This window comes from Pimephales promelas, chromosome 2, assembly GCF_988280905.1.
Source record: "Pimephales promelas chromosome 2, fPimPro1.hap1.1, whole genome shotgun sequence".
NCBI classification, from domain to species: Eukaryota; Metazoa; Chordata; class Actinopteri; order Cypriniformes; family Leuciscidae; genus Pimephales; species Pimephales promelas.
In genome coordinates, this window is record NC_142770.1 from 19,230,302 (window position 1) to 19,342,370 (window position 112,069).

Consider the following 112,069-nt stretch of genomic DNA (forward strand, 5'->3'; position numbering starts at 1 on the left):
ATTGCATTAGAAAAATAATGCACACCTGAATTGCGTTGTGACTGCATGCCGTGACTGCATTACCACCTCGAGTGCCCATTATTTTTCTAATAATACAGCGACTTATCATTACTTAGAAGCTTGGACTGTACAACTTTGTTAATTATATAATAACTTAGTAACATCTTAAACCCACTGGTCAATGAAGTGTAAATAGTAAATGTTACAGACAGGACAAAATGGGCAAATCAAAATGGGCAAATCTGAGAATTACTAAATCGATAGCTGCAGATGCTGAATGCTTCTTGGTCAATTTACAGTACCCAATGTGCAAAACAACATATTTTCAAGATCAACACAGTGTGGTTGTTGATTAGTCAACTCAACTTGTCTAACCAACTATAATACCAGTATTTTTTTTAGTCTAATACTAATAAATACAACTGTTGTTGCTGTCTGTGTCATGCTGCCTTATTTAATTTCAGCATGAGTGATAACAAAGCCCCAGAGACATATTATGTTTATCTTTACAACAATGGCAAAGCAGAAGATCGAATGCCAGTCCATGTGATAAGCTCCTGCAACCTAAACATCTACACCTTTCCTTTTGACATTCAAAACTGCACCTACACTTTTAACTCGTACAAGCACACAAGTAAGTAAAGTAACTTTGTTTAGGATGTAAATTAAATTATCTAATCATGATTAATAATATGTTAACATTCAGTTCTGATTTAAGATAATAAAAATAAATAAATGTAATTTGTGTGGTTTTGGCGATCTTTTTGGATAGCAGTCAGCAGAATATTAATGTCTTTAGTCATCTCACTTACAAAAAAAAAAAAACAAGCGATTTCTCAAAATGGGAAATGAAAACATAGAAATGCAATAATTATTAATCTGCATATTCATTTCTCCCTCTACAGATAGAGATATTCATCTATCATTTTTAGACCCAGTGGAGGACACGTTAAAAAAATCCCTGAAGTACATGGAGACTAAAGGGGAGTGGCAACTGATTTCCATAACCGGCAGAAAAACTGGCAGCTTATATATTGTCAGTAACAGCCAGGAGATCTGGGATGAACTTGTTTATCATGTTTGTGTCACCTTCAATTCCTAAATATTGTAGTTGATAAATATTGTGAATAGTTGTGAAAAAAATACGACAATTTATTTGATTTTTGTTTTGTTTATTGTTCTAATGGTTGTCTCGTATTAGATTGTCCTAAAGCGCAGACCAACTCTATACGTGGTGAACCTCCTGATCCCCAGCTACTGCCTGATTACCGTGGATCTGTTCAGCTTCCTCCTGCCTCCTCAAAGTGTGGACCGTTCTGCCTTCAAAATGACTCTTATTCTGGGATACACAGTCTTCCTTCTCCTCATGAACGATCTGCTTCCTGTCACAGGAGACACCATCCCTCTAATAAGTCTGTTATCACTGTATATAAACAGTTATTTATATTATGTTTTCTCAGAATACTGAAGTCAGATTGGTTCTTGTCTGTGCAACTGCACAGACTAATGGCTTTTCAGCCAGCCAAAACAGGCGGGCCGACTATTTAAGCCACGGTAAAAAGCCATTTTGAGTCAGAATTTGTCTCCTTCATGCAAAGATCATCTGTCCTCACCACGGTTGATGGTGCAGAGGAAAAGGGCTATTCTAAACTTCACCCACTAGAGGAGGCCGCCTCTCATCCCTGGCCCTAAGCTGAAGGTCTAAAGCCTTCTACTCATCCAAGCCATGCAGAGGGACAACTGTTCTTGAGTGCCACCATGGACTCAACAGAGATCAAGGATGTTGACAGCCTTCCTCGTCTCCCCAATCTCTCCTTTGGGCTTGTTTGGTTCCGAGGTGGATGGCTTCACTGAACACTTCATGGTGGCGCAGAAGACATCACAGGCAATGTGCCATTTTCTGCCAAAGAGAACGAGTTTCTTGGCTGCTTCAAGTCGCCCCAAATCCATGTCGGCTTAGGGGTGCTTACCACGTGCTTAGTCCCAGCAGGAGGCGGGACCTGAGGTGAAGCAGGTCTTACGTCCTGCAAAGCCCTACCCATTTCCCAAGACCCAGGGACCACGCCCTAAACTATTACTGGACCCTGAGCCACCCAAGCAGCCCTGATGTCTTGGGCAGAAGAAGGAGGAGACTAAGTCCTGCCAAGCCTGGACTGCCATCAAAACGAGCATGTGTGCACATGTGTGCAACCCCCTGTTTAGTTCTGGGTGTTGGAAGCATTGTGCTTGTTTCCAGTACTCTTGTCCTGTGTTTGTTGCCCACTTCCACAACCCCACCATCCCACCAGTTGCATGGGTGCCAGACCTCTTTCCACTGTTATAGAGAATCATATTTAGAGGATTTGTTTTTAGCAGTGGATCTGAAGGATGCCTACTTTCATATGCAGATGGCTCCCCATCACATACCGTTATTGAGAACGGTCTGTGATGGAGACCGTCACAGTATCAGATGGGAGTGGAACTGGGCTCGGTTTTCAGAAGGAAAGTAGTCTTGACAGATGCCTCCAAGACTTGTTGGGGCGCCCTGTGTGACGCCAGGCCATCCTTTGGCTTTTGGACAGAGCCAGTATTGGGCTGGCATAACTTCCTGGATGGCAGTGATTCTGGCCTTCAGGGAATTCCAACCTGAACTCAGAGGGCACTTTGTTCTTGTCCGGTCAGACAACATGATAGTGGTAGCTTATATAAATTATCAGGGGGGTCTCAGGTCCTGTCTACTGATCAGACTGGCACGATGCCTCCTTCTGTGAGTACAGAACAATCTCTGCTCACTAAGAGCAAAACGTGCAAGGCGCCATGAAAAGTGTCCCAGAACAGACCCCCTCAAGGGTAATGGAAACTCCACTCACAGATGGTCCACATGATTTGGAGCATTTTTGGTAAGACAGAAGCTAAACTCTTTGCATTGAAAGAGAACATCCACTGCCCAAATTCTTTTTGAAGGAAAGGGGGGATAGCCCACAGGTAGCCCTCTCTGCGCCTTTATGTCTTCCCTCAGGTCATCAGCCAAATCAGGGAGGGCAGATGTTCAGACGCGTGGCACCACTCTGACAGAACCAACAGTGGTTCCCGGGAATGGTTCAGCTTCTGTCTGGAGCACAAGGGCCAAATCCTGCTAAGAAGGGACCTCCTTTGCCAATTGAAGAATTCAATCTGGCATGCCTAACCTGAGTTGTGGAGCTTCCACATGTGGCCTCTCGACCGCGCATTCCGTCCATTCTCAAAGTATTCTTGACAGTCGATTGGGAAACACGACCTGGTGGTCAGATTTTTCAGAGGTGCAAGGAGGCCTAACAAGCCTTGCCCTAACACGGTCCCTTCTTGAGGCCTGTCTATTGTCCTGAGGGCACATCGGGGCCCTCCGTTTAAGACACTCAAGACAGTCAACCTTTGTCCTCTCTTGCTAAAGTCCACTCTCCTGCTGGCTCTGACATCGGCCAAGCGAATTGGTGACCTGCAGGCTCTTTCAGTGGACTCTTCCTGCCCAATGACAGCAAAGTTGCCCTTAAACCCAGATGAGGCTATGTGCCTAAGGAGCTGTCCATGCCTTTTGGGGCATAAGTCATTTAACTCTTTGCTCTCCCCTATACTGAGTGTGAAAAGATACCACACCCATTTTAAACAGTTCGGGTCCTTAGGGTGTACATTGAGCGCTCCAGGCAATTCAGGCAGAGTTTGTGAGGCCACTCTAAAGGACTGCCTGTGACAAAACAAAGATTGTCCTATTGGATAGTAGATGCGATATTGCTAGTTTACAAATCCTTGGACTTGAAGTGCCCTATTGGGGTGAGGACCCACTCCACCAGAGAAATGGCCTCCTCTTGGGCTGGAATATCCATTGTTGACATCTGTATGGAGGCCGGCTGGTGCTCGCTGTTCACCGTTATCGGGTTTTATAACCTAGACATCCCTGCCCTTCAGGCACGAATTCTGTCTGTCTAATCAGTCTCCACACAGGTTTTTTTCTTGGAGATATCACACCCACAGGCTCCGTTCCCAAACCTGAGGCTGCCATCTTGGGACATTCTAGGTCCTTGAATCTAGCCTGAATCTAGCCACTAACCGCCACCAGGCCACGGCCTCACAGGACAGCCTCTATTCTGTGCTAGTAGCAAAGCGTTTCATAGTGCGTTCTCCAAAATCATCAGAGACTGACACAATGCGAGTGAATTGAAAGGGAATGTTCCAGTTACTAACCTAACCTTGGCTTGGGCTTAAAAAGCCATTTGTCTGTGCAACTGCATAGATGTGAACCAATCAGACTTCCATATTTGTTGTAACTGAGTGTCCTCCATAAGTGCCAGAGACATAGCTCATTCCCATTATCTCAGGAACGTTTTTTTAACCCTCTATTGAGATTGTCCTTAGTTTGCTATTTAAATTTCATTAATACGTTTCTCTGCCTTAAAATCCAGCAGGTGGATATTATTAAAGCTTTAGCTGAATTTACCATAAAGTAACCGTGCACTTTGCAGACATGTGTCTAGAATAAATATTAAAGCAAATCTGTCAGAGTGAGCTTCAAGAGTTTGCATTCCAGTAATAGTGAATCATAGCTTGTGTTAATTATTTTTTTCTTAATGTTTTCTATATCAGGTTTTATAAGACCACAAACAAAAGTAACATTTTCATGGTGGTCATTTGAAGCTTTTTAAGTATCACAAGATTGTGTATAAGTCACAAAGTATTCACCTGATCCTTTTCAGTCTATTAAAATGGTCTTCAAGTTATCAAACTTAACAGGAGGGGGACTAATGTTGTAAATGTCTAGTGTCATGTTACAGGCCTTCTATACCACAGTTTAGGACCCACTGATATGTAGATCAATAACTTTCATTTGAAGGTTGGGAACTTATGTTATTATCTCCCTCTCTCCCTGCAGATGTGTTTTTCTCTGTGTGTTTAGCACTGATGGTAGCCAGTCTATTGGAGACAATTGTCGTTACTAATATTCTTTGTGGCTCGAGTGACCATCCTCCTCTACCAAACTGGATTAAAGTGTTGTTCCTGCATTACCTGGCAAGAATGGTTTGTTTGGGCCAGAAAATCTCTGACCAGAATTCTGCCCCCCAAAGTGAGTCTCATACTGACTGAACAACCAGTCAAACATTTTCTGCAAAAAAACAAGCAAATAATATTAACCCAGTTGGACAACTGGCAGTATATAATGTGTGCATCTACATGAAAATAAATAAATTAAATATTGAATATATCAAATACATTAAAACAACCAATAATCAAACTATTTCTGCCAACAGAAAACACCATTTACACAATTTCCTGCTCACCCGAGAAAGAAAGAAACCAAACTATATCCCATGAAAAGGGCATTAAAACACCATTAAATCTTGATGGGCAAGAACTGAAGGAACTAAAGATGCAACATGAAGATTTACTCACCGTTCGCCAGCATGTTGATAAGCATTTCTCCGGTAGTCAGAACTCAAAGGACTGGATAGACTTGGGGGAGGTCATTGATCGATTTCTGTTTGCTTTGTATGTTGTTTTCCTCACTGTTAGCTTCTTCACCATACTAATATTCTGGTTGTACTGGTCCAGTTTTGACAAAAAAGTATAATATCCCGGCCTGTAAACTGTCACTGTAAAACTGTACGTTTAAATCCAGATGTACAAATTCGCTGGTCCATCTCTTTAAAGACTGCTCAACTGCATGCATGGACTCCTCACACAGTGTCTTTTGTTAGCTTATGTCTTAAAGCAGCAGAAACTTTCTTTTAATTGCAGACATTGGTAGGTGCACAAGCACATGTATTATAACACTGTGCGCTCTTAATGGGTAGACCACTGTATAACTAAGAAACTCAGTCCACAAAATCTAGCTTTTGACCTAAAATGAATTTGAAACCTGGCCTAAGGCAATACAAGTATGCTACATAATGTAAATTATGAAAATAATCTTTGGATAAAAGGATTTCTGTTTTGTTTTATATTGCAAAAGAAAGCAGATTTGTGTAATGAATATTTATTTTGCATCAATACTAATAGTCACTAGAGTTCACCCTCACTTAAATTCTCTGAATCTTTGTTTTTCACTCATTAAACTTCCATTGCAAACATATTACTGTTAATCTTTGCTTTTTTTTTTTTTTTTTTTTTTTACAAACTAAGGAACAATACAAAATTATTTTCTGTACAACTTAATAGCCTGCCACAGAGATCTTGCATGAACATTCCTAATGTGTGTAAATGATCAGCAAAAAAGATGTGCGTTTCAATTAGGGCAGGGTGATATTGAAACGACTGGACGCAAAAAAACAGAGAACCCAAGAACAGATCAGTTCCAACAGTTAATTGTACGAAAATCAAAGTAAAAGGAAATAATATTTAATCAGGCAGCCGAGCCACCGAGCATAGGGGAACGAGATGATTCCATGGTCCAAGGACAGATAAGGGTCAGCAAGTTAGGCAGTCCAACAAGGCAAGAGGGCAAGACAGGAGAATGGTCAAGAGGCAGGCAGAGTCAGAACCAGCAAACACAGTTCAAGGAACAGGGCAGAGAATAATCCAGGTACAGACAAATGTCCAATAACAGAGGCAAATCATTTAAAGGTTGAGGAAAAGTAAACTTAAGGGCTGGAGAGGGGCTTGCCTGGAGATCAGCCGTTTGCCCAATTGAATGTACTCCAGGTTCTGATGATCGGTCCGGAACAGGAACGGCTCCACAGACCCCTCCAACCAGTGGCGCCACTCCCCCAGTGGAGGGGGAGAGCAATTATCAAACTCAAGTCCTGACTGATATGGCCAATTGAGATTATACAATGAATATTCAGCCTGTCATTCAGACCAAGTATTCTTATCTGCTTCTTTCTTGGCTGCATTTACTTTTGAGGAACGAAATATCTTTCTGGCTTTGGAGTTAGATGTCTGTATTAATATCTGAGTCTGTATTAAAACCATAATTTTCTCCAGGTCTCAGGTCTTCTGGTCTCTGAGAGCAGTCCCCTTCAGGGTGCCCTTCGTTGCCCTCTCCGCCTGCCAACTCCGCCACCTCGTGTGCTTTGGGGGCGCATCTGTAACATCAGAGCCCAGGCTGAGGACAGGCTCTGGTTATGGAACAAATGGTAAAGGCCTTGCTGGGAAAATAGAACCTGTACTTTCACCCAACAGAGAGTCCGGGATTACAGCCGGTATTTTATCATTCCTAAGAAGGATGCTGGATTGTGTCCAATTTTCAGTCTGTGCGCTGAGACGAATCGTGACACAATCAGATCCAAGGACTGGTTTTTCATGGTAGATCTTTAGCACGCAAACTGCCATATTCTATCCTTCCTTAACACAGGATGTTCCTCAGTTTGCTTTTGGGGGCAAAGTTTCCAGTACCGGGTTCTTTTGTGATGTGGGATTCTACGACAATGCAGGCACGTCTATCTCCTGCTCATATCGATTCTATCCTCTCATCTTTTGGCCTGCAGCAGGCCTGTCGCGACAAGGCAAGGAAACCAAGTAATTGCTTGGAGCCCAGAAACAACGACTGGTTAAGAATAAAAAGCACTCACAAACTGTGAGCGCCCCTTTGATAATCAATGTTGTAAAGTGCAATGACACTGTTATCGGGATTCCCCTCAAGGGGGCTCCTCTCAAAATTCGCTGACAGCAGCCAGCCAACCACGTGATCTCTTCTGCCGGCAAAACACAAACCTCCATGAAGCGGAATTATGCTTCAGAAAGCCAGAAAAGAAAGAAGAGAAAGGAAGAGGAGGATAAGAAAAAACAAGAGAGTGGTAAAGTGATAAATTACACTATGATAAATAAAACAGCTCTACTTGTCTTGTACAAATGGTGCAATTTTGCAGCTGGTAGGCTAGCAAAAATATGTTTATGTTAGCTACTTATGTTAGCCAATGGGAAAATCCAATGGCCTAGTGATGTCATACCTGCGCCACTCTATTGAACCAGCTTTTGGAAAATGGATGAATGGATGATTGGGCTACAGGTGTCATCATCTGGAATCATCATCTAAATCAAGAATTACTTCGTCACGACCCTCAAAGTGCATTATGGGTATTCTCTAACCGTTGAGTGTACATTGGTTGTACACTAGTTATTGAAGTGCATTATGGGATTGAACGAGTGCACATGATAAGGTCCACCATGGTTACGGACAACACAACAAATGGCTGTTCCCTATTTATAGGGATTGATTTGGAACACGGATACAACAGAACAAAATAAACATCAAAATAAGAGTCTTAAAACAAATTTTAAAACAGGATATGACACTTAAAGGACAACTCCGGCGCAAAATGAACCTTTGGTCTAATTACACATTGCTACCTAGTCAACCGTTATCTGAGATTTGTTTTCATGATTGCCGAATGTAAATAGTTTTATCTCTAAAAACAGTTTAGCCTATAACGCTAGTTCAATGCTAGTATATAGGGCATAGAGTAATGACAAATAAAAATCGCTTGTTATTACCACTAACAAGGCTCAAAATAGCCCCACACCAACACGACAGCATAACAAGGGTCCCTATATTCAAACCGAAGCATTGAGAACTTTGTCAGTGTCCATACAGTTTATTAAGAAGATATTTTATAGACACAGTCAACTTCGCGAATACAGGAAGAAGCCATCTTTGAAAACTAGTCCCTATCAGTCGATCTACGAGCGCCGATCCAAGTGCGCTGAACTGTGCAGAATCTCATATGGTCTGTTGTTTCCAGAAGAAACACAAACACAAACCGTTTACTTCTCTTCAATATGTACACGTAGCCTACTGTTTGCGCTCACCTTATCACCTTTCACATCTCACCAGCGCACTTGGATCGGCGTTCGTAGATCGACTGGTCGAGACTATTTTTCCAAGATGGCTTCTTCCTGTATTCGCGAAGTTGACTGTGTGTATAAAATATCTGCTTATTAAACTGTATGGACACTGACAAAGTTCTCAATGCTTCGGTTTGAATGTAGGGACCCTTGTTATGCTGTCGTGTTACTGTGGGGCTATTTTGAGCCTTTTTAGTGGTAATAACAAGCGATTTTTATTTGTCATTACTCTATGCCCTATATACTAGCATTATACTAGCGTTATAGGCTAAACTGTTTTTAGAGATAAAACTATTTACATTCGGCAATCATGAAAACAAATCTCAGATAACGGTTGACTAGGTAACAATGTGTAATTAGACTTAAGGTTCATTTAGCGCCGGAGTTGTCCTTTAAGGCCCGTCAATATAGTAATAGTATGACATCTACATCAAGGACGACAACCATAACGATAATGACAAAGATATAGTTCTAAACATTAATATTATTGCCACAGCCCATATACAACCACAGACAACAATTATTTTATCGACGGGCAAAGTTTGCACAGAAATGTAAGATTTTTCCCATCCTCACCGACCTCGCCGTTTAAATGACCAAAAGACGCCTCCTCGCTCGCTGCTTTTTTGACGGCGGCCAGCCGCGATGCGACACTGGTGGCTGGTGTTGCCAGATTGGGTGTTTTTTTTGCTACATATGTATTTTTTAGCCGGGTTTTCGCCTGGAAGTTTCTATAGAAATCTGGCACCCTATTGAATGAAGTTAAACAGAGAGAGCGTGCATTCACAGACACGAGAATGAACAAGTTCACAGTGACGTTCATCAGGCAAACCTCCTCGGCAGTCATCATGAAGCGGAATTATGCTTCAGAAAGCCAGAAAGAGAAAATAAGAGGAGGATAAGAAAAAACAAGATAGTGGTAAAGTGATAAATTACACTGGATAAAACACGTTCAGTTCACGTTCGCCCAAAATATGAACCGATATGAACGCGATCATTCATTGAACGCATTCAGGCGCAACATTGTCACCACTCAATGGTGCATCCAGGTCACACTCAATCACCATTACATTTATGCTCCATTTTGACTGGACAAAATGTTGTCTAGTCCGAAACTGAGAAAAAGATTATGAAAAGAAGAAGATCGCAAAGAGATAAAAGACAATGCAGGATCTGGTTGTTTAATTTTAATCAAAATTTCAGGTTTTGCAAATGCCCATCATTTACATAGCGTAAGCGTAGCATAAGTGTTCTCAACCTTGGTTTGCTTAGTTTGTATGATCCATTAAACCCTTGCGGTCACTGCCTGAGTAGGAGATCATGTGAGGTTTGTTATTACTCTCATGACTCAATTGTAAGATTTGTTTGCCATTAGTTTTTTGGCATTAAATTTTATGCCGCCTTCAAATGATCATAAATATGAGTTTCCTAGTTGAAAATTGGACATGAACGCTCTCTCAAATGGATTTACTACTGGAAGCTCGGGATTCATTTTGATACCCAAGTCCCTGAGAACCATGGTGGAGAGGAGAACGATTGCTGCTGTGACTGCTCTTCTTTATTTGTTTTGTTTTTTTCAACAACAGCCACATCACCTTGTCTTTACGTTAATGCAGTGCATATTTACGTATATGAAAAATCATTTGAAGCATATTGTATGTTTTATACACAGCAAAAAATAGCCTGTATTTGACCGAAATTCCAGAATCGTCGGCACAACAAAATCAAATATCTTTACATTTTGGCTGTATTAAGATTTCCTCAAGAAATAGTCAAGAATAACCCTGTTGTCCTCCATGATTCCTGTTCTTTCTGACAACAAATCACTTGAATGCAACAAGCTTGTAACCACGACTTTAGAAGTGGGAAGTAGGACATTTCTGATAAAATGTATAAATCCTCAAGTGTGCTTGTTTTAGCAAGCTAAGCTAATACCTGTTGTCCTTCTTAAACAGGAAAGCATTTTGGATTGTAGTTTATAGTGGTGTTCTACATGGTTTACGCCACAGGTTTACGTATAGGTTCACGCCCGTCATTTTATTTGAGCTTTTGGGCAAGATTTTTAATGAAACAGACAACTGATGTTAGGGACATCACTGTACATGAATGAGACCATGGACGTTACCCATTGGTGCTGCTAAAATAAATAAGAAGAACTTTAAATTAAATTTAAAGATTTGTAATGGTTCTTGTTGGAACCTTCATCGGTGGCAATGAAGAACCTTTGTTTTTAAAAGTAGGCAGTAAACTGGACGTTTTGGCATGTTGGTACAGTTGTTTTATTTTTGCTAAGTGGTTACAAAGGAAAAATCTATTAATGGTTAAAAACAGAAACAGCCAAGAACCACTATTGCCAAGACTTTGTCAACTCAACCATCTCACCCACAGAAAGACAAGAGCATTGATACAACTCTAGACAACTGGCATTGAGTTTGCCTGTAAAACATTTGCGAGAACTTTTCTTACCAGAGAAGCAGCTCATATTCTGGTTCAGGCCCCAGTCTGCCTTCATCTTGATGACTGCAAATTTCTTGCTGGTAAGCAAATATTGGATATTGTCGAATGGTTTTAAAATATTGAGATTGATTTTAGAAAATGGGTGTGAAAAAATTGTCCCCTATTCTGGTTATTCTAATTTGTATAAACAAATATGTCATATAAAAAGCAAGTATTTATGTTGTGTCCACTATAGCCGTTGTGCTTTAAAACCCAAAGCAAAGGAAAGTCTGCTAAATATTTATCGCAATCCAATTGACTGAGTACCAGATGGCTTTTATCTGTCTTCCAAGAACACAGGTAAGACTAAGAAAACTATCACAATTTTGATGTTATAACATTTTATTTTTATTTTATGTGTATTGGCCATGGAACATTATTATAAATGTTTGTATGCATGCTGTTGTTTTGCTGTTGTTTCAACAAAAAAGTTGTTTCTTTATTCTTTTTAGCTTGTCTTGATCTGGAGTTTTTAATTTGCCCAACTATCACTAAAAAAGTGTTAAGGGAAATTATAATTGTGTACAGTTTAAAATCTTGCAAATGTTATTGAATCGTAGTAAAGCTTTTGTACGGAGCCCATAAAGGCACACGACTGGAGGAAAAAAAATATATTTCACAACTATTGCGTTTGCTCACAAAACGTATGCTTCTCCATCAAGAAACATTGCGTTGGCTCGGGTTTCTCAGGGGAACGCAAAACAAAAGAGAATGCAAAAGCATTGAAATAAAGTTTTTCTCCCATCTCATTTTTTTTCCCATCACCACGTCCCTTTAGGGACTCCGTACTTTAGTTTTAATTACTCAGTGGCATTGTAATTATTTTGGGCATATTTGCCATATATTGCAAATACTAGATTCAACAGGCTTCAACATGGTTTTCCACTCACACTTGGTTCCAGTGGATCGCCAACTACTTCATTATACAATGTAAGATAAATTTTCAAACAAATCTTTTTTTTTTTTTTACTGTTTTAAAGTAATTTGATTGTAGAGTAGTAGTAGACTGTCTGCTTAATTTGTTAATACCTGCTAACTCTTTATTTTGATGCTCCTCAACAGAAATTCTACATTAACTTTAAAACTAGATCAACTAATTCCACAAATCCAAACCCTAACCTAACAGTCTAATGACAGTCTACTAATACTCCAATGAAAGTTAGTTGACATGAAGTTGCAAAGTTACTTATAACTACTAATGCCTAAAGTGGACCATCAAAAATAAAGTTTATCCAAAAAGATGCATTAATTAACAAACTCAAACCACATTGTTCACTGCATAACCAGAACGTTAATGTCTATAATCTGATTGAAATAAATAAAAGTCACATCCTGAATTCAAGTATTGTTCTTTCAGCTCTCTTGGTAGGATCTATAGAGCCGTTAAATTGTTCAGAACCAACAACAAAGTCTCTCCTTAATGCCATGAAAGAGGAAGTCTTCAGCTACAGCGAGGCAAGGCCGGTTATAAGTCTGAAAACTCCCACCAACGTCAGTGTGGATTTGAGTCTTTATGGCATTTTAGGAGTGGTAAGCAAATCTATGAAAGACTACAGCTTTTACTTAAAAAATAAATGACAAAATTATAACATTACAATAATATTAATTCACTAAAAAAAATGGTTAAATAATCCATATATTTTCCCTTTCAGAATGAAAAATCACAGGTGTTGGAAACATATCTGTGGGTGAGGACGGTAAGAGTCATGAAAAAGACTTTGTTTATTAACTGCCGGTTTGCGTGTTCCGATCACATTTTACAGTGCTTATTATATTATCCAAGCCTGTTTTAACTATTGCAAGAGCACTATTTAAACAGCAGTGCTGAAAGAATTATTATTTTTTGTAGAGGTGGCAGATTGAAGGTTTGAGCTGGGATCCTGATGAGTGTGGAACAAAAAAGATCTCACTACCAAGAGAGAAGTTATGGGTTCCAGACATTGTCATTAACGAATTGTAAGTTGCACAAGTCAAATGTAACAGCTCTGGGGTGTGTTTCCCGTACAACGACGTAGTTCGCTGCTTCACTACCATAGTACGATGCATTGGAAAAATCAACTAGCTAGTCACGACTGTTTCCCGAAACCCATTGTCGCAAATTTTCATTCACCACGTTGGTTTCGCACGTAGTGGAGAAATAACTACTTTTAATGAAACTGTTTGAGATCCAGACTCAACGCTACATTTTTTATATATAAATTACAGACATGTAATCTGTGGACTATTTCTAATTGTTCTCAGTTATTTCGCTTTAATATCAGACTCAATATTTGGCTCGTTCTTACATAGTAGAGCACGTTCGCGCACTCTTCAAACACAGTAGGCTAATTTAAATCTTTTGACAAACTAAAAGACGTAAATTACATTTGTATGTTTTCCAAATAAAAGGCACCGGTTGTACTGAATGTCAGCTTGGTTATTTTGCTCAAGATAAGGATTTATTACGTCCAAATGTCTTGCAATATAGAAACGATGCCTCTAACCACATCGAGAGCTGTCGTTCAAACCACACAAATTTGCGATGCTGTTTGCGAATGTTTGTTGGAACGATTGTTTCGGGAAACACCGACTCGTTGAACTATGCTGATAAAGACGGAACTTGCGACCATAGTTGGCTAACGATGCTTTCGGGAAACGCACCCCTGACTAGTGTCAAGGAAACAAAAACAAAAAATAATTGCCAACCAGATCTCATAAAACATTTTACTAATTTATGTGCTGTTGATTTCATATGAATTTGTATGATGTGATTTGTATGGAAAAGTTTGATTTTTAGGAAAAAGTAATCATTAAAGGGGTGGTTTACTGCTTTGTTTCTTTGCATGATAGTGTTTATGGGGTGCAATATAACATGTATTCGTGGTTTTGCTTTTTTTTAAGTCTTATTTTTCATAAATTTCACCATTATGGGCTATATGCACGCATAAGTTCCGCATTTGACGCAAGGATGCTCGTCCATTTCCGGTTGTGGAGATTAAAGCGGAGGAAAACCGAGGAAAATGGGATTATGGCAGAGTCTTCAAAATTTACTGTCCTCCCATCTTTGAAACGAAACGTACATACGTTTAGATGTAATTTTATATATAGTTATGTTTATTTTATATAATTTTAAAAAGAAGCATAAACACAACGAGGGGCGTCTGTTTTATCTGTTTTTGTGACTAACGTTTCTTTAGTATAACCATGGAGTATAAAATTCAATATAAATTCTCAATATTGCATTGGACTCTATGATCGGCGGAAGTTATCGAGGATCCTTACATCTTCACCGGAAATACCGCCGTGCATAAAGCCCATTGTAAGCCGTGTTCTCCTCTGTCATTTGAAAGACCGGTTGACTTCCTGAGTCTATGAAACCACTCCCTCAGAAACAGGCAGTGGGCTCAGATTGGTTAGTTTGGGCCGGTGTGTTGTGATTGGCTAAACTGTAGTGCACATTTTTGGGATACTTCACGCCCATTACCTTTATGGGCGAAAGTTGCATGTGTGTTCATGTCAATAATGTGTGTTGCATGTGTGTTCATGTAAATAATGGTGTTGATACTGCAGTATCAGTATGAGTCAGAATCAGACCGAGAAAGCAGCGATGAAAAGAGGCAAGCAGAACCTCACCACACACGGCTCTTACAAAACGCTTCTGAATGGTAATTTGCCAATATATATATATATTTTTAACTTTATACACGTTTGTTTTACACAATAACATCAAACTAACTGGCTACTATACACGAACAGTGTTGGCACTGGTTTACGTTATTGATCAAATCGAAAAATAATGTCATAAAGTATATATACATGAAAAATACATTTACAAAATTAGTACATATACAAATTCAGGTCCATAATGTTTGTACGCATATGTCGTAGACACGAAATAGCATAACTAAGTGGCTATAAAGCCAGCACTGGTATTTGATGAAACTAAAACATTAGGTCTGAAATTATATGCAATACATTTAAAATGATGAAGTCTTACTTAAAGGTTGTGGTCCAACAACTGCTGCCTCTGGTTTTAAAGTTGGAACTGCATCATGTTTTAGTAACAGTTTCTTGTTGCATCCGGCATTGAATTCGTGAAGATTCTGGATGCTGTCTTCTGTAAAATGCGAGGCACAGAAAGCTGAATTATGATTGTCAATTTCAGGAACATAATCAAACATAAATTGTATCCATTGTTGACAAAGTACAGCGTCCGTGGGAAGCTGGAACACAGAAGACCTGACAGCTAGATGAACATAACACACTCGACGAGCTGCGGAAATATGGGAGGGTTGATGTAAATGTGTGGGTTAGTGACGTCTAAAACCCGTTGTAGTCCCAGTCGTTTCTGTAGGCATTAAACTTCCTGATATTTAAAAGACGATATCTGCTTACATTGAACTTTCAGCGCTGCAACTTTGCAGATACTGTTCATGCACCAATAGCAACATTACACACTATTTAAAATCAAAAAAGTGAAATCGCAATCAACCCCCCTTTTAAGGTCCAAACCCAACCTAACTGTCACTGGGAAGTATAGCAGATCCTAAGAGTACGTACAAATGAGATCATACGAATTCTTATGAATAAGCCAATGAGTCAGCAAAATGTAAAATAGTTTGCCGTGTGAGTGTGTTGGATTGTGCACATGCAAAAAGTAAAATTCTTGCTGGATTTCCCTTTCTATCTTTAACCTGCTATCCACCATCATTTTGCAGCATGGATGAAAACCGAGTACCAGACACATATTACGTCTATGTCGAATCTACTGGTGAAGTTATGGATGCATGGCCGATTCATGTGATCAGCTCATGCAAACTGGACATCTACACTTTTCCATTTGATTTCCAAAACTGCTCATACACTTTCAACTCTTACAAACACTCTCGTAAGTGAGCAAAACTGAAAAGTGTATATTCATTGAGTTGTTTGGCTACTTGTGATTACATGGTACTTGTTGGTCTCATTCTCTACAGGTGATGATGTTCAGTTGTTCTTCTTTCAGCCAGCGAAGCAGATATTCAAGCAGTCTCTTGAAGCAATGACAACTAAAGGAGAGTGGGAGCTGATTGACTTGCTGACAGAAAAACCTGTACTGCTATATCTGGAAGGAGGATGGGATAACCTCATTGTTCATGTTGGTGACATTTTAGAGAGGGGTAATTCACTAAGAAAGAGTCACAATAGTGATTTACCGTCATGATTTGGCGTATGTTACTCTGTGGTTCTAATATTACTAAGTTGTATATGCCACAATCTGCAATGAGCCTTATTTTTACACAAAGCAGGTATATTTGCACTAATTGATTACAGCTCAAAGAGTGCAGCAGAGATGACATATTTTTGTAGGCAAAAAGGTAGCCAGGGAGGAGGTGACGGTGGGAGGAGGACAGGGAGGAGACTATGGTGGGCATAGCTAGGAAGAAGATGACAGTTGAAAGGAGCCTGGGAGGAGATGACGGTGGGAGAAACCAGGGAGGAGACAATGATGGGCAGAGCCAGAGAGTCACCTCAAGCTAGAGCTCCAGGAACAAGGCCCACAGCTGAGACATAGTGGAGCCTTAGTGGAGAGGCCAGGTGAAACAAGAAGGACGATTGACTGAGTAGAGACCCAGGTAGATCTGAAGAGAACGGGTGACACTGGAGGTCCTGGAGACCAAAGAAGAAAAATGGGGACAGGAGGCCAACTGTTAGAAATGAAGCCAGAGTCCTGTACGACTGAGGCAGGGCCGGTGCGACTGAGGGCTGAGGTTAAGCTGAAGGAGCACGGTGGAGCCAAAGGGAGTCAACAGATGGAGGTTAGAGGAAGAGCCAGAGGGTCAACAGGTGGAGCTGGCCAACAAAGTGAATCCAAGCTGCTAGGTGGAGCCAACGAAGGAGGAGCTGATGGCCTGAATGAAGCCAGCGGAGACAGGGCAGAAGAACTGGGAAGCACATGTAAACGGTTATGAGATGGCCTCCTTGGACGTGACAGGACAAACAGAGTTCAAAAACAGCTGCCTAGGCTGACACGGGACAGGCAGAGAGTTTTGGAATTGCCTCCTGGCCAACACTGTACAGGCACAGAAGGTGGGATTGGGAAGCAGGGAGAGAGCATCAACGATGAAGAAGACTTAGAACTGGCCAACATAGGAGACTTGAAACTGACCTGAGCCAGTGGAGGAGGAAGACATTGGGAACAGAAGGAAACCAGGACATCAATTATTTCTGACTGGGAAACACTGGAACTCTCTAATGCTGGAGGATGATGATGATAACAATTCACTTCCTCATCCAGTTCCACCAAAATTTCCACAGGTACAGATGTAAGAACTGTCTCACACACCTGGTCAGACTGCTTTGGCTCAAGGACAGACAAGGCTGCAGGTACTGGTTTTGTAGAGGGTATCGGCATCAGCTCTGGCTCTGCGATGGGGAATGGCTCTGTGTTGATGATCGAGGACATCATGACAGGAGGGAGTGGACTGGAAGGACTGCACCTGAGTGGTAGTGTCATCCTCTACCTCACCTACAGTGCAGTAAATGATGAGCCACACAGCCACAGCCAAATGTCCATATATTGTGCCAGGGTCACGTTGGAATCTCCTGCTGGCAACAATATGACAATGTTGTTGTCCAGTACATCCAGAAAAAAGTCCATCAGAATATGATCATTCCACAATGCCTGGTGGCAATACTCCAAAAACTTCTTCACTTACTTCTTGAATTTCCCAACCATTCAAGAGAATTTCCTCTCCCACTGGGTTCATGGTCTTTGGTCTGGCATTTCTGTAACAACACATCAACACCGAGTAGGGAGAAGAAACCAAGAGAGTTTATTGAAAATGGAGATCAAACAAGTGAGAAATGTGAGGTGAGTATGCAGGTAAGGTAATAGTGAGTCCATGTAACATACAGTTCAAGCCCAAATTAGATAGTGATTAGCTGAAGGTGTGTATGAACACATGCAAGTGTTTAGAATGTGTTGTGACATTAAGCAGGTTCATGTTCATTTGCAAAAACATGGTTTTGCTTGTTGTCTGTACTTGTGGCAGGAACTGAATGCAGTATTTGGTGGGACCATTCTAGTTAAAGAAGAGGATGGAAAATATCAGAAATAAAATTAAAATAATCATATAAAAACAACAGAAGATTAAAGCTAGGGTATACGATTTCAAAGATTGTTCATTATTAATATCCTCGTTTAGATGCTGGTTATGGTTATATAGTACAATCCTAACAATATGAATAGAAAAAAGAACGAAAAAAATCCATTCACTCTATTGGCTGGACAGCCGCAGAAAAGTTGACCAATGTAAGCTGTGCGGCCGCACAGCTTATATTGGTCAGCTGCTCTCATCCAATCACCAGCTCCCCTTGAAACTCCGCCTGGCGCTCGCGTCTCCAACCCAACCGCACCCGCCCCCATCCGTGCGCGAGCAAACAGCTGACAGACTGTCTACGGTAGCTAGCTAGTAGCGTCAGATCAGCAATGGATAAAGCAATGGATAAAAATATAAACGACAACAGCAAGCGGCCCCTGCTTACCTCTACTGTAAAGTTAGGACGCAAGAGAAAGTCTGTGGAGGAAAGATCAGAGATTAAAAAGAAATGTGAAGAACGCCGGACTCTAAGTAGGATAAATATAGTGTCCTTCATTGACCGTTGGAGAAAGCTTCAGGGAGATCTGGGGCTGAAAACGACGCTGACACGGATGACTTTTTGTTGAGCAGGTAAACATTTATATATTCTTTTATGGTGTGACGTGTTAAGTGGCTTTTTATCAGTTTGACAACTTGCTCATGCTGCCGGTCGGCATTGGAATGTTAGCCGTTTAGCATCGCCGATCGCGGTTCAAAGTAATTATATTTCTTGTTCGAGGTTTCTGTTCGAGCCGATCGGAATTTGAACAAGATGCGCTGCGTGCTGCAATAACAATTACTGAAAACCTTAGCAATACTAGTAGTATTATAATGGTGGTGGGGAGTTTAGAACATCTCATGTGTTGCTAATCTTGCGTTGACGTGAACTCAAACGTGACATACGTCAGGGATCAGGTAGCACAGAGGGGAGGGGGGTGTGTGTGGAGGGGCGGGATGAGTTTTTTAAAACTTCCCTACCGTCTCAACCGATTTTTAACATCGTATACCATAGCTTTAAGTTGAAAACAACAAAAAGAGATGTACAATACAAGGAAGTTGGACAATTTCTTAGTGAATCAACCCCTAAGTATTATGTTTGCTACTATGAAATGAAGTTTACACTTGAGAACACTTGATACTAATATTTTTCCTCACTGTTGTGGACTAGATTGTCTTGAGACGTCGAGCTACGCTGTATGTGGTGAACCTCCTGATCCCCAGCAGCCTCCTCCTTTCTTTGGATCTCTTCAGCTTCCTCCTGCCTCTTCAAAGTGTGGACCGTGCTTCCTTCAAAATGACACTCATCCTGGGTTACACCGTCTTCCTGCTGCTAATGAATGACCTGCTGCCTGTCACAGGAAACAACTTACCTCTTATCAGTATGTTCTCAAACCTTCTTATTCTCTAATTTTGTCTCTTTCCATCCTTACCCTGCTAAAAAGGCAAAATGTTGATGGTTTCCAGCATGGGATGCTGGTGCAACCAACACATTGAGAGTATTTTGGTGAACCAAAGAGGTCAACGTTTGGCTGGTTGGCAAGGCCCAGTTAGTGCTGGTATATGTCATAACAACCATCTGGGAACACATTTCTTGATGACCATCCTTGAGATGAATGGTAACTCTAACAGCTAGCTTTTTCAAGGTATTAAAGACCTTGAGTTGACCAGTTTAATCTTGAAGGTTGTTCTGGCTAATCAGTTTAAAACTGAAAGTACAATTTATTTTTCATTTTTACATACAGTTGAAGGCATAGACTCTCAAAGTATACTACATTTTACGTTTACGCATACAAAGGAGGTCAATGCATGCACTAACAACAACTTTCACTCTGTCTGCGGAATACTTCATTCCTCCAATTTCTCAGCATGGGTTATAACTAGGGGTGTAACGGTACACAAAAATCACGGTTCGGTACGTACCTCGGTTTTAAAGTCACGGTTCGGTACGTTTTCGATACAGCAAAAAGAAAGAAATGCCAGAGAAATTTCCTATTTGTTTAAAGAAAATTTTTTTTTTTAAATAAGTGTGAGTTTTCCTAGATCTTGAAATCTTCAGGTTTATAAATAGGGGTCATCTTTGAAGGATGAACAAATAATGTTTTGGTCATCACATTAAAAATAACATTTAAATATATATTTATTTATATAATATTTGAATTTTGAAGTGCTGGAAAAAGATGTGTGAAGTACTTGAAAGCATTTCACCATTCCAGCCAAACTGGTTCCAGTTAGTGTTACTATATTAAATCCATGGTGAATGTTGCTGGTCTGTGGACGTAAAGTACTAGTTCATTCACGGCACAATGTTTCTCCTGGTTTCCATGACAGCGCTGTTTGATCTAATAGAGATCTACGGTTAATAACGGAGAAATGTGAATCCATCTCACTAGATCTGGCAGCGATGTTATTACCTCAGTGGCGAATTCAAATGTTTTCTTTACCGGATCTCTTAGCGCGGTGTGGTAACAGTGTTGCTTGATCGAGATCGGCTCGCGCTGCACAGATGTTGCTGGTCCGAACTGATAAACGATCCGTGAAGCACATAACGAGGAGCGCAGTTTCATTCTGCTTTCATTACGCTTGCCATTTGGATGTTGCGCAACGTTGTGTTGGCCGCGTCAGCACGAATTTTGCCGGCAAGAAAAATGGTCCAAGCAATCGTTCGGTTTGTATGCGTACCGAACCGGAAGCCTCGAACCGAAACGGTTCAATACGAATACATGTACCGTTACACCCCTAGTTATAACCCATAAAACCATATTGTTAGTCTTTAAGCTAGAGTTGTACAAATGGGTAATTTCTGACCTCTTTGGTGTGTCAGTATCATCCCTCATTGTTTGACTACATTGTGAATTAATATCCCGGGGACACTGTTACCACCTTTTGGACAAATTAATTAGAGCAAAAAAGAGATAGATAGAGAAAGAGTATGCGTAGCTAGAAAAATCGGGCTGCAGGTATAATGTGTGCGCTTACTGGTGATGCACTACGAGAGGTTAGCGTACAGACAAAAAGTGAAATATACTTTGGGTTTAAGTTTTTCATGTCTAGGTTCTGGCATAAAACAGTCTGGGCTGTGTTTCAGCATCGTAGCATCGTAGACTATCAATGGTACAAATGGTCTCTACGATCTGTACTACTGTACTTGCGCTCTCGAGGCATTTAAAAAACACAGCCCAGGACTCTTTCAGAATCAGGAAATCCTTCTTCACCTCCAGCCTAATCTAATCTGATCTTTCTCTCTCGATCTTAGATGTGTTTTTCTCTCTCTGCATGGCCTTGATGGTAGCAAGTCTACTTGAGACTGTCATCATCACCAATATCCTATGTGGTTCCCGTGACTTTCCTCCCTTACCTAAGTGGCTCAGGATTCTGGTCCTGAAATATCTGGCTCAGCTTGCTTGTATGAAGAAATCTTGTGAAGAAAACTGTGATGGTAAGCAGATACTTTGATCTTCCCCGATGCTCTTACACTAGAGCACAAGTTTTCCAAGTGTGGGGGAACGACTCCTCTGACATGTTCTGGAAGGTTTTCAGTCCAAGGATCCTATAAACCGAATCCATTCAAACAGTCAGCCAAAAACATCACCAATGCAGAGAAAACCCTCTCTTTCCAATTCTGTAATTGTTCCAGAGCATCCCAAGCTGTTTCTCACGGTGCTGTGAAATATAGACTGATTCAAAACACCTAACTGCTGCATAAGCATTACGATACTCAAACTACAGCTCTCGGTTGGATAAAGCAAACCAGTGTTGCACTAGTAAAGTTTTGACGGATGACGATCGTAATCGAGGTAAAGATGATTACAGTGGCATAGGAGTCATGCATTAGGCACATGAGACGAGAGTCCGTTTTATTGTTGCGCAAAACAAAACGTGTGTGCGGTGCTCTCGGCGCACTGATCGCTATTGAAAATTAGTTAAAATTGGGGGGTGGGGAGGCGCCATTGTGTACTCCTGCACTAGAGTAATTTGTGCGAACTTTATGTCAGAGTTCATATCATTGGTGTAAAAGAGGTTTTTCCAACGGTGCTCTTGTTTCTTGTCTACAGCCGACAGATCTAAGAACACTTTCTACAAAAACACCATGACTGATATTCCACACAAAGGACAAGTTAGTGCAAGTCCAGTGAGTGTCTGGGAACAATGTCTAGAGGAAATGAAGAAGATGAGTAAAGATTTATTGGCCATCCGCCACCAAGTTGAAGAGCACTTCAGGAATGACAACAGCACCAATGAATGGATCATGTTTGGTCAGGTCATTGACCGTGTGCTTTTTATACTGTATACTATCTTTATCATTGTGAGTTTAAGCACAATTATGATTCTGTGGCTGCACTCGTATAGACTAGACAAAAGGTCGTAGTATATTATTGCCTGCTCTGTGAACTGAAGACACCAAACGCTTGATGAGGTCAATGGAGCCCAGATTTATTCAAGGGATCATCTTTATGGGAGCTTTAATTGTCCCAATACTTATGATTGCATAGAATTACGTGACTTTCTTTTTTGCTCTAGAATTTAAATATATATATATATATAAGCTTAGTAAATTAAAACTGAATATGACTGAAATCTGTAAACTGAATCTGTATCACCAAAACGTTTTATTATTTTGTAGTTTCAAATTAAGTCACTGTCCAGTTAATTTTGAGGAAAAAATTCTGATAACAATATAAAAAATATCCTGGTTTTCTGGTTGTTTTCTCTGTGTTTTTTTTTTTTTAGTTGAGTTGAGTTGAAATAAAGATATTTTTAATATTTTTTATTATTATTATTAACAAGGCCAGTCTGTGGATTTCAAGGTGGGATCTTAAAAATATAAAACTAGTCATGGCATAGACTATTAAAAAACCCTGAAAATTTTGATTTAATAAAGAAAGAGTGGCAACATCTTGAAGAACCATAACAGCTCTTGTGTGAATCGGGTGTTCTTTCTTCTAATTAAATGTGTGACATTGCACATGTTTTCGTCTAATGGAAAAACAAGATAGATCACTAATGAATTCAACCAAATGGATCCAAAGCTATTAAAACAAGCTAGGTCAGTGGTTACCGAAGGTGTTAAACAACATGTAACCGCACATGATGTGGCCAGTAAAGAGTCTGCACTCTTCACCTGTGGAAGCAAGCGGTGTGTTTAAACCTGAGCAGTTTTAAACAATAGGAAATCTCATCTACACACAGCATTATGGGACATCTTTGGCGTTGTCTTTTGTCATGTTTCATTCTACATACAGGTAATGAATTGAACTTTTATGAAGAACACAGACTTACTTATTACACTGTAAAAAAAATTGTTGGTTTAAATTATGAATGAAGTAACCTGGTTGCCATAAAATTTTAAGTTCATTAAACTGGAAAAATTGAGTTAATACAATGAAGGAGATTGATTTTAGCATCAGAAACTTAAAATATTATGTTATCTGAACTACATAAATTATTTAAGTTGATTTGACAAAAAAAAAATGTTGTGATTACAAATCAGGAACAAAAAATTTTTCAACGTACTTTTTGTCAGTTTTGTCTTTGTAAACTTAAAAACAATAATGAAATATCTTGATAATGATCCAGCATGATTCCTTTTATTTGGAATCAATTGTCTTTTAAAAAAAAATAATAATAAATTAAAAAATATTTTAAAAACAAGTTTTTGGGGAAATTTCGTTTTTGCTTTACTGTTTATTCATAAAATTATAATTACTTCACAAAAAAAGGGTTTTGTACTGTAATTAAAACTTACAGCGTCTTAATTCTGCTGTCATTGTGAATTTATTTTGCTGTCTATGCAAGATTAGATAACATGGACTAAAATGAAAATACTTTACAGTTAAACGTTAAATATGCTAAAAATATCCATTAGGGATGTTCTAACAAGATAAAATATACACTTCAAAATGTTGGAAAGCAATTGCCTTAAAGGTGGCAGAAATCTTTATTCACTGTAAAATAAGATTTTTCCATATTGTAATAAAACAAAGATTATTTTAGGACTAGGACTATTTCAGTCTTTCTCTTTTAAAATTTCATGTTTAATTTAATTCATTGTGAAATTATGTTCAGAGTGAAAATTGTTTCTATGCCATATTTTTCGGTATACAACTGTCACAAAAATACTCAATATTACAGGATTTGCATCTGACTCTATGTGAAAACGGTCATCAGGTGAAGATAGACTAAGTTAGTTTCCCTGGTTGATTGTGTGATTAAGTGTTGCAGTGTCTGGTGAATACGCTTCGATGTGAAGACGGACAAAGTGGACCTACATATGAATCTCTACAGCAAGTCATTGACAAGAAGTCCTTCAGACCTTCAGTCAACCTCAGCACCCCCACTATCACCAACATCTCCTTCACTCTCTATGCTATCTTGGGAGTTGTGAGTCAATACGGTACTGGATATATGTGCCTGGTTGTGTGAATTATCCTCACGCCTGAACATTTGATGCCTTGTTCTGTTTTGCAGAATGAAAAAGCACAAATTCTTACCACATTCCTCTGGCTCAGGCTGGTGAGTTTGGTGCATAGACACTAAGAGATGTTTGAATAATCGCCTGAATATTACACAATATTCCTGTTATTTAATCATGTTTGGTTTTAGTACTGGTTCCATGAGTTCCTCATTTGGGATCCAGAACCCTGTGATGGCATTACGAAGATCTCTCTTCCTGTCAAAGATCTCTGGACTCCTGACATTATCGTGTATGAGTTGTAAGTGCCATCTAGTGGGAAGGATCGGGACATAAAAAAAAAACAAAAAAACATTTTGCTCAAAAAAATTCCCCAAAATTAATTCAAAATTCAGTGCAAATTACTAACATTCTTTGTTGTCGTCCGTGTTGTATACTGAGCAAACAGGAAGCATTCTCATAACGTTGTGCTAGTAGCATATACCAAATGTTCTTCTAGTAGCCTAACTTTAATAGATTTTAGAATAGAATAGAACGATAACGTTTTTTTTCACAACTTCATGGGCGCATTAGCAAAGTGTTCTTTAAACATTTTTTTTTGTTTGCTGGGATATCGTTCATCAGGGTAAAGGCCCATTCACACGAAGAACGATCACTAAAAATATAAAGTTTCAGCCCATTCTCACCCCCACCTAACTGACGCCTTGGGAAGCATTTGGACATGCTTCAATATCTGAACTTTAGGCGCCCTTTAGCGTCAGTTAGATGACGCCATAGGATCACGTGTACCCTACCCCCACCCCAGACCTAAACCTAATCGCGTCCCCTAACCGACGCTTTTCTTTAGCGTCAGTTAGATGACGCCGTAGGATCGCGTCATGTAAGTGACGCTAAAGGGCGCCTAAAACGTCAAATATTGAAGCATGGTCAAAGGTGACGCCTTGGGGTGAGAATGTGTTGAAAGTTTTGATTATTATTCTAACTGAGAATAACAGAGTCCACAAAACAACTATAATACGGCACAGATGATCAAAATTGAATCATTGAGTCAACTTCAGAGGGATTTTTCCAGCTGATGAATGATAAAAACATTGATGGCCAATCAGAATCCTTCCTGCTTGTAGGAACTTAAGTATTCAAGATACTTGAGGCCACGAGATACTATCTTGAGGCCACAAGTTACTATCTTGAGATACTACACGAGATACTATCTTGAGGTCATGAGTTAGTATTTTGAGGCCACAAATTACTATCATGAGGTCACGAGTTACTATCTTGAGGCCATGAGTTAATTTCTTGAGATACTACACGAGATACTATCTTACGGTCACAAGTTACTATTTTGAGGCCACAAGTTCCTATCTTGAGGCCACAAGATACTATCTTGAGATACTACACTTTCTTGAGATACTACACAAGATACTATCTAGAGTGGCAGAATTTTCATTTTGAAGTAAGCTAATCATTTAAATCGTCAGATGACAGAACGGCAGCATGTTTATAATTAATAGAAAAAAGTTTGTCCCCTGGGTGCTGGGTAAAATGCATTGCAGCAGCATGCAGACATAGGCAAGGCAGCTTAGCATGCCTATTGGCTGTCCTGCGGCAACTGCAGCAACCTAGAGGCCCCTTGGTGAGAGAGGTCCCTTGGTGGCGGTCCGAAGCGGGCATGGCCTAGCCCTATATAGCTCGATAGGCTGATTTCACTGATTTTTCATCGCCGAAGCGAATCAGAGTGTGTTACAGGCAAAGCAAGATACGCAGTACTTGTTCCCTCTTCTTGAAAGAAGTACTGTTTTCACGTACTGCATAATATCTTACACTAGGGGAACACAATGTAAAACGCCGTGCATGCAGGGATTCAACACCAAAGTCCCAAAGGGCAAGTGCCCGGGGCTCATATAGTGCATAATCACCATGGACTCAGAGATAGCCTGAGAAGAGAGGCTAGCAGCATCATTCCCAATAAGTTAGCAACCAAAGGGGCCCGAAGCAGCTGGGCAGATGATACTTGATTTTAAACCAACAGTAGTTTAGCCTGCAAAGTGGGAACTTCTAGGTTATAAATCCTTATAAATGTAGACGGGGAGATATCTTGTAAGGCTATACAGATATCTTGTAAGGTGATCCCGCTAGACCACTCACACGATGAGGCCATGCCTCTGGTGGAGTGTGCTCTAACACCTAAAAGGCACTTTAGACCCTTTGTAAAGTATGCAAGTGCTATGGCATCAACTATCCATCTGGATAGACTCTGTTTTGATGGGCCCTTAGCGCGACTGCTGAATGAACCAAAAAGCTGCTCAATCTGTCTGAATACGGATGAGCGAGACACATAAGCTCTTACGGCCCTGACTGGGCAAAGGAGGCTAGCGTCTTTCTCCTCATTATAAACCGGTAGGGCAGACAGGGAAATAACCTGGGCCCTGAACGATGTGTTGAGGGATTTAGGCACATATCTGTGTCTTGGTTTGAGTATGATCTTCGAATCATTAGCCCCAAATTCCAGACAAGTCACGCTCACTGAGAGCGCTTGTAGATCCCTATGTGCTTTACTGAAGCGAGAGCCATGAGAAACACTGTTTTGAACGACAGGTGTTTCATATCTGACATCTGGATTGGCTCAAATGGGGCTGCCTTCAGGGCTTCCAGAACCATGGAAAGGACCCACATGGGGATAGAGGGGGGTTTGGGAGGATTCAGCCTCTTAGCTCCTTTTAAAAAACAGATGACCAGATCGTTTTCCCCCAGTGACAGGCCAGTCGCGGGTTTTGTAAACGCTGCTATGGCCACCACGTAAACCCCGCTGTTTATGGGTGAAAAGTCTCTGCCAAATTGAGCCCTTGGGCTGAGAGAGGAGGTCTTTCTTAGTTGGAATCAGCCATGGGGTGGTGCTCGTCAGCTGCATTAGGACTGGGAACCAGGCTTGGTTCGTCCAGAGCGGAGCCACAAGGAGCACTGAGCATCCGGTTTTCCTGAATCGTTCCAACACCTGAGGCAGGAGCGAGACTGGGGGAAAAGCATAGAGTGGGCAGCGGGGCCAGATGTGGGCCAGCGCATCCCTGTTCTTGGAGAAAAACTTCGGGCAGTGAGCGTTCTCTTGGGACGCAAACAGATCTACCTGCGCTCTGCCGATTGTCTCCCACAGCAGGAGGATCGTCTGCGGGTGCAGAGACCATTCTCCTGCTGGAATATTGTTTCTGGACTGTCTGTCTGGCCCCAAATTCTCGGAGCCAGGCACGTGTGCTGCTCTCAGTGAGCGCAGATTGTGCTGAGCCCAGACCAAGATGTGTTCTGTCAGCCTGTAAAGGTTTCGGGACTTGACGCCGCCCTGGTGATTTATGTAGGCCACCACTGACATGTTGTCCGAGCGGACAAATACGTGGTGACCTTTTATTCGGGGAGAAAGGCAAGGAATTCCCCAGGCTTTCACCTGACTGGTACCAGTCGGACGGTCGCTCTCCAAGGTTTCAGAGCTGTGACACATTTCTGATCAACCTTGAGGTGAAAAAGACCAAGCTCGAGGAGGTACTCGTGCTTTCAGTCATAACTGCAGTGGGCGCATGTGAAGCAGGCCCAGCTGAAGTACTAATGATGCTGAGGTCATGACTATAGGACTATAGTGCTGCGGTGAAAGGATTTCGTGATGCGCTGAATGTTTAATCTGCGCTCTGGCGACAGTCGTGCTGTCATAGACAGTGAGTTCAGCTCTGTGCCCAGAAAGGATATTTTCTGACTGGGGGACAGCGAATTTTTTGCCCAATTGAGTGTGAGGCCCCAATCCTCACTGTCCAACGCCAGTAGAGAGCAGCTGGCCTCCTCTGCAGATTCAGCAGGCTCGTCGTCATCGATGACAGAAGCAGGGGCGGGCGGCGGCTGTTGTCCGTCAGTGAGCGAGCCGAGTGAAGCTGGCAGAGCTGGCGTGCGAACTGGCGAGCTTTCGCATGCTTGAGAAGGCTCAGGGACCCGCTGAGTACGGCGCTTTTTACGGACTCTGAGAAATATGCCAGGTGAGTCCTCAGAGTAACCATAGGCAATAGCTCGCAGTGAGGGCAGCCGCCGTCGGCGAGCGCGAGTGCTGCATGATCCTCTCCCAGGCAGGAAACGCAGATGACATGGTGGTCCCAGTCGCTCAATGGGGCTCGGCTCGAGCCACAGGAGGACGGCATCTTTAAAAAGACGCAGCTCTTTTAGAAAGTGCGAGTCATGGTAGCAAACACACACTAGGCAGAGTAATGCAATATATGAAAGGATATGGACGCCGGATAGCGTAGCAGGAACGGCGACTGAAGGCGGCAAAATGAAGGCTAGCGGCTTCTATTGAACTAGCTCGTCCTGCAGAAGGCTTTTTCGACGGTGTGGCTTCTCCCTCTGGATCCAGCGTGAGCTTCACTGAAGAGATAAAAAAAAATCAGTGATATCAGCCCATCGAGCTATATTTATAGGGCTAGGCCACACATTGGATCAACGCAGTGGGCGTGAAGCACCCCCATTGGACCATCACCAAAGGGCCTCCCTCGATAGGCTGCTGCAGTTGCCGCAGGACAGCCAATAGGCATGCTAAGCCGCCTTGCCTATGTCTGCATGCTGCCGCAACGCGTTTTACATTAAATCAAAATTAAGGATAATTGTTTGGCTTCAACATCTCATGGAAGAGGTTTTCCCCTAGCGTAAGATATTCCGCAGTACGAGAGATTCTTTGAAAATCCATTTTGAAAAACCATTTTGCGTCTCAGTTGATCCAATGACCTCAGAAGATTTATAGTATGAATATTATCTGTATTATTTTTAGTGTTCATCTTGTATTTATAGGCCAATTCTGTAAATTGTAATAGACATCTTAGCAGAAGATAATACTATAGGCTACAAGTGAATTATAAAATAATTCCAACTCAAATTAATATTTGTCCTCTTTCTCTTCTGGTGTTTAGTGTGGATGACGATGTATCTCAGGCCTGTCCTTATGTGTATGTGAACCACACGGGCCACATCCGCTATGACAGGATGCTGAGGCTGGTCAGCGCCTGTAACCTTGAGATCTTCAGCTTCCCTTTCGACATACAGAACTGCTCTTTCACCTTCGGCTCCTACATGCATACCAGTAACGTCACCGCTTCCATTGCTCTCCACATTTCCTGCCATCTCAGCGCCTTAGAAGCATTTCCTTTTGTGTGCTTGTAAGCCATGTGAAGCTTAGTCTTAGTTTCTGTGGACTTTCACATGTAATGAAATATGCATATGGCGATAAGAAAATGTTTTGAACAGTTTAAATATAAGTTGTGAGTTTATATCTCACAATTCAGATGAAATAACTCACGATTGCAACTTTATATATATCCCGATCCCAGACTAAATATCTCATTGCGAGTTTATATCTCACGATTCAGACTTTATAACACACAGTTGTGTTTAGCTCTCACAACTCAGACAATAACTCACAATTCTAACTTTATAACTAACAATAGTGTTTATATCTCACGATTTGTATCTGTTAAATAATTGATTAGTTAAATATGACTCAAAATTGTGTGTTTATATCCCAATTCTGATCTCAATTTTTTCTCAGAACAGTGAGACATAAACCCGCAATTCTGAGTACCAGCAATTAAAACATGCTCATAGAAGCTGTGTATTCAAGTCATTGTATGTGGGAATAGCATGGAAGTTGTAATACATTTTGCAATAAATTAATAAATATGACAAATATATAAACTGATTTTCATGCTGACATGAAAACACATTATTACAATTCAACAACTAATTTAGCTGATTAGGCAAAGCATGGGTTCCTGAATGTGTCTAATAATACCTGTAACCCCTTCAGTAAAGGATGTGCGTGTCAGTCCTGCCCTGTCCTTTGCGGAGATGACCCTAAACTCACAGCGATACCTGCAGGCCAGTGGAGAATGGGAGCTGGTGGTTATACTGGGTGACTCTAACATTTTGAACTTTGGAATAGACGAATGGGACATCATCACTTTCTGGGTAAGTAAGGGACAAAAGCAGGGGGTATAAATGGCTAAGTTTAGAAAAGCATGGTACTCTATTTCTCCAGTACATTTTTACAACCAAATGATATTTGCCAAATTATCCTTCTTCTTTTGCAGCATAGAAGTAAGATATTTTTTTTGTGTGTGAGACTTCACAAGATTCATTATCTGCTAGAATAACAAAGTGTAGTAAATGGTAACATTAATTGCACTAAACCACTACTTATACACAACAATTCGCTCGCAGACAACTTCCGGCAAATTTAGATTTGCTCTGAAAGTAAGTCTGGCAGAGAGCTCATTCAAGCCCATTTCCAATCCGTCGAAATCGCGGCACCAATCAGAAACGTTGGGGCGGGCTTTACACGATGACGACAGCACTGGGATTTTGAAACAGATTTTGTTGCCTACATTACAAAGATGGATGCCGCCATCGAACATCACTCGTTCGAATCAGCTATCGCGTCTTCTTCATCGCTCTGATTGGTTTTAGGTCTACCCGCGATGTCCGTTGGTGACGCCCCTCTGGAAATGATTTGTCTATGACGCTTTGCCAGACCATAACTCAGTTACAACTGAGAATGGTCTGGTTTTAACCAGGCTATAAGGCTTGGGCACCTTCGAGAAAATCTGACTAGATAGCCGTTCAGTGCGACTTACAGTATATAGGCATTCGGCCCCGCCCATCTTGGTGGGCTGGAAAGCTATTTGTCTGTGAAATTCATAGACGTGAACCGATCAGGCTTCAGTATTCTGAGAAAACAGAGTTTCCCCATAGCGATCAGAGAAGACTCTCCGACGCAATGCTCGTTCCCGTTATTGGGAACCGAGAATATGCGAGTAACCGAAGCTTCTTTTTTTTTTGTTATGTTATGACTTAAGAAATTAAGAATTAATTAATCATTCTAAAAAAAAAATCATTCTAAAGTTAAAAGAGTAGCTGTCCACACCAGGTGTAACCTTAAAGGGTAACTAAACCCCTGGTCAGAGCCTGACTCCACCCACTGGCAATATTTGAAAAATGCTGAAAAAGTGGGCTGACCCCAGCAGAGATAGAGGGGACGAAATAGATGCTAAAACACTCTATCCTGATCGTTTTCAATACTTGCAATTCCAACTCCTGACTCGCTACAGTGGTTTTGACGAAACAAGCTGGTTTTTATACTCCCAAGGACGTAGCTCACGTGGTGAGCTGAAACCTGCGTACGTCACAAGTGCGGTAACATCCAATAGAAAAATTCAACTGCAGTAGCCACCGTTCAACCTGAAGAGGGCAGCACTAAGATGTTTTTACACCATATATTGTAGAAATAAAACACTTCCCAGATAGCAAACTGACATTGAATCAACGTGGAAATATGACATCGAAACAACGTTGATCTGACATAGTTTTGCTCATCGAATTAACGTTGAACCAACGTCAGACGCGTCATTCTTTCAAAACTAACGGAAAATCAACTTGAAATCAACGCGTTGTTTCAACGTTATGAAAGCAAACCAATTTTCGATTTTTATTTAGCTTTGAAGAATGCCGCGTCTGACGTTGGTTCAACGTTAATTCGATGAGCAAAATCAACGTTGTTTCAATGTCATGAGAGACGTCGTTTTTCACGTTGATTCAATGTCAGTTTGCTGTCTGGGTTGATAGACAAATGTCAAAAAAGTTACTCAAATCAATAACTGGAATTAATAAAGATCCATTCTTACATATCATTAACTAAAAAAAGTTGGTTTAGGGTTTAGTTACTCTTTAACGACACAGAGGAACAATATCATTGAAATCACTTTCAGAATGTTTTTTTTCCAGATGAACAATAAAAACATTGACAACCAATCAGAATCCATCCTGCTTTAAAGAGCATTTAAAGCAGCAGATGACAAAACTGCAGCACGTGTTTATAATAAATCTCCATTGGTGTGAACACTAATATAGTTATCACTCATGAACAGACCTTTTCTGTTTCTCTCCTGCAGGTGGTGATAAAGCGACGGCCGATTCTGTACGTGGTGAACCTGATCATCCCCAGCTCTTTCCTCATGATCATTGACATCCTGTCCTTCTACTTGCCGCCGCACAGCGTGGATCGATCCTCCTTCAAAATGACCCTCATTCTGGGCTATACGGTGTTTCTTCTCATTATGAACGACCTGCTTCCCAGCACTGCAAATGGAACACCTTTAATAGGTCAATTAGCCAATTAGCAATGTGTGAATGTCAAATGGCGAACATTGGTTGATTACACCTTGGAGAGTAAAGTAGGCTCAATAAACCTGGATTACTTCGTAGCCATGCAAAGACTATTTTCATGGGTATATTTAAATCTCAAGGAGAGTAACAAGCAACATATTCCCAGCATCATTTGTAAACGATTAGCATTAGCAATGTTAGTATATTCCAGAGCACTTTGAATGAGTGTTAACCAATTAGAATCAAGAATTGCCTTATGTGGTATAATGTGAACACTCACCAATCTCTAAAATTTGGTTTCACCTCTTTAGGTATCTATTTCTCCGTGTGTTTGGCATTCATGGTCATAAGTCTACTGGAGACGGTCCTCATTACCTGCGTTCTCCACCATAATTCCATGAGGTACAGGGAGGTGCCGCACTGGGTGCAGGTGCTGGTGATGCACTTCATTGCTCGGCTCATTTGCTACAGTTTCCCTGAAGACCCTTTAGCCAAACTAGAAGAGAAGCAAACCACCAACCCAACGCCCAGTCGACAGACAGCCACTAATGGTGAGACGCCCCAGCAAAATTTCACCAGCTATTTCCATCCAAAGTTGCGAATTTAACTTGTGCGCAAAATTTCAATATGGCATAAAACATTTTGGCAATAAAGCACCGTTTCTAATCCATGTGTTCAAGAAAATCACTTCCTGGGAAAATGGCGCAAAATATTTGTAACAAACCTTGAAGTTGCTTTTTTCCCCATCACAAATGACTAGCGTCTAAAGCCCGGAACACACCAAACCGACGGTCGGCCGTCTGGCAGATTTTCTGCATTGGCCAACTAAGTTTCCTCGTGTGTTCCGCACAGTTCCGTGCCGTTGGCTGAAAATAGCCCAGATAGCAAACTGACATTGAATCAACGTGGAAATATGACATCGAAACAACGTTGATCTGACATTGTTTTGCTCATCGAATTAACGTTGAACCAACGTCAGACGCGTCATTCTTTCAAAACTAACGGAAAATCAACTTGAAATCAACGCGTTGTTTCAACGTTATGAAAGCAAACCAATTTTCGATTTTCATTTAGCTTTGAAGAATGCCGCGTCTGACGTTGGTTCAACGTTAATTCGATGAGCAAAATCAACGTTGTTTCAATGTCATGAGAGACGTCGTTTCCACGCTGATTCAATGTCAGTTTGCTGTCTGGGAGTCCTCGTCGGCTTTGTTTTGCGCGATTCGACATGTTGAATCGGTGTCGGGCAGTTGGGGAAAGAGAGAACTCTGATTGGCCGTTCAACTTAGTGAAAGAGTCAGTGCACGAGAATAAACGCAAAACAGCAAGCAAAGAAGACACGGTACAGATAGAAGGCTGTTCTTATGTTACGTCTTCTTACCTGAGTGTTCCTTGGTGAATATTTCAATATTAACATGAGCGGAATAATTAAGTGTTTAGCAGGATTGATATTCAAAACGTTAAGTAAGCGCTGCTTTGTTTACATTATGTGTAACGTTAGCCCCGTCGGTTTCCTTTTTGAATGACGAATAGACTAATATCTGCAGAAATAGACAGTTGGCTCATTACACGCAGGCGCAGAACGCACATTCTAGTTGACAGTCGCCTGTAGTTCTCTCGGTGTGTTCAAGTGCAGCTTTTACCTGGACGAGAGGCGACAAGTTGTCTTTCATCAGCGCTAGTTCGTTGGCGTCGGCTTGGTGTGTTCCGGGCTTAAGGGTGTGTTCACACTTATAGTTCAGTTCGCTTGGTTAGTTTGGTCAGGACAAAAACAATTAAATTGAATTCAATTTAGTCCTGGTCTGCTTAGCATCACATTGGCATTTTAACACTGAACCTAAAGATACCGAACCCAAAGGCATACGGATACATTCACAACCTGATTGGTCGGCTTTTATTATATATACCGCAATGGATCTTACCGAACACCCAAAACAATGCTGTGTTCAGGGCTAAATGTGCTCATTGTATGTGTGTAGCTACATATGGTGGTCAGAGCCGGGCAGTATCGGAGTACATTTACTTAAGTACAGGACTTGAGTAGCAATTTTTATGGATCTGTACTTTACTCGAGAATCATTTTTGGGGAGTACTCATGACTTTACTCAAGAACATTTGAGAGGGAAATATAGTACTCTTTACTCCACTACATTTCTATACATAACCATTAGTACCTGCCCCAGATAGCAAACTGACATTGAATCAACGTGGAAATATGACATAGAAACAACGTTGATCTGACATAGTTTTGCTCATCGAATTAACGCTGAACCAACGACAGACGCGTCATTCTTTCAAAACTAACGGAAAATCAACTTGAAATCAACGCGTTGTTTCAACGTTATGAAAGCAAACCAATTTTCGATTTTCATTTAGCTTTGAAGAATGCCGCGTCTGACGTTGGTTCAACGTTAATTCGATGAGCAAAATCAACGTTGTTTCAATGTCATGAGAGGCGTCGTTTCCACGCTGATTCAATGTCAGTTTGCTGTCTGGGGCTACTTTAAAAAAAAAAATAGAAATAAGAAAAATCTCGGAAACTCGGAAACTCTCAATTTGTTGTTTCCCTCTCAGCCTATCAGCAATCACATTCAGCTTTCCGCCAAAATCAACTCCATGGTAAGATTTAGATAAGAGATGAAACCATGGACAAAACCATGGATGAAGACACCAGCGGACGTTTCTGACCATAACTGTAAGCACTGTGGCAGTAGTAATGCAATATTTAGAAAATGTACTCAAGTACTTTTAAAAACAAGTACTCCAGTACTTTTACTTAAAGGAGTAGTTCACTTTAAAAAAAAACTTACTCACCCCCATGTCATCCAAGATGTCCATGTCTTTCTTTCTTCAGTCGAAAAGAAATTAAGGTTTTAGATGAAAACATTCCAGGATTTTCTCTTTAATGGGAACCAAACGGTTCAAGGTCCAAATGAGAGTTTCAGTGCAGCTTCAAAGGGCTTTAAACGACACAAGACGATGAATAAGGGTCTTATCATGCGAAACGATCGCTCATTTAAAAAATAAATAAAAAAAAGTTTTATAAGCTCAAATGCTCGCCTTGCTCTGTTCTGTGATGAGCGTTTGTGACTCTCCTGTTCGAACTCTTTCATCAAAATGAACAAATCTTTTTTCGAGTCATGACTCAACGGGTCCTAGATAAGACCCTTATTCATCGTCTGGTGTCGCCATCCATGGAAACAGCTAATGTAGAGCATACCATCTTTCAGATGTTAAATGTTTGCTTTTTCTGTCCCCTAGCCTCTGGAAGCATGACACTGGATGTGCCTGAACTCAGACAGATCAGTAAGGATCTTAGTGAGATGAACTCTTATTTGACCATTCTCCGAAAGGAAGACCATCTACAGAACCAGTGGTGCCACGTGGGATACATCCTGGACTTCCTTCTCTTCCGCATTTACCTGCTGATAATCACAGGCTATGCACTTGTAATCATATGCATGTGGTGCATCTGGATGAAGCAATAGAAAAAAATACAGACTAAATTATGTATATACATTTTTGTTTTCCCTTAGAGCATGTGATCACGTAGAGACAGAAACAAAAACAGTCTAAACATCTTTAATTGTCATTAACATTTATAACAATAAGAAATTATATATGTACATTTTTCAAATAGTGCATCAAAAGCCCCTGAATAAAAAAAGGCAATTCAGTCATTTTACAAGAGTAGGCTCAAATGAAGACATCATCAGCAGGATCAAATGAAAAAGTTATAAACGTAATATTATAGCTTATAGCAACCATACAAAAGCAAGTTTGTTCATTCTTTCAATCTCATAAATGTAAGGTCAGTGCATTCAAGTCATATAACACTTGGCAAAGTAGCACATGGTTGTTATTGCTTCAGATATACTCAAATAGGGTCTTTAAGGAATATATTTTCTTTTAGTTACTTCATTAACTGCTCAAACTAATGATGTAGTGAATTATAATATGACTTACCAATGCAATAAACTCTTTTAATCAAATAACACTTTGGTAAAACTGTCTTTTTGCATGAGGAGCTTCACCGGACAACCACGCTTGTGAGATGTTGGAATGATGTTCCAGTTCAAACGTTAATACATTTCTTGTTCAAACAAACATCAATCAAACTAGTGCAAATTAAAGATCCAACAAGACAAGAGATGTTTAACACAGGGCAGAAAATCAATACAAACAAAGTGCCATTTTTGGTAGGTGCAACATGTTAAAGCAAAAGGCCTTTAAATTGACAATTAAAGACCAGTTTTCAACCTCATTTGTGAAATGAGCTGAATAAATTTCAGTTTATACGGTTTGTAAAAGCATTCGCGCAAGTTGACGCATCCAGTTTTACAAGAGAACAAGAAACTTCAGAGTTATCGCTCGTAAAACCAATCATTTTGAAAGAACGGGTTCCTAGTTAAAGTAAAAGAAATTTCCGTCTGAATTTTTCTACCAAGCAGAACAAATTTATATAAATTCATTGAAAAAAAAAAATTGCGCAAGACAGACTTAACATATACAAGCGGAAGAAATTTCCCGCGAAAATATTTGGGGGGGGAAAGCAAAAACAACTTGGAATGGATTTGTGAGTGAGGAGAAAAAAAAAATTCCTGTCTAAATCACTCGCGAAACTAAAAACGGTCAATGGAGGAATGATTTTATACTTGTGTAAATCGTTCATAAAACCAAAAGAATTTAGTAAGGGGTTAAAACGAAAGCGCAAAACAAGGAATTTACAGAACCAAAAAATAAAAAAGTAAGCAAGAAAAGTGGAAAAGCGGCTAAAATATTTCGCGAAACCAAAACAACTTACGCAAGAATGGTTTCTGGCTAAAACGTTCAAATTCATGCAGAACGATTTTACGAACCAAAAAATTGCTCGCAAAAAACGAACTACATGGAGTTCTTGTGCAAAATTCTTTCTCATTCTTGTATAAAAAGTTGTCTTCGGTTCAATTCAACAATTTGCGTTTCAATTGTTTACACACAAATTGTTTGGCCTCTATTTGGTCCATTGATGTATTCGAATGAATGTTTCCGCTAACACAAACTCATTTCACGCATAAGGCCTATTGTCTTAGCTTGATCTTCAACACAGTAAGTTTGAACCTGACAGAGAAAACAAAGGTTGTGCAAGACTCGCTGGAGTTCAGCTGCCCTTCTCCGTCTCTCATCGTTACAAACCAACGGCCATTGACGAGGCACGCCACAGGAGACATGAATAAATATAACCAACAAAACGCGGACACACACACAAAAAAAAAACACACATAAAAGTTTACGACTCAGGACTCGACACCATGTTGATTAAAACGAATGTGATTTTAAAGGGCGGAGGCAACAGACGCAAACACAAACATGGCAAACCGTAAAAAGCAGTAGTTTTCTGTCCGAAGGCAAACATTATTTGCACATAAACTTTTTGTAGCTTTAATCATCAATAACGCTGGGGTCAGCAGGACTTTTAGAGCAGCTAATTTGGGACGGGAATCAAGAAAAGTGTCTCTGAATATCAGTCTCTACATTCACTGGTGTTGTCATGTGCTAGGTCCCACTCGCCTCACCCTCGTCTCCGTCCTCCTGCTCCTCCATGTTCTTGCGGGCCATCCGCTCTCTCCTCTCGGCAAGTCTCAGGCAGCGAGGACACTCCTTCCCAGCCTTAAAGCAGGTCTTGTGATAGCACGCACGACAATCTGCAGAACAAGCACACACCAACCATGGCAAAGCCAAAACAACACATTAGTCCCAAAACGCTTTTAAATGCCTGTCGAGTGCAAGAAAGGGAGACGAACAGACAACCCAAAGAAAACATTTTAGCCTAGTTTAAAAAATGCATAAATAAATCAAAGTATGCATGCATACAAATGCATAAAGAAATAGACACATACATGCATAAATAAATAAATACAACTGAATGAATAAATGCATTTATGGAAACATGAACAAAAAAAGCACAAGTGAAATTGTATAAATAATGCATGAATAAAAAACGTGCACATGCAAATAATTAAATGCATAAATTAATATATAAACCATTTATGCATCAATAGAAATGTATTAATAAATGCAATGTAAATGTAAAAATGCACAAAAAAATTGTGTACATGATAAAAATGTGTAAATAAAATGAATAAATATAAAATGTATTTATAAATAAATGCATGTAAATAAAACCGTTCGTCAATTAATAAATATTGAACAAATAAATGCATAATGTATAAATAAATTACATACATAAATTAATAAATATAATGCTTTATTAATAAAGGCATAAATATAAATATGTACACATGCATAAATTCAAATATATAAATAAAATTGAATAAAAAAATTGAACATTTAAATTAGGTCTGTAAATTGTTTAATCGCGATTAATCGCATCCAAAATAAAAGTTTATGTTTACATAATATATGTGGGTTCAGAGTGTATAATTATTTTGTATATATATATATATATATATATAAATACACAAACATGCATGTATATTTAAGAAAAAATATTATTTATATATAAAATATTTATATTTATATATAATATAAATTATTTATAAATCTATATACAGTATATACATGAAAATATTTCTTAAATATATACAAGCATGTGTGTGTATTTATATACATCTAAAATAATTATACACAGTGCACTCACATATATTATGTAAACACAAACTTTTATTTTGGATGCGATTAATCGCGATTAATCGTTTTGACAGCCCTGATTTAAATTCATAATGCTTAACTAAAATTGCATAAATTAAAAAATATAAAAACAACTTTATAAATAAACGCACATATTAATGCATAAAAAGAAATACAATGAATAAAACCCATTATATGTATATAAATAAATGCTCACCATCACAACGCAGGCACTTGTTGAGCTCGTAGGGGAAGATAATGTCTTTGTCATTTCCACAGAACTCGCAGATGAAGCCCTTGGCCTGGCAGAGCTGTGGGAAAACCACGAGCGACGAATAACGAATCTAGAGCATGAAATAGCAATTCAGACGCCTAGAGAACTGTCAAAAGTGTGTTCTCACCACGCAGTCAGTGACATGGCAGGAGCCGAGGCGGAGCAGATCCCGCAGCTTTGGGGCCAGACAGCCGCTACGGACAGCGCTGAGGTCGTTGAGGGAAAACAGGTGGAAGTCTTCGGTCAGATGTCCAGGAAACGTGTCGAACTGCTCCAGCACACTGTCAACAGAGAGGAGGCTTGTGATGCGGTGTTCAGTGTTTCACACTTTAAAAAACATGCAGTGAAAACACTTACTCTTTAGCCAAACGGCACGTTTTTAAGAGATTCTTCATGTGGTTTAACTGTTCCCTCAATGCCTGCAATAGAACAAATACAAATCACAAACAAAAAGTTTATCACATGTGATTACGCTGTAAAAAAAGATCCAATCATGTGCATGTGACGTACGCGCACTGTCTCGAGGGCTTTGACCTTCTTGTAAAGGCCGCTGTTGATGTCGTTCGGGTTGAAGAGCGGGTCTCCTGAGATCTTGGCCAGCAAGTCTCGGGAAAAGTTGCTGACGTAGCTTTTACTGAAGTCCCACTTCCTGAGGACCTTTCCTGGCACCACGGCCTGTGCGTTCTCGTGACAGCACTGGCAAAAGTACCGGCCCAGGTACTCACAGTACCTCAGCCTCTTTATATAGTCTGTTACGAAGAGAAAGTACTCAAGTCAGCCCACATGCTCAAGTACAGCAGGTTATTTGTGTCGGGCATGTGCGCTCTGTACCTGGGTCGATGCGAATGCCACAGCCAGCGCAGCGGTAGTTCTGCTTCGCCACCACCACTTTCCTCCTGACAGATCAATGGAGAGATGCAACAGACACAGTCATGTGATTAGGGCTGCAACAAACGATTCTTTCGATAATCGATTAATCTAACGATTATTAGAGCGATTAATCGACTACTCGTCGATTATTTCGCCGCCTAATCATTAAGTTTGGAACGATTATTCAGCTTTTTCAATTAGTTAAAACATTGAGTTGTACATATTTTTACTATAATATAAAAAAGCTTTTGAAATAGTTGTTTTAATGAACTTTGAGCCTAAACAGGTCATTCTCTTTAAGACTCAAATTAGGGATGGGCATTTTTCAAAAACATTGCATTCGAATATTCGGGCTCACTAAAATCGAATATTCGAATATTCGTTTATTTAAATTATGTTTAACGAAAAAGACGTTATTTATTTATAGGTTTGTTTTTTTTTTACGTTTTTGTCACCATTTCTGGACAAGCTTACAATTAGGCAATACACAACAAGCTTACAATATATATACAAATTTTCTTTTAGTTGAAAACATTAAACAGTAGGCCTATGTGTAAACAAAAAATATATAAAAGCATTATTAAAAGCATGCTCAAACAGCGCGAGTGAGGAAAAAAAAAGCTAATAAAGCAAATTGCTTCAGATATCGCACAGAACGTACACACACACGAGTCAGCAAATGATTGATTATCGTGTTTATATTGTTTCACGTTTATGTTGAGAAAAACAATAATATCTAGATGCATTCGAAGTATAATTAAATATCGAATATTCGAATTATAATTATATAGATTCGAATAATAATTACATGCACACCCCTAACTCAAATCTCACACAAATGCTCTCTAAGCATTGTTTAATAGGACCACTGCTTTTCTTAGAAATGAAACAGAAACGGGACATTTACTTCAGGACACAAAGAATGGTAAAATATTAATCTGCAAACCATTATTATAAGTATAAAACTACAATTTTTTTTAGATGAAAATTGAGCTGACAGAAACGTACTCATTCAACTTTTAATTTACAGTGTGAAAAAGAAAAAGTAACTGCCATGATATTCTTCCTAACATCTCCTTTTGTAAGTCGTCATGATTATGGAACAAAATAAAGGCGAGTGATGAGACTATAATACCTATTAGTGTTAAAATAATAAAAACAGCCCTGACTCCTAAGCTCGATCAAGTTCCGCCTTGCTTGTATTGCACATGACAGCATTGTTGGTTTGAAGTTTTGTGAAACTTTCCCAAACCTCGCTAGTTCGGATTCGTTTGCAGTCCGTCATAATTTGTGCTGTTTTTTCTTTTACCGCAATAGCATTTGTAAAGGGCTGCATTACACTCTAGCGCCACAGCGGTCAAATCACGATATCGCACGCCCTTAAATTCGGTCACGTGGGATCAAACGACTACTCGACAACAACGATATTAGTCGACAATATCTTATAGCATAGTGGTCAACCCTCCCGTTTTTTATGGGTTTCTAGGGCCCCATGAAATCCATTTGATTTTTTCCCCAAATTCCATTTTTTCCGTTCTAATTTTTGGGAATTCTTTTTTTTTTTTACCCTTGACTGTTATTTTAGTCGTAAAAAGAGTGTGCTTTTAAAGTTAAAGATTAAAATGTATTAAAAAAATACAAATAAATAAGGAATGACATTAAATTTATTGAGGTAATACAGACATTTACTCAGTAGCCTTTTCAGGACAAATACTGTATGATGCAACAGAACACTTCAAGTAACAACAAAATATGGTTATGAGCTTTAAACTGTAATATAAATTATATTAGTTTATATATGTTTAAATAAAGTCAAAATAAAGTCAGACGCGTGAGTGAGAGAGAGACGGAGGGAGAGCGCGGAAATACAACTGAAAGAATACGCCGCGTGTTTTAAATAGTGTTAAAAAATGAAACGCAGAATTAGTCCATGTGTGGGAAACACTGCATAAGTCACGTGCGAACTGCTCGGCTCGGCACTGACGGCTTACAGCGTCGAGTTTCTTAACTTTTTGCCGACGAAAGGAGAGCCGCGGAGAGACGCTTCGCCATGCTTTCATTGTTTTGATTTCGTCATTATAGCTGAAATGACGGGTTGAGGGGTTGTGTCACGCAGATTTGCTTCCCCCAGTCTGCATTTTCAACAGACATATGTTCTTCCCCCACACAAAAACAGAATTTCAAACCAAATATGTAAAATTGCACAAAATTCCGTGTTAACACTAGATTCCGCGTTAACTGGCCAATTCCGCAATTCCGTCCGTGATGGCGGATATCCTAGGTTTCTTTTCCCGCTGTCTTCCCGTTTTAGTATTTTCCCGTAAAATATCCCCGTATTTTTACGCTCTGACTGTGTGAGACGTCCAAGCTCGGACAGATTCGGCTTGAAGTCGTTCATCCTCGGATGTGGTTACAAAAAATCTGTGCGCACAGCCAAGCGAAATGAGGTCTTGCCGGTCTCGCGCACCCAACTTGTCATTTTCCCCCGCTTGTGCAGATGCGTCGAGTATGAAGGCTTTTACTCTGATCGGTAAAGGTGCACAGACCTCACCCAATCATTTCCAGCACTCAGTCTCCGAAGCACCACTAACTCCCCCTCCGTTTCCCTCATAAGCTCATATTAGAGTATTTAAACATTCTCTATGATATATATATATATATATATATATATATATTAGGGCTGTGCAAAAATTAATTGCGATTAATCGCATCCAAAATAAAAGTCGGTGTTTACATAATATCTTTGTGTGTGCTGTATATAATTATTTTGTATATATAAATACACACACATGCATGTATATATTTAAGAAAATGTGTTATTCATATATAAAATATTTATATTTATATAATATAGATTATGTATTTTTATATATATACAGAATTTAAGCGCAAATAATTCTTAAATGTATATATGCATGCATAGGTATTTATTTATACAAAATAATTATATACACAGCACACACAAATGTATTATGTAAACACAGACTTTTATTTTGGATGCAATTAATCGCAATTAATTTTTGCACAGTCCTAATATATATATATTTTTTAATGACTTTCTCTCTCACTAATGTAGGCTAGTTATAAACTCTTTAGACTTTTAATGGTTAGTGCTTTATTTTTGAAGTTTGTGGGTAAGAATCAAGTAAAAAAAAAAAAAAAAAAAAAACACCTTATTTTGAGGATGGATTCCGGGAAATCTCCCTTATATTCAAATGTTTAGTGTTGACAGCTATGCACTGTCAACAACGTCGACTAATCGTTTCAGCCCTACATGTGATGGAGGGAATGAAGGCTGAATGGTGATGGTCTTACTTTGGAGGAGGGTGAATGTTGAAGATGATCTGTGGTCTGGGAGGAGCCCACTCCAGGTTTCCTCGGACTCGGATGCGTAGCTTGTAAACGTCTGCGTGTTCGCCATCATCCGGTGAGATGGGAAGAGAATCTGGCATTGGAAGAAGCTGTAAAACAGAAGAAAGAAAAAAACATGCTAAAATTGGATATCCAAATTTTAAGGCAAGATTTTGCTTCTGTAACTTGTCTTCTTTCGGTCTTGTGGAAAGAAAACATCCAAAATTCACGTAATTGTTTGATTACATTGTATGTATAATGCATCTGTAGATTTCAATTATAATACATATATTAAAGGCAGTTTTCTCGTAATGATTTTTTTTCTCCTGAACTGAGCCAGAAATCAGGGGTTTGCTCCAGTGTTCATTTTGTTGATGAAAGACTAATGACTAAGACGAGACTGTGATGAGGCGACATCAACGTCATGAGAATGGTGACTATATCAAAATGCAATATCATGGAAGAGAAAAAGTTACAAAATGTATGTGACAAAGTTTTCATTGACTAAAACTGGACTAAATACAAACAGAGTTGAAGAAATATGAGAAAAGCTAAAAAGTGCTTTTACACAATTTGACACTAAGACAAAATTAAAAAAAATATATTTTTGGCGCCCGCGCCTTCAGATCAATTGGACGTGGCTGTGGTTACAAGAGGTAAAAACGATATAAATGCTGTTCGTTTTCTCACACAAACCGCTCGTTTCGTGTCTTAGGCCATCAATGTGTACTAACATTTACGAGTCATTAAATCATGTTTAATTTGGACTTCTCTGTGCATGCTCTTTGAGGTGGTGACCATAAACCTCCATTATATGACTGACAGACAAGAACGGTTTGACCTAAAAATATCAAAATTGAAAATACTGCGGAAACAAAGACACCTACATCTTGGATGCTCTTGAGGTAAGCTAATACATACCAATTAATGTCAAAGTGAACTATCCCTTTAGCTCAAGAGGATGTGTAATAGCGCCCCCTACCGTAACAGTAAAAACATCAAGACCTTCTGAGCTGACCACTACTCCAGAAAACACTTCACAAAAGGAAGAGTGCATCTGTATGTTTGCACCAAGTGTGTGTTCAGGCCTAAGGATGTAAATGCAGGTACTTTTTGAGGGGCGTCGTGCTCAGGAACCAGCCAGTCGAGCTCGGAGGCGGCGGGAAGCTGCATGCCCTCGAACTGCCTGAGGAGACCCATGGCCACGGACTCGGCCGAGTTCGACTGCAGCATGGACGGAGAGCTGTGACAAACACCACCAATGCAACACTTCCGTCAGTCAATCATGCACAAACAAAGACGGTGAGAGATGTCAGAAGTGCTTACATGGAGTCGGAGCCGAGGAAGGATCTGCTGCCGGACACACAGCGCTTGATGTCTGCGTCTGGGAACAACGAGGAGAAACACTCAATGCTTCCTCCAGCAAGAGCTGTGCGCCACAGTATCGTACACCAGACACAATTTGACAGTTTTGTATTATATTTTGATATTATTGATTAATTCTTAGTGCCCCTAAAATATTTAGAGAATTTTAAATAAATATTGTGCAAATCATTAACACACAATAAATGTAATTTTAAAAGTTTTTGGATATCCATGTTCTGTCTATAATAATAATTGTAAGTATAATGTATTATATTCATATATAATATTTGTTTTTAAAATGCAATATTTCATTAGACTTACTATTATACTGTTTTATTATATATATATATATATATATATATATATATATATATATAGTGTGTGTGTGTGTGTGTGTGTGTGTGTTACTATATATATATATTAAAAAATGTTAAGTTAAATAGATGTTAAGTTTTATAACATATAGACATAAAACGTCTATGTATATACACATATATATATATATATATATATATATATAATACATACATATATATATATATAATAGTTGTTACGTTATGTATATGTATATATATAAATATATATATATATATATATATATATGTATATACATAAGGTGTTTTAAAATGTAACAACTATCATTATTATTATTATATAATTATACTATATAATACATTTGTGTGTGTGTGTTTTATATATATATATATATATACACACATACACACACACACACACACACACACGTAGACAATTGTTTATAAAACGTAATTTAATTATAATTATAACTATATATATATATATATATATATATATATATATATATATATATGTACAGTCTTTATTTATATTTTTATGTTATTATTATTATTATTATTATTATATTATTTTATATAATATAATGTGAATATACATAGACGTTTTATGTTTATAAAACTCATCTATATAACTTAATTTTTATTTATATATGTATATATATATATATATTACATAACAAATATTAAATATTTAACTAGTTATAAAGGACTGATCAGCTTCCTAAAATTACATAACATAATGGTATCAATCCCAATAACCATAAAGACAGAACGCTGATTCACGGCATTGGCTATGAATAAAAGCTTTTAAGATAAGAAAACTACACATTGAATGATTAATATTAGCGAAGAGTGATTCGGCCACATTATCACATCCATTCTTATCTTATCATTCTGAAGCTAGCAGTGCTAAAGGTTGCAAGTTTATCTGTTAGTGCCATAAATAACAGACAGCAAGCGGTGACTTGGAACAAAAGGCGGATCCGTCATGCACAAAGAGAAGACACACGGGATGGGATGAGGGGTGATGAACAAGCAAAGCCAAAGGAAAAAGCAGAAAGAGCGACTGCTGTAGAGGGCTAAACTCCTCTGAGCCGTAGTCTATCATTTATCAAGCGGTGAGAGCTGAGACTGCACACTTCGGCCCGTCCGCCTCTGGTACCTGAGAAGAGGGACGCGAGCGACAGGGACAGGCCGCTCTGAGACACCGCCAGCAGGGACTGACCATCACTGCCATCTGAGAGACACAGACCACAGACAACATCTAAACTGGACACATCTACGGCCTGGTCACGGCTCCTCAGTGCAGAAACTGCTCTGTGTTCAAAAGGCAGTGTCGAAATATACTTATACTACGTCTTTTGGTCACCGAGGCTGTGTTTGTTTCATCGGAAAAAACATTAATATTATGAAATAGGATTACAATTTAAAAGAAATGTTGTCAATGTGAATATGTTGTGTAATATAATGTTATTCCCGTGATCAAAAGCTGTATTTTCAGCATCATTACTCATATCACATGTCACTTGATTCTTCAGAAATCATTCTGATTTTGTGTTGACTTGCGCACTGAAGTATGAGTTGTTAAGTATAATAAAGGAGTAGTTCACTTTAAAAAACCTTTTGCTGATAATTTACTCACCCCCATGTCATCCAAGATGTCCATGTCTTTCTTTCTTCAGTCGAAAAGAAATTAAGGTTTTTGATGAAAACATTCCAGGATTTTTCTCCATTTAATGGACTTTAATGGGAACCAAACGATTCAAGGTCCAAAAGACAGTTTCTGTGCAAACTGTTCAAAGGGCTTTAAACGATTCCAGACGATGAATAAGGGTCTTATCAAGCGAAACGATCACTCATTAAAAAAATAAATAACAGGTTTAAGTTTTATAAGCTCAAATGCTCGCCTTGCTCTGTTCTGTGATGAGCGTTCGTGACTCTCCTGTTCGAACTCGTTCATTAAAATGAATGAATCTTTTTTCGTGTCATTTGGTTCATTCGACGAACGAAATGAACAAGTTGACTCAGGAAAAGATTTGTTCATTTTGATGAACGAGTTCGAACAGGAGAGTCACGAACGCTCATCACAGAACAGAGCAAGGCGAGCATTTGAGCTTATAAAACTTAAACTTTATTATTTATTTACAAAATGAGCGATCGTTTCACTTGATAAGACCCTTATTCATCGTCTGGAATCGTTTAAAGCCCTTTGACCAGTTTGCAGTTTGCACTGAATCTGTCTTTTGGACCTTGAATCGTTTGGTTCCCATTGAAGTCCATTATATGGACAAAAATCCTGAAATGTTTTCATCAAAAACCTTAATTTCTTTTCGACTGAAGAAAGAAAGACATGGACATCTTGGATGACATGGGGGTGAGTAAATTATCAGCAAAGTTTTTTAAAAAGTGAACTACTCCTTTAACACCTGGCAATGACTTTTCTGCTCTTTCCAGCAAACACACAAACCAAATCAAGAAAAAGCTTGATTGAAAGCTATAAATTAGGAATTAAAAATGAGCATAATCGGTGAGAAAGTGGTAATGAGATTGGGAGGCCAACACATTTCATCACATGGCATTATGGGCAATGAAGGCAATCGTGAGGATAATTATATGAAAACGAGCGGGAATGAAGGCGTTGCGTTCAGAGATCTAGAGCTCCTACCTCTGAGCTCGATGTCCTCCACTTCTCTATCCGAGCCGGAGTCAGAGGGGTGAAAGGAGTCCTGGGAGCTCCTCTGCGAGCCGCCACTGTCCACCGATGGGACCTCTGTGTGGGACAGAAGCGGAGGACATTAGGGCTTTCCACACCGCGCTTAACCCCAGGTTATTATCATTCCAAAGGGGCTGTGGTTTCATACATATCAAAACTGAAACATCTGAAAAACTCATTTTCTGCAGAATAGATACACGTTACCAGCGGCTGCTCTCTCTCAGCGAGTCACACATAAACCCGCCTCCCCTCACTCACTCGTTTCATTTACTCCAGATGAATATTGTTGCTGTTACAGAGCTTGAATTTCGGCGAGGGATCGCATCTATTGTTCATAATTGTACTAATTTCAGCAGATTTTGTGCTCACACCTAAAGTAAAGCTGCCTCTCAGCACTAAATTGAGCTGTTTTTCAGTGAAATACACTCAAAATAATGTCAATACGCCGGTCTTGGCGAGTATTCACGTAAACACAGTCAGTTGTGTTTTAATTAGATGAACATAAAGAGTTTGTGTAACAGTATAATGGATCCGTGCGTCAGCTCTTAAAGTGACAGCAGCCTAATATTCCTTCTGCAAAATGATGAGATAACATTAAAAAATATCTATATGGCAGTTTTTCCCCATGGTATCGATGACAAAACTGTGGCCTGTGGAAATGCTGTGTGGCTAATAACTTACGAAAACCACTAGCCACAGTGGCTGGTGGGCAAAAAAGTTGATGTCAAGCCCTGATTTACAATTACATTTGATTTCTGCTTTTTTAACCTAAAAGCCCTGAATTTGAAGAACGAACTGGTGGGACATCATTGTGAATAAAAATCGGGCCAAAATGAAATTTGTTTGGTTGTTTTGTTTGCTTTCTAGCGCTGAACACCATTGATCTGTGGGAATTATGTAATAATGGGTGGGCGTGGCTTAGTTCATCAAGGTCAGAGACGATTAAAAACATGAACGCACTCGAGAGAACATACTTATCATAGTAGAAATTTAAGCTGTAACTCTAATTGAAAGAGACTTTTTTCATGTTTAATCCTGTTGCTTTAAAGAAATCTGTTGAGTACAGTGCTATATGAATAAACGTGACGTGACTGCGGAATTGACCTATGGCTAAGCCACGCCCCCTCCACTCTTTTGGAAAAACGTTCAACATTCGGGGACAGGCGCTATGGCAGCCGTCACAGTAGGAGACACAGGAGGTGATTTTTGGAGACAGAAAAATTATATATCATCTCGAAGTCACCTAAAGGGCCTTAACTATGCATTGGAGGGTTATATTAATAATTTTATTGTTGAGAAGGTCGATGAAATGTAACTTACACGTCACAGTGTCGTCGTTCGTTGTCGTTGCCATCACCGTTTGGTGCGACGGTATTTACATGAATCATTCAGCACAACATTGTTAACATTTGTTATCTCGGTTATTTACAGATACGTTAATGAAGCTAAGTGACATGATGTACAACGCAGCTAGAAGCTAACGCTAACGTTTTCTAATGTTAGGCTAACGTTACGTTACGTTCAAATACGTTGTTGACTTAACTTAGAACAGATGTTATCCGCGTTTAGTTGGTGTTGTAGTCTACCGCATAACTTAATCCAGAGCAGACACTTATCTCGGTTGAGATGTGGCTTGGGAAAGGGTAAAAAAAAACACACACCGTCGCCCAGCCTCTCGGGAACCTAGTGTCGGAGTTGCGCGTACCACGTACACACCGCATTTTAAACTTAAAAAGACAAGAAAAAACGAATGAAAATTGACTAACTGCATTTCAATGGATGTGGATGCAGAGAATGTCCAAGTGGTTTGGGTTAGCTGCGCACTATGATTGGCTCATCTCGTTTGAGGGCGTGGCTTAGCTATAGGTCAATTGCAGAGCCTCCACATCGCTATGATCAGGTGCTTTCTTAACTGCTGTTTTCTCACCGCTGTCATTTTTGTTATTGAGAGGGAAGCGTGCAGCACATATTTACATATTGATCTAATCGTCGCTCTCGGCAGCGTCGGGATGTTCACTAACAGTATAGACCCTTTTTCAGTTGGTAAACATGGTGACGTCTTTTGTGGGCGGAGCTTAGGTGGAGGCAGAAAGATCCCTCTGGCCGCTTCGCTAACGCTAGTTAGCAAGTATTGTTAGCTTGTTTTTTAACTATGACTGGAGAAAATCTGATTTTATCTTAATGAGTAAGGTCACTCTGCGATTGTTATTTCCAAAAGTTATCTTTAACGGACGGAACCAGATTGGCCGACCCGTAGCCGCCTACACACTCACTCAACGCATGGACGATCTGACAGGATTAACGTTACGTTACCTCGGTTGAGTGGCCTGACTTCTACATCTACCTTATAGAGAAACCGATCGTAAAGAGAAACTGAGGGCATATAAATCTTTAGATGCCTATATGGTCCTGTACAAGACTTGTGTGCACGATCCGCAGTTCTGCCGAGCCAGCGCCGAGACCACGACAATGTAAAGAGTGACTTTACAGTGCGATTTTTAATGATGTGAATATTTTATAGAAATAAAAGTTCCAGATACAGCATATTCATTTTCATCAATTCTTGCACCAAACAACACAACAAGATGACATTTAATAATAGTAACAATTATTTAAGCTCCTTATTATGTAGCCGAATCTGTGCTGGTTTGCATTTGGCCGCCTCCAGTTTTAACTTTGCTTTGCCTCCAGCTAGCGCCGTGACGTAACTGTGACGTCGGCGCAAAGGGGGTCTATATCTCTGCCGCCCGGGGCCTTAAACATCTCATCTTACGATTATTAGAGGAAAGCGTTGGCTTCAGCCGCGTTCGCCGTATCTGCATTCTGCGCAGGCGTATTTTCTGCTTGAGCTGCTGGATCTCCGAGTCGCTGTCGCCCTCTTCCTCGGCCTCCTCGGCCCGCCTGCGCATGTTACACTTCATCAGCTCGATGGCCGCGATCAGGGACTCCGAGATGCTGAAGTGGGCGTTTTCCTGCAGTGAGGGGATATGAAAGCGAGCTGTGAAGATGAGTAAGATGAGAAAGAGGAATGCTGAGCGCAGAGAGGAGTTTGCACTCACCTTCTCCAGGTCAGCACAGCTGCCGAAGTCCTGCTCGGAGAGGTAGCTGATCAGACTCTGACCCTCGGACGGCCTGCGGAACAACCCGTCCGGGGCGCTGTACTGGCTGCCGTCTGCAGGGACGCACGAAAGCTTGTTCAACGACATGCTTACTTTAAATCATTTATAAGATTGTCCATAATAAAGAAAAGGAAACATCTAGTTTAACCTCTAATCTCGCCCCAAGTTGTGTTCCAAATTTGAAGATCTTAAAAACTTGAGATCGCTAAAAGGCCATGACCACGCAATGTCCAAATTCAAAATACTTTTCACAGGATGAATTTTGAGTATTTAAGCTTTTAATTTATGATCACTAATATATGTGATACGGAAAAAAGGGCGATTAAAAAAAAGCATGTTAAAGGGTTAGATAACCCAAAAATGAAAATTCTGTCAGTATTTACTCTGAATAGATAGAGAGCATCAGGTCATTGACCCATGAAAGCTGCGTTCACTCACTGGACTCCATATAAAGTGAACTGTGGGAGCCGCTGTCGCTGCTCTGGGGCGAGAAAGGGCCGTCGCTCTTCAAACATGGTGTAGCCGCAACAGATTCTGGGGAAAAAAATGCAGAAAAACATCACACCAATTATGAACAAATATGTTATATAGGACAAGGAAGCTAACACATGCTTCTTCCTGGTTGCAGGATCTGATCCATGATGATAAACAAACACCAATGATAATGTAGATCTACACAACAAGTGCTTGAATGCGTCTAATTAATAACAGAACGGAAAAAAAATGCAAAGAAAAAAAACACAAAAACTTCCCAGGCACAGCGGTGTATTTTCACTACATAGAAATGAGAACAAACTGAAACGGCACAGGACAGGAATGCTGTGTCACAGCTTACAAATGATGCTGAAGAAAAAAAGAGAATCAAAATAAAAAGCGGCAAAAGTGAGTCATGCAAGGATAGCAGAAATGAGGGGTGGACAAGATGCAGCACCACGGCACTGCGAACCTGCGGCAGGGTCCTCGATAATAATGGTGATTTTCCTGTGACCACCTCCTTTACATACAGAGGAGAGAAAGAGAGAGAATAGAGTTGAAGCAGAGAATCATCCACAGCTAGACGAAAGAGCACAAGAGCTACAGCAGGAAGTAGCAACACTTGGAGATCCTTTCAGTGTGTTTGTGCTTTACTTTTGTCTTCACATGCACTGTTGGGGAAGCCATTTTGAAATTTAAATCAAGCTAATCATCATTTCAAATAGATCGTTAAACTGAGTGATCAAGAAACCACAACCCTTACAGTGTAACCCTCAAACCGTATTCACTTTATAGCCCTTAATCCTGTAATTGTGGACAAATGTGGGCACAGAGGACTCAGGTGTGATCCTAATTTTTATTTATTATTAATGTTATATCACTGTCTTCGATAAAGTTTTGTCTATCCATTTATGGTGGGTTTTTTTTTTAATTTTTTAATTTATTTTCTTCAAAAAGTACCATATTTTCTATGTAAATTATGCTTATTTTTATGTTTTATTTTTAAACATTTTTAACTACATTAAAATATTATTCCAATAAGTTCTTAGAGCTAAAACCTAAAGATGAAGTGACTTTTCTGTCACCTGGTGTCTTATGAATGCTCTAAATTACAGTTTTTCCCATTCATTTCTATGGGTGCCCATTTTTGACCCAAATACAAGATTAAGGAGTTTTTTTTTACCCACTTAACATTGTAGAATTGAGTCAAAAAAATTGTGTGTGTTCACGAGGCAAACTTAGGAAAAGTAGCCAAATCTTGCACCGCTCAGATCAAGGGAAGTATTTTTTAAAAATAAATCAAAACTATTTTGCCCACATTTGTCCAGAAAACGGTTTTAGGGTTAAACACGTAAACACAAAACTTAGAATGGGATTTGATTTTAGACATCAGGAAATAAATTATTCATGTAAAAATGGTTTGAGATTCTTGCACTTCTTTACATTTGAATGAAATGTTGCAAAAATTTATTTTATTTATTCTTATTTTATTATATTAAAGCTACACTGTGTAATTTTTACCTCCATCTAGTGGTGAAAAGGTATAGGATCATCCAGTGAATATTAGTTTCTGTTCCTCTCAAATTCCGATTTCGTTTTAACGCCAATGAGGTCCAAGATTAACATGGCTTCCAGTTCGACCTCGTCCATGAGTGTTAACTCAGACGTAAACACGAAAAGGCGAAGCTTGAATTAGCGGGTATGTCCCTCTTTGGCTAATGTACTTTCAAGATGGAGGGGCAACATGGCGACCGACATTAGAACCCCTTACCCGTATGTATTTTCAATGGCATATTATACACTCACGAGAATACTTTACTACTTGAACGAAGTAAATATACATTAATGAGCTCATATATTTTTTTAAGTGTTTTTAGCTAAGAATAAACTAAAAGAGTTACACAGTGTAGCTTTAAGTAAGTGAATATGAGAAATTCTGACTGGCTTTAGGTTATAATAAAGCTATCGCTTTTGTTGCATAATAATAACAAGCTACACTAACAAACATCTAACAAGCTGAATTACTATATTGACACTATTAAACATGGGCAACATGATAATATTCAGCAAATAAAGTCGAGACAACATCCTAATTCAAATAAGATAATTAAATACACATAAAATCAGGAGAAACTAAATATTTCTATTGCTATAATTCCAAGCATAGTGATAACACAAATTAGTAATTATTTCCTAATTAATTATCTGAATGAACCCTCCAAGAACACATTGTAAAGCGTTTAATAACTGAAGCATAAAACAAGAATTTGAACATGCAAAAAAACAAATTATGATGCCTATATCGATAACTATACTATAAAGCGTTGTTTATGATAAGCGCACGCTAACGTTATCTTCATCAATTTCATGCTAACCTCTTTAAAGTACAGGTGGATTCTGATTGGCTGTCAATGTTTTTGCAGTTCACCAGCTGGAAAAACTCATTCATTACAGTTGTGGTTTAGACATCGCTATTCTCATAGAACTTGAATGATTATTAAAACTTCAGTTATCGTTATTGCCATAGTTGTCGTTCTTGATGCGAACGGACTTTACGCTAATAAACGTTGTTTTCTAGTTATAGTTAAACCCAATGAATGCAACCGTTCGTACGCACCAGCTTTCAGTTTCTGGTTGAGACCGGTGTCGGACACCGACCGAATGTGTCCCTTCGAGCGCCGCACCGTGGATCGCGGAGCCTCTGAGAAAGAGCTGCGCCGTGGAGGGGGCGGAGCCACAGGGGTGTGGGCGTCGGCCTGAGTGCCCATGTGTTCGCTGCTCTGTGTGGAGCTCGACGAGTCGCGGCGCTTGTGCTTCCCCAGATTACCAATCGCCAGATATTCAGGCCCGTCGTCCAGATCCGCTTCCACACAATCCCGGAGGATCTCGGGCGGAGCCGGTTCGGTGAAGGAGATCTGCGGGATTCCTGCGTCCGGATGTCCAGTCCCGCACACCCATGGGGCACCCGGAGCACTGCCGGACGGGGCAACATCTTCAACACAAACAAAGAGATTCACTGTGATTTTGAGGAGCGGTCAAATTCGTTCACCGCAAGCATTGCAAACAGCCCACCTTCCATCCCAGTGCTCCCCGCCAAACAACGGACTGTTTCTGTCCGGGACATTTTTGAGTTTAAACAAGGCAAGCATTTAGCGTGGTAATGGAGGCACAGAGCGGCCTGTTGTTCTGGCTGTGGATCTGCTGACCTGAGCTGGACTGGGAGAGGGGGGTGCTGGGAATCTCTGCGAGGCAGCTCTGGGACGAGACGAGTCTTCGGGGTTGAGAGACGTCCGCAGACCTCCAGCATCCTACGGCCCCGGGCAGCAGGCACAGACTCTGGCTCTTCAGCAAACACAGCGGAGGAGACTCTTTCAAATGTGAAAGCTTGAAAAACACAAGAAACACAAGACATTGACATACAATGCCTATGTTTGAATGGCCGACAATGAAGATGGTGTTGTTATGGTATCCACCACCAAGGGCTAAAAGGGCTATGCCAACAAGCCAAACTGGCTTGGCTTAAAGTTCAACTAACATAAATTTAAGTAATATAGCTTACATCTACCAGAAGGGTCGAAAATGGCTATGCTAACCAGCCAAACAATGACCGCTGAAAAACAAGATTAATTTAACTAGCTAGCTAGCTAGCTATAAAAATGTTAACTAACATGTTGTTGTTGTGGTGGTATCTGCCAGAAGGGGCCAACCAGCCAAACCATGACTGCTTAAAGGGATACTCCACCGTTTTCTTAGATTAAACTATGTTATTCCCTTAACTAAGACGAGTTCGTCAATCGCGAGACACTTTGATCGCACTTAACAAGCCCAGTTCATTCAATGTGGGCCAAGCAGAGAAGCGACCAACACCTCCACGTTTTCCCTATTTAAATACAGTTACACGAGTAGAGTAACTCGACCAAGGACGGTGACACAAAATAAAACGCTTTGGTCGCTTAAAAATTGGTCGCTTTTCTGCTTGGCCCATATTGAATGAACTGGGCTAGTTAAGTGCTATCAAAGTGCTATCTCGCGCGCCAGAGCGATTGAGCGCACGCACTGAGATGACAGAGATATACGTCAACTCGTCTTAGTTAAGGGAATAACATAGTCTAATATGAAAAAACAGTGGAGTATCCCTTTAAAAACAGGATTTAATTCAACTAAGTAACTTAAACTGAAGTAAGATCTTGCATTTATGGTATCTACCAGCAGGGGCTAAAAATGACCCCTTGATCAACTACGCCCAACACGGTCTCATGAAAGTGCGTATCTACACCACGAATGTCATTTCTCGTGGCATTTATACGCCAAAAAATGGTTTTTGCGTGCATATGCTATGCACTGAAAACCCCCTGGGTAGGTTTAGGGGGAAAGGGGGTGGGGAGTTCATACTTATTATACGCCAAAAAGTGCGTATCATATGCAAGTGAAAAACTAGTTTTGGCGTATACATGGCACGAAAAATGACATTCGTGCTATAGATACGAACTTACAAGAGATCGGGCTCGTATATGCCACTGTTGATGGTTTAACTAACTTGAACTAACTGGCTCAGCGTAATTCTCTTCAGACCGTAGTTTACAGTAGTTTAGCTGAGAGAGAAAAAATTGTTTTGTTGAACTAAGCGGTCTGACACTTTTTGAACAAAGTTTCCATCTCTGGTAGGAAAACGTGTTCTTCTTTGTTATGCTTAACTACTTCATCTAGATTCAGTGGTTCCCAAACTGGAGTACGAGTACAAGATGCTGAGTTTTGCCGATATAAAATAAAGTGTAGCTAAAACGCAACTGAAAATCAATTTAAGGGGGCTCATATTGTCCCTTTTTGACCCCTGTTGTATCATTGTATCCATTTGATCACCAAAATGACATATTTAAATGTTTTTCCTTGATTTTTTTTGCAACGCCTTAAAATATCTTGAATATAACTCGACACCCTTGCCTCATTTAGTATGCGTGGTTCTATGAATATGCAAATGAGCCCCGCCTCCACTCACTCGCTCAGCTCAGAGATCCACTGGTTGACGATCACACATTGACCTGATTGGTTACGAGGTCGTTTGTGACGTCAGAAACACCAGCGATTTCAAACCGTGTTTCTGAGACTGTCTTTTGGTTTTAAGGAGAAAACACTCAGCAATGCTGTTGACTTATGAATTTACACATGGTTCTTCTAAAAACATATTAAAAACACCACATAGGTATGTAAACAACATTAAAAGCTTGATTTTCACCACGGGGGACTTTAATAGAAAAGAAGAGACGCAGAACGATGCTAAATGCCACCGTTAGATGTTTGGGAACCACCGCTCTAAATGCACAAGCCTTCGAACAGAAGAATATAAAAGCTAAAAGTGAAATGTCTGACCCTGACGGTGTCTATGAGAGCAAGCAGCCGAGGGTTATTCTGCTCCACCGCCTCCAGGCACTGGAACATGGCGGACACGTGCGGTTCACTCAGCAGGAAGGCCACATCTACAGAACATGACAATCCTCAATGCTAGTCATAGTCATAATCATAATGAAGTCATAATGATGTTAGGCAGATGCTGAGATACCATTGTAGTATTTCTGAGTGTTTGCCTTGTGTTGCAGCAGTGGTTTGAGCTGGGCGGATAAGATGTGACCCTGAAGACTGTGTAAAAGCCAGCGCTCAGCTTTATGACCCTCGCCGACGCTCTGAACGCCACTGCTCAGCACCGGCTCCAACTGACTGAACTGCACGGGAAGAGAGTCAGGCGTCGCTGAAGATGTCATAACTACCTTTGAATGGGGAATTTGCATTGGATTGACGGATACCTGTTCTACGTGACGGGCGAGATGAGGGCAGAGATACCGCACACACCACACGAAACGCCAGTAGTCTTTCTGTTTATAGTAAAGCTGCAAAACAAAATCAAGTTAGATCTTGCACCACAGTGTAATGATTCATACGTTAAAAAAAAATGTATTCAGGAATGTCTGCTCATTTGAGTCAAAGCTGTCGTAAACAAAAAGTTTGAATTAGACGAAAAACTGACACTAAAATAAAAACTATGTGATTTAAAAAAAAGCAATGTAAACTAGTTCAACTTTTCATGTCATGGATAAATCATTCACAATAAGTTCAATAACATGCATTCAGAAAAAAGGATACAGTGAATTCCTATTTCATTCCAACTTTAAGTAAATAAAAACTCTTAGAGATTTTCAAAGCTACTGTATATTGTATAATGACCCTGATGGAGGTTTCATGTTGTTAATCTGTAAACTAATACTATCTCATTCCTGGTTGGAAAGGTCATAAGGCCATTTCTTATCTCCAAACAAAAAAGTGAGAAACATTCTTCCTCGTTTGATCAGTCAGAGGCGTTTAGTGTCTAATAGTTCCTGGTAAATGAGGCTGTTGCTGAGGACACATTCCTGGGGTTTCCTCAGGATTTTCATGAAACACAGAGAGAGACATCTGATCTAGTGTTTAGCACACCTGTTCTTGTTTGAGGCCATGGCCCAGGATGTTGTTCATGTCCTTGTGCAGGCGCTGAAGACCCCCATAGCGGGACCACACGTTAGGGTTGTTGGTCGACAGCAGCCCTTCAACAGTCGTCTTCAGATTCGACAGAAGTTTCCAGAGTTCCCATCTGAAACGACACACGTGTAAATTGCTACTACATATTTATAAACACATAGCATGCCTCACACTGCAACACTATTGTCACAGGAGTGCTTCTTCTCTTGTGAAAAAGAAGTGCTCCTAATGAATTGAATTGTAACAGATGCAAATCCCTAAAGGGCATTTTTGTTAACTTTTTAAAGTACAACATAATTGATACTCTAGTTAAAAATATTGTAGATTTTTTTGTAGATTTTAAGAAATGATTGTTAAAAAAACTGCGTGGACAAGCTGATAATAGAGTGGAAAAAATGATAATAGGGTAAGAAAAAAATTATAATGGGGTGGAAAAATGATAATAGGGTGGACAAAATAATAATGGGGGGAAAATGATAACAGGGTGGAAAAAAATGATAATAGGGTGGGAAAAATTATAACAGGGTGGAAAAAATGATAATAGGGTGGAAAAAATTATAACAGGGTGGAAAGAATGATAACATGGTTGAAAAAAATGATAAAGGGGAAAAATGATAATAGGGTGGAAAAAATTATAACAGGCACGGAAAAAATTATAATAGGGTGGAAAATTATAAAAGGGTGGAAAGAATGATAACAGGGTTGAAAAAAATGATAATGGGGAAAAATATAATAGGGTGGAAAATTATAAAAGGGTGGAAAGAATGATAACAGGGTTGAAAAAAATGATAATGGGGAAAAATATAATAGGGTGGAAAATTATAAAAGGGTGGAAAGAATGATAACAGGGTTGAAAAAAATGATAATGGGGAAAAATATAATAGGGTGGAAAAATGATAACAGGGTAGAAAATGATAATAGGGTGGAAAAAATTATAACAGGGTAAAAAGAAATGATAATAGGGTGGAAAAACTGATAACAGGGTGGGAAAAAATATAATAGGGTGGAAAAAAATAAAATAGGGTGGGAAAATGATAACAGGGTAGAAAATGATAATAGGGTGGAAAAAATGATAATAGGGTGGAAAAAATGATAACATGGTTGAAAGAATGATAACGGTGGAAATAATGATAACAGGGTTGGAAAAAAAATGATAATGGAGAAAGATGATAATAGGATGGAAAAAATGATAACAGGGTAGAAAATGATAATAGGGTGGAAAAAAATTATAACAGGGTAAAAAGAAATGATAATAGGGTGGAAAAAAACGATAATAGGGTGGAAAAATGGCAATGGGGAAAAATGATAATAGTGGAAAAAATGATAACAGGGTAGAAAAAATTATAACAGGGTGAAAAAATAATAACAGGGTGGAAAAAATGTTAATAGGGTGGAAATAAAATTATAAAAGTGTGGAAAAAAATATAAAAGGGTGGAAGAAATTATAACAGGGTGGAAAAATTGATAATGGTGGAAAAAATGATAACAGAGATTCACAATGTACTGATTTATTGTCCTTCCGCTACAACAGAGTGGACAAATTGATAACAGATTGGAAGGATTTGATAATTTCCTATCGCTTACGTACAACCAGCTACAATTTTACAACTGGATTTAGATGGGAAACAAACAATGGAAGAAAAAAATATGCATTGAATTAGCCGTGTTTGCATTTTAAATCTTTTTATTTTTAGGACTTGCATTTTTTTTTAAGTTTAACATGGTTGTATATTTAAGCTGTGAATATTTCAATTCCAAACATTTCACGCACATTTTCCTTAGTAAAACACCTGTCACAAGCTGAAGTGACCGGAAAAAAAAGTTAGAAGATAATATGAAATGTTTAATTTGCTGTAGAATTTTAACCACTGAATTTGTAAAGCGAAATAAAATGGACTGAAAATTGCCTGTTGAAAATTATAGGGTCTGTTTTTCAGACAGAAGGAATATTTTGGAAGTTAAATCTGAATATGGATTATTGAATTTTTAATAATGAAAATGTGTGTAAAATGTTTTGCATTTGAAATAATCACAGCTTAAATATACATCCATGCAAGCACGGTTAATGCAATGCATATTTTTCAAGTTGTGCAATTCTACAAAAGCTTTTTTGTTTCAAAAACATTTGCCATTATTTTACTTCCCTGGGAAACAATATGTAAAACATTGCCAATGTAATTTAAATACACTTCTTCAACTTTAAACATAAATTACTTTCACAATCATTGTCGTCTCTTCTGATTAAACAGGGTGGGTATTCTGACATGAAACCAGCCAATGAGCAAAAACAAGGTTTATCAAATATGATTAGTGCTGTCAAACGATTAATCGCATCCAAAATAAAAGTTTGTGTTTAAGTGTAAAAGTTTGTGTGGGTGCACTGTATACACAGTGCACCCACACAAATTATGTAAACACAAACTTTTATTTTGGATGTGATTAATCGTGATTAATCGTTTGCCAGCCCTAAATATGATTAAATAATATTACATTAAACATATGATTTTTTTTTTTTACTATTTTGATATTTTCCTTAAAAGGGTGGGCAGACTAAGGTTGACCACATCAAATTTAAAAGATAAAACTGGCAAAATATAATACATAATAATAAATAAAACACATTTTAATTTTATTGCAATGAACCTGCAATTAAGTACCCAAAAACATTTAATTCATTTCACACTTTAGTATATTATTTTTAAAATACATGAGTTCCATTGTAAATATATACAGTGTGCTTGTTGTTGTTGTTTTTTTATGTTTAATCAGGTTATTATGAGCCAAAATGAGATTAGGTTATGTCATTTTATGAGTGTGAGTTTTTGGAGGCTCTTCGTCGGAGACAAATCTGTGCAAAAATAGAAGCATAAAATTAAATTTCGCGGCTACGTCTGCTATTTCACAGCTAATTGTGAGCGAGTCACAAGACTGTTGTTGTCATTTGTTGTTTTTAAGTCGGTCTGCTGGACGAAACCTGCTAGAACATACGATGCTGGATCGCACTATGAAGCAGGTCTGCCTCATTAATATTAATTACGTCACACTCCAACTCTTGCGGGAGCGTCTTCCATTGGTTGATTCTGCAGAACTGACTGCCGCCACTTACTAATGTCCGTCGTTCAGCCAATCAGATGATAGCATTGATGAAAAACGTCTCGTGACGTACTTAATATTCAAAAGAAACGTCTGTACCATAGTAGGATTTACAACTGCACTAGCCGGCTAGCTCATTTGAAAGCTGCAATCGATAGCTTTATCAGCAAACAGGATTGTTATTTCACATATATCAGTTAAATGTTCTTAAAAATATATTTAAAGAGGAGTAAGAGGTGCTAAAACTGCTTAAATGAGCACAATAATCTCCAAAACTACAGCTGTGGGTCTAGCTGTCAAACTCAGGACTGTTGTCAATATCAGTCGTTTTTATTTACCTGCGCTCTCCATCTTCCGCCTCCACGGATATTTCCATCTCCACCCCAGGAAACGGCTTGATTTGGAGTTTAGGTCCAATTTAAACACAGAAAGTATCCGGACAGGTAGTAGGTGTTTCCACTGGGCGTCCCGCACCATAACAAGATAGGCGGATGTGACGTCAGATCAAAGCTCTGACCGGATGTGCATTCTTGAAATAGCGGAGGCAGATTATATTTTCAAAATAAAGGTGAAATGGATGATTTTATGGATTAAAAGCAAAAGCATATGCACTATCTTGGTAGGCTACATTTGAATGTCCTTGTTAGGGTTCCTCATTTATATGCAGAACTAGTTTGATAAGCTTTTGAATATAATATAATAAAACCTATATATATATATATATATATATATATATATATATATATATATTGACAAAAAATGGCTATTTGAGAAATGATCCATATATTATGTGTAAATTCACCCCAGTAAATGTAACGTTAAACACCAGCAAAATACAACTAAACTGAAATTCTGGATTTGACTTGATAAATAAAAGGACCAGTGAAATGTCCATCTAAACTAATATTCTTCTGGAACACATATTTTTTTTACAAGTAAAGAGAAAACGAGAAAGAAACGAAACTTTAAAAACGAAATTGTTTTTTTTTTTCAACTTGTACTCTGTTGTTAACGTTACTAGTTGTTCAAACAAATATTTGATAGTGCCTCATGTTGACAACACGGTGGCGCTGTTCAACAATATTTTCTAAATGTTGTAAGGTGTGTTGATGTCAATAGGTTCAGTACTGACACTGAACTACTACAGGAGATATCCCGCGAGTCATATCAAGCTGACACAGGAAAATCAGACTCTTTGCATGACAGTTAGAGCCAAGGGCAGGGTATTTACATTTCGCTTCTGAAGGGTATGAATCTAGGATTTTGCAAGCTATGCAACCAGTCACTACATCAAAATATAATATAATATAATATAATATAATATAATATAATATAATATAATATAATATAATATAATATGTCAACATTTGAAGTGGCCCACTTCAAATGTTGACCCGCCTACTTGACTAGCCTATAATAATTGACTCCAGTCAGTTGAATTATTCAACTTATTCCCTAATACTGCATTATATTATATTATATTATATTATTCTCTAATAATTGAAGTTTGTGATGCGTAGAGTGAACGACCTCTTCTTGTACTGTACTTTTCATTTATCATTTAAAACAATATCATTCTTTGTGTGTGTGTGTGTGTGTGTGTGTGTGTGTGTGTGTGTGTGAGAGAGAAACTCATCTTTAAAAAGTTAGCAATTTATGTCAGTATACAGTACCTACATATTTAAACCAAAGTCTTACACACAGGACAAACTTTATTCTAAGTAAATCCTTTAGTGAATGGTTGGCTTGTAAAGGTGTGTGTGTGTTATGCACAAGAATATTAGAACACATTTAAAATGGTCTAGTTCTCAATGGAACAGTAATTTATTTCTGACAGAAAACTAAACGTTTCAAACAGCACATTACAAGGGTTTCTTAAGATATTCTCAAAGGCTCAGTGATCAAGTACAATACATTTTGCTTGTATACTACATTTCCTTCAACAAAAAAGAAAACCAAGCAAACCTTAAAAAAAAAAAAAAAAATCAGACCAATGTACATTGATTGTACAAGATTTCTGTTTGGCTCAAACTGGGCAACAAAAATAAAATAAGAAATAAACCAGATCGCTGCATCAATAGTGCAAGACGCACAAAAGACATAAACAAAGGACATATGCCTTATAGATAAATGACTTTAAATGATATCTGTGAACTGTGGCTTTTATTTTTGATGATGACTAATTCTTTGACAGAATAGTGATCAGTGTAAACTACACCTGGGAATATAAATGGTCATTTATTTGGTACATTTTCTGCAATTTAATAAACATTTGTCTGTATATGAAGTTGCAAATGAGAACAGATGGCTCACTTTTTTTTTTTTTGTTTGGGCATTGCAGGGACTTTTCACTTTCCAGGAGACCAAACATCATTCACAGACTGCTTAAGGTATTGTAATGAAGAAAAAAAAAAAAAAAGCATGAGGTAAGAAAATGGTCTGATAGATCGTGTGCAGAACATGCTAATCAGCAACAAAGGATCGTTTAAAGAAAAACGCGAGCGAGAAAATGTGCGAAGCAAAACGAATTTACACAGCTTTTCTTCTTTGGTTACAAATATGATCAAATTCACAGCTTCTTCCCCGCCCCCATCCCAGATTTCAAAATAAAAATTTAAGTACTCAGGGAAATACAATCCAACAGAAAAAAATACTTGATAACTGATGCTCACCTGTACAACTGGCTATACTTATAATACTTTACAATCTATACAAATGTACATTCAAACCCCCAAAACCAATTCGCCTGTACAGGACTTGTGCATCAGCGTCGTTGTTGAATCACCTTTAGTGTTGGAACTGTGCCATGGGGACATTATTGCCTAAAACTTATTATCTTACATTTCAGAAACCCAAAGAAAGTTTATGTTTTATATATATATTTATATTAGGGCTGTCAAACGATTAATCGCATCCAAAATAAAAGTTTGTGATTACATAATATATGTGGTTGCACTGTGTATAATTATTTTATATATATATATAAATACACAAACATGCTTGTATTTGTATATACTGTATATATATTTATATTGTATATAAATATTTTTTTGCATGTGTGCGTATTTATATATATAAAATAATTAAACACAGTGCACCCACATATATTATGTAAACACAAACTTTTATTTTGGATGCGATTAATTGTGATTAATCGTTTGACAGCCCTAATATATATATATATATATATATTTCTATATACACAGACATATAATAGACCTCTGTTACATTGTTCAATTTACATTATGAAAATAGCAGCCCTCTAATAAATATATGCAAACAGTAAAACTAAACAGATGAAAGGACTTAATCATGCACGCCGGCTCTGGAAAACACACCGATCACCCAAGCTTTTCCATGCTAGTTACCCTCCATTTCCATTGCTAGCTTCCAGCTAAATCTCCTCTTCTTTCTTTTCCACCAAACTCCTTCCCAATCGCCTGCACCAAACGGCAATCTTAAGAGCCAAACCAAATTTGCTTCTCCCAAAATGATTGTCTAATACTGGGAAAGCCAAGCAGCGAGGATAGTCGAAGCGTGGCTCTCCACGAGTGGCAAACGAAAATCTCCTTTGCAGGTTTTAGTTTTGTTTTTATGCGAGTCTCCGGAGCCCCACGTTTGAGGTCTTCACGCCGTGGACACGTTGGGTTGCGGGGGCAAGGCCACGAGTTCGCCCCCGTCCTGCAGGAGTGCGTTGGCTGGCGTCTGTTGGGGCGACGAGCTCCCGGGGATGTTGTTCTGCGAGGTGAGCTGGGTCAACTGCTCCGTGTTGGCCAGGGATTTTAATACTGCGTTCTCCCTCTCCAGAAGCGAGTTCCTCTCGTAGAGCTCCTTGATCTGCTCCTTCAAGACCTCCACTTCCTCGCGCACTGCGTACATTAGATGGCTTTTCACAAGGTCCTGGAGGGAAGAGCAGGGCCGGGGTTAGATACACGTTCTCTTTGTATTCGCAATGGTTTCTTATGGATTTGATCATGCCATTCACCCAAAAATTAAAATGATCCCATAATTTCCTCACCCTCAAGCCATCCTAGCCTAGGTGTATCTTTCAGACGAATATAATCTGAGTTATATAACAAAAAATATCGAGTCTCTTCCCAGCTTTATGATGGGAGTGAATAGTGCACATAAAAGTGCATCCATCCATCATAAAAGTAATCCTTATGCATTATATGGATGAGTATATTTGATAAAGTTGTAAATATTAGGGGTGTAAAGGCTCGTACACACCGGGACGAATATCAGCGTGCGTTATTCGTCAGCGTTTTCAGCCCGTTCTCATCCTTTAACGTCATACAGAACGCTATATGCAAAAACGGCGCTATACTACGCACATGGCACCCTTTATCGTTAATATAACACGCGAACCCAAGACGTCATAAATCCTTTAGCGTGAATATGACACGCAGACCCTACCCCACACCTAAACTTAGCCCTCACAGTGCGTGTTATATTAACGATAACGGGTGCCATGTGCGCAGTATAGCGCCGTTTTTGCATATAGCGTTCTATATGACGCTAAAGGATGAGAATGCGTTGGCGTTTTTCAACGAGTTTTTTTTGTGTTCACACCCAAGCCATTTTCGCTGACGATGAGCCGAGTGAACATGCAAATTCATTCCCTGACATTAGATGGCGCCGATTTCCTCTGTAATACCACTCCATATCAGTTTTCTTTTATCAAGATGTTAGTAGTCGCTGTCGCGTTTGTCATATAGTTCTTTATGTTCTGACACCAACGAGACCAGCGGCTCTACATTCATCTTGCCTCGCATCTTCCTCGTCTTATTTCTTCCTGGCTGTGTAGACGGCGACGCTACTTGGCGTATATCTTCTTCGCCGTTACGTATGTGTACTCGCCAAGAGCGTTTTGTGTTTGAGCGCCCCCAAGTTGTGTTTTACTGTAACTTCAGAAGCTCCAAAGACGTGAGCAAAAGCGCCAATCTCATTGGTCGTATATTTTTTGACGCGGCACGTCTAAATAAGAAAAATGAACCCGAGGCGTTTTTTTTTTTTTTAATGACGCTTTTACGTGTCGGTGAAGGTTGTAGCCTAGACTTTTAACCTAAATTCAGATTTATTTCATGATCAAATAGACAGAATTTGAAAGATTACACCTTGCTTATTACCGAAAGTAACAAAACACGGAACTTGTTATTTGGTGTTAATGGTGGTTAGACTACAAAACTGAGTATATTGTGTACTGTTACACATAAGACATGAGGTCCATTGAGTCGGGTTGGGCGGGGCTGGGGTAGCAGGGGGCGGGGCGTGTTCGGTACCCAATGAGAGTATCGCGATTCGAATCATGAGTTCTGTATCGCGGGTTTTCGGTTCGGTTCGAATATTGTTACACCCCTAGTAAATATGGGTATGATTCTCACACAGACGCACGGCTGTGCTTCAGAAGGCCTTTATTAACCCCTGGAGGCGTATGGATTACTTTTATGGATTACTTTTATGAAAATCTCAGACTCCATTCACTCCCATCATAAAGCTGGGAAGAAAGGATATTTAAAAAAAAAAACTGATTATATTCGACTGAAAGAAGAAATGACTTGAGTGAGTAAATGAGAATTTTAATTTGTGGGTGAACTAACCATTTAACTCTTTAAAAATGTCATGTGGTGTAACAATCATTTTTTTTTAAGTATAGATTACATATGTCGCGATTAATAGCTAAATATCACTATATTATGGGGAGTTGCATCACATGACCGTACAACCTGAACTAACCTGATTTATTGAACTTGACGCATGAAGGTCTTCAGGAGATCATAAAATATAATTTCCTGTAAATTTTCTGTATGTAGGTATAAACTTCGCTTTTGCTTCCAGCAGTTTTTAAATATCAATAAGCAGTGAAGCATTTTCATTCAAGCATTTTTAAACAAATAGTGATAAAAGATTACTCTACTTCAATGAAATCAGTTAACCGTTGACATTTCTTTCCTTTATGCCTCAAGTAAAATAACTAAAATCTATATTTGTAAAGATAGAACTAAAATACTCACCATGGCTTGCTCTATTTTGTTATCAATGGCCACAACACTGGCACCAGAGGCACTGCAGGGCAAAAACAAAAGACAATGCTTTAGAAAAAGAAGAAACGAGTTCGCATTGGTGATCTCAAGTCACATCAGGCACGTTACAACACATCAGTTTAACTATTTAAGTGCATCATCAACTCAGAACTGTAAATCCAGATGACATTTCCTTGTTGCGCTCATTACATTCGGTGCTCCAAGATAAACTACAAGATTAAAATGCACACACACTCCACTTTCATTACCCATCATCGTATACCCCATTACCCACTAAGAAACATATTCAGAATTTGTGCATGAATAATCGAGTTATGTTGGTGTGATACTATTGCATGGTGCAAGAATTGTCCCCCTGAGGTGAACATCGTTTTTAAAATGTCTGTGGTATTTTAAATATGCTTTGAGACAAACCATATGCAAATTCATTGAGTATTTTCTCCTTAAAGATGCAGTGAACCAAAGACAGTCTCAAAAACAAGGTTTGAAATCGACTGTATAATTCACTCTCACTGCTTCTGAATCAGTTTCTGGTGCCAGCGTTTACTAGGGTAAAGTGGGTCAGGTATTCTGAGCTGGTGTGAATCAGCGGAGGCACATTCATTATAGTTACTACTATACTAAATGAAGCGTTTAGAGTGACATGCAAGCTATTTTAAGGCATGTATAACTTTTTCCCACGTTTAAATGTGTCATTTTGGTGATCAAAGATTAAATTATTGACTACAGAGAGACTTTAATTTAACTCCTGTTGTCTGATTTACCATACTTACCATTTTTATAAATACATGTAAAATCACGTTTATGTTGGCAAAACCATTTAAAACCAATACAAAAGAGTGACCGAAAAAATAAAATAAATAAAAGTTCACTCGTCAATGTTCACAGACACTGACTTCATCAATGAAGACGCGCGATCGACATCATAATGTGTACTGAGCATTGCGTTAAAACACGTTAAAACTGTCCAACTTTATCAAACAAATGTCGAGTTGTGTTTATTTGTTGCGATGTGCTCCGTCCAGCTGGCCTCGAGAGCAATGCGCTGCGGGAGATAATCAAGGCTTTAATGTAAACAAGCGATACATAAATATAATATAATATATAAATATACACGTGCTGCATACGTGTTGTTAGTATAAGCGTAAAACCGGCACTTTTCTAAGCCTTTAGATGTGTATTAATGCATGCAACTAGTTCGTGCTGTACGTGACATTCCCCAATAAACCCACCATGAATTAATCTAATATAATAATCATATTACATAGATACACCTCTCACAATTATGTTTTTTTACATAGACACACAACTAATAAAAATAAGTGTATTTTAGGAAAAAGCCAGCCGAACCACAAGCACAACGGTCGAGTCAACCTGTAGAAAACATTGGCGATTTAATTCCGTTATGAAATCATAACATTTACCTGCACCGTGCCCTGTATGCTATTAGTCTGGCGGAGCATGTGGGAGATGATCCGGGCGAGTAGGGAAGACAGTAGCTCATTTTGCAGCGCATGTTGGTGAGCGGTTAGTCTCAGATGCAGAAGAGTGTGTTAAGCAGAAGTGAAGGCGCTCGTCGGGGATTAAGGAATCTGTGGTCTCGAGAGGGGGCGGGGCTTCGAGGAGGGGCGGGGCCATACATAGGCACTTTCGGTGCTGTGGCGCGCATGCGCAGCAGCGTCGCTTCAGTTTATGCCTGAACTCGGTCCTCTCATCGTTTTATTAAACATGCATAATGCACACAAACCATACAGATGACTTTTCAACGCATTTTAAGAAAACACTTCTTACAGTAGAAACATGAATATTTAGAAGGGGGGATAAAAATATTTTATTTTCAAAATATGTACTTAAATATGTTTACAATGGAAAAGTAGATCTGTAGTTACTATTTATACCATGCACAAACCTGATATCCACTTCAGTTTGGTTAAAGGTGAATAAACAGCATTCCTTGCATCTTAAAACTCATAACAGAATATCAACACACACAAAAGGGTCATTTTCCTGGGATTCGATGCTTTTTGTGTCCCTTAACATGTTGAACAATATCAATGTTAACACTGTCTTAGTCATAAATAACACCACATGAACTCTAAGCATATTGAAGTTGGTTAAAAACATAACAGCATTTTGATGGTCTATTTCTACCAACTTTATCTTTCAAATTTGATGTGGTCAACCTGAGTACGTCCCTCCTGTTAAGGGAAATATTCAAAAAGTTAGTAGAAAAATCATAATTTTAATAGAAAAATATGTAATTATATTTAATAAACCTTCTATTTTCACCTGTTTTTGCGGATTTTATGTCAGAATATCCACCCTGTTAAACCCGATGAGCCGACAGAAGACATAGTGATCGTGAAAGTAATTTATAGTCAAAGTTGAAGGAGTGAATTTAAAGTTCTTGTCAATGTTTTACATATTGTCCAGTTCAAAATACAGTAAAATTGTAACTGGTTGTCAATGAGCGATAAGAAATCATCCATCCATCCTTTATACCACTTGTCCACCCTGTTAAGCCATTTTTTGTTTTGTTTTAATTATTACAATCATTTCATTAAATCGTCACACTAAAAAAACACTAATAATTCGGTATCAATGAACATTTACATGAGTATCAATTTATGTATTACTTTAAAAAGTAAACAAAAATGCCTTTTACTTGTATATTTTTCAAACAGGGTGGGCATATTTGTGAAACATATGTACCCAAGCTTTACTACAATATTTTATCAAATCCTTTACAACACCCTGTCCTCACTTTTTTCCTTTTTTTTTTCTCGATTTTCTACATTTTATGATGTCCAAATGGCACCGAACACCAGGAATGACCAAAAAAAACATGAAATATATAAAAATGCCACTGATAAATGGGATGTTTTTCAATCAAATGTATCTGTATGGAGCATTCAAGGAGGAGGACCACGAGAAGTCACCAGTCTCCAATTTAATTTAGTGTACTCAGTGCTGCTAAAAACAAGCTGAAGACATTTCTGGTACACAACAAGCTTTCTAGGACTTATCCTGGTGTCACTCCGACAGTAACGGCCCCCTGAACAGGGCACTGGACCGCAGGCACGCTAACCCAAACATGCCGCATCAAGTCCCTTCAACTTTCCCAATCCGTGCAACTAAAGCCAACACGGTCCTTCAGGCAGAAAACTCTCTGTACTGTCAAGTATATGTTAGTCCTCCATTAAAGGGCTGATGGTGATTAGAGCCATTCATGTGTAAATCCTAATTTTATGAAGGCATTAGCATTACAAAGCAGGAACCTCACTTCGCTCTCAAGGCAAAAAGGTGTGAAAGCTGCAATTAACCCCACATGGATCCAGTCGCCTCCAGTGGCCGCTGCGTCTTTGACCCCCCGCGTGTGCCAAGAAGGCCGGCTGCGTATGAATGCTGCGCGTGTTAGCCTATATATACACCAACTGACTCAATAAACCTTTCTGAATTTGGAGTTGTTTACCTATGTCGACCTTTTGGAAAGGCTCTCTGGACTGTACACAGTTCTGGGGAAACCGTTTCCACAAGATCCAGGTCTATTTTCTAGGAAACTAATCAAATAAAACAATCATGACCCAATCTCAATGAATATTGGTGGCTAGAAAATGCAGTGGCTTAACTTGGAAGTCACCAAACTGACGACCATGAACTTTTGAAACGAAAACCCACAGACGAAAAGGGGGACGGATTACATAAAAAGGCTAACTTTGTCACTCTTACATAGTAAAACTTTTTTATATTATACTATATTTGATTAAATGTACATTTCATTTGTACAGAACTATTTTCATAGGCACCACCACAAAAATATTGTTTTAATATGTGTAAATTGTGTGTAAATAAAAGTAAAAATGGAAAGTAATAGACCAGATATATGACAAAAATGAATGTATATGTGACACAAAAGCTGTTTATTATTTTGGCTGGTAATAAATATGCTTGTCCCCGTGGCAGGTGAGCCAAAAAGGTAATTTCGGACCCTGACTTTTTTTTATAAAATAGCTGTCGTGGGATCAAGTAGTTCTTGCATCATCAGTTGACTTAATATCTGGTTACCTCATTCTCAGGAACCTATCCACATGGTTTATGAGTGTGATGTAGTCGATTATATCTACATGTTGAGTAACTAACAAAACCTGAATTCCAGTCTGTTCCAGCTAACTTCCTCCAGTATACACGACTACACTGGGGGGAATTCAGTTCTGGAGAAAAGACTCTGGAATTAGTAATAAAAAAACAAACAAACATGGAAATACGTGTAGAGGAACACGTTCAACAAATTCTTCTGAACTCACGGGGAATTCATATTAAAAAAATATTAAGTCCAAACTTGTTTTTTTTAAATTGTTTCCTCATGATGAACTTGGTTGATGTTTTAATGTGAATTTTCATGGAGATTAACAAGTTGAAATACTACAGAAGAGCAATTTAAAAATGTACATAAGGTATTAAAGTTTGCTTTGGATTGGAACGCTGTTCCTTGAAAGTGTTTGCTAAATTATATTTGCTAATAGAACTGAAACCAACACAATTTTAAAGTATATGTTTAAGAAATACAGCTCCTCACGAATCACGATGGGTTACAATAAAAGTTGCCAGTTTTTATGATTAAGTTGGTGTTTAATGATGGTGGTTTCATTGTTCTGTCATCACTTACTCCATATTTACACATTTTGGGTGTAAAATTGGGGTAATTTTGTTGCTCAAGAGCTTTCACAACAGAAGGAAGCTTGATTTCAATCTTTGAATTAAATGTAAAAAGTAGCACAAATAAATATAGAATAAACATACAACTGAAATAGAGAGGTCTAGGTCTAACACTAGTATTCAGAAATACAACTGAAAATAAAGTAATCATAATGTAAAATAACACTGGACAGTCTTTTATAAAAAAACAAATGAATGTATAAATTAAATACATATGCTATTAATCTTGATTCCTTACTATTAAATCTATCTTTTAATCAACATTAAAGCCATTATGCAGCTGTCACTTTAAGAGCTAGTGCACGTGTGTGTGTGTTTAAGACACAGGCCTAACCGACAGTGTTTACAGAGATACTTGTCATTTTGACATAGATGTGTGTGTTTGACCGTTAAAGGGGAAATGAAACAGTCAATCAAGTTTACATGATTTCCAAGATGGATTTCCACTATAGGCTAATCAAAAAATATATAAGAATCATGACAAATGTAAACATATAAAAGAAAAAACATTATATCTTTCGCCGCCAGGGTGCCGCCATTGTGCAGTATTCTAACATGTGACGTCACGGGTGGGGGGTTGGATTTAGTTAACAGGCGCTGGGCAGTGAAAATTGCGACATCAAACTGTTTACACCAGTGTTTTGACCGCGAACGACTAATGTTAGGAACAGTCATTAGACAAAAAGACGACATCTAACGTTATATGTTGACAAACTGCACATAGAAACATTGCTCATGATGTCTGCCATCATATTCCAGTCTCTCTCAATGAAAAAATGTTTAAAAGTTGTTTTAAATACTTATGTTAAAAGCCCAACATTGTTTAAAATAATTTGGGTATATTATTTTATTATATATATTTTTTATATTATATTATTTTATTATAAATATTTATTTTAAGTTACCCAAGACCTGAGGCCACTAATACCGAACCTGACCCGTATCCGAGTTTTGGACCCGAACCTGGTCTTTTCGGATCCAAGGGGACCCGTGAAGGCCTCTAATACCAGGCCTTTTAAACATGAGCCCTTGCATTTCAAAATGGCATGTGGTGTGTGAGATGCTGCAAAAAAGCAAGACACAAGTGCAACAGTCAAGCATATAAATATGCATGTTAGGGCTATATATATATATAAGCGTATGTTTACATAGAAATACAATGGAAAAGCAGTAGACAAATGCGAAACCGCGGTTTGAAGCGGTTGTGTCAGTGGTTCAGAGGGTCTCTTCCCCCTTTTGCCCTGTAAGGCATGTGAAGTTTATGTAATACCTTCAGCTCCAAATCAAAGCCATGAGTGATCCATTCCTCACACCAAATTGCTGTAAACAAGTCCAGAGTCTTGAGAGACACCGCTAATTAAGTCGTTGAGCTGTTGCATAATGTTTTAGGGCAGGACACAGCTGGCCTAGCATCAGTGACCTCCTACCGCTGGTGGACTCATGCGGATCAGCCCGTGGTCCTGTTACGTCTCCATCCGCATGCTCTACAACAGATCCGCCTCCTGCAGATCGCCAGCAGTGGCTTAGTTAGAGCTTATTTAATCTGCAGGCATTCGTCGTTTAATGGGGACAATTAGGATAGATATGCTGATGAGTCTCTACACTATGTGTACACCCTTAAGTTGTTTCAAACCTTTATGAACTTCCTTCTACTATTGAAAACAAAAGAAGATATTTAGAAGAATCTCAGTAACCAGACAGTTGATGGATCCCATTGACTTCCATAGTAGAAAAAAAAAATACTTTCAACTGTTTGGTTTGCGATATTTTCAATCGTCTTCAATAGAAGAAAGAAATTCATACAGGTTTGAGGGCGATTAGATGAGGAGTGTACTATTTCTTTAGTTAGTCAATCTAATATTGAATCATTTTGCTTGTCAAACTGTCTAATAACCGATCCACTTAGTCGTCTGTCAACACCGCAAATGCCAAAAGTCAAGTCAAGTGACGTAAAGGCCAAGAATGGAATTTGTACATGCTTGGAATTTGTCCTCTGCATTTAACCCATAGAAGTTAGTGAACACACACACACATTAGGAGCAGTGAGTAGTGAACACACACACGCGCGCCCGGAGCAGTGGGCAGACATTCACTGCAGCGCACGGAAGTGATTGGGGAAACTTTCTCAAGCCATTTTCTGCCAGTACTGAGAATCAAACCTGCAATCTTTGGGTTACCAGTCTGACTCTCCAACCATTGGGCAACGACTGCCTCAATGTCAAGTGCCCATACTTAATGCCAAGCACATGGCGTCCAAACGAGGTGTCTTACATGAGCCCCTTTCACACAGCGTGTTGATCCTGTGTGAACACAAACACGTCCCGGAACTGATGCCGGGATGGGGACACGCCCTGTGTGAACAAAAGCCAGGACAACATGACATCATGACTTTTGCATAAACATACACGCCACTTTCGAGTCAAGTGGCGTGTTATCTACACATTTTGAGCTATCCGCGTGTATGTGTGTATGTCTACGCCATTAACGTCCGAGTTATTCCCGCCGTCAAATGTCCGCGCGAAACGAAGCAAAATGTAGATCCTTTATCCTAGGATGGTAAGGGAACAGTCATAAATGCCATTAACCCCAGTGACGGGTAGGCTTAGGGACGGGTTGAGGTAAGTCATATATATACAGTAATAACGTTAAGTTAACGGCGTTCATAAACGCGCTGAAAAGCGATTATGCGTCTTGATAGCGAGCCAAAAAATGGAAATACGAATTGGCGTGTCATACATACGCTACTTAATGAGATCAATCTGGCCAGGACCAATGGCGTAAGGGGTGTGTCGTGGTGATGACGCATGTGCCATCGCAATGACGAAGCTATCGTGAAACTCTGTTGCTCTTAGAAGAAAGTTTGTATTCGTCATCAACAAAGAAAGAACGAAAAAATGTCTGCAACCTGGAATGAAGCAGAGACCAGGGAACTCCTTATCCGCGCTGAAGCGGAGATCGTTCGACGCATCCCGGCGTCACGTGTCTTTACGGGATCTTTACAGGGTGAGTGAGCGCACTCACAGATTCAAGGAAAATCACTGGCAGTGTGAATGAACCAAAATCAAACGATCCCGGGACACATTATCCGGGTATTTTCCAGAATCTCTGTGTGAAAGGGGCTTTAGGTAGCTAACTCAACCCAACTTCAAAGAATACACTGATTTGATTGAAGCTAGTCATCAACTTAAAAGGATCATAAAAATCCTTAAATGAATTGGATTAAAACTGATTTGCTGTGAAGTATACAGCTTGTCAAGGTGTGTTGTCTCCCTTGACATTTATCCCAGTTGAGAAACTAGCTATTTGCAGATATTTTTGCTGGATATTTTGTTTACTTAACTACATAACACAGTTCAAAGATCTGTCATCAACCAAGTCTGGCTATTTTTAGATGTAAAATGCACAACTGAAATTTACATGTTGGATAAGCAGCTTCTTGATCTACTTCTGACAAGCTATAGATACTAGTTCACATCTTTGCTCTTTTGGTTTTTCTAAATTTTAAAAACAAGATGCAAGGCTGAATTTGCAAAATACTTAAAATTAAACATTCTCTTATTTGAACTCATGACAGTTTCAACTCATTTTTAAGCGGTCAACAATGTGCTTCGATTAGGCAGTCAATGCCGTTTCCTAGAACGTCCAAGAGAAAAAAAGGTCAAACCTGAATTTATCTGCATAGTCTGAATTAGTAAGGAAGTCTTTACAAAAAGAGAAATGGAGGGTAAACGTGCTGCATTAGTTCATTAGATTTAATTTATTTGCGTGAGCAATTCCTTTAAAGACAACTATTCAGGTCACACTTTAGATTAGGGTACAATTCTCACAATTAACTGACCTTTGTCTCAAACGCCCAATCACTGCTTATTAATAGTTAGTAAGGTAGTTTTTAAGTTTCGGTATTGGTTGATTAAGGGATGTAGAATATGGTCATGCAGAATAAGGCATTAATATGTGCTTTATAAGTACTGATAAACAGCCAATATCATGATTATGCTAGCAAATAAGCGACTAGTTAATACTGAGAATTGGAGTGTTACGATTTTTCTACATTAATTTAGTATAGTATATTTAGGAAATATATTGTAATTCTGGGACAGCAATGACTCACGGTCGGATATAACTGATGGAAGCAGTATCTCCATTAATAATAAATAATTTAAAAAAAATGGCACTTGATGCAAACAAATGAGTAAAAAGACATGGAAATTTTCTCAAACAAAAAATAATTATTGAAAACTGCCTGTGGCTAAAAGCTATGGAATGTTTAGGTGGAAATCAAAGAACAGGAGTAATAGTCAAATAAGGGGCACACGCTTTGCTTATCTGCACTGATGCCTGTAGCATAAATACCGTCAGAGAGACGTCAAACTAAGGACAAGCTTTAAACATAAAAGTTGTGGTTGAACTGTCGTTTTTAAAATGTGGTCGATTCAAAATCGATGTTTTCCATATTCAGGCCTCGCGGTGCTGCGTCTTCTCTCTCTGCTCAAGTCAAGCGCTGCACCGTCAATACACACTCGTTTTTAGGAGTCAGGACATGACGGAAAATTCACTTACACAATCGGGCCAGCATTGCATTGTAACTAACGTTTATCATTTTCACGTCTTTTTTAAGTTTTACCAGTTTAAACATTCAAGCAATTTTGAACTATCGCATGCTCGCGCGCACTCAGAGATGTTTTTCACTGCATAAGTTACAGTAAAGCCTAAATGAACAGAATTAACAGCCCATGTATAATTCAGTCAGGACTAAAAGACTATCCAGGGTTATTTTAAATGGACCCTTCGCTAAGCCACGCCCGAAAACCACCACTGGCCAATCGTGTCTTAGCAACCGTAACTATGCAAGGGAGGTCTGGCAAGCTTTCGAGTAAGGGTGCTCCGATTGATCAGTCGCCGATCACAATCGGCCGATAATTGCTTTGGGATACGTGATCGGCGGTCTCTATAAAGGCGGTCTCTCTGACATTCTTATTGGTCAACAAGTTGCATTTTTTGGTTTTTACCAATAGAAAGAATTTTTCTATGATTTACTCCTTGATATTTATTCCTTTATACGCAGTTATTTATTACTGTATTCTAAATATAATTAGCCTATGTTTTGTCCCTGACTTTAAAATGCTTTAATTTAGGCTATTTTTGTAACTGCGCCACAGTTTAGCGCACACACATAATACACTCGGGAACCGCACGTGTGGCTGGCTGCGCTGCTGCTTCGCGCTCGGTAAGGGATGCTGTATTCATTCAGTTAGAACGCTGCTTGTTTTGGCTTTAGTCGACAAAATGTCCAGGAAATCTAAATCTTTTGTCTGGCTGCATTTTAAAACAAAGACGACAAGAATGTGGAGGGAGGCGATCGCGTTGCTCCATTATGAGTGCGCAAGTCGCGCGCCTACATTTGAAATCGAACTTGAGCGCGCAAAAGACGTGAGCAGCCTTTTAACGGCTATATCATGCTGACTCAATAGATTGTGTTTTCTTAATGTTTTCGTTTTTATTTGTACACTTGACGCATTTGAAAATAGCCTAAATAATGCAACAAAACGAAAATAAACCTATACGCGGTCCTACAGCCTATTATTAGGATTGTTTTTAGGCTATTTGGGTTTTTTTGTGTTTTGTTTAAAACGCCTTGATCATCAGGACGAAGGTTAACCCATAGCTTTGAAAGTGAAGAATATAAAGCCTGTATAAACGAGAGCTTTTGTTGGGTTTTTTCATTATGTGGCAGATGCAGCGTGTGGTGTGGTCAGGTACGCGATTGTGACTGTTACTATAGACCTAGGACAGAGCTCTTCACTTTTTGCAGTTAAAAAATCACTTAATTTTCAAATAATTGTATTATTATTATAGTTTTATTTATTTGTGATGTTTTTTCATTGTGGTTTTATAAATGCTCAATGACAATTGTTGAAAAAATGTTTAATCAAAACATAACTTTTTTTTTTTTTTGTCAACTAATCGTTGCGCAGGACAAGACTTTGGTCAACTAAGGATTTCTTTGGTTGAATACAGCCCTAATCATGATTATGCTAGTTAATAAGCGACTAGTTAATACTGAGAATTGGACCCTAAACTATTACGATTTTTCTACATTAATTTAGTATAGTATATTTAGGAAATATATTGTAATTCTGGGACAGCAATGACGGATATAACTAAGCAGTATCTCCATTAATAATAACTAATTCGGAAAAAAAAATTGGCACTTGATGCAAACAAATGAGTAAAAAGACATGGAAATTTTCTCAAACAAAAAAATAATTATTGAAAACTGCCTGTGGCTAAAAGCTATGGAATGTTTAGGTGGAAATCAAAGAGCAGGAGTAATAGTCAAATAAGGGGCACACGCTTTGCTTATCTGCACTGATGCCTGTAGCATAAATACCGTCAGAGAGACGTCAAACTAAGGACAAGCTTTAAACATAAAAGTTGTGGTTGAACTGTCGTTTTTAAAATGTGGTCGATTCAAAATCGATTTTTTCCATATTCAGGCCTCGCGGTGCTGCGTCTTCTCTCTCTGCTCAAGTCAAGCGCTGCACCGTCGATAAACACTCGTGTTTAGGAGTCAGGACATGACGGAATATTCACTTGCACAATCGGGGCAGCATTGCATTGTAACTAACGTTTATCATTTTCACGTCTTTTTTAAGTTTTACCAGTTTAAACATTCAAGCAATTTTGAACTATCGCATGCTCGCGGTTCACTAGCAATCCATCAGTTCACTAGCAATCCATCTGCAATGTGTGTACCACGCATTTTTGGTTCCACGGAGACGGAGTTTCTGTAGTGTTAGTTTCATTCACGTAGCAGTATGGCAAGCGATAGGCGTAGGAGTAAACTAGGCTTATTCTGCCCGAGCGGTTAGGGCCGATATTTCCCAACACTATCCTCGGGTCGAGCTGGGCCCTTGAGAGACGTGCACTGCCAAAGCAATAAAGTGCAGTACTAGATTTGATGTGCGGTTTGCGGGAGAATAAAACGATTCGCGGGACTGAAAAAGAATCGAATCAGGAATCGAAAACGAGTCGAATTAAGAGCTTGCGACTAAAAATCGAATCGAATTTGAACAAGAATCTGACCTTATGATCTATAACAATTATTCTCATGCTTTTCCTAAAAGTGCTGCAAACACCAACAAAGCTGTTAAATTGTTTTATAGTTTTGCATAGATGTTAATTCAGTTCATCTAATTATGAAACTCTGCAGAAATTCAGGTGAGTCACAGCACATTAAATCATTTAGACCTGCTTGCAAATGAATATGGGTCATAAAACATAAAAGGCCTCAGGTTTTCTTTCAGGGCAATGGCTCGGCTGGTGTCAACTGTTGAACACGGTGCTTCTGTGGGGACAGGAGCGAACATGTAACAAATGTCAGAAATCTGACATGAATACCATCCTTCCCACCAGAGTTATGAGTCACACAGTAATGATGAATCTCTCTGGCTCACGGTCAGCACAACCCTCCCTTTGTTCAAGAACCAACGACTTCTCAATCATAATCAAATGTCAATTTGTGCCTTTGATGTTGAAGAAAGCCCAGTAATCAATGTACTTTAATAAAGCACATAAAGACAAATAAATGAAAGAGAAATTGGTCGAAGAGAAGGAGATATAGATCAACAAATTACAAGATTTAATTAGACATTTACCAAGGATTCTTAGAGCCAATTACAACTACAAATGCGAAATAGTTGGTAGGAGATGCATGAAAAATTGTGTTGTAAAATGAGTGAGATTTGGCATCAAAAAAAAAAATACAATACATACAAATCCTGATTTTCAATAAAATCTGTCAATCAAATATGCTAGCTATGACATACTAGCGTGGACTCGTCCTGGCTGTAAATCAGGCTAAAAAGGGTGGGAAAAGTGGTGTATTTACATAGGTTACACATCATATATTTCTCAAATAGTCATCATTTGTCATATAGGTTAGCCTATATTATATCTAAAAGCTTATCAAACTAGTTCTGTAGGAAACTGAACCATGAAGGGACCATAAAAGAGGAACCCTAACATAGAGATGTAAAGCAATGTCATGCATCCAAAATGTTTTGCAGCAACGCACTTGATTTCTAACTAACACAAGTCAATCTAAAATAAATCACTCCATCTTCTCGATCAGCACTTTCTTGTGTGTACGACTGTCCTTAAAGATGCTAAAGCTAAACCTGTCAACAATGGACCATTTTCACATTTCCAGGGCTCTCAGAAGTGGAAGTAGTCATGGTTGGGTCCACTAGTGGTCAAAAGGAGACTGCAGCAAAAAATATATTTGCGCTCCCATTTTGTCCAAAAGCTAAATAAAAAATACATGATAGTAATTCCACGACTTTACAAAAGAGGAAAAAATAGACGGTGAGATCAGATTGCATTAGAAACACACACTACTACTTTTGAATAATTCAATGCCAAGGATTTTTAACATTATAAATGTTATAGATGTAAATTGCATTTCTTAAAAATGAAAATATAAAAAAATAGCTATATCTACAATGTAATAAATGCGTAAAAAGGGTGTTACAGATGTTAAAGCCGTGATAACCCGCAAAGACAGCTGACAACCGTCAGAGAGGGCAAGAGTAAACACACTTAAACAAGAGTATAAAAGTACAAACTTTTCAACAGTTCTTTTAATGTTATTTTAGGAATTCAATCTTTTTGAGGAAACAAACCCTTCAAATCTGCCTATTCAGTTTGTGTTGGCGTGTGAAGGGTTAAATGAAAGACACGCGTTTTCTCAATTTCTCCTGAAACGCGTATAAAATAGCTAGTGCTGTTCACTATGGAAAATGCAAGTAACTTTATTGGACATTATTGCCAGTTTATTATCCACTGCTTTCAAGATCAACTTATGAAAATGTTAATCGGCAAAGGAAGACGTAAAGTAGGGCTTAATTTGGTGCAGAAAGCCAAAGCTTTTTAAAGCATTTCATCCCCCGACATTACAAGCAATCCACAAGCGACAGCCCCAAACCAACAGGCTAAAGCTTTACTCCTGGAATTGTTTGGCGTTTTATGTTACGTTTTATTTGAGAAAAGTCATTTTGCAGAATTACTGGTCAATCTGTAAATTGACCAACTTGGCGACCATTACGCACAATTGGTTTTATTCTGTATTTAGCTATTTCATTAGCTATTTCCCCCAAACAAACCAAGTTTATAAGGGTCTATTACACTTCATCGGCTGCTGTTCCAATCTAATGATATAATTAATTATCTACATTGCTTGGTGGGTTGAAAAATAACACTGTTATAACGCCGTTATAATTCGGAAGTGTCTTGATGTGATGGCTTACTAATAATTTTGTTGGTTTTGCGTGTCATTCATTTGGCAACCCGGCCAGTTATTACCATATTCCTCTGAAATAGACGGATTTATTTGTAATGAGGGTTAGCATTTTATTACATTTCAACATGACATCATGACTTTTGCGTAAACATACACGCCACTTTCAAGTCAAGTGGCGTGTTTTCTATACGCATTTTGAGCTATCCGCGTGTATGTCTACGCCATTAAATGTCCGAGTGATTCCGCATGTATGTACACGCCGTTAAATGTCCGAGCGAAACGAAGCAATAAGGTAGATCGACATCTGGGGAGCGATTATTTATTTATTTTTCCCTAGGATGGTAGGGGAAGACTCATAAATGTTATTAAATGTTATTAACCCCAGTGACGTTTGGGGTGGGTCATATATTTATATATACAGTGATGACGTTAAGTCAACGGCGTTCATAAACACGCTGAAAAGCGATTATGCGTGTTGATAGCAAGCCAAAAATGGAAATACGAATTGGCGTGTCATACACACGCAATTTCATGAGATCAGTCTGTACATTTTGCTTTATTTTGGTGAGAACTCATAGGAACTGTGCTGTTTGCTTGTTGCACTTCTTGTCAAATGTAAATTAGGTTCAAGGTTCAAGAGTTATGGTTGAGTCACTACTGCTGTCAACTCGCATGTGTGGTTAAGGAAATAACGTCTATATCAGCAGGTATCAATAGTCTATATTCGTCATTCAAATAGGGAAACCAAAACTAGGTAACTATGTAGATATACCAACCGCAAACAAAGCAGCGCTAACTTATCATTTTGAATGTCAATCATGCTGATCACAATACAAGCAACTCATGAACTATTCTGTCATGAAAACATTCAGGCCCTGGAATGCTCAGGTGAGATGATGTAAAATAACCTTCTGTACTGAGTACTGTCTTGTCTTTGCTCAATTTCGCTTTTTATTCCCATTAACTGTAGTGTTGTCAAAAGTTCCGACTTCGTTACCAGATCGATACTGAAATTTAGAGAATGTGACGATACCAGCATTTACCTCTAGCATTTTTGAGTGATGTTGAATGGATTCTTAAACACCCGATTGGCCATTGAGGTCATGCTCTCAACATGTCTGTGATTGGCTACAATGATCAACGTTTGCAAAGCAGGCGTCTCTCGGTGGATATATTAGGGATCCGCTTTTTTGTTTTTGAAGTGTTGTAGCCTTCATTGTAGCCAATCAGAGACATATGTTCGTCAGCACGTGAACACAATAGCCAATCACAGACATATATGTTGAGCGCATCATCACATCACAGACATATGTTAAGTGCATCAACACAATGGCCAATCACAAACATGTTGAGCGCGTGAACGCAATGGCCAGTCAGAGGGGTTTAAGAATCCGTTCAACAGCTCTAACAACGCTAGAATGAAATGCTGGTAGTTACGGTTTTAAAATTTCAGTACCGACTTGATACCAAAGTCAGTTCTTTTGACAATATTAGTGCACTAACTAATTTCCTAAACTGGGGTGCGTTTCCCGAAAGCATCGTTAGCCAACTATGGTCGCAAGTTCGTCGTTATCAGCATAGTTCAACGAGTCGGTGTTTCCTGAAACAATCGTTCCAACGGACATTCGCAAACAGCATCGCAAATTTGTGTGGTTTGAACGACAGCTCTCGACCTGTGTTTAGAGGCATCGTTTCTACACTCTAAAAAATGCTGGGTTGTTTTAACCCAACTTTGGGTCAAATATGGACTAACCCAGCCGTTGGGTTAAATTTTTACATTACATTTTTAACCCAACATTTCGGGTTTGTCCATATTTGACCCAAAATTGGGTTAAAACAACCCAGCATTTTTTAGAGTGTATATTGCATGACATTTGGAGGTAATAAATCCTTATCTTGAGCAAAATAAGCAAGCTGACATTCAGTACAACCGGTGCCTTTTATTTAGAATACATACAAATGGAATTTACGTCTTTTAGTTTGTCAAATGATTTAAAGTACCGTGTTTGAAGAGTGCGCATGTGCGAACGTGCTCTACTATGTAAGAATGAGCCAAATATTGATTCTGGTAATAAAGCAAAATAACTGAGAACAATTTAGAAACAGTCCTCAGATGACATGTATGTAATTTATATTAAAAAAATCTAGCGTTATTTGGATCTTAAACAGTTTCATTTAAAGTAGTTATTACTCCACCACTTGCGAAACCAACGTGGTTGAACGATACTTTGTGACAATGGGTTTCGGGAAACAGTCGCAACTATCTAGTTGATTTCTACAACGATGCATCGTACTATGGTAGTGAAGCAGCGAACTACGTCGTTGTACGGGAAACGCACCCCTGAACAGCCAATCAGAGCCATCGCTCTCACCAACGTTGACTCGACATGCTGAACCGGACGAACTCCCGCAAAAACTAGCCCAACAGATGCTCATCGACGGCTGAACACCTGAGCCTGAAACCACTTCCCAAAATGCCATGCTCACTCCATGCACACTCACAGCTGCCAAGAGTGCAATGTGATACACACACAGCGATCATACCCATCACTGATGGCCTTTGACCTGCCGATCGGAAAGGCTTGATAGAAAGCTTTGGAGGGGTTCCTTGCACATAAAAAAAAGAAGAGAGAGAAAAATATGAATAAAGGTCAAATATAGATTTCAAAGGTTTTGAGGGGAAAGATCAAAACTATAAATAAATCTTTACTTGGTTGCCTCAGGGGCTTTCGAGACAAAGTTGAAGTGAATGCCCATTCATATCACAGAGCGAAAAACAGCCCTGGCGTCGAAGCCAACAGAAAAAGCCCTGAAGGATTCAGAGTTCAGCATGAATATGCCAAACAGAAAAGCCAGAACAGCCTTCGAGTGAGAGACATGGATCCCGTAAACAAATGATCGCATTGATTAAAGGCCAAGTTTATACAGCCTAACTAAAAGGAGATTAATTCGATTTACTTTGCTCGATCATGCACGCTGAATGCTACAAAGTGACCATTATCCTGTGACCAGCAATGTCTTGAATCCATTATTGATATTTTTTTTTAAATCTGGCTTCACTGGTATAAAAGTCCAAGACCTTTGGAAAATTATAAAATCTAATGCATCCACAAAAAAAAAAAAAACTGTTTAAATATGGTCTAGGACCAAACTTTTGGTCTAGAATGCAACACTAAGCTTATTTTGTAACTATAAATGTTAAATTATCACATAGCGGCCACTAAGTCAACGTCTCGATGAAAATACAATTTGTATTTGGGAATAAAAAAGGTTCAGAAAAGTTTGCTTTGCAGTGGGATATAAGGAATAAGGGTGAACAACATCATACCTCATCATTAACACATTACTTTTTAATAAAATAAAATAAAAACACCTTGCAAATCATCGTTAGGCCAAGACAGAATCTGCAAACTTCACATTTTCACAGCTAATTTTGGAGAAAGAACCTGTGGATTTTATTAATTATGAATTATGTTAAATGGAGCTGAGAATGCTACACTAATTGATCCATGAAAGTAATTTTGCCAATTTAGAGCAATATAGGCAAATAATAAATAAATGTAATGATTAATAACATATGAACGTGCAAATGGAGGGGGGGGGCATTTTGCAAATGATTAGCATGCAAATTGTTATCAATAACTAATATCAGTAAAAAGCTATTCAGCTAGTAAATTGAGGCACTAAACATTTTTTTAGAAAAGCAAAAAAAAAAGACTCCATTGATTTGTGCTCAAATTCTGTTGAAATCGGCTAGCCTAAGTTTCCATGTGTGCTGAAAAAAGTCAATGAGATGCATAAATTTGCCCCAAAACAGAAGCAAATGCAGTTAAACCAGGAAACTATAAATCCTAAATGGATTATTAGTGAAATTCACTCAAATGTTGCACAGAACAAACGCTCACGGAAATATTCTTTGAAGTTTCCATCAAAAGATAACGAGTGACGGATGGAATTGGCCCGAGGAGGCGAAGCTGACGGAGGATTACAGAGAAACAGGTTTCTGTACACAGAGGAGTAACTCTACAGTGCTAAAGACAATGAATCTATCATCTCAAACATCTCAAAGTGAATTCAAGGAAGTGGGTTAAAACAAATACTCTGATTTATATTTCAGGTAATCAATCAACCTATATTTCCTATCCTACATATAGATATTAAAATAAAAGTGTCTATAACAGGGAGCCATAAAATTTAGCCTCATGTTGTTCCAAACCCTTAAGACTTTCGTTCATCGTTCATTACACAAATTAAGATTTTTTTTTATTAAATCTGAGAGCTACATCACTCCTCCATAGGCTTCTAAGGGGTCGAAACTGGCCGGCTCAGAAAAGTTAGTAAAGACATTGTTAAAATAGTCCGAGTGACTACAGTGGCTCAACCTTAAGTTTATCAAGCGACGAGAATACTTTTTGTGCGCAAAAAAACTAACAAAAATAACTTTATTCAACTATTCATTTCCTTCTTTCATTTCCTTGAGTTCACGTAGTGTAACTGCGCAGCGTTTCTGTGTTGAACGTCATACGCATGACCAGCGTTAGCCAATAGTGAGCCTACGTGTGACATACAACCCAGAAGCGCTCCGCTGTTACACTAAAAATCTCTGGCGTTTTATCTACAGTCTTCTAGAGTCCTGAGATCCTGATGCCAGAAATGTCACAAGTCCACTAAAAAAAGCAAATAAATTTACATTTCAAAATGTTTCGCATAAGGCTGCGAATCTTTGGAGGCCTTTATGAGTCAGTTTCAGGCTCGGCTGTGAGGCGAATGTGCAAGAGCACACCTTTCGAAACATGGAGGCACAATGGTATAGTATATACCAACAAACCCCCGACTGTCAAGAGAGCCGGCGTAGGGGGCTGACTCGCCTCAACATTACTGTGAGGAATAAGACATCAGCACCACACCTGCTCCTCAAACGAACAAATAAACTACAGCTCCTGGTGCAAAGCACAACAGCATGGACATACGCCAGACCAGACTAATCAACAGACTGATTAATAATGACGGCACTCATGAGTCAGGTAAGTGTAGTTGGACAACCCTTGAAGATAAAAACTACAACCACACAGGATTAAAAGAATAATATTTATTATCCTTTATTTTAGGTGAGAGAGACAGAAGTCTGTACTAGCCGTTCAAACGTGGGCTATTCAAAGTTAACGTTCACCATTGCTTCAACCATTTTAACAAGTCAAACTGATTCATATCTTTATATCTGTTAAAAGGTCACTTCCTTTTTCTTATTCTGTTAGTAGGGGAACAGAAAGTGATGAGTGAAAGTCAAAATTATGAAGGGCCATTTCCTGGGTATTTACTGAAGGAGGATATGCTATAAAACTGTGACATCTCGCATCATCTTCAGTTCATGCAATAATCTTCAGAATCCTACCAAGTAAAAAGGTAGTTTCCAGAAATCCTGGATCATTAGCCATTTAGGAGTGTGTGTGTGCATGTAGCCCTCAATCGGGTCACGGGGTCTATACGACCCCAATCGACTTTTACTAAATAAAAAAAAGGTTAAAAAATAATATTTCATTTGTAAGCCAATGGTGTAGTTAAAGAATTGTGTTGTATACAGATACAAAAGCACTTTATATCTCCAAAACACAGCATTAATAGAATAATGAACGATATATTATTTGTATGATTAAAAATGTATATTTTTTGTACAATTACCCGAAGCTCAGAAGTGTAAACAGGAAACGAAGACCATTTGAAGGTTAAGACAAAAAATGAGGAAAAGCATATGAACTTCCATCAATGATGACAGGCATCTTGAAAACTTACACTTGCTCAACCTTTACTGTCTTTCCTGAAACCTCACATCTATTTGCCGCCCACTTTGCAATATTTCCGAGCAGTCTCAAAATAACACACAGATTCTGCAGCTTTCTGCTTCTTCGTTCCCTAATCTGAGCTGCACAAAAGTTTAATTCTATGCAATCCAAAGTAAAAGCCAATAGTACTGCATCATAGTAATATTAATTTAGTTTCATTAAAATCCGCACAAAAGTACAACACATAGCTTTCAAAATAAGAACAGTACTTCAAAAATCTACTTTCAAATGTAGATAAATGGTTTACATTAAAGGATTAGTTCACTTCTGAATTAAAATTCGGATAATTCACTCTCCCCCACATCATCCAAGATGTCCATGTATCTCTTTCTTCAGTTGAAAGAAATTAAGGTTTTAAGGAAAACATTCCAGGATATTTCTCCATATAGTGATGGTTATCAACAATTTGAAGATCCAAGTGTGAGTTTCAGTTAGAGCCAGACCGATATTATCGGCCGATATTAGGCATTTTCCAAACTATCGGTATCGGCAGTTATAATGGACGATAAATAAATAAATAAAAATGATAAATAAAAATGGATGAAACACGCTTGAACCATGTCATGAGTGTTGTATAGTTTGTCCACCAGAGGGCCCTCTACACAGTCCCTGTTGGCAACACTCGTTGAGTTGGTCACGATACATACATTGCTTGAATAACAATTAAAATAATCTCCCCATCAGTTCTCTTAACTCAAATAAGCATAACAAAATTTGTGACTATCATGTCCAGTTTTGCTGCTGTTAAATAAGCCGAGAGTGAAGCAGAATTAGCTAGTAATAGTTACGTTACGATGTTACAGTGTAGTTGACTGACTGTCCTTTTAACTTTTGACAATGTGACCGAAGTATTTCTTTAATAGCGCGAGACAGTTATAGCAATGAGACGTGTCATCTCTCCTTGGCCTGTTATATTGAAAATGTATATTTTACAATTTGCAGTATGACGTTTTCCATTGCTAAATTATGGCTTATGGATCATAGACTAGCTAACCACAAAGCTAGCTAATGCCACCATCATCAGTCTGACAATAAAAGAAACAAGTTTCTTTTTAAAATGAATTATCATATTATTTTAGTTAAAACTCATAAATAACTACAAATAACTAATGTTAGGGAAATCTGTTAATGTTTTGTTGCGTGTTTCTGAAAAAAAAATATATATATATCGGCCGATATATCGGAATATCGGATTTTAAAACCAACAAGTATTTGTATCGGTATCGGCCTTCAAAAATTTTTATCGGTCGGCCTCTAGTTTTAGTGCAGCTTCAAAGTCTCCACACGATCCCAGCCGAGGAATTAGAGTCTTAGACAAACCATCAGCCATTTAAAAAAAAAAAAACATCTACATACTTTTTAACCAAAAATGCTCGTCTTTTGCATCCACAACTTCACGCATTTAGTAATCTTGTTGGGAAGGTCACTCTTGATGTCGGAGGAAAATGTAGAGAAGGGTGAAAAACTCGTCCAACATCGTGGTTTACTTTTATTTATTTTTGTAATGGGCGTTTGACTCAGTCTTAACACGTTCGCTTTGTAAACACTAGGTCTGTTCTTACGCCTACATCACGCTTGACCTGTGAATGTGTGGCGCATCACAGCGGGTGCAAAACAAGCATTTGTGGTTAAAAAGTATATAAATGTTTATTTTATTTTAGAAAATGAATTATGTTTTGGCAAGATAAAACTTTTGAAGCTGCATTTTGGACCTTCAACCCATTGAGGTCCACTAGAGACAAATCCTGTTTCTTTTTGAAATTTTAATTCTGAAGTGAAACTAATCCTTTAATTGTCATTAAAATAATACGATAACGGAAATACTAAATGGCCTGATGCAAAGAATGTGTCCAGAGTATATTAGAGGTCGACCTCTGAATAGTCCTCCAAAGCCAGTCAGAAATAGGGACGGCATGTTGAGCAGCATCAGCACAGAATGTACAGATTTCTCCTGGATTCCTACCAACCGCTGACAGTAAACAACATCCTTTAGCAGCATAACATCATGCAGATGTTACGCATGTTTGAAGGCCTTATCAGTGCCTGTGTGTAGACTGGGTCGCAGCTTCTGCACATCACAAGATAGGAAACACATGCTAACATCACCTAATCAGACTGAAAAAACAGCTCAACTTCTGCTGGCAAGGGTAAGATGAGGAAACAGAGGCATTGAAAACAAATCTTTAGGAACTGGGCAGTATTGTTGCCACGATATCAAAAACACGACTTCCATGAGATACCTGACTAGAATTGCGCTATTACCAAAACTGAATCAATACCACAGCAAAAACTTAAATTACAGTACAAGAAATTGAATAATATGACAACTTAAATTTCATCGTTTTATTAATTGAGTTAAAAAAACACTGTCAATCACATTCGGAAAACTTTCACATTTCTGTGCAGGTTAGGTGATATGGCATTGGTCCTGGCTTTTGTTTACACAGGCCACGTTACGGGACTGATCCTAGCAATGTTACTCAGTCCCCATCCCGACATCAGTCCCGGGACATGTTTGCGTTCACAAAGAAGGCACTCTAGCAATTTTACGGCAATTTCCCAGGATCAACACACTGTGTGAAAGGGGCTTAAATCACAGACAACCGCAGGTTTATTAGGCTGCCGTCCCTTTAAGACCTGACGTCAGGATCAAATACATTAGAACACACAGTATAGTCGCGTTTCCACTGCAGGAACTTTCCCCAGGAACTAGGAACTTTGGGGTGGGACTCGGTGTGTTTACACCGCAGGAACCAGTGTCTAGATGAAGTTCAGGGTACAAATCTCCCCTCCAGAAAGTCCCTGCTGGCGAGGTGGTACTTTTTCAGAGTTCAGGAACTTTCGGGGTGGGACTTGTGCGCTGAACATGCTGATTGGTTCTCACCACGCTATTCTTTCTGCCCGATGGCGAGCGTTCGTCTCATCCATCTCATGGTCAATGTCCGCTGATAACAAACGTCTATTTTTATATCTAGCATTACGAGCTTTCTGAATATGCTTTAGGTGCTCGTCTTTTTGCCGTTTTGTTAATTACCTCGTTAGTAAACCAATCCCACACAAAAGCAGCAAAGCTTGAATCTCCTCCATACAAGACTCAAAACAAACGCGCAGGCTTGGAAGAGCAGTCGCACGCAGTTCAACGTCACTACTAATCTTCCTGGCCCGGACCGGTACTTTAGTTTGTGGTGAACGCAGTAAGCAAGCGGTCTGGGGGAAAAAAAAGTTCCTTTGAAAAAAGTTCCCGGGACAAATAGTTCCAGGTAATTGCGGTGGAAACGCGGCTTATTTCTTTCTTAACCGGTTATGTTTATAGACATACCTGACTGCGTTTGCGTGAATAGTCACCAGGACGCATATTTTAACATATTTTTGGCCATTCAAGCACAATAATATTTGAAAGTGAACTGAATCCATGAACACATGCTGTCTGAAAGGCAGCTTTCTGCGTGCGCGTCAGGCCTGACCCCGGCAGCGCGAGTAACAATTTGAGCTCTTTTTCGAGGCTTATTGAGCACAATAACCATTATAAACCTCAAACACCCTTTACTTTCTCATGCAGTCATTCTTAATAAACCGGTACTGATAACATATGGAACCGTTTTTAATAGTAGGGAATCACAAAACCGTTCCAATACCGGAAAACCATGCAACATTACTGGACAGTGCATTGGGTAAATTTGATGTGATTTTTTTTTCTCTCCCAAGCACAAACCAAGGTCACCTGAGTCAGAAACTAATACTAATATAACTTTCCAAATGTTTTACCATTAAAAAGGTGATTGTAACCACAGGCGGCCCTAAGCAAGTGTAAAGTGGTTTGCTGGACGGAAAACTAAGTGCAAACAGCTGATAGGCGTTTCCTCCGAACCACACTTCTGAGCTATTCTTGCAAAGAATCTTTAAACCAGCTAGTCAAGGTGAATTTTCAATTCCATTCACAAAGTCTCACAATGTTTCAATTCTATGAAACAAATGAATATTAAATGCCTTAGAAATAGTCATTGTTTTGAACTCCACTGACTTTTACTGTAGCCTAATTTCAGTTCTTATTTTCTTTTGTATTATAAGAAGAAATAAATGCCATTCATAATTGAATGAAATGAGGTTGAATAATGGATAGCAAACTTTTACCCTTGAACTGTATTTTGAGCTTGAGTATGGCAGGGTTTAGCCACAAACCTAGTACTCAAACACACCTGGACCAAGGCGATCAGGATCACTTCACTACTATATCTGCCTAAAATAGTAAAACAGGCTTATTATGTAAATAAATAAATATGAGCAGTGCCTCCCAAACCAATCCTGGAAGCCTTTTTGGATATCAATGCAATGTAAATGAGCAGCTGATTTTAATTGGATCAGATGAGTACAATTTAGTTAATAAATTAATTATTATCCAAAATGTGCAATTCTGGGGCCTCCAGGACAGGTTTGGGGGAATAACTACCCACATAAAACAAAATACGGTAACACTTTACAATAAAGTTCATTACTTAATGTATTAACTGACATGAGCTAACAAAGAGCAATACATTTGTTACAGTATTAATCTTTGTTGATGTTAGTTAGCTGTTGATTGTTTGTTCATGTTAGTTCACAGTGAATTGATTAATGTTATACAACCTTTGATTTTAATAATTAATAAATCTTAGAATATGAATTAATATTAATAAATGTGGTGGATGTATTATTCATTCTTAGTTCATGTTAACTAATGTTATTGTAAAGTGTTACCAAAAAAACACACATACAAGCAAAGTCCAACAGGACATGCTTTCAAAAATTATTCCAGAGTAAATACTACATTAACAGTAAATGTAACACTTGCAAGAACTGCAATTAAACGTGGTCAAATTAATTTTTAATTTTCTTTTAGTCAATAAAGCCTGAGCAACATGAAGCATAAAGGTTTACCTGTCCTCATCCCCATCAATGTGAATAGCTATTCCAAACAGGCTGTTGACAGCAGGCGTGGGAAGCTGCAATCCCTCGGGATTCAGGGGTCTGATGGCATCTCTTCCCAGGAGAACCGAGCTCTGGAGCAGCAGCTCAGTCCTCCTCTGGTTCTCACCGGCCGGCCCGATGCCGCCGGGAAGCTGGCTAAAGATAGAGGGGTTTGTCTGAGCCCCCAGTCCCGCTGCCGAACCGCTCGGGACTCCCTGAGGCTGGTTCTGCTGGGGCGGTACAACAGGGACCGGGGTCTGTTTTGGCATGCTTTGGGGGGTATTAGAGGCACTGGGCAGAACAACAGGCACATTTTGCACACCAGGGACCACAGCATGAGTTACTGCTGGCTGAACGAGCGGCACTGGTGCCTGTGAACCCGCAGATGTGGCTGATACGGTCCCTAGAGTGGCGCTGATGTTGGACTGGGGTAAAAGCCCCTGAACATCCACCGGCTGAGGAACTAATCCCAGCACATGAGTGCTTCCCGCTGCGGGAGTCAAGACCGGTGACGGGCCCTGGGTCACTGAAGAGCCAAGAGGCTGATTCTGTAACCTATAGTCAGACTGATTAGACGGGGTAACAGTCTGAAGCATCTGGCCAGGTTTCTGTGCCTGTTTACCAGGGTAAAATGGCTGTGGTTGAGCTGTAGAAGGCATGCTGGGAGATTTAGCATTAGCATCACCGAAAAGGTTCTGTGCTACAAGCCCTAATCCCTGCTGCAAATTCCCCAAAGTTTGCTTTTGAAGCTCCACAGGAGGGTTTGATGGTGAAGATCCATAACCGCTGTCCGTATGCGGTTCTGTGAGGGTTGAAAGCGCATTATACGCCGCCACCGACCCTCTTAGGCCTTCTCGGTCCGCGCTGTGGTCCCCGGTGCCGGCGTGTTGTTTAACGTTATCCGCAGTCCGAGCAGACGAGGAAGCATCCGTATCCCGCTCATAAAACTCAGTGCAAGTCCACCTACCTCTTTTAAAGGGTTCACCTGTACCATGGTCCAATTTGATGACCCTGAAACGGGAACTGCAACCACTTACTGTGGCAGAAGTGCTAACTGATGTTGTTGATGCATGGGACATGCTGTTAGATGCAACTGAAGGTGAAGTCTGGGATGGGCTCATTTGGCCAGCTGTGCCACTGACTGCACGGACATTTGGGTTTACGTGAACAGCACCTGTATTACGAGAGCCAGGTAACGTTACTGTTGTTACGGCACCATCTTGCGCGCTCGCTGTTTCAGCGTCATTATGCAGCGGTTCGTCCGTCAAACTGACGTCACATGCCTCCGGCTCGAATTCGCCACCTTTGGACATGTCGTACATCTCAGAGGAGGACATGTCCTCAGTTCTGGACTCGTCCGGGTCGTCCAAACTCTCGGTGTCGTCCGTGATGCTGTTCCCTGCCACCTGCGCCTGCGTTACGCTCGTGATCTGGAAACAGCTCTTCTTTTTCGACGGCATTTTAGACATTTTGACCGCTAAAAGTGTGTCGCTGGGACTTCGACACGTCAGACAAAAGCGCACAGCTCCAACTTAAACGGAGTAACTCCTCTTATATGAAAATGTCATGTAATTTTCAGTTAGCGTCACGCGCTAACTCAAGCTTCCCTCCGAGCTCCCGTCAGCGCGCGTGCGTCCTCATCGCGGCATTTTTAGTACTTTTAATCCGTTAAATTGAAACTCACAAAGCTCCAAACACAATGACAGCTTAATTCCAGGTGTGTTTAATCCCACCAAGCCCGTCTCCGTGTTATCCGAGGCCTAAATGAAGGCCATGTCCGGGTGTGAGAGTTTCCCTCAGGCCGCTCGCGCGAATGAAACTCCAGTCGCCGGACTCACTCGACTCTGAGGCGCCTTCAGTTTTCAACACTCCCCCGTCTTCAAAAGCACATATCCTCCACAAAACACACTGGATAATCATCTTGACACATGTTTACCATCCGGTTCTGGCGTTGATACAGTCTGTGGAGGGTAGACTGGGTGTGTTTGTGTGTCTGTCGAGCTAACGGCTGCTCTCTCTGCTGCAGCTGTACACAAGATGGCTAACGCTACGTAGCGCGCGGGGGGGACTATGGATGGACTGCGCACAGGCGGACGTAAGCGCGTCGGGAATTCCGATCGCTACGCAATATTCTTGTTTTCTTGTCAAAATAAATGTCAGGGGGAATCAGACGGCATACATCATTTTTCCACACATCCCAAAAGCTTTTTATTACACCTTTTCTTCTTGTACTCTCTGATAATATTCTTATTTTAATAACTAATTCATTTATTTGCTTTTTCTCCTTTGTATAGTGATTAAAACCAGCACTGCGTATAATACAATGTAATGTAATAATGTAATGTAATATAATAAATTATGTTCGCCTATGTACAGTGATTAAAATCTGCCCTGCAAATATAATATAGGCTAATATAATAAAAATACAATATAATTATGTTCTGTGAACTGAACACTGTTTATAATTCTCACTGCATATATTATAATATAATATAATATAATAATATAATATAATATAATATAATATATAATAGGCCTATAATATAATTGTAACATATGCTTTTTCCCTGTGACCTATATATATATATATATATATATATATATATATATATACATATATATATATATATATATATATATACATATATATATACATATATACATATATATATATATATATATATATATATATATATATATATATATATATATACATATATATACATATATATATATATATATATATATATATATATATATATATACATATATATACATATATATATATATATATATATATATATATATATATATATATATATATATATATATACATATATATTCATTTGGTATACAGCCCAAGCAACAGAAGATGGTTGTTTCCTGGAGGACAATTTACATTGATCTTCAAATTCAAAAAGTTTTCACCCCCCGGCTTTTGGCTATATATAGTCAAATATGCAAAAGATGCTGGAAACCTGAATAATTTTATACTTCATTTAAAATAATATAATACATTTGTATACATGTTTTGGAAACTGGAATAATTTCCAGGTACCGACACACATTGTCGAGGTATTGAGAATCAAGCGTTCATAAACTTATCATCTTTTTGTCTTGTGGACTAACATCTTTTATGTAAAATTTCTTATTCAGGACAGTACTAAATGAAAACGTTATATGATTCCTTTTATTTTGTTAAAATTATACACATTTTCACAGATTCTGCAAGGGGTTCACAAACTTTCAAGCACCACTGAATATATTTATTTATTTATTTATTTTATTCATAATGTTTTTAGCTATAATGCACCAGCAAAACAGCAATTTCAAGAATTAATTGATTTGTTTCTTTGACAGTTCAATGAACCTTTCCAAACATGTGGGATTTAGTTGAAATGTTTTTATTGTTTTACTGCTGTTTCTGTGCATCTGAAAGTCCACACTTGGAATCAAAGTTGAGACTATACAGGAAATGAACAAGGAAAACCCTTTTAGAAATCTTGTTATTTTTGTAGATGTAAATACTAGCATGCAGGTGCAAACCTATCATCAAGAGATGTTTGAGACTTGGCCTTGAAAGACATAAAATTTGACTTGGAGTCCTTTTCAAAAACACGTCTGGTTTCAGTAGATGTAGGATGTTCACTTTTCATTTACAACCACAGAACTTTGGCCTAAAACTAACCAAACACTCATAATCTTTAAAAAAAAAAAAACTATTCACTAACTAACACAAGTCAAAAACCCCGGCACCATCATCCAGATTTAACTTTGTTACACTGAAAAAGTGATCAATAAGTTAGGACAACACATGTTTAGTACAGTGATCAAAAAATATGAGGAAATTCATCAAAATGTAACTTTTTTTGCTATACAAGATTCAACACGTCTTCACGTCTTCAAAGTCATCACTGTAAAAAATAATCCTGTAAAAATTGGTTAACTACTGTAAAAAAATAATTGTGATTTTAACGGTAAAATACTGTAAAATGCTACAGTGACAAATTGTTAATTGGTTAACAGAAAGTTTCCGTACTATATACGGTAAATAACCATGATATAATTTTACTGTAAAATACTGTTAAATTTACAGTTTATGAAAGTGAAAAAGAACAACTCATTGTATAATTTACAGTGAAAAAACGTAAATTGACATTCCCACAATTCCCTGTGTGACACTTCACATTTTATGTATTTTTGTTGAAATAACGATGGTTCCTAATAGTTTTCTTGTTTTTCTTTCTAATCAGTTACGTACATTAGGGTTTTATATATTTAATGTTGTTAAATTAATGTTTATTGCATTTTTTTTTATTTCACGTGTGTTACCATGATGGTGTTTAATGTTTGTGTGAATGACACTGTGCAGCTTCTTTATATAAGTATAACTTTTAATGGAAGTCTACTTGAGCTTTGATTGATCATGTAACCCATCATTGCTGTGATGATTGCTGGTTGTCAGTGTGTTACAACAAAACAGATATCAATTTTTCAAAAGGTTGGTAAATCAACATTTTATCAGATAATGACATAATGACGGTTAATTACTGTAAATTTTAAGTCAATTCTATAAAACCATGTGCTCGCAGCTGTGGTTGCCAGCATCACACCATAACAATACAGTGTGTTACTGTTTTTAAAATGAACAGCTAAATACCGTATTGTCAGCTCAGCTACATTATAAAACTTTCATTTAACAGCTATATGTTGTAACACAAAAACAGTAACACACCGCATTGTAGCCTATATGATGCTGGCAACCACAGCAGTAGTTTACCGTTTTTTTTTTTTTTTTTTTTTTTTACAGAATTATTGTTTTTACAGTGAGTCGAAATGACTCAAACACCTAAGTTGATGCTAGTTAAAAATTTAAGACAGACATTTTTTTATTTACACTTTACAGTGATCTTCCCATTTAGATTTTTTAATTTAGAGAAAATCCAACCCAGCATCCCTCGAAACATTTTTTTTTTTTTGTATATCGCGGAAAAGCTGTATGAACCGGACGAGACCGCAGTGCAAACCAAAGAAAACCTCTCTATCTGGACGTGACAAATAGCACCTGCTCCAGCCGCTCGACCCAAACCCCTCGTGTGACAAAGCCCGAACCGGCTTGAGGACTTCAGGACAGCTAAAACAACACGCGTGTCCCGTTCGCCACGGGACGGAGGCAGAGACAACAAACAGTCACATGTTGTGTAACTTCTGATTGACACCAAATTCCCAAGCAAGTTTTGTTGATATTTGGGACTTCAATAAATTCTCCTTCAGGATTTACCATTTACTCTAGAAATTAGTTTTTAGAAAGCTACATCTGTGTCTCCTCATGAAAAGAAGCTTGTCAAATGTTTCTTTCAGTGTGTTGCGCTTTTCCACTGGTGTTTGGATCGGGAAGCGGAGAGGATGGTGACACTCAAAGGCATGCAAAACAAACACAGCCTCCTCTACTTATTGGAATAGACTCATGCCTAAAATAATGAGCTGAACTAATAAACAAACTCCGGCAAATATGTTTCTGTCTACAGTCGCCACATTCCTCATCGCCCCCTGCGTGAACCTTTCCAGAAAGGCTAAACAAAGAAGAAATTGTATTTCGTAACATGATTTAAATGCTTGAAAAATGACTGGGCAAAAATTAATAGTTACACATTAGCTAATTAAAACAATGGAATAACATCAGTTAATACATTTGCATCCTTTTTTTTTTAAATGATGGTCTGCACGGCCGGTTATATATTTATTTCAATGTCTATTAAAAGTGAAGTAGGCTAATAAAAAATGATTTATGTTTTCACCAGAACGAACGGAAAACCTGTTTGGTGGTGTCCTGTCTGGCTTTCCAGATGAGCCACTCAATCCCCCTGTGTGACTCAGAGTTAGCAAACACCATTCAACTAAAATAAATGGCCCTTTCGACAGAAAAAAGGCAGAAATGTAGGCCAAGATATGTAAATAGACAACCCTGTCTGGATGGAAAACCCAAAACAAAATATTGAAATATTATATAATATAATTTTAATTTTATATACGTTATTACATTACGTTACATTATATTATATTGCTATTGTGTATTATAATATTTGCAGTGGATATTTTGAACACCGTTCACAGTACAGTAATTATTATAATATATTATATTAAATGATATTATTATTATTATGTTATATTACATTATATTAAATTACATTATATTATAGCTGGCCGTGGCCGGTTGTGTGAATGCACGGAGACAAAGGAGATTAAGTATAATAGTGTTTAATGATCAAACCCAGGAGAACAGACACAACGTAACATTGATGAGAACAAACAGAATTAGGGAGGACACATGCAAGGTATAAATACACGGAGCAAACAAAGGGAATAAGCTAATTAATGAGACAACAGGTAATGACTAATCAACAACACAGAGATATATACTGCTGGTTCACATGTGCAAAAGATCCTGGAAAACTAAAGTGATTTTTATAATTAGTTATAATTATAGTAATTACAATACATTTTTACATGTTGTGTCTTGTGGACTATATGTAAACATTTTTTTTTATGTAAAATATCTTATTTTGGAGTACTACATTTTGTTATAATTATACACATTTTCACAGATTCTGCAAGGGGTTCACAAACTTTCAAGCAGCACTGTGTATATTTACATATTTAAACTAACTCTCAGTAATACAATTTCCAGTACCATAGGTAATAGTTTTAAACGCACCTAATTCAAAGCTGTTTTAAAATAGATTGCTTTTGTGAATTATATTTTCCCAACTAAATTGACAAAATCATCATATTTTTGTTGTAGCTGATCAAATTCGACCCCACGGACAAATAAACTCAACACTACAGTATGTAATACTGAAGGATCACTGTTGGACTGCAGTATCAATGCAAGGGCATTTTCACAAGGCCAACATGTCAAGCTTTCAATGTTATTATGTTACTTATTAATTATTAAAATTTTGTTTTTTTAAAATAATGTTTGATTTTTTTGTATATATGATATACTTTAGCTCTATTACTGTGCTTCATAACTGTTGCCTGGCTAAAACCCATGACACTGTAATGGCAGGTTCAGTGACTGTTGTCACTATACACTGTAAAAAAATATTTTCATTATTTGTAATCAAAACATTTTTTTCTTTTGTCAAATCAACTTAAATAATTTACATAGTTCAGATAACATCATATTTTGAGTTTCTGATGATTAAATCAATCTCCTTCATTGAATTAACTCAATTTTTTCATGAACTTAAAATTTTAAGGCAACCAGGTTACTTCATTTTTTAAGTTAAACCAACAACATTTTTTTTACAGTGTAATGTAAAATCATATATGATCTGTAAAACGTCTAGAGCTGTTAAGATGTCTTGGCAATAACTCTGAAATCTCTCAACATAGTTCATATATGATTTTATTGTTGCTAATTTGCACATTTGATGTAGTTTTGCAAGCTTTATTCACAAGAGGTCGCTAGCGCACCACAGATACAATTGAGCATCGCTTTGTGTTTGAGAAATCGTGGAGACACTTTGGTCCTTTAGCACATTCTGAGGTTGACTGTGAGTAAATTTGCAACACACATGCATAACTATGTGGAATCACACACACACACACACACACACACACACCCACGCACACACACGCGCACACACACACACACACACACACACACACACACACACACACAGAGAGACCATCAGACACTGGTCATGTGACCATCACTGAAAACTGATACAGCATTCGATCATCGATTATTAGCCCTACTTGAATTATCACCCAGTGAGTCATTTAACCTTGTATTACTGTCTTTGGAAGGATTTTGACATATTAAAATCTTCAAAACATAATTATAAATCTTCCGAAATCTTCAAAACATAATAATATTATACATAATTTTATATTTAACATGCAATGCAGGGAATTCCACAACTTTCCTGACAGCAGCAATATATTTACTTGAAGTAGGGCCTAACCCCAAAGATTTTAAGAAAATAAGTTAGGTCACTAATAATAATAATAATACTAATAATAACTACGAAGAAAAACGAAGTTCACTGTTCAGTTGTTGGTTAATGGTCACATGACGTGCAGGTAAACAAATGTTTTTTTGTTTTTGTTTTTAGTACATGTATTATTTCGATTAAATTAACAATTATTTATTTTAATTTTTATGATTGAATTAGGCTACTTAATAGATTTTCATTAAACTCACAAACCCTCTGCAATTCCATCACAAACCCCAGTATGTAAGAGCTAATTTAATATTTAATGCACTTGATAATCAAGAATGGAATAGGCTAGCCTATATATATTTTTTCTCTTTGTGTTTTATGTGGTAAAAGTTAATCTATTCAAATCAATGGGATAAATGAGTCGGGTCAAAAGTAATCTAAAAGTATAATACATTACCTAAAATGAGTGATCTAGATCTACTAATTTGTAATCTACCCAGCACTGGACTAGTACGGTTTGCTTTTTTTCACTAGAGGCTGTGTTAAAAATAATAAAACACACATAGGCCTTTAGCCTATGGAAAATATCAGCTAATTTGAATATAAATATTTGCTTATGCATGTGTACAAGCCTCTGGGAAATTATACAGCATTTGAATAGCTGCTTTAATAATCGCTCTGTTCACTTACAAGAACACGGACACTTTGTCCCAGGCAATAACAGGCCGATGCAAGTATGAAATTAAGACAATAATAATAATAAAAAATAAAAAATAAATAAATTATATATATATATATATATATATATATATATATATATATATATATATAATTATATACATACATATTTATATTATATATAAAACTGACTGGCTTTCTAATATGAAGTCTTCAAATTGTGTCTTTACAAGATTCGTTCACAAGAGGTCATAAGAGGCCATGATATTTGTGACAACATTTCAGAGCAATTCTGTTTTTTCACGTCTCAGGTTTCATAAGCTAAATAGGCTACTTGTCAGTGCTGGCATGTTACTGTACAGCCAGTGATAAATTATGTTAATAAGCTCGATTGTAAATAAAATCTCTTCCATGATCTATATGTGTTCCGTCCATCCTAAACAGAGTTGTTCCCCAGGTGTTAGGCTACTTGCAACTGAAATTTAAGCATTTTTCAGCCTAAATGTCAGTAGGCTGGGGCGTGTCTCAGCCGAATCACTCCTGTCACGAGGACAGGGCGCTGGCCCGAGCTCTGTAAACACTGTGTTTGAAGGGAAAAACCCAAAGTGGGAATAAAATGGCAAGCTATGTTTACTGTCAACTGTAACAAAATTAATATAGGCATGAAACATAAGTTGATAGTCTTCCCTATTTTGACGTGTATGTATCAGAGGGAAAATTCTTCGCGAACAAGAACAAATGTGGAGGGACCACTGATCGAGCTCATGTGAATGACAGGTCGTCCCGCTCTCGTGCCAGTAGTTGCAAGAGGAAAGTAAAAACCAAAAAAGAAAAAAAAAGATCCTATGCTTGAAAAAACAACAACAACAACAACAACAACAACAAAAAACCAATTGTGACGCGTTTTAACGGTCATAATCAGCATAGTAAATCCTGCGAAGTTTCTTAAATGTATAGGCTATTTAACACTGTAGTTATTATTTTACATTTTATTTAATAATTAAAAAAAAAGTGTGTTAGCGACAGTGGGAGTGACGGTAGAATCATAGTAAAAGAAAGGTACATTTTTTTATATCTTTCTCTCTTCCGGCGGCCATTACCAATCACTCTGGATAGGTTTTTTTTTTTTTTTTTGAAAGGTGTGAAAACACTATCGTTGAGTTTTTCTTTTGCTAATTAAGCAAATGAAAACACAAACAAATATTTATTTAATATAGTCTCTCATAGAAGTTTAACACAACTACAACGACTTTGCTTCTGAGAACCCTGAAAATGTGAATACGGGTTTGTCTGGTCTATTTTGATTAAAAATAAATAAATAATGATGTGCACGAATAAAACATTTATAATAAATACCGCAACATTTATTTAAAAAAAAGAAGAATTTTAATTTCATGGTGACTATTAGTAGGCTAGTCTAAGCATCATGTTAAAAATTGTCTTCAGTATTTAAATAATAGGCTATATTACACACACTAACTTTCTCATTCGCACTCATTCGTCCAATCAGAAACTGTATCAATTCGCGCACATGGCTTTGTCCTACTGGACCGCAGTCTACGCGGATGGATATTTAAGGGACTACACCCTGAGTGCCGTACAGCCGGGGACTCTTTACTGCTCAAACTAGAGAAGGGGGCGTGCAGGACAGGACGGGACTCTCACAAATATACTGTAACCGCAAAAGACTGTCAGTCCCGTCTTTTCAGAGCAAGTGTCGTGTGGGAGCGTTTGAAACCAGAAGGCGAACATGTCGTGGCAGAGCTACGTGGATAACCTGATGTCGGATGGCAGCTGCCAGGACTCCGCCATTGTTGGGTGCAACTCGGACTCAAAATACGTGTGGGCAGCGCAGGAGGGAGGGACGTTCATAAACATCACGGTAAATAAGTGTTATTAACACAACAGCTTCTCTTCCTGCTGCATGTAACGTTAGTCAATGACTGAAAACTGTGGCTGTGTGTCAGTCTGCCTCCCCAGACAGGGCTCGCAATGCGCCTCTAAACTCCTGTTTAGCTGGAGCTAAAGCGCAGAAATGCCGCTTGATTTGATACGCATCAGACGCGGGTTATTTTACATCGCGGAGTTTGAAGTGTGCTGTAAAATCAAGCCTAAATAAACAGTTTGTTAGAAATTCAGGGCCTGATCTGCTTGAGTGGGAATGACAGCTAACACTGGCTGGACAAAAGCGAATTTAATTTAATTTGGAGAGATTTTTTTCCACCTTTTTTCCAAGTATTTGAGTTTCTTGTATACGTTTTATTTATTTTTTTAATTTAGGCTAAATCCTGCCGTTATTTCATCGAGGTTAACTGGATGTATTCGTCGTAAAACCACGAATTAGGAGACGTGGTGACGTAAAAATCGAGTGTCGGGCGTTAGAAATTACGATTGAGAAGGTTTAAAGTTAAAGAAATGTGTTTTGCAGTCATAAAGAGGGTGGTGTTGTTAGTGCAAACAGGCCGATCAGACTCTTAGATCACCAGACTACGTTGACACACTTGTGTACGGGAATACACGGGTCATTCCGCCGCGGAATGTACGTAAAGTCCTTCGTGAATGCGGGATCCTCGCAGTACCTGCCAGTCCAAGATGGCGCCCAATAAACGGGTGTTAATTCATCTAATAACAGGCTTATTTACCACATCGTCCTTTACTTTCCCCAGATTAATGCCCCGCATTCAATGGCTGCTTATAAGGTTAAAATATGTAAACATTCGTTTTACATTTGTTAACAGGTTAAAGGGATCGGCAAAAAATAAAATAATTAATAATTTGAAATCAATATCTTACACTCCTGCCGTTCCAAACACGTAAGCCTTGCTTGCTTCTGCACAATTCAAAATAATATGTTAATATTGTTGGTTATCAAATAGTATGCAATAACTGATGTATTATGTACTTGAATGTATGTATATGTTTGTGTATTCATTCATGACATGTCATTTATTCAGAACTTTCGTATTCTGTAACACAGATTGCATCATTCAGCTTCAGGTCTTTTACGGCCTTCATTAAATTTTAATAAAGCTGATTTACAATAAATGCCTTCAAATGAGCTACCAAACATGATCATAACCGATGTCTGTCACATATGCACATTGATATCTAACGTTAAGTGTTATTTTTCTTCTTATCACTAATATTCAGATATCCCCATATCTCCTGATAGCACAAGTACATCTCAGAGATGTCTATTTGATGTCAGCATTTACATCTGCAAGATGTATTTTTTAGAGTGTTTCCTCATCTGTAATAGGAGATTTACTATTGTACTACGTTGTAAGATTTGCAAAACACTTTTTTTTTTCGAAGACATTAGATGTTTTTACATAGCAAATGCTTTCCAGATTAACAGATCTTTAGCGGACATCTTGTTGACTCACCTGTGCTATTTGAGTATGGAATAAAAATAAATAGGTTAGCTGATAACATTAAATGTCCCTTTATATTGCCATTATTTTCTACTGCTGTTAACACTTTCTGACGGGCGGTTGCGAAAACGTGTTTTCCCGTTTGTTCATGTGACTTTTGCAGGGTGCCTATGTTCATGAGTACCTGGAAATGTTAAGGAACTTTAAAACTGATTTGAAGGTCTGGGTATTTTCAAAACCAGAGTTGTTTTCTTCTTGTTAGGCTCGTTTCTGAAACATTTCTTCCGCTAGAAACTACTCTTGGTGAGTTATTCTAACAAGACCTGTCAAGATGAAAAAGAAAAAAAAAAGACTGAACTCATGGGAATTCAATGTTAGAAGGTGAAGGGATCCTTATATTGGAGGTTGACTGCAGTGCTGTAGGAATTAAGCACAGTTTTAATGGGTTTTTGCTATGGAATGAGATTGTAAAAGTTGTTGTGTGCATACTTTTATCTTTCTTCCTTAGTAATAATCCAGTAAGGTGAAAGTTTCTGGCTCAAATGAATGAAGTTGTTGCTGTAAGGCGTGTCCATCCCAAAATTGAGTCATCTCATGTTGCTCCAAACCTGTAGGACTTCTTCCGTTAAAGCTTGACAGCCTCAGCCAGTCGCACGGGTTGGGAATGGCAGTCAGAGTGGGTTTTGCCTCTTAGGTTCCTGTGTTTCTGGCCAAGTATGAGTTTAAAAAGGCTTCTTAAAGTTAGTTGAGACTGTCCGGTTTAGCCATACCAGCACTTCCGAACCTTACTGGAAATAACATCATCTGGCTGATTCTCACCAAAGAGTAGCTGCTTTAAGTGGTTTGGCCTCAGGGGAAAAGGCTCGGTAGTGAGCCAGAACAAAAAAAAAAAAAGCTGCTGTGATGAACAAACGACAAAGAAACAAATAAGAAAACTGCATGTTCAGACTTGATCTGTCAGCGTTTGACAAATAAAACCAATGTTTAATGTGATTAATGCATTCCAGTTTGAGGGTTAGGCCGAATGTTTCCCAGATTTGTCGAGTAGAAGTTCCTTTTAAGGAACAAATAAGCTGTGCTTTCATCATACTCCAGAAATATCCTTTTAAATGTTCAGAGAACTCTAGAAATAAACACCTATCCAAATTGAATGGTCAAAATAGAGCATATTTAGTCAGATTAGTTTATTGTTGGATGATCAATAGTCAAAATGGTCTAGTTGTTGGTTTGTCTGCATGACTAGTTAAGCAAAGGTGCGGTCACGCATACGGGTGTTCAACAAGTTTTCAAGGTCAAAATCAAGTAATTTTAAAAGGAATTCACATAATTGGGAATTTCACCCTTGGGCAAAAGATTTCGCAACTGCTTTCAAGTTGGTTGCGCAAATTCACTGTGACTTCGGCGTGGGAAATTTTCCCGCAAATTTTTGCACTAACTCTTTCCCCGCCAGCGTTTTTGAGGAAAGTTGCCAGTCAGTGGCAGCATTTTTTAAGCTTTTCACAATTGGCCTCCAGAATATTTTGTTGAATATCTAAACATGCGATATATTAAAAGTAAGAACAAAGCCTCTGCTTTTAAACAAACAAAAAAGTTTATTGTGCATGCATTTTTTTCACCAGCACTTGAATGTTGATAAGTTTCATAAAAAGCAACATATTATTCAGTACTCTTTCAGAAGATGCGTAATAGCGCCACCTACCGCATAACATTGAAAACAAGGATTGTCGGAAAGTTTCGTCAATGGCGGGGAAAGAATTATAAGCTGCATACAAGAGGTTTTGGGCTCGCGTGAGGTGGTCTTTCAGGCAATCCAAAAAAAGCATTTTTTAGCTGGCGTACAGATCAGTCGATTACTCTTTAAAGAAGGCGTAGTGTGTTTGGACAAGACGAGATCGAGTTCTTCTTTATACTCATAAAAGACGGAGTTTATCGGTGTTCTGATCATTAGCAAGACGCACATTTCACTTTTGTATATTCTACGCTGCTCGAAATGGAGAATTGCTAGTGTACTGGTCTGTCGAAGATGCCAAAGCTCTGGGCATTTTGGCAGAAGAAAGGGTACAACGTCAATGTGACGGTGTGTGAAGAAACGAGGACGTTTTAAAATACATCGATGCTGAACTTAGTAAGCTAAGCATTCAGCGAACCACGCTTCAAGTTCAGGAAAAAAATTAAAAAGTTTTGGGCGCAGTATTGTACAAGGCGATTAAAATGCACAATGGACAAAGCGGAGCTCAGAAAAGGAACTTGCCATGGTTCGATTTGATGGACGACGTGCTGGGTCACCGTCCCTCTGTTAGTGGCGAGACAATCGGGACACTATTGCAAAAGCGGCCGGTGAGTTAATATACATGCTATCTTCCTAACTTAAAAAATAAATAAATTCATAATACCCGCTGAAATGGGTTGGGGTGTATGTCGTTTGATCCAGAAAGGCGTGTTACGGGCGGGGTTTAGGGCAGCGCTTGAGGCCCGAGGCTACTGGCTTGACTCGGCACGCTGTTAGCCCTGGCCTGGCCTTAGCCCGGTAGTGGAAACGTGGCTAATAATGGCTAGTGCGGTGGCTGCGATATACACAAACCAGTAACATCCGCTGTCCTGATCTTTGGAATGACTTCTCGCGAGAGGGAAAAACATAATGGAAACGCCGTCTTTTTTATCAACATTTAGAAAAAGTATCGCAAAATTTTTTGGCAAATCTATACAATTTTGTGGGTAAAATCTAGTAATTTCAATAGGTATCTGTCAACGTGATCAGCTTTTCGTTTGAGGACGATAAAAGTTTCCCCTCACATATTTCGCTCATAGTTCAAATTGGTCAGCGCAAACACACCACACTGACTAACGGAAAACTGCTTGCTTTAATAATGACTTTGAGCCGTGCTTCATGCATTTCTCAAATGTGACGCCTCATGAAATTAAAACTGAGTTGTCCGACAGATGTCAACAACGTTCCCTGCACACTGAAAGTGAATATGTTGCACAATAACAGTGAGTTTCACCAACTGACTAGCCCACCATACTGACTTACGGAGGCTTTAGTATTAAAACTGCATGAACTTTTGATGCACTCGTAATGATTAATTGACGTCAAGTCAAAGTACTACTCTTTACTTGATCTAAATTGTCTACATGGATCTTTCCATAACTCATCTTCCTGGCTTCCTACATTTGTTGATTTGCATTTGGCTGATCATTAATCCATGAATGTTAAAGACTAGACAAGAAGATGCAGTTCCACAACTAATATTGTGGTGTTTTTCTGATATCAGCCAACAGAAATCGACGTCCTAGTAGGGAAAGACCGAGAAAGTTTCTTCACCCACGGCCTGACCTTAGGTTCAAAGAAGTGCTCGGTTATCCGGGACAGTCTCCATGTCGACAGTGACTGGACGATGGACATAAGGACGAAGAGTCAAGGAGGAGAGCCAACATACAACATTACTGTCGGGAAAGCTGCCAAAGGTAGTAGTCCTTTCTTATATTCTTTCACATTTACCTTTTTATTAGTAATATTATGTATGTTTTTTTTTTCAATGGTAGATGAATAATATAGCAATGTAGATTTCATCTTAACTGTTTCAAATACTCTATTTCATATGGGGCTCTTTTAATAAGTGAAAGTAAAGTTTTTAAATAGTTTGAAAAGTAGACTTAATGGGAGACAAATGCCATTTAAAGCCTTTAGAATGATAATGCCAGGAGTTTGGGGGAATAAAACCAATCTAAAAGTACCATCTCATTGACTAGCTAGTCATTTGACATGGTCTCTGTTGACTTGAGCTCGAGTGTTGAGGAAGTCTCTGAGACCTGTTGAGGTACATTCCCTCTCATTTGCATGCGTTTCTGCTAATCTCACACACCTCTTGGGTCTATTGCACTTTAAAATGTGAGGATTTCCTGTTTCCTGAAAATAAAAATGTTCCTTCATGAATCAATCTCTTTCACATACCTCACTGCATGTGTTGAGGAGAGGAACTAAACCTGCTTTCCTGCATTTGATTTCACATGCTCACATTTAAATGTTCAAATGAATAAGTTAAATGTTTGGTCCTTACTGGACCAACAGACCTAATCGAAATGGCAACACTATATTATAACTTTCATTATATCTCAGTGCTGTTGAATTCTTGATCCACATTAATAAGGTGTTGAAGTGTGAATCATCTACATGTCTTCATTTGTAAGTGATTTGCCTGTAATGCGAAGTAGTTTCACTTTTGTAAGGATGAAAAACTTATGAGATAAAAATATGTAAATCTTAAGATGTGGTGATCGTGGTATAAAGCGGAATAATTGATAATAAATTAATGCCATATTACCTAGGGCTGTGTATCACCAACAATGTCACAATATGATGCGCATCACGATACTAAAGCCATGGTACGATACGTATCACGATACTAAAGCCACGGTACGATACGCATCACGATACTAAAGCCACGGTATGATACTAAAGCCACGGTACGATATGCATCACTATAATAAAGCCACGGTACGATACGTATCGTGATACTAAAGCCACGGTACGATATGTATCGCGATACTAAAGCCACGGTACGATACATATCACGATAATAAAGCCACGGTACGATACGTATCGTGATACTAAAGCCACGGTACGATACGTATCGTGATACTAAAGCCACGGTACGATACGCATCACGATACTAAAGCCACGGTATGATACTAAAGCCACGGTACGATATGCATCACTATAATAAAGCCACAGTACGATACGTATCGTGATACTAAAGCCACGGTATGATATGTATCGCGATACTAAAGTCACGGTACGATACATATCACGATAATAAAGCCACGGTACGATACGCATCACAATACTAAAGCCAGCATTATAAGTGAGTGAGCTGCGGGAATAATTAATATTATGCGCAATATCCATGCAGAAATTCAAGCCCTTAATAGGCTACATTCAAAAGCACAATAATATCGATACGGCAGCTGTTGTATCGATATGCACATCTACTATCTAACTCCCAGTGGTCCTTAAGTTCTGAACAAAGCTTTAATTTTACAACGATCGGTGCCACAAACCTCGCAGAACATGGTAGATGTTAATGAAAGTTATTAAAAGGTGTTACCAGTCGTAGCAGAGTAAAGGTGTTTCCTCTAGCCTGCAATCTTTCACTCTGCATGCCTGTTATCTTGATCTCTTTCTGCTTTTCATCTCAGCTTGTTGATCTTGGTTTGGCTTTTTTCTCCAGGGCTGGATTTCCCTGTCCTCTTAACTTCCTTTCTCTGTCTTTCTCTTTCAGTCTTGGTTCTTGTAATGGGCAAAGAAGGGGTCCACGGAGGCGGCTTGAATAAGAAGGCATATTCAATGGCAAAATACTTGAGAGATTCAGGGTTTTAGCTTCTTTTTTTTTTTCTTGATCAAGTAGTGAAATTTAGGGAGGGAAAAAAACAAGTCACCCACGTCCCCAAAATAAGCTGTGAAGATCCCCCCCCCCCCTCCCCTCCCCATTGAAACACATTTAAAGTTTTTGGACATCTTAATGGCAAGGAAGGGTAATGAATCTTGTGTCAACAATTGCATCCCTTTTTTGAGTTGGGAAAGTTGATTCTTTTTTCCCCCCGCCCCTCAAGTTTGTTGATTTTTGTTCTTGTTTTTTTTCCCTGTGTACTCCAGCATTGGTTATAGTCATGGGCAAGGAAGGTACCCATGGAGGGCTGCTCAACAAGAAAGCGTATCAAATGACTGAATACCTGAGGAAATCTGGATATTAAGACACCCGCCCATCTAGCCGCTCATTCCTACCAACACTAACCTTTCTAGGAGAGATTTGCTTAATCATTTATTTGTTTTCAACTCTAATTTCTTTTTCTACCCAAACCCATCCTTTCCCCCATTACTTTATAACCCCGTCCCATATATGTCCATTTATTGTGTTCGTTCCCATATTGCTAAACATGATGCATTTGAGACTAAATGTAAGTCTAATTTCTGCTTATTCATGAAACAAAAACAAACATTTTGGGTGTTTAGTTTATTACCAAGGGCTTGAGCTAAACTAAAATTCCCTTTCCTAGATCAAATCTGGGAAAGGTCGAGTGTGTATACATATCTTTGAATGGACCTTAGTCAGGATGGGCGGCACTTTTAATTTGACGGCAAATTAAATATGCCGTCTGCGCTAACAAATGTCCATTTCTTTAGTTTTCCCTCAACCCAAAGTGTCTCGTCAACTCTACCTGTAGATGTGACGCTTCCTGATTCGTATCCTTTTCCCTTTCCCTTTCCCTCCACTATTTAAGAGCTCGACCTCCCAATCCATGAATGCTAGCGCGAGCTAGCATTCATGGATTGGGAGGTCGAGCTCTTAAATAGTTGGCGGTCCATTGAGTGCAGTGATTTTTGGGCTTCGGTAGCATTTTCTCCCATCAACCCCATATTGAATGTTCATGGACATTCCGTCATTGCACTTGTTTTGCTAGCTTATGTAATATATATATTTTTTATTTTCACAACGACTGCCATTTGAGACGGTGTAGGCGCTTGGAGTATACCGTTTGAATTCTTTCATTTGGACCAATTTTCGCCATTGCTTGGGTTATTTACACACTACGTTGACCAACAAAACACTAGCATCTGGTCTTGTTTTGCCAGCTCTTTCAACACTTGAATTGAATTTAACCCATGAATGAATTGTCATGACTGTGGGATAAATTGCCTTCGAGTCATGTCTGTTAAAACTTGATGTTTTATCGAGTCCAAATGTATAACACTCACTCCAATCGTAATGTGTATTCTGTGCCATAATGTAGAGCGAATCTGTTACTATTATTGATTCAGACGCTTCCCAAACGATTCTATCAGTTCTTGGTTCAGGGGTTTTTAGTATCTACAGAAGTTCTGGCCTTGTGGGAGATTTGTACAGGTTCAAAACCTCTCGACTACAGTTCATTTCTTGTTTCCCTGTACTTTTTTCATACATCTTGGATACAGTCTGATTTCATATGCATAAACCAAGAAATGCCATAAATTAATCTCACCACCTTGTTTACAGACAAATTAAATAAATCTATTCCAACCAAATTACTTGTCTGTTTCTTTTGCTGCATGTTTTTTTAAAGGGTCATTTCATGTGGAATCTGTTTTTCCTCAAAGTTAAAGTAGATAATAAGCGAAAATATGCTTTGTTTGTACAATTAGAAAATGTTAATGGGAAAAAAATTGCACAAACAAATGTCCTATTTTGCGCACAAAAAATGGATAAGTTTGGCTTTTTTTTAACCAGGAAGTCCCTTGAGACTGAGTCTCTTTTCCGAGGGAGACCTGATATTATATAAATATTTTATAAATGAATAACACATTTTCTTAAATATATAGAAAATAATAATATACTGCACACACAAATATATTATGTAAACAGACTTTTATTTTGGATGCGATTAATCGCAATTCATTTTTGCACGGCCCTAGAAAATATGCTTTTTTTGTACAACAATTGGAAAATGTTAATGGGAAACAAATTGCACACAAAAAATGGATAAATTTGATCATTTTCTTCTG

The 112,069-nt window shown here is 38.6% G+C and overlaps 6 protein-coding genes across 9 annotated transcripts in view; 4 read left to right on the plus strand and 2 right to left on the minus strand.

Moving 5' to 3' along the window:
• LOC120491845 (5-hydroxytryptamine receptor 3C-like) overlaps positions 1-7,086 on the plus strand; it is an 8,058-nt gene extending 972 nt beyond the window's left edge. Inside the window, exons 5-10 of the mRNA XM_089119149.1 lie at positions 465-634; positions 906-1,078; positions 1,202-1,412; positions 4,883-5,074; positions 5,259-5,572; positions 6,931-7,086. Coding sequence (XP_088975275.1) covers positions 465-634; positions 906-1,078; positions 1,202-1,412; positions 4,883-5,074; positions 5,259-5,572; positions 6,931-7,086 — 1,216 coding nt within the window. The remainder of the gene's footprint in view (positions 1-464; positions 635-905; positions 1,079-1,201; positions 1,413-4,882; positions 5,075-5,258; positions 5,573-6,930) is intronic.
• Positions 7,087-11,556: 4,470 nt separating this feature from the next.
• On the plus strand, positions 11,557-22,978 carry LOC120491846 (5-hydroxytryptamine receptor 3C). Its single transcript, XM_089119150.1, has 10 exons — positions 11,557-11,586; positions 12,144-12,216; positions 12,644-12,816; positions 12,939-12,983; positions 13,136-13,242; positions 15,984-16,153; positions 16,242-16,402; positions 19,555-19,765; positions 21,640-21,822; positions 22,439-22,978. Exons 1-10 carry the CDS (start codon positions 11,557-11,559, stop codon positions 22,750-22,752), a joined length of 1,467 nt encoding a protein of 488 aa, XP_088975276.1. The 3' UTR covers positions 22,753-22,978.
• Positions 22,979-23,471: 493 nt separating this feature from the next.
• LOC120491847 (5-hydroxytryptamine receptor 3A) lies at positions 23,472-36,968 on the plus strand. Its single transcript, XM_089119151.1, has 9 exons — positions 23,472-23,520; positions 24,598-24,764; positions 24,852-24,896; positions 24,987-25,096; positions 29,727-29,896; positions 30,620-30,780; positions 32,760-32,970; positions 33,285-33,524; positions 36,235-36,968. The coding sequence occupies exons 1-9, from the start codon at positions 23,472-23,474 to the stop codon at positions 36,459-36,461; spliced, it is 1,380 nt and encodes a 459-aa protein (XP_088975277.1). The 3' UTR covers positions 36,462-36,968.
• Positions 36,969-37,000: 32 nt separating this feature from the next.
• Positions 37,001-62,195, minus strand: rubcn (rubicon autophagy regulator). Of its 3 annotated transcripts, XM_039689846.2 has the most exons (22): positions 62,022-62,195; positions 58,549-58,702; positions 57,882-57,965; positions 57,641-57,800; positions 57,451-57,557; positions 55,290-55,467; positions 54,701-55,075; positions 52,556-52,603; positions 52,048-52,143; positions 51,550-51,662; positions 51,264-51,462; positions 48,443-48,547; positions 46,940-47,014; positions 45,425-45,482; positions 45,209-45,341; positions 44,063-44,208; positions 40,709-40,773; positions 40,388-40,626; positions 40,235-40,296; positions 40,005-40,158; positions 39,821-39,914; positions 37,001-38,657 (listed from the first exon to the last, which is right to left on the minus strand). In XM_039689846.2, the coding sequence occupies exons 1-22, from the start codon at positions 62,057-62,059 to the stop codon at positions 38,509-38,511; spliced, it is 2,832 nt and encodes a 943-aa protein (XP_039545780.2). In that variant the 5' UTR covers positions 62,060-62,195; the 3' UTR covers positions 37,001-38,508. The 3 variants fall into 3 exon arrangements, with proteins under 3 accessions (XP_039545780.2, XP_039545782.2, XP_039545781.2); XM_039689848.2 differs by lacking the exon at positions 46,940-47,014; XM_039689847.2 differs by lacking the exon at positions 52,556-52,603 and having other exon boundaries at positions 62,022-62,194.
• Positions 62,196-65,173: 2,978 nt separating this feature from the next.
• Positions 65,174-94,544, minus strand: tsc22d2 (TSC22 domain family 2). Its single transcript, XM_089117645.1, has 3 exons — positions 92,499-94,544; positions 67,698-67,749; positions 65,174-65,583 (listed from the first exon to the last, which is right to left on the minus strand). The coding sequence occupies exons 1-3, from the start codon at positions 93,995-93,997 to the stop codon at positions 65,311-65,313; spliced, it is 1,824 nt and encodes a 607-aa protein (XP_088973771.1). The 5' UTR covers positions 93,998-94,544; the 3' UTR covers positions 65,174-65,310.
• An 8,190-nt stretch (positions 94,545-102,734) lies between these two features.
• Positions 102,735-110,529, plus strand: pfn2b (profilin 2b). 2 transcript variants are annotated; one of them, XM_039689857.2, is made up of 3 exons: positions 102,735-103,040; positions 107,805-107,997; positions 110,186-110,529. In XM_039689857.2, the coding sequence occupies exons 1-3, from the start codon at positions 102,909-102,911 to the stop codon at positions 110,281-110,283; spliced, it is 423 nt and encodes a 140-aa protein (XP_039545791.1). In that variant the 5' UTR covers positions 102,735-102,908; the 3' UTR covers positions 110,284-110,529. The 2 variants fall into 2 exon arrangements, with proteins under 2 accessions (XP_039545791.1, XP_039545792.1); XM_039689858.2 differs by lacking the exon at positions 110,186-110,529 and adding an exon at positions 109,812-110,017.
• Positions 110,530-112,069: the final 1,540 nt, after the last annotated feature.

Coding starts and splice junctions, on each gene's coding strand:
- LOC120491846 (XM_089119150.1), top strand. CDS start 11,557: ATGGCTTTTATCTGTCTTCCAAGAACACAG. Junction 11,587..12,143: donor TCTGTCTTCCAAGAACACAG/GTAAGACTAAGA, acceptor TGCAAATACTAG/ATTCAACAGGCTTCAACATG. Junction 21,823..22,438: donor TTGTGAAGAAAACTGTGATG/GTAAGCAGATAC, acceptor TCTTGTCTACAG/CCGACAGATCTAAGAACACT.
- LOC120491847 (XM_089119151.1), top strand. CDS start 23,472: ATGATGTGGCCAGTAAAGAGTCTGCACTCTTCACCTGTGGAAGCAAGC. Junction 24,897..24,986: donor CATTCCTCTGGCTCAGGCTG/GTGAGTTTGGTG, acceptor GTTTGGTTTTAG/TACTGGTTCCATGAGTTCCT. Junction 30,781..32,759: donor GGGACATCATCACTTTCTGG/GTAAGTAAGGGA, acceptor TCTCTCCTGCAG/GTGGTGATAAAGCGACGGCC.
- rubcn (XM_039689846.2), bottom strand. CDS start 62,059: ATGGAAATATCCGTGGAGGCGGAAGATGGAGAGCGCAG. Junction 51,663..52,047: donor TTCACTTTATATGGAGTCCA/GTGAGTGAACGC, acceptor GCGTCCCTGCAG/ACGGCAGCCAGTACAGCGCC. Junction 40,774..44,062: donor AACATTCACCCTCCTCCAAA/GTAAGACCATCA, acceptor TTGATCTGTCAG/GAGGAAAGTGGTGGTGGCGA.
- tsc22d2 (XM_089117645.1), bottom strand. CDS start 93,997: ATGTCTAAAATGCCGTCGAAAAAGAAGAGCTGTTTCCAGATCACGAGC. Junction 67,750..92,498: donor ATTGATGGGGATGAGGACAG/GTAAACCTTTAT, acceptor TTTGCCCTGCAG/TGCCTCTGGTGCCAGTGTTG. Junction 65,584..67,697: donor ACAAAATAGAGCAAGCCATG/GTGAGTATTTTA, acceptor TCTTCCCTCCAG/GACCTTGTGAAAAGCCATCT.
- pfn2b (XM_039689857.2), top strand. CDS start 102,909: ATGTCGTGGCAGAGCTACGTGGATAACCTGATGTCGGATGGCAGCTGC. Junction 103,041..107,804: donor GGACGTTCATAAACATCACG/GTAAATAAGTGT, acceptor TTCTGATATCAG/CCAACAGAAATCGACGTCCT. Junction 107,998..110,185: donor TGTCGGGAAAGCTGCCAAAG/GTAGTAGTCCTT, acceptor TGTGTACTCCAG/CATTGGTTATAGTCATGGGC.